At 52.8% G+C, this 141,699-nt stretch overlaps 4 protein-coding genes across 5 annotated transcripts; 2 read left to right on the top strand and 2 right to left on the bottom strand.

Annotated features, from left to right (window-relative positions):
• Positions 1–41,404: 41,404 nt before the first annotated feature.
• EIF4E3 (eukaryotic translation initiation factor 4E family member 3) lies at positions 41,405–100,912 on the bottom strand. Of its 2 annotated transcripts, none has more exons than XM_079122644.1 (7): positions 100,772–100,912; positions 75,270–75,407; positions 53,571–53,665; positions 52,730–52,790; positions 50,510–50,576; positions 46,869–47,024; positions 41,405–42,813 (listed from the first exon to the last, which is right to left on the bottom strand). In XM_079122644.1, exons 3-7 carry the CDS (start codon positions 53,594–53,596, stop codon positions 42,767–42,769), a joined length of 357 nt encoding a protein of 118 aa, XP_078978770.1. In that variant the 5' UTR covers positions 53,597–53,665; positions 75,270–75,407; positions 100,772–100,912; the 3' UTR covers positions 41,405–42,766. The 2 variants fall into 2 exon arrangements, with proteins under 2 accessions (XP_078978770.1, XP_078978771.1); XM_079122645.1 differs by lacking the exons at positions 75,270–75,407; positions 100,772–100,912 and adding exons at positions 61,331–61,403; positions 71,620–71,823.
• LOC306650499 (large ribosomal subunit protein eL29-like) lies at positions 72,624–74,087 on the top strand (the record flags this gene model as incomplete). Its single annotated transcript, XM_079122502.1, has 2 exons — positions 72,624–72,672; positions 73,735–74,087. 2 exons carry the CDS (start codon positions 72,624–72,626, stop codon positions 74,085–74,087), a joined length of 402 nt encoding a protein of 133 aa, XP_078978628.1.
• On the top strand, positions 100,562–101,740 carry GPR27 (G protein-coupled receptor 27; the record flags this gene model as incomplete). The annotated part of the gene is made up of 1 exon (XM_079122643.1): positions 100,562–101,740. The coding sequence occupies exon 1, from the start codon at positions 100,610–100,612 to the stop codon at positions 101,738–101,740; it is 1,131 nt and encodes a 376-aa protein (XP_078978769.1). The 5' UTR covers positions 100,562–100,609.
• A 10,955-nt stretch (positions 101,741–112,695) lies between these two features.
• PROK2 (prokineticin 2) lies at positions 112,696–123,251 on the bottom strand. The gene is made up of 3 exons (XM_079122520.1): positions 123,121–123,251; positions 119,777–119,902; positions 112,696–113,201 (listed from the first exon to the last, which is right to left on the bottom strand). Exons 1-3 carry the CDS (start codon positions 123,208–123,210, stop codon positions 113,097–113,099), a joined length of 321 nt encoding a protein of 106 aa, XP_078978646.1. The 5' UTR covers positions 123,211–123,251; the 3' UTR covers positions 112,696–113,096.
• Positions 123,252–141,699: the final 18,448 nt, after the last annotated feature.

The raw sequence follows: 141,699 nt of genomic DNA, 5'->3' as shown, positions 1-141,699 counted from the left end.
AGGCCAGCTCGCAGCGAGGTTCCTGGAAAAGCCTTCCCTGGCAATCCCAGCCAGACGCAGGACTCCCAACTGCCCCCACTGATATTTAAGCCGCAGTGACCACTCACCACCAGGTGATGCCAAAAGGCAGCAGAGCTGGCCAGCAGCCAGGCCCCAGAAGCCCTGTCCTCCAAGTGCCCAGGTTCACTGCACCGGGACTCCGGGAGGCTCCCTGGGGAGGACCAGCATGAGCACGGTACCTACCTCCTAGGCTTAACCAAAAAGTCACCCAGAAGACCCGGGCGCCAGTTAGCACGGTCAGCACTCAGTATGAATCGGGCCTAAGTAAGCACTTACTATAACAAAGCTGTTATTCTCGTGGGTGCTGAAAGTCACCCATAAGCTTTTCTCTCCCTCCTGGGACGCAGTCGGATTCCGAAGCCAACAGCTGCAGGACGGGGGCGTCTTTGGCACACTTGCATGGGGCGAGCGCAACGATACATCCCCAGGAACCGTCGGACGTCACCGACACCCTGCTCGTGCCCAGCCGTGGACTGCGTCAAGCCCGGCCTGCTTGGCGATCGTGTGCTTCAGATTTCCGTGGCGGAATCATTCATAAATAAGAAACGGCTTCTTGTTTTGTGTGAATCAATTCACAAGATAAATATTGAAATAAAACGTGGCTTCAATTGTGCTCTCTGATGATAATTGCTGGCTCACGCTCTGCTTCCGTACCGTCGTGTTTTCTTTTATTCCCCACGCTGACTAATGAACGGAGCCTCAGAGGCCCTTGCTCACCATCCAGCGGGCGACACGTTAGCAGTTTCACGTAAATATCAAAACCACATCCGCTGCGGCCAGGGAGAGGGGTCTGTGGCCTGCAAAAACTCCAGAACACCCCACTGCTGCCACCAGACAAGGAAGCCTGGGTGACACACACCGTTAGCTAAGTAAGGGAATCAGCCTGCATCGTCCATCTGTCAACAGGAAAAAGAGCACCAAAGAGCAAACCCCTTTGTGCAAACGGAGCTGCCTCTGCTTTGAAGAGCCACAAAATTTCACACCTGAGGTCGGAAGGGGGAAGAAGCACGTCACGTCCTTTGGGGATCTTGGCGATCCCTACGTGGCGCCGAATTGCATGCTCTTGAATTTGGGCTCCGTTCAAAGTGGGGAGGAGCCAGGATCTTCTACCTGCAGGACTCCGGATGCTTCTGCACCTCATGTCATCCGAATTCTCTCCGTCTCCACGGACTGTTCTGTTCCAGTTTTACAGCTTATTCATTTCACGAAAACGAATCGAGTCATTGCCTCACGCCTGGCACTGCTGGCCAGGGAGGGAAGATGACGTCCAGGGAGGGAATCTGCAGGTGCCCCAGTGCTGAAAAGCCCCGTGTACCGCAAGACGGAACCCTCTAGCACAGCTGCCCAGGTTGGGCACTGACACAGATGGGGTTTCCCGCTGTGCTCCTGGGCAAGGACAATGGCTCCCTGCATCCTCGGGTCCCTCCCGTGACCGTGGCTGCGTGTTTTCAGCTCCGTCTCGTGGTGGTGAACAGCTGACGAGTCAGAGCACGGGAGACTGGAGCCTGTGTGGCCGAGATCTTGCTGTGAGTCATCCATTCTCTGCGCTTCTCCATCTGTGTCCGGAAGGCCCAGACCCGCCCTCAGGCAGGAGTGGCCTGGCCTCTTAAATGCTCACCAGTGACTGCCCTGGGCGGGCTCAGCGCTGGGGCTGGCGTCCTCTGTAGTCCCTCCTGGCTCCCCCAGAAGCAGCAGCCAGGCCTCCACCTTTCAAACCCCGTCCAACATTTTGGGACAGGCAGCAAAGGAAGCTGCGAGCCAGGTTCCTGGTCCCGGAGCCTGTCTGTCCCCCAGCTTCAGCTCCCCTGTCCCTCTGTGCCCCTCACTGCTGCTCCTGCCTCTGGCACGGGTGCTTCCCAGTGGCGCCCTCAGTATGGGCCAGTGCCAGCAAGGGACAGGAAATGCGGAAAGGGGCGGGGGGCGAAGGGAACACGGGACGCCCAGACTGCGGACACTGCCCCGGCCAGTCAACCAGGGCCTGCCCGGGACGCCGACAGCACCACGCAGCCGCCACCTCTCTCCTGAGCCCTGCACCCAGGTGGGCAGCCTGTCCTGGACACCTCCACCTGGACGTCCTGCGGGGAGCCCACTCATGCCTGAGCCACCTGGGCCGGGTCCCCCCTTCCGTGGCCTGGTGCTGGTGGCCCAGGTGCCTGCTGTGCACGGCAGCCACCTGACCTGGGTTAGCTGCCCACGGCACGGCGCTCCACCCGTGACCGTGGAGGAGCCGGCGGGTACCCCAGCCCTCGTCCTCCAGAAAGACGGCGTGGTTTGGATTTAGAAACGTCACTGACAGGGATGAAGCCCACTCTGAAGCTCCGGGCTCCTGCCATTGACCCACCTCGCTCCCCTGGAAGGCCGGCATGCAGGCTGCAGAGTTTGCTCTGGGGAGCTGGTGATCCAGGACCTGGGGATCGGTGCCTGGTATAGGAAGTGAGGGGGACCGCAAAACAGCATGCTGAGGGTGCAGGGTGGCCTGCACATAGTGGGGACAGGCGCACAGTGGGCACACATACCGGGCCTGGGGCGCAGGGAGCGCTCTCCAGGAAGGAAGTCCCATGCAGCGGCTGAGGGAGGGGCAGGGATGGGCCAGGTGTGTAAATTCATGGCAAAGGCTGAAGGTCAAAGAGCACAGTGTGTTTGGGAAATGGAAATACCAGGTCACCAAAGCAGAGGTGAGGGCGTGGTGGCGAGCCCTGGGTTTAGGTGACATGTGGGTCGTGTGTAAAACCCGGCTGGAGAGCCAGTGGCTCACGCTCACGCCATTCACACCAAGGAAGTCGCTTCTGTTATCACCTTCCAGTCCTTCATGTTGCTGTCCAAGAGTTGAGACCAAGCCTGGCATGTAATCCAGCAGCTCAGGAGGCTGAGGCAGGAGGATCACGAGTTCAAGGCCAGGCTCAGCAACTTAGCGAGGCCCTAAGCAACTCAGCGAGACCCTGTCTCTAAATAAAATACAAAACGGGCTGGGGAGGTGGCTCTGCGGCCAGCACCCCTGGGATCAGTCCCCAGCTACCACCACCAGGAGCAGAGACAGGCGACACCCGACCGAGAGGCAAGTGCAGGTCAGTGCAGGAGACGCCTGCGGTCCCCTCTGTGTGCCAGGCCTGCGCACGAGGAGCTCCCAGGCACCGCACTCACCTGGGAGACGCACAAAGTGACACCGCAGGACGCAAGGACGGCGTTGTGACAGGAAACAAGTCACCCACAGGGAGGGAGGAAAGAGGTGGCTGGTATGAACGCAGCTGCTCCCTCACATGTACACACGCGCAGATCCTGTGCCCCGTGGGCCTCAGGCGCAGGGACACGCGCAGCGCTGGGTGCACACAGCCCAGCAGGCCGAAGGCCGGCGCAGGGCTGCTTCCTTCTCAGCAGGAGCAGAATTGAGTAGTGTCTCTTTCCCGTTCTTTCCTACTGTATTTTACTTATTTATTTTTAGGTGGCGCTGCCCGGGGCCTCGCCCGTGCCAGGCGAGCGCTCCACCCCTGGGCCGGGACCCCAGCCCTGACGGACTCTCCACAGTGAGTCACCGTCCCCACTTCTTGCCCTGGGCCTCTGCCATGCACAGTGGCACCTCTGACAAGGGACCGCTCTCCACAAAGTCACGCGGTGAAGTGTGAACCCCACGATTTCCAGGTGGGTGACAACAGCCACAGCCACCAAGACCCGGCCTCTCGGCCGCGCCTTACACTGATCACGTGTTGAAACGCAGTATGTGGAACGCACAGGTGACACTCAACGCGTTACCAGAATCAACTTCTTCTGCTTGAAGCTTTCGTAAATGTGCCCATCAGGAAATTCTGAATGACGGACAGGCTCCCCTTGGTGTCCCGGATGACAGCGTGGTGACCACTGTGGTTCTGAGAAGGCAGCTTTGCCTCTGCGGGAGGGATCTGTCCAGGAGGGACCTGAGCAGCGTAAACGCCTTGCTGGCTGATACTGGGAGAGGCACTGGGTGGGCGCGGGGACCACGCCTGCACCACCTGTCTCCAGCTGGGCCATGGGCTTCCCTGTGGTGGCAGCCGCCTCCCTCCCGGCTCCCTGGAGCACCCCACGGGGCTGCTCCGCACACAGGTCTCGCCACGCTGCGCTGCCCTGCTTATCACAGGATGCGCGCCTTTCTGAGCCAGGGGACCTACGTACACGAGGTCCTACGTGCTATTCCACGAGGCTCCTACCCAAATTTAAACGTCATGGGCCGAGTGGCTGAATGTTGGGACCCCCAACCCGCTTTCCCCACAAGATTTAACTAGGACTTTGCCCGTCGTGGTAGTTTTTGAAGCCCCCGAGGCTGCATTTCTGCCGGCGGGCTACGCGACAGACCCTCCTCCTGGGTCCTGTCCTTTACCACCTGCTGTGTGGGATGCCACAGCTACCTGTCAAGTGACCCCAAAACCAAAACAGGAGCAGAAACACGGCCACACTCCTAGGGTCCCCGGAGGTCACAGGCCGTGTGGTCCGTGGCTGACAATGACTCTGACTTGATCATCTCACTGCCAACAATGTCACCATCAACCTGACAACAGCCACTACGCTTGCGGAGCGGGGGAGACCCAGGGAAGTCCTGCGGCTCTGAGGGAACAGAGTCTGTGTTGGGCCCGACAGTCTGACCATCAGCTGGGCTCGTCCCTCCAGCCCCGGGGGCTACCTTGACCACGAGGTCAAGGGCGAGGGCAGGGCCCTGACTCCTCCTTCTGAGCCGGTGGCCTTTTCTTTCTTTCTCAAGCTGGTTTCTTTCTTTCTCAAGGGTGTAGAATGGACCCTGGGGCCGGATTGGAAAGCCAGGGAGAATATGGACTCACTTAAACAGAGACACTTCCTTAAAAGCCTTTGGTTCGATGTGCATGTAAGTCATTTTGATTACTCCATTTCTATATTTATTAGGAATGATAAACCAAAGTACTTGAAAATAATTCCGGTGGCCGTGCACCGTGGCCCTGGGTCGATGGGGGCAGAACAGTCAATTGCCCTTTCACTTTATCTGGTCCTCGGCAATCAGCTGGGATCAATACTCTCAATCTCCACGGACAGCGCGGCGCAAGTCACAGATGATCTCTCCAAGCGGGCTGCTGTCACAGGGGCACAGGCAGCGCCAACAGGTCCCGAGCGGCCCTCCTTCCGCCGGCAGTCTCCGGTCAGGTGCGGTGCGGTGACTGGGCCTTCCTTTCAGCGTGAGCCGCTGCAAAGGGACACTTCCTGTGGCCCAAGGGTGACTGGCATCCCAGAGGCCTCTCATCCCGGCCCAGTGGGTCCTATTCAAAATTTAGCAGACTGAAATCATCTCGAACCCGACGCTTGGGAAAATCGGTTAACTGAGAGAAAGAAAGGAATCAGATGAATGGTGAGAATCAACAAGAACCCCGTCCCGATCCCTCTGAACCTGTGTCAGAGGGGAAGATGTTTTTCCTTAAGCGGCAGACCCTGGAGAGAGAGCCCCTAACTCCTTCCCTGCAAGTCCCCCTGGGGCAGCAGAAACACCTGAATTTCTCGTGCGACCCCCCAGGCCCGCCCAGGCTGCAGCACAGCCCCAGAACATCTGTGCGGGGAGCCAGTGTCCAGGAGGAAGGCAGGCTGGCTGAATCAGGCTGCTGCCCTGCACGTGGAGTCCCTGCGCTCAGAGAAAGCGGGGAGGAGGTTGAGGGAGGGAGGGAGGAAGGAAGGGGCGGAGGGGACGGGCAGCCTGCTCCTCACTCCACGTGACCTGCCTGGCTCGGTTCTGTTTCTTTGGGACGTTTGACTTGATGAGAGATTTTGTTTGAAGGGGCAACCTAGTTAGTGTGTCTTCAGATCTGAAGACCAGAGCCAGACTGCCTGGGTTACAGCTCAGCTTCCGCTTTCTAGCTGGGCCACTTTGGGCAAGTGAACCAACCTCTCTGTCTCAGATTCCACAAAAGAGATCCTGACAGAGCCTAGTCTGTCAATAGAACAGGTTATGAAGACTTCATAGATACAAGAACATTCAGAGGGCACTTGGAACAGGCCCAGGCATGCTTCAAGCACGGTAAAGGGGTTTGTTAATCAGTAAAGTCGTGAACTGCCTTTTAAAAAGCTCTAGAACTACAGCTCTAAACGAGGGGCCTCAGAACCTGTCTTAACCTCATATCCTCGTCGGAGGAGAGCGGCAACCATGGGTGTTCTGTCTTACACAGGCCTGCTCTGAGATTGAAGGCATGTAAGCCATTCTGGGGTGCAAACGGAGGGTCGTGGGGGTGCGTGGGGCATGGTGCTGCTGGCGTCTGCTCCGGAATCTGGGCTCAGGTGGGCGGCACCAGAAGCCTGCGTGGGCCTCAGGGACGCCACCTGGGCAGACTAGGGGCCTAGGATGACCGTCTCCCTTCCACTAAGACGTGATGCTCTGAGCCTCCCCCAGCATGCAGTAAGCACCTACTGTATGGCTGGGGCAGCAAAAAAGAGATGTGGTCTCTGTCCCTGAACAACAGCCGAGAGATGTCACAAAGAGCAAGTACCAAAGGCCTGGCCATAAGCCTCCTGGGCGAGGAGGGTCCCTGACGGGGGTGGATCCAGAGGGTCCACGTGACAAGAGAGAGGACTCACACGAACAGGGACAGGCTTCATGTCAGAGCTGTAAGACGCCAAGCAACCCAAGCAGAGCGAGGCTGGGCGTCCAGTCTGTGTCCCAGGTACCTCCATGAAGTCAGAGGTGGGCGCCCGTGTGAAAGAGGCCCCGGGATCCCACGTCCTGACTTCCTTGTCACCAGTACGTCCACTAGTCCACCCTGCAGCCACTTGGGAGGACTCCAGAGTTAGTGTGAGATCAGAAAGGTCCGTGAGAAGCCTGCCACCTGCCACCCTGGAGGAAGAGGGACTGTCCCAGCAGCTCATGTATGAGAGGGGTTGGGTCTTACAGTCTGGACCTGATCAGCCATCGATCCCCGATGAGCTTGCCTGGGGGAGACTGCAGGCAGGAGTGGGTGGCTGGAGGAGTGAGTGCCTTTGAGGTCTGCGTCTTGTCCCCAGTGCTCAGAGCTCTCTCTGCCTCCTGGCAGCCACGTCCTGAGCTGCCTCCTTCTGCCACGCTCTTCCGCCATGATGTCCTGCCTCAACTTAGGCCCTGAGGAATGGAGTCAGCCCTTTATGGACCACGACCCTGAAACCGTGAGTCCCAAATAAACTTCTCCTCCTCTGCACTGGTCTTGGCAGCTCTTTGGGTCACAGCAGCCAAAAAAATCTGACTAAGACAGGAACCCAGCAAGTATCAACTTGAAACACCCTGTTTATCGTGACAAATATCTGAGAAGCCACTAGCCTCACAGACTTTTTTTTCCTGGACGGAGGATGGAACTCAGGTCCAGGTGCATGCTAGGCAAGCGCTGTCCCACCGAGCCACATCCCCAGCCCCTCACGGATGTTCTTAAAGCCAGCGGTCCTCAGGAAGGACCAGAGCTGGTACCTTTACGGTAGTGGTAACTTTCTGGGGTCTCTGCTGAGCTCATACCCACCTCCTAATGGCCCACGCCACCCACAGTGACCACCAGGCAGCCATGCTGCTTCCACAGCCTGACGTGCTCACCAGTAACCTGGGGATCCTCTGAAAGCGGATTCTGCCTCGGTGAGTCTGGCTGGCCCAAGAGTCTTGTTTCTAACAAGCTCCGGGGACCAGGGACAGTGACAGGATTGTGCACGGCGCCCCTCCGGCCAAGCGACTTGGAGACAGGAGACAGTGGGCCTCCCTCCTGGAATTCAGAATTGAGTTGCAAAGTTTCTCTCCCCTCCGGGATGGTCTCTCAAAGGTAGAGAGATCTAAGCACTCAGGCCCTGTGGGGTGGCTGGGTCTGCTCTGGGGTTAGGGAAAAGGGAAGCCAAGAAGATCAGATGGGGCCGGGTGCATGTGAGACTCTCGAGCTTTGCATTTCTGGGTTCAGATCTGGCACTTCCCCAAACACCCCCTTATCACAATAATAATTTTCTCTTAGCCCGGCACAGTGGTGCATACCTATAATCCCAGTGGCTTGGGAGGCTGAGGTCTGGGGATTGTGAATTCAAAACCAGCCTCAGCAACTTAGCAAGGCCCTAATTTGCAACTCAGTGAGACCCTGTCTTTAAATACAAAAACGAGCTGGGGATGTGGCTCAGCGGTTAAGTGCCCCTGGGTTCAATCCCTGGCACAACACACACACACACACACACACACACACACACACATAAAATATCTTTTTTGCTGAAGCCTGTTGGAAGCTGCTCTCTGTTACTTGCAACCAAAAGTTCCTGGCTCTCGAGCTTTGCAGCTGAGCAGGCAGGAGGACCAGCCCTGCACCTACCCCACTCAGACCTGCTCTTGAAAGAGCAGGTCCAGTCTGCTCCTGGGACGACGCAAGATGGCCTGAGTGGACAGGATCACCCAGGCCCGGTGTTCACCACACCTCCTCTGTGCCCAGGCTGGGAGCGACCTCTTTCTTCCTGTCTCCCTGCACACTGACAGTGGACTTTGCTACCAAGCCAGCGAGTGACCCAACGTGCTTATTTCATTCTTTGTATTTGGCAAGGGAAAAAAGGGACTCAGGGAAGGTACATTTCCCCTTTAAAAACCATGAAAGTTATGAATATATCTTTCCCAAACTGCCAAAATAATTGTTTCATTTACAGAACTAAAATTCTCCAGGGAGCGTCCCAGTGATGTTCTGAATTGCTAACATCAGATATGCAGAAAACAAATATGGAGCTATCCATATGCTCCCCATCCTGCATTTAGCATCTCAGCGCAACAAAAACTTACATTTCAATCACTTGCAGTCCGTTTCGTGTTACGAGTATGCGCAGGGTTAAGGCTGGATCCCAGCCACTGGCCCAGAACCTTCCGCAGAGGAAGGCTGTGTCTCTACAGCCCCAGGCCCTGGCACAAGCGCCGCTGAGAGAGATCACTTTAAATTAACACCCCTGGGCTGCGGACCCCAGTCCAAGGAAACCTGAGGTGCGCTGCTTGGTGACTGCAGAGCGGACGCTGCCAAAGTTTCCCCTGTTCTTTTTATTACTGCTCAAAAAGTCCTGCTGCTTGTGGGGTTGTGGCACGGCCAAGAGTTACCACTTCTCAGCTCCACTAGGAAAAGGACAAGAAAGCTGGGCCAGACCCAGGGCCTGGCGCCACGGGGCGAGGCCAGCTCTCACGGCACCGTCTTCCTGCACCTTCCGTGGGCTGACTGATCAAATCTTCAAACTAATTCTAAGACCAGGCTCATGATCCCCATTTTACAGAGCAGGAAACTGAGGCTCAGGGAGCTAGGCTAAGTAGGCAGCTGTTGCTGCTCCTTCTCCCTCTTCCTCCTTCTGCCTCGTCTGCTAACAGTTGCTCAGTTTTCCTTGCAAACATCCTTCCCTCCACTCTGTTTTGAGGGGAGACATCCTAACGTGCTCTTTAGGGCCCAGGGACCTGTATAACTCAGTTGTTCTGGGGCTGTGAGCTACAAGATCAGGCCCTGATTGCCCCACCCCGAGCCAATGGCATAGGGCATAAATTAAGTTCTTAATAAATATTTGAGGGACAGACAAATGAACCCAGCACTTGGGGCATAAGAGTCTGATGCTTTTTTTTTTTTAACTTTTAAAATTATTTTATTATTATTATTATTATTATTTTGGTACTGGGAATTGAACCCAGGGGTGCTTAACCACTGAGCCAGATCCCCAGCCGGTTTTATGTTTCGTTTTGAGACACTAAGTAACTTCGGGCCTCACTAAGTTGCTAAGGCTGGCTTTGAACTTGAGATCCTTCTGCCTCAGTCCCCCATTGGTAGGTCCATGCTTCCTGTAAAGGCTGTGTGCTCAGGGGTTGTCCTGATTGGTGGAGCATTGATCATGTGCTTACCCTGGACCAATCAGCTGCTGTCCTGGGAAAGTGCTGGGCTGACTGGGGATGGAGGATTTCAGAAGGCTGCAGCTGCTCTGCCTGCCCTGGAGGGGTCGCTGACCCCAGCCTTGACCTGGCCCCTGAACTGTCCAGGCCCCAGCGACTCAGCGTTTCCTCCCATTCCCTGAGATACTCCTACCCCACACTCAAACGCCCTTTTTGCTTAACTGAGACAGGAAGTTTCTGTTGCCAGCAACGAAATCGCTCGTGCTTCGTGCCAACTGTAATGGACACACCACGGACAGGGCGGACTCAGAACATGCAACTCTGGGGGCCCAGGGCAGCCCAGGCCCAGCGCGTCCACTTCCCCAACACACATCGCTGACTGGTGCCTCTGTGAGCCTGCGCTGCCGGGTGCTTTCCCTCGAGCTGTCTTTTCAATCACCACACAATGACCGCGTCATTAGGCCCATAAGGCGCAGAGGAGGACATGAAGGTTCTGGGTGGTTAAGTAACCTGTCCAAGAACGTGACACATCATCCCCAGGCCATCCCTAGGTCAAGCACGGTGCCCTTACCCCGTCCCGCTAGCCCTCCAGGACCAGGGCCCAGCCAGGCGCCAGGCTGAGAAACCCACGGATGAGGTGGACAAAGGACAGAGAGGAGCTGCGTGGCAGCTGAGCGAAGGTGGGCTACCCTGGGTCAACCCGGGGACAGCAGCCAGCCAGCGGGGATCCTTGCACTGCACAACTCAGTGACTTCGAGGTTAAATAGAATGTGGCTCCATTTAAACAGAATCTCAATAAAGGCCCCGGGGAATTGGCTGAGTCTTCCAAATCTCCAGAGCCTCGTGCACAGGTCCCCTAGCTTGCAACCACCGCGGTCACGTGCACGCATTCCTCTGTTCCAGAACCGCTCTTGGTGACGCACCTCGTAAGGCTTTGTCCACGATCAGCTGAAAAGTCACCGCGATTCGCTGAGACCAGCTGAAAGCACGAAGCCAGGGAGCAGACCTGAGATCGGGTACGGCGCCTGAGTTCAGGTGGGGCGCATGAGCTCAGGTGGGGCGCATGTGACCACTCCACCGCATCCGTCCCCCTTATCCCAGCGACAGTGGGGAGCGGATATTCTCACACCCGCGTGTTCCCTGCCCCTTCCTTTCACTTATCTTTGAATGATTCCTGCCAGGTGCTTGGTCCTTGTGGCTGTGGGTGCCATTAATTCCTCCTCTTCCTCTGAGGCAGGAGAAGCCATGCTTCAGGTCTACCAAATGCCTTCTACCCCCAGCTGTGACATGTGGTTCATATTTGGTACCCAAATGTGACTCTGTGCTAGGAATTTTACTAGAAGTTATCCATTTGCTGGGATCACCAGTGTAAGAAAGTCACATCTCCAAGCTGCCAGAAAATTAATACTAACCCTGAAGGGGCAGACGTGCTGAGCAATGGAGAGGAAGGAAAAGCACCTGAATACAGCCATACCTGAAGCCTATACCTTGGACTTGGGAACAAAGAGAGCAGGAAGTTTCCCGTTGCTCTTAAGCAAGTTGAGTTGGGTCTTTAAATCTCCTACCAAAAGAGCCCATAGGAACACCACTAATTTAACCACGAGTAACATCACATCTGTCCACCTGAAATTGCTCCTACCTTTTTCTGAATCTTAATCAAGTTGCCTTAGATTTTCCAGTGTGTTAACATGTTTTACTTTACACCCTGACATTCATTTGCCCAGAAATGAAACATTTTAACATAAGCAAGGGAAAAGCATAATTCAAATGGGAATTTGTCAGATAACCCAATTCTTTGTAATAAGCTCAACTAACTTACAAGAAAAAAATTTAGGAAATAAGTTGTTCTGTGTCTTGCAAATTATGCAATGTTTACTGCAAACCTACTAAGTTCCAGGATGCTGGCAGGGGAGGCATAAAGAAAGCCAGGAGCACCCGGGAGGCCAGCGTGGCTGGAAGAGAGTAGGCGAGGAGTTTAATTCAGGAAGGTAGTCTCAGGCTAGAAGACGCAGGGATCTCCCATCCCGGAAGGCCCTTGAACTTGAGTCCTCTGTGATGGGAAGACCTCCGTGGGCACGGGACAGAAGAATGGCATGGTCAAGTTCACAGGTCTAAAGGGCCTTGCCAGTACCAAGGAAGAGGGCTGAGGAGGGGCGAGAGAGGAGGCAGAGCCGGGCGAGACCAGTGCAGTCCAGCAAGAGAGGAGCGGGCCCAGGAGCCTGAGGTGGAGGGGAGAAGCCATTTCTGGATGTAAAGATAGAACTGCCTGGGTTTAGAGAGGGAGGTTGCACGTTCAAAAACCAGAAGCATCAAGGACAGCGACTCCACGTATTTATTTATGAGGGCAGGGGACCAAACCCAGGGCCTCATGCACGCTAGGCAAGTGCTCTGCCAATGGCGAACGAGAGTGGCAGTCACCAAGACAAGGAGGGACCCGATGGGGGTAGGCATGGAATCCACAGCTTGCTTTGGGACTTTTGTTATTTTTATTAGGGCATGTTTTAATAAAAGTTAGCATTTTGAAGGACGCCATTCAGTGGCATGAAGTACGTTCGCGGTGCTGTGACCGGTCACATTTCCAGACTTTTATCCTCACTCCGAAGGGAAACTCCACCCCTTAAGCCCTAATACCCGCCCCTCCCCGTACCCTCTGCTGTGCTTGTGTCTCCCCTGGGCATGTGAGTTTAGGGTGCTCCTGAAAGGCGGCTAGAGCTCCTGACTCTGGGGGGCAGGCAGAGAGGGGAACTGGGGGCACAGGTGTGGGGGCCTTTAGCACACAGAGCAGGGTGCACTCAGCTCCGCCACCCAGCGGAACGTCTGTTCTCTGGCGCGGGGTGCAGCTCAGGAGAGGAGCGAGGAGCCAGAGGCAGTGCCTGGAATTCACAAATGCCTCCATAAATATTTGCTCAACTGAGTAACCAGACCCCTTTCCCTCCAGTTTATGGGAACAGCCACTCGCCGAACAAGAATTTTTCAAAAGGTGCAAGCCTTTCAAATAAATAGTTCTCTTTCTTGAAACCAAGAGTCGGAACGAATTTTAAAATGCGCTGGCAACTTCTCTCACAGCTTTCAGAAATAATGCTTGACTCCCGATCTGCCCGGGGGACGGCAGTGCCAAGACCCAGCACCGCTTGACACCCTGCACGGCTACATACGCAGGACGGGAGAGACATGGCCGGATGTGGTGTGTCACCGCCAGGCTCCATCAGCACAAGAAACGGGGGAGAAGGTTCTGCTTCAAGCCGGGCGTCCAGAGGGTGCTCTGAAGCGCCAACCTATTACTCAGATCAGCATGGTGGTGTCTGGAGAAGAACGGGGTGGCGGGAGGAGGTGAAGTCACGGCCACCAAGATGAGATTCAGACGGCGATTTATCTTCCACCTGCAAAGGTTTTCTACACACGAGGGTCTGCGAGCCAGATCCCCACAATCTCAGCTTAGTGATCTCAGGTCTGTAGGAGCGGCAGGTCCTGAGTGGCAGCATCCTGGGCGTGTTTGTGTGAGCAGGACCCCCGGGCACATCTGACACACGTGGCTGTGTGCAGGCACGGGGAGTTTTCTTTGGGGATAACATTGCACTGTGCATCTCCAGCCACCAGGCCACCGACACAGAAATCTGGGGACGGGAACTTGCTTGGGAAGACCCACAAGTCTCCGTCGTGCATCGCATTCTCCCTTCACCTGCCTCCCATGGTGCCTCATGTGCCACAGGTCTGTTCCACAGGGGCCACGAACACAGCCCTAGGTCCAGCCGAAATGGCCTCCAGTATAATGAGAGACCACGGAGCGCAACACAGAGAAGCGGGAGGTGGGTGGGCCGGTCCTCCCGGATCCTGGTCTCCACGGTTCACCGGAAATGAAACCCACTGGCACTAAGATCATCGGTGTTTCCGTCTCAGTCCACCTGTTGCCTGTTGCTGGTGGAGCGTACGGTATCTGAGTGCGTCCTTAGCACGACCTCTAGAGACCCAATCGTTTCCACAAAGCACGTGAGAATTCCCACTGACTTGAGTTAGAAGTTAAACTTGGGAAGCTAGAAGATACTCGCCCACTTCGAAAAAAAAGTTAAAAGCTTGATAGGGTCGTGATCCAAAGGAGAGGTGAATCCACCTCCTGCCCCAAATGTCATCAATGGGTGGGGAACGTCCTTTTAGAATCAGAGAGAAAAGGCCCAGTCTCTCTCTACTCCATTCATTAATATTGCAAAATATATTCAGGATGGATTCCATGGACTGCTTTCGTAACCTGGTGCCGAGTCATTACCCACATCCAGATCTGACTTTCTTGGGGTGTGTGGGCCTCCAGACATTTCCAAACATGGCAGGAAAAAAAATGACTCTTACTTCTGTTGCCTTAGGAAAAGACTTAGACAAAAATACGTGGTAAAAGTACCTGCTTCTGGGTGTTGGCAAGATGCACAGGATTTTCACTTCTGACAGTCAATCAAGAAAACAAACGTGGCCCTGGTGAGGTACCAACAGCTTTCTCCACTGAATTCCACTTAGAAACGGAAAGTCGGAAATCTTTTCTAACAGACAGAATAATTTCACTTGCCCTGAGGTTTTTGAAGGAACCATATATTTGATGTAACTCCATATTTCCGTAATGTGTCTGATTTTTAAACCTGTTTTTAGGTGATCATGGCCCTATTAAGCACTGCAGATGGCCACTATTAGTGGGATATTAACCCTTGGCGTCACCCGCCACGGGGCTGGCTGTATGTCACAGTCCATTATCAACTGGCCCCTCTCAGCCACACGAGTTACTTTTAGTTGGCCAAGTCACACAGCTTTTTAGGGTTTTCTCAGGAAATAATGCAATAACAAGGGTTTGAGTCTATTTCAAGGCCACAAACTCTTCCCCCATTTTGTTTCTGAGAGTTCATACAAGGTGAAGAAGGTTCAAGAGATCCACGTTGCATGTCGCTCTCCAGGACATGGTCAGACTTTGGAAACTGTACCTTGACCTCTGGGCATTCGAGCAAACTTTCAGTTTAGATGACAAAAGGAGGAACACACGTCCTTCCTCAAGTGACGGGAGCGTCCAGTTTATCAGACCTCCAGTGCACACGGCGTGTGGGGCGGAACATGAGACATGGTGGGCCAGGGCTAGATTCACCGGGAAGGCCACGCAGGACCACTGACCAACCAGCGTGGCCACTGCTGGCTTTAGAATCTCATTCCTGGGAAGACCCGAGGGACAGGAGCCCTAGAGATGGTGGCACGGCTGAGACGGGGTTCTGCGCAGACCCTGACAGCGGTCACAGGCGTGGAGCGTGGAGGAGGAGGAGACTGGCCAGCACCCAGCGAGAGGAACGGGGCTGTGGCTGCTGAGCAGGTGGAGATGAAGGAGGAGGCCCAGGCGTGGCGAAGGAGCAAGTCGGCTCAAGAGGAGGAACCCGGAAGGAGTCTGTCGGCTCGGTTGTCACGAGTGTGCTTATTCCTGAGGGGTCAGACTAGGAGTCAGGGCAGAGGACAATATCCAGAGGATCATCACTCCTGACTCTTCCGAGAGATGGGTGGGACAAGACGGGAGGGCCTCCGGGACAGCGAGGGGCATCCTGGGACCGGCCTGATAGGAAGGGAGCAAAAGGGCAGGCGGGGCGGGGCCGGGGCCTGGAGGTTTTGCTGCACGCGGTGCGCAGCTGGACACCCTGGCCACGGTGTCAGGCTGAGTGGGGATGCTGTGGAAGCCACACAGAGAAGGCAGAGGCTGCCAGGCCAGGGCAAGCAAGGCTGCTTTGGGTTGGTGAGGAGCATGAGCCACGCGGACGGGGGTTCTGTTTGCATGGGTGTTTTGGGCCGTATATACCAGAACCACAACCACAGGTGAGATGTTCTGCATGGGATTTTTCAAACACTGACTTTGAAAATACTTCATTTGAAAATCGTTCTTCCTAGCTGGGTGCAGTGGCACACGCCTGTAATCGCAGTGGCTTGAGAGGCCGGGGCAGGAGGATTGCCAGTTCAAAGCCAGCCTTAGCAACTTAGCAAGGCCCTAAGCAACTTTGTGAGAGCCTCTTACAAAATAAAAAGTAAACAGGGCCAGGGATGTGGCTCAGTGGTTACGTGCCCTTGGGGTTAATCCCTGGTACCAAAAAAAAAAAAAAGTTCTTTCTGATTTTCCTTGATCGACAACATGACCCGGGGCTCTTTCCACTTGGCAGTCATTGGCAGGCTGCTCTGGATGGAGCAGGTGCTCTCCGCCCCGGTCCTCATACCCAGCATGCACAGGTGCCCACGTCCTCTGGTCTAACTCTGCACTTCTCAGCCTCTGAGGCACCAGGCCTGCTCACTAGAGGTAAGCTCTTTCTTGGGGAGGCCTGGGTGGTGGGGGCTCTTTCTAGAGTTCACGGACCTCCTTTGCTGCAGAACAGGAAAGCATCAGTCACAGGGAACACACGACAGGGTGCCCCCCACCACAGCACCTTTGCACAATCCCCCCATCCTAGGTTCTAGCACCGAGAGTTTGGGCAGGAGGGAGGAGCCTCAGATACCAACTTTCATGTGCTCATGAACCAAGACTCAACTGGCTCCATTGGAGAGAAGCTAGGGTGCCGCGGGGGAGGGAGGCCTGAGCACGATCTCAAGCGGCGTTTATGAAGACCACTGATGATGCAGGGTGTCAGGCCCCCCCAGGTAAGTAAGTAGCTGGGGCTGCAGAGCGTCCTGGGACCCCACCTGTGCTCACAGAAGGCAGAAGGCACGGGGCGTCTCTCTTCCCGGTCCCCAGGCACCCAGCTCTCCACCATCCTTGCGCACGCGAGGTAGGCTTCTCCACGCCACGCGGCTCCTCCCGGCCCTGCTGGGCTCCCACGGTCCCCTCGGCTCCGCACTGCACAGACTCTCGGCAGGGGGCTTGCCCGGCCACCCAGTCAGCCTGTCTTCTCCAACACTGAGCTGACCTCCCCCGAGTGCTGCCCTCTGGCGTCTGCATCCGTGGGAAGTCCAGCTCTGCGGGCTTCTGAGACCACGTGGCCCTGCAAGGGCTTTCTGGACGGCGACACCCTGGTACAGCTCTGGTGGGACTTGGGCCCCGGTCTTCAGTTGCTTGAAATTCCCTTTGTTCTCTGGACTAGCTTGGCAGGAGGAACATCCTCAGGACGAGGAGACTGGTAAAGCTCAGGCATAAAGCCAGGCCCCAGGCGACCTCCTCTTAGCCAGCTGCGGTTACGCTGCTCTGGGGACAGAGCACTTCAGAAAGCCACCTCCCGTTCCAGCCGCATCCCGGCCCTCCCGCCCGAGCGCGTGCTATTGAACAGGGCCCAGGTACCTGCTTGCTAAGCAGAGAAAAGCACGCACCTGGTTCTCTGCCAAGCCAGAGAGAGTACCCACTTGGTATCACAATAGCCCCAGATCTCCAAGAATCTGTGATTTTTTTAAAAAAGCTTTTCTGTGAAGCCAGAGAATGTGCTGGCAAGCTTGCCACCCTCCACGCACCTGAAGCCATGGAGCCCCTAAAAGGAATCTGGATGAGGTTTTCCTTCCCTTTTTTTGCTCTTTAATCTCTAAGGAATCGCCACCAAACTAGGGCCACATGGGCAGCATAGCTATATATATATATATATATATATATATTTTTTTTTTTTTTTTTAATTCTCCAATGCCCATCTGTAAAGGGCACTGCTTGCTCTGTGACAAACCAGAGGACAGATGCTGGCCTGCCACGGCCAGGGCCTGCAGGGTGGATGATTTACTGAGAATCTACACGTCCCCCGTCCTGATAGCTGAGCCAGGAAGAAGAGGACCACACACAGCTCCAGCTGGGCCCCAGCTCTCCTGTGCCTGAGATGGAAGGAGAGTGGAAACACCTTCCATGTTTCTACCTGGGGTAGGATTTCTCTTTTCCTTATTATTTTAAAGATCTTTCCTTTCAGGTTATATTTGAATTCATTTTTCTCTGAAAAATAGTCAAAGGGCTGGCCTGCACCAGATTCCCGGCCAGCAGCTCCCTGGTTCAAGTGCAGCGAGGATACAGGTGGTCACAACAGATTTGCCACCTCCGGGGACATCATCCTGAACGCTCACCTGCTAACCTGGGACACAGCTCATCCGCTCGGTCCTCAGACCAGGGCTGACTGTCCCCATAATTTATGTTACAGTGCCATCTTATGGTAGTTTATGACCACGGTTTATGGATGGCAAAACTCTTCCATGTTTTAAAGACATATATGTGTTTAAAAAATCATCGTTAATGGATCCCACCAGATAAAGGTGTCAGAAGGGTGGTCTGTAAAGAGGGAAGCTGTTTTAACGGGTTCCCCGAAGGCCATGCGCTGCAGGATACGTGCCGTGGTCCCGTGAGCCTTAGAGACCCTGAGGAATTTCTAAAAAGGCATTAGGTTCTTGTTCTGTGACTATCACCGTACAATCCGACATTTCAGAAGCAGGGCTCTGTGTGAATGCAGTGACGTATCTGGGAAGAGTATCAAAGGGAAAGTCGGTTTTAATTCGGGAATCGGTGGCCAGGAATCTTCGACTCTGGGTTCTCTTTGTGCATCATTTCTCCCTCCTCATCTCCAGAGAAGCTCCCCACACAACTCTCAGGGGCCGCGTCGAGGAAACCCGGCCCCACTCCCAGGCCCCAGCGTTTGCAAGTGTATTTCGGTCCCAGGCTTACTTCTAGAAGAGTCCTTGGAGGAGCCGTCTTCTGGAAGTCTGCCTGCCAATTTTTGGAGGGTTTAAGGCTTAGTTCCTCTCTCCTCCAGCTTTCTCTCCACCCACAAAGTCAACGTGCATCTCAAAAGGGCCTGAATTTAATTCCTGCGACCGAACCTGCCAGTTCTGTGGCTGCGACGCCCGTCACTCACAGGAGCACACAGGGAAAGATTTCGGTGGCGGGTCTGTCTGAGGGCGTCGGGTAAGTGGAAACGAGTTTGTGAGACAGAGATCTGGGAAAGTCTGGGGTGTCCAGGGGTTCGTGAGCACGAAGGCCCTGTCCACCTGGGAACGGCACAGGCGGGCGGGAGCGCCACCCCTTTCCGCCCCGAGTCCCCAGCCCCGCTCCTGAGCACCAGGGTGAAAAGGCTGCAGTAACCTGCAGCCTACAGGCTACAGGCCCCCCTTTTCTCTCCCTGCAGAAGAGGCAGAACAGGGTGATTCATTTTGAAGGCAGAAAAATTAATATGCATCTAACCAGATGCAAAAGAAGAACTTGGGAACAGAGGCGGTTTTTAAAAAGGCATTTGAATGTCAGATTCTCTCGGTGCCTCCTGCCCTGGCACAATGGCGATGCTTTCCTTTCTAACTGCTCCGTCTTCAGTAAGCGGAGGCCTCTCCATTTCGAGCGGAACGCCCCCAGGGATCCCCCTGGGCTTTGGTGCCGTGCTCCCTGCCTCTGGTCCCCTCCTCCAGCCCCTTTCCCACCCCCACCTCCCGCCCGCCCGAGGCTCCGTCAGTCACCCGCTTACCTCTGCTGGCCTGTCCCCCGCCTGCTCGGGGCTGTTCCCGCTGCAGTCCCTGCACTTAGACTCTTCCCTCCGGCACCGTCACCCCCACATCAGCAGGGTGTGCCAGGTGCCCACATCTCCCCATCTTGGGTTGAGAGTGTCTTAGTGTCTGCTCGTCCCCCCGCCTTTAATCAGAAGGAAACCATCAGAGACTCCGAGACGCGGCTCCGCGGGGGACCTGCCTGCGCCCTGAGGACTTCTCACCGTGCGGAGCACTGCACTCCTCGGGGTCTCTTGACAGACTCGCAGGTGACATGGGGGGTCACCCGCCCCACCCCACCCCTCCTCCCCACGTGCCCGGGTTTTCACTGCTGCTCTGATTTAGATTTCTGTTTACCACCCAAAAGGAACGACTTTTCTAATATCCACCCTGCAAACTCCATCTGGGGTCCCCCAGACAAGCTGTGCTCCTCTGCGAGTCTTCCAGGGGAACAGGAGGGAGGTCAGACCTCGGTCCTGAACCATGAGGGTTTCCATGCTTGGAAACTCGCGGGCGAGATGCCAAGGAAGAGAGACACGTGCCCTGCCCCCGCCAGCCGGCCCATCGGCTGCGGCGCACCTTGGGAAAGCCCAGGGACAGCCCCCAAGACAGCAGAAGTGGGGACAGCTACTCGCATCACAATTATCCTACGATGCTCCTGCCTCCCAGGATTACTATCCTTCCAAGCTCGGCCCCGTGTCTTGTGTGAACAGAGAGCCAGATGGGAGTTTTGGGGGCTAAAATGGATACACGGGTTATTTATAGATGCGGACTGAAAACCACATGACCTGCCTTCTGCGGAGTTCCATCTTCCGAGAACAGACTGGAAATAGACAGAGCTGCGGAAAGTCTCAGGATCCTTCAGAAGGATCCTGAAATGGTGGAGTTGAGCCCCAAGAACGCAGACGCCCCTTCCGAAAGGAAGGCGGAGCTGGAGAACCAGCTTTTGGGAATCTCTAGACTGTGACCACGGATCCGACTTCATGTCCTGTTAAGATTCCCCGATAAGCTTCCCCCGCTGGCAAGACCTTTACAACCCAACACGACTGTCACACTGATGCGTCGCCATCTTTGGGGTAGAGGAACCTGTCCCTGGTGCCTTGGATTTGATGAGCATTTATGGGAAGGATGAGGGAAATAAGAACGGGCCTTTGTTATGAGTTCTGAACAGGTGGCTTTGTGTTGTGGGAGTTTTCTTAAGGTCTCCGTTTTCTCTTTCTGACCTTGACATGTGTGGGTGTCTAGGTGCCTTGGGCCAGGGGTGAGGGAAGGGCGGCCTCTCTGTGAGGACTCATCAGCTAATGCACTCAACACTTGCGTTGCTTTATTTCATTCTCTCACAACCAGAAATCGCTTCCATTTTCCTGTGGAATCATAACCTGGCCCAGAGCGGTGACCCAGCTTGCCTGTGCCCCACGGCTCCCAAACACTGCCTGCCGGGTCACCATGCAGAACCAAGAAACTCGCCTCCTACCAGTGCTCAAAATCTATACATCAGACGGGGGAAATACGGAGACCAGCTGAAGAACTAAAATGCTCCAGGATACTTGCAATTTCATAAGCAAAAGCCTCAAAACCAAACCAAACAAACAATAAAATCCCACCTTTTCTTCAACACATGGAATCTTCTAGAAAACATGAACGAAGTTCACACGCTAGCTGCAAACTGCCCTCTGCGGGCTTGCCTCTCTATGAACAAACTCATTTGGTCCCACAGCTACCTAGGAAGCTTAGACTAGAAGGATAATTGAGAAATGAACTAGATGTGGAAATACCAACACCTGAGTCAGAATACTAACTATAGAATTATTTTTTTACTGGTGTCAATTTTCTTTGGGGGGGAGTACTAATGGTTGAACCCAGGAGTTCTCTGCCTCTCAGCTATAACCCCAGCCCTTTTTATTCAGAGTTAGACTCTTGCTAGGTTGCCCAGGCTGGCCTTGAACTTGTGATCCTCCTGCCTCAGCCTCCTGAGTGGCAGGCATGACAGATGTGGGCCATGGCACCCAGCGCCGGCATAAATGTGAACACATATAATTTCACCAAGCAGGTGGGAACTTCATAACTAATTAGCATCCACTCTCTGCTTGGAAAAAGTCTTCATTTATCAGAAAGTGAATATTATTTCCACGTCCTCAAACTTGCCTGGAATCAAAACAAACGTTTACGTTTTCCCGATTAACCGTCATTCTCAGAAAAGAAAGTGCTCCGTATCCCAGCTGGGAAGGGGACACTGGTGTTCCCAGTCACCCTCCTATCCGGGACACACGTAGGTGTCACCTGGGCAATGCACAGAGAGCGTGAGGATTGACAGACTTCTGGGCTTTCTGCTCCGTGGGCTTTGCAGACTGCCAGTGAGGACAAACACATTTTCTAGAGTTACCACCAAGCACGCGCCCAATGCTCCCTCCGGGGGGCCCTTCCGTCGGTCACCTACAGTTAGAAGCCTGTTTTTATGATGCCCAGGAACGTGAAGATGTGGAAACATATCCTTCCTGAGTTTTAAACCCCGGAGCCACCGTCTGTGCCACAGTGCCAGGGACGTGTGTCCTCCGCCTGCTCCCTGTTCTCCAGGTGAGCCCGCCTCCCATCATCCTGGGCGGGAGAGCAGTCTGCCGCCAGCGGGCTGCATAATGGATGGGCTCCATTGTGCTCTCTTGTTTAGGAAGATAAATCACCCTGGAAACTTCTCCTACCTTCCATGTAAAATGGAGGCCCATCAGTGCCTGTTCTGCTTTGCCCTCCTGAGTTGGTTTGGCAGGGTGCCTGGGGCTGGGAAGAACAGCCAGGGGTTGCCAAGCAAGGGCTGTTTGGTTCTGCGCCCGTTCCTGGGGGAGGTAAGCATCCTGCCCGGGAACCCCTACCGACCCGGAGCTCCGGGCCCGCGGTGCACATGTGAGCTGGGCGGGCTGGAAACCAGGAGTCACCGCGCCTGTGGCCCCCGTGGACCAGGGAGACGGAGCCCATGGTGAGCCACCCTGAACCAAGGAGGAGCCCCTGTGCAGAAGTCGGGCGCAGAGCAGGGCGAAGGAGCCCAGGAGTGACCCGGCGCCGCCTGGCTCTGCAGAGCCATGCCGAGTAGTGTTCCTTGGAGGTGGAGGCCACGGGCTCCAGTGAGGCACTCGGCCCCAGCGCGGGCAGGCGGGCTGGGAGGCCTGGGCAGCTGGCTTCATGCTTGGTATTTTCACAGGCCGGGTGGGGACGGAGCAGTTAGAGGTCTGGAATGCTCTCACGCCGCACAGGCAGCAGCGGGCGCCTGCGTCCTGACAGTCACCCCCGCACCGTCCTGGCTGGCCCAGCCCCTCCGCATGAGCCACCCCATCTCCGTGGACCACTCCAGGACCAGGAACAGAGGAAGGGCCTCCAGGGTCCACCCGGTGTGAGAGCCTTTGGCTCTCTCCTTGACGGGCCCCCGTGACACCACTGCTGGCCAGCTGTGAGGACTGTCCCACGCAGGCAGGTGGAGTCTAGACCCATCATGTGACAGGTCCTGAAGCAGCCACCACAGTCATGCCCTTGTACCGGTGGGCAGAGCGAGGCCAACCTGAGTCAGAGAATCGGAGTGCCTGGGACTCACGAGCTCGAGTCTGTCGACCTGGACCCAATGGGAGAACCACAGAGCCCGCTTAACAGCGGCAGGAAGGGCTTCCCTCCCGGCGGAACCTCTGCACCAAATAGCCTTCAGCCGCCCGGCTCCGCGTCCCCGTCACTCTTGAGGTTTCGTCAAAAGGCATCCAGGATCCGGCGCGGCCATGCACGCCTGTCATCCCAGCGGCTCAGGAGGCTGAAGCAGGAGGATTGCGAGTTCAAAGGCAGCCTCAGCAACGTAGCAAGGCCCTAAAGCAACTCAGTGGGACCCTGTTTCTAAATAAAATTTAAAAAGAGGGCTGGCAATGTGGTTCAGGGGTTAAGCACCCCTGGGTTCACTACCCAATACCAAAAAAAAAAAAAAAAAAAGGCAAGCAGGCCCAGCGGCTGATGGGAAAGCAGGCGTCACACTCATCACAGGGAAATCCTTTTCCTGATTCTGAATGGAGCAGTCGGGTCTCAGCCCAGGGGCGCAGTTTGGCAGGGCACGGTTTGCCCTCAGGAGCTTAAGAGGACATGATGCTCTGCCCGGGTGCTGAGCTGTACCTCTGAGGTCCTGTGACTTCGGGGGGGCCGGAGGAGAAGGACACGCGGGAGAAGAGTCACCTCACTTCATGTGGCCACCACCGCCGTCTCTTTAAGAGCTTGTCCAGGCAGAGCACTGCCAGGACCCACTGGAAACCACAGTGGCCCAGCCAGCAGCCAAGTGAGCCTCACGCCATCGCAACACAGATCCACACCCCGATCTCTCCGACACACTTCTGAGTGCGTAGCCTGCCTCTCTGTCCACTGTGAGCACTTGGTCTGAAATCCTCACTGGGGAGAGGGGAGGAGGCAGTTCCCTAAGGAACTAGGAAGAGGCAGGACCTGACTTCAGGCGGCCAGAGGGTAGGTCATTTCAAGGGTGACCCGGGTCGTGCTGTTTGATGTGGGCTTACAGACCAACGGCACCCCCTGCAACCTGTCAGATCAGAATCCGAGGCCCACCCGGCCCTGTGCATCCTCATCTCTGCTCTAATCAGATGCCCCGGCTGTCAGAGAAGATCTGCTCGCACTCGGAGGCGGGAGGGTGCCCAAGTGCTTGCCCAGAGGTCCTGCTGTCCGCTCCCAACGCTGCGCAGGCGCGGCTACAGTCGGGCAGAGCATGAGGACCATCTGCGTATGAAAAGGGAACTTGAGAAAAGCAGCAGCCAGCAGCCCCATGCAGGAGAGGCCAAGCCGGCCAGGTGTGGAAGCAGGAAGGCCTCAAGATCAAAGGCAAGCCGACTGTGGAAGAAGGACACTTACCCGCCCAGCTGGCCGCGGGCTCTGGAGCCTGGACCACTGCTGGGCAGACGCCTGTTCCCTAGGCAGATGCTGAAGGATCCCTTGCGGGCACCCTGCAGGGGCCGAGGGGCACTTCTGTCCCCTGGTGAACGGGCAGCAAGTCGCTGTAGCACAGACACCGAGGCCCCCAGAGTGGGTTCTCTCCTGCGATGGCCCAGCACAGAGCTCAAAGAGAGCCGGGCCAGGAGGCCCTTGGCACTGACCAGTCCAGGGCGGTGACAAGGGCCACCTCCTGCAGGCCTGACCCGGGAGGGCAGGTCAGTTTGCAGAGAGGATAGTGGCCCCAGCGGCCAGCCCCCACCCCCACGTCGCCCGCCAGCACCCAGAGCCGCCGGGCACGGCGTCCCAGCTGCGTGTGAGGTCTGCACGCACAGCTGGTCCTCTTAATTGCCCCCACAGAGATTTCCATCGATACTTTAAATATAATAATTATTATTGTTATTTTCTTTGTTCTCCCAGCTGCCACTGCTCCTCCAAGCAGCTCAAAGAGCTGTTCCGAAATCGTCCAATGAGTCGTCATGAAATTCCTGCGAAGGTGAGTGGGAGCCCCCATGTTCCCAAAAGACAGGGAGAAAGAGCGAGGTCGGAGGCCCACAGAGAGACGGAACGGTCCCCAGATGGGAAGGGGACCTGCGCGCCCCGTCGGCTCTGGGGGACCAAGCTCGTCATCGTTCAGCGCGTGAGCACCGTTCAGACCCGGGCAGCTCCTCTCGGTGAGACGAGGGACGCCACGCAGGCTACGCATCCTCCCCGGGCCTCGGTTTCCCCCATCTGTCAAAAGGTGGAGCCACCCCAGGGAGCTGGGGCATAGAAAGGGCCCCTCAGAGCTAGGCTCCCTGCTGGGTGGCACGGCCTCTGGAATCCATTCCCCAACGGGCTCCTTTGGAAATCAAGCCCTGGGCAGATTTACACAGTGCCAGTGGCCATTCTGGCACGATAGTCCAAGAACAGGCTGGGAAGATGGGCAGCCTGGTCAGAGGTGGGCTCTAACACCTCCTCAGTCCTGGGCCTCGGCCAGGATACTCCACCACTCTGAGCCTCTGTTTCCTCCTCTATAAAATGGGGATGGCTGTGATTTAATGAGATGGTACATGAAAAGGGTCTGGTATCATATAGATGCTCAGTGTACACAGATGGTGCTTATGAAGGGGGACCCTGGAGCCAGCCTGTCTGTTCTCAAATCCCGGCTCACTGCTCTCTAGCTAAGTCACCGTGGGCAAATCACCAGGGCTCAGCGGGTTTCCTAGCAGAATTGAGCGCGCTAACACCTCTGACAGACACAGGATGCGGCAAGGAGTCCATGCCTGATAAATGTGATTATTAATTGTATTTTAATCATTGCTTCATTTCTCGCTTCTCTTTTGTTGCATGGACCATGCATCCAGCACATGCCCCATGCAAGGGGTTATTCTGCAGGTAAGGTCAATGGCAGGGCGTCCTGGTAATCGGGAAGGAAAGTCTCCAGCTCTCCCTCAGGAGGCAGAGGCTGTGGCCGGCCACCTCCACACAGCCAGCCTGCAGTGCGGTGGCCACCAGCCAACGGGGACCTGTGCACGGATGCACTGTCTTGGGTGGGAGTCTGCAAGTGCTGACGGCGTGGTGAACCCAGACACATGTGCACAGGAACCTGCGTTCGTTTGAACAGGCGAGGACCCCGTACCTTTCCTTACCCGGCCTTCTATTTTTTGTTCCTTTGAATCACGAGGGGAAACAAACTTTAAAAGCTCTCGTCTCAGGTAGGAGCCACAGTGAAGGCATTTTAATTTCCGTGGTGCCAGCATGTGGGGTTCGGGCTTTGCCACCAGTTGCTGTAAAACCAAACTGAACACAGAAGACATCACCCACCCCAGGCGACTCCCAGTCACTCCCAAGCTCCCTCGGGGGAGTATCCCATGGCCCTTCGAGGCCGGGAGGAGCTGCTGAGGCCCTGGTGCAGAATTCCCTTCCCCAAACACGTGGGGAAGACTCAACAGAGGCTGCGGCCCACGGAAGAGGAGTTGGGGGCAGAAAGAGGAGGAGGACGGGGGCAAGCCGAGCCCCGAGCAGACCTGGCCATCTCCCATGTGCGGCCCGGGCCGCTCTCTGGCTGCTCTCCAGCTTTGCTGCCGGGGCAGCTCCCAGGTGTAGCCCAGGAACACTCAAAAGTGAACTCGAGAGGGAGGAGAGCGGAAAGGAGAGATGTCAGGGACCAGAGTGGAGCCGATTATATTTCATCTGCGTGGTTATGATTATGTCAAATGAACCCCAAAATCATGCATAACCATAATGCACTAATTAATCCCCCAAAGTGAACTTGACTGAACAAATGCTATGGACCCTTCATTTCTGGCCCCGCAAACTGCTATGTCTATCACAAAGTAAGTGCAGGACGCTGCTCCTCCTTGGGGTAGGATGGGGTGAGCAGAGATGGATTCAACTACTCGTTTCCAAATGTGTATTTCTTTTACATTCTTTTTTTTCTTGGACTGGAGATGGAAACACAAGGATGCCTTACCACAGAGCTACATCCTTTACTTTTTGTTTTGAGACAGGGTCTCACGAGGCTGCTGAGGCTGGCCTCAAACTTGCAATCCCCCCGCCTCGGCCTCCAGCGTCTCGGGTATTAAAGGGGCAGCCACTGCGCCAGCTCTTTCACATTTTGATTCTCCTCCCGAAGCAAATCTCCCTAAAGATGTAGTCAGGGAAATTTTTACCTTGAACATCTTCAAAGCTCTAACACAAATCTTTGCTTTGAGCAAAGTTTCATTTGTGGATTGAAATTCTGCTTCTTTGAACCAAGAACCAGCTCATACTTTTGAAATGAGAATTTACTTCAGAACTGAACACTGTCCACAGAACCACAGACAGGAGGGGCAGGGGCCGTGCAGCTGGCAAAACACCCACGCCCACGCCAGAAGCCAGGCCTTGGGGTTTCCCTGGGTCGGGGAGACAGTGCCGGGTCAGCCACCTGTGCCCAGCACTCTTGCCCTGGGCATCTAAGGGTGCTGGGTGAGGCAGTGGCCTTGGTTTGGGGGGTGGGAACACAGCTACTGGACAGAGGGGAGCCCTTGCATCCACTGGTCCCCAAGCCCTCTGGCCAAGCAGGCTTCTCCCCTGGGGACCTGGTCTTCATGGTCTCCTGTGGAAAAGACCCTGGGCCACTTGCTGGGAGCCTGCAGCCCTTCAGCCAGTAACTCGGACTCTGCTGACCAAGTCCACTGGGGGGGAGTCTGCGCTGTGCCGCCCTTAAAAGGGGAGGGACCTGCAGAGAACAGAGGAGGGGCACCTGGGGACCTGGGGAGGTGCGGCAGGGAGGGGAGGGCAGGAGGAGACCCTGCCAGAGGCAGAGCGGCTGGGACCCCGGGAGGCTGCTCACCTGCATGGCACAGCAGGAGGGGGGGTGGGGACCGGGCACAGATCACGAGATGCAGGACGGCCATCTAGAGTGGGTGACATCCACCTGAAGGCTCACTAGGACCAGAGAGGCGGGGGGCCGGTGAGAGGGCCCATTCTCTCTCTTTGGGACTTAGAACTGGGAGGATGAAGGCCCAGAGCTGGAGAATAACATGAAGTCAACACAGAAGAACCGAGATGGGGTCTCCTGGGTCAAACGGTGCCTGAAGCCAATCCTCCACAACTTTCCAGTGACGTCCCACACAATTTGCTTTTCTGGGTCTAAGCTGCCTCTTTGATCGCTTGCAGAGAAGCCGTCCTAAAGCAGCAGCGCCAAGGGTGTCTCTCCTACTTGACCTCTAATGTCATAAGCTGCTAAGATGGATTTGGTGTTTCATTAAATTCCTGTTTTAAAAAACGCATCCCGGTGAACATCTCAAGCATGGAATGGTTGAAAATTAAAGCAGAGCAGGAACCCCAGGCACCTGCTGGGTGTGCTTCAGACCCGAGGGACACGTCGCAGGTGCGTGGGGACCCGCAGGACGGCTGGGCACCCAGCCCTGCACCAGGTCCTGAGCTGCACGGCCTGAGCAAGGCCCCCCTCCAGGCTGCAGGACCCGAAGGGACCCTCAGCTCCTTCCAGGCCACATCCCAGCGTCAGAAGGCAGCTCCTCCCGACTTAGGCCCGGGCAGAAGGCCCCTCTTCCCTGGGGGCGAGTCCAGAGCTGCAGAGGCCCAGCTGCTGTCCCCACGGCAGCAGTGGGGACTCCAGAGGGTCAGCGGGGCTGGGTCTTGGACCAGGGTGTGGACAGGGAAGGAAGGCGTGGCCTGGAGTGAGTGAACCCTGCTGTCCTCAAGGGACACAGCTCACCGCCCCAGAGAGCGGACACTCCTGGTCACTCAGAGTCACCACAGTGCCCCCCACACGTGTGCTCAGGGTGCGGCTGGTCCTGGCTGCCCCCTGAAGACTCCAGCCAGGGCCCTGGAAGGCGGCCAGGGCTCCCTGCACGCCACGCTGCTCGGTTCCGGGACACTGGCCGGTGGCGCAGGGCGTGGCGGCGTGACTCTGCAGACCCTGAAGGGAGCGGCTTATTTACCTGCGTGGCTACAAGCCAGTCTGGGGGTCCCTGCAACCCTCAGGAGCAGACGCCTCCACGTAGTGAGCCTCTTACAGAGGAGGTGGCGTTGAGGACCACAGACAGGAAGCCTGGCTCCTACAGGGTCTCCGTGATGGACACAGGGACAGTCTGTCCTCGATGCGTCCCTCTTTGAACTAATTAGGTTATTTTTTTTTTTTTGGTCTGCAACCTGTGCCACTGAGCTGTCTAAACGAGATGCACAGGGGGCTGGGCTGGGCTCAGCGGCAGAGCGCTCGGCTGGCACACGTGAGGCCCTGGCCTCCATCCTCGGCACCGCCTGAAAATAAGTGACAGACCATCGACAACCGGACAAACGCGAATCTATAAAAACCCAACGCACAGAGAGCGGCTGAGGCTCGCGCGGTGAGGACGCGTCAGAATCGGCGCTCACGGGCCTTCCCGGGGCGGAACCCAGCTCCCGGCCTTGGGAACACCACCTCGGAGTCCGGGACCTGCCGACGCCTCTGCCTCCCCTGCTGTCCCCTTCTGAGTGACACCGAGGCAGCTCTGAGGCCTCCACGTGGACGGACAGGACAGAGGCCTCGCGGGACAGGATGGCCGGCTGGCGAGAGCCTGGCTCACGCTTAGAGCCCAGCACGCCCGCCCGCGGGGCCTTCAGCCGGGCCCAGCTCCGGTCCTGGAAGATGCACGGCGTGGGCAGCCGGGGTGACCCGCGCTGCCACAGATGGAAAGCCACCGACCCCCATGTGGCTGCTTCAGGGCCACGTCTGCCCGCGGGTGTGACGGTAAGGACGCCGCCAGCCGAGGCTCCGCTCCCCTCCCCTCCCTTCCCTGGGGTCTCGCTGGTACCGAGGCCGCCGCAGCCTCCCCAGGTGCGGGCACTGCCCACCAGCCGCCCTGCCCGGCTATGCCCGTAGGAAGTCCCTGTCCTCTCCATTTTACCTGGTGGCACAGCCCCCGCTGCCCGCAGCCACTGCAGAGCCCAGGGACCCTCCAGGTCCCCCACAGGAAGCATGCCAGCTCACTTCCTGTCCCCGGCGGGGACAGGTGCTGCTCATGAGCTCCTTGCCGGGTGCACCTGAGGGCAGGAGGCTCCTCCCCACAGGCCGACCCTCCTCCCCCGCCTCCTCTCATGGCAGCCCCTGGTCCCCCCTCGGTCCTCCAGCCGACAGCTCGGTCTCCGTCCCTGCCTCTGGAGTGCTAGGACCTACCTGTGAACGTCATTTAGGATGTTTTCCAGAGTATTTTCTGAGCCAGGCGCGGCAGTGCACACCGTGATCCCAGCTGCTAGGGAGGCTGGGGCAGGAGGCTGGGGCAGGAGGCTGGAAAGTCCAGGTCAGCCTGGGCAACTTATTAAGACCCCATTTCAAGAGAAAATAAGAAGGGCTGGGGGTGAAGCACCAGTGGGACACCTGCCTGAAGAAACGCGCTTTTCCATTCCTGGAGGGCCGCCTCGTTACTACTGCCTTTTTGAATTGAGCGTGTGTTCTTTTTGTCCTAAGTGGGGGGAGTTTTTTGTGAAAATGAAAAAGGTTTCTGGACTCTACTTTAGAATATGGTTTTAAAAGATCGGGTCCAATGACCGGAACAGGCCATCTTGACCCGTGAACACACGGTGCCCACCAAGGGTCCCCCGGCCTCCCCCCGAGCATCCCTCCACCCTGCTTCTCCCAGGGCCACTGGCCACTCCTGCTATCCAGGTGGGTGAGCTGAACCTCAGCACAGCCAGGCAGGCACCGGGGGTCACAAGCTGGGGTGTGCTGCTGGCGGGGGCTGCTCTCAGCCGCAGCGTGGGCCCCGTGTGACACTCCCGGGGGAGTGGGCTTCTTAAGGTGGGATCTCCCCAGAGCTTGTGCAGAAGTTGCTTCCGAGTTCACCCGACAGCCCTGCCTCTGTGAGGGCAGTGTGCAGGGTAAAGCGGGAAAAGGCCAGGAACTCTCAGTTTAACATCACACTTAGAGATGGCCACATGCTGTAGGTAGGAGTCAAGGGCCACAGGGAGGCCACGGGCAGCTCCAGGGTCCCCTCCACTGCAAGGAAGAAGGGTGCTCATCTGGAGCAGGGGCCTGGGCCAGGCTCACAGCCCCCTGAGGAGGCCAGCAGGCACCTGGGGCTGGGCTGCGTGGAGAGCGGGGGCAGCTTGCAGGGGCACCTGCCCACATGGGCGTCACTGGAATCTAACACAGCTCTGAGTCAGGAGGCACCGGGCAGCGCCGCACAACTGCCAGCCAGGATCGGAAAGACACCTGGAGGAAGAACCGCCAAAGCAAGCGTCAGAAAGGAGAGACGGGTCCCTGGGAGCCCTCTGCAGTGGGGGACATCAGCATGCACAGAAGTGGCCGCCCAAGCAATAACACAGAGCCCCACGGTTTGCAGACTGGTGTACTCTGTCCCCTGGGAGACGCCCACAAGACCTTCCTTCCAATGCGGTGCCCTGGAGGTCTGCGCCCTTCATGTCTTTGAAGACCTTTGGGGAAGGACATAAAGCGCCCCCAGAGCAATCAAGTGCACAGAGCGATCCCAAGGAGGAGGCAGGTGCCATCCTGGGATGCTCCCAGGAGCAGGCGAGGAGAAGCTGCCGGAAGGGCCCGCTTAGGCAGAAGGCAGCCTCGGCGCCCTCACGGTGGACACACCCCGGCGGCTGGCCGCGGCGCCTCTGGCTGCCCCTCACCCTGGCCTATCTGGGCTCAGGGTACGTCCTTTTCTTACCCCGCGGAAGTCAATTTCCTTATTCAAGCTCAGGCCGTCTCTTCCATTTGCCAGACAGCACGGGCTGGTTTCTTTTCTCTTTTCAAGTCCTCTTCACAGCAGAAACTTGAAAGGGGCGCTCTATAAACATTTCAGATCCATAATATACTACTTCCTCCAGGTTCTTCTGAGCGGAAGCTTTGCTCTGGAGAAGCGGTGGCGTGGAGGAGAGGCCTTTCTCTGTCAGGAGGGCTCGCCTGCACTTGGTCGCAGCTGAAACGTGTTTGAATCAGGCCCCTCTCCTTTACAAGCCAGGCTGCGTGCAGTCCCCCGCCGCAGCAGGAGCGGGAAGATGGCTCTGGGCCATCGGCTTGTCACCTTAATCAGAGCCAGAAGGGCCCTATTGACTTTCGGGCCTGGGGGAGTTGTAGTTCTTTGGTATCCATCTCATTCAAGAAATCAGGTTTGATTAATTTGTCATTGAGGAGAACGTGTGATCCGGGAGCCAGCCCTTTGAAGTGGAAGGGTGACCTTGGACTTGGAAGCCCAGGTCAGCGGGCGGAACAGCGGTGGTGCCCCTGCACCGGGCTCCTCTCGCAGAGCCGCCTCTTCTCGTTGAAAACCCTTCTTTTCTTCTTTCGACCTTTCCTCTGGGTTGGCCCCGCCTGGCCCGGGTCCTCCTTTTGTTTTCTTTAATTGTTAAGAGAGAGTCATGGGGGCGGCAGAACCAGAAAACACAAAGCTGCAGGACTTGACCTCCTGCGGGTCTTGAAAGACCACTGGAGCGGGAGAGGCCGGGGGACCAGCCGGTGTCAGCCTGCGCTTCTGGAATGGATCATGGAAGGGGCTCCCGCTGGGTCACGGGACAGATGCTCATTTATGATGTCCTGGTCTTGTTAACCTGCACTTAGCGGAGCCCCCCAACTGCTGCAATCTCAGGAGGCGGCGGCCCCGAGATATTATTTAAGCCTGGATCCGGTATCATATTCCTCGTTCAGAGGCTAGATGTGCTTTAGAAGGAGTCACAGGGCTTTGAAAAACTGACAGAGTGAGCAATCTTCACCCGTTCCACAGCGTGAGCGTCCCCACAGTCGACAGGCCAGCGCCCCGGCTTCTTACGACAGTCGCCCCGCAGGTAGACACAGAGAGCAGAAGTCAAGAGCTTGCTGGGCTTTCGAAGATGCTTGAAAAGCGCCCACCAATTATAAACAGCCGTTGCAGTTGCTGAATTCAGTGTCTGAACTATTGGTAGAGCGTTTTAACATAATGAGATTAGTGAAACACTCGGCCTTAGAAACCGAAGGACATTTTGACTTCAAAAACAAAACTAAGCCCAAGCTGCTCACAACAAGTCCACACGTCACGTCACGTTGGGGGCTGCTGCAGGCCCTGGGCGTGGGGCTCAGAGACGCTCAACACACACCTCCTGCCCTTCCCACGGTCTGGTGGTTCAGTGTTAATGGTCTTTCTCAGCCTGTAAATGGCAGGCTCCATGAAGTGGACCCGACGTCTTGTTTGTTTTCGTAGCTGCAAACCGAGAACGTCACAGTAGTTCAATAAGTGCTTGCTGGGCGGTAGAGTGCGTCTCACACGTGGTCCTTATCCCACCTCTGCCGAGGCCTATCGACTGTCCTCTAAGGTGTCCATGATGAAAATAACCCATACATCATGCAGGCAACTCTTGGTTCGCATCACCACCCGCCATGGCAAGCTTGGGCATCTGCCATCCACAGTGGACAATGGGAGGCTTCAAGCGGAATTTGTTCAGGCTGGGAAACGTTTCCATCCACCGGGCTTCCTTCTTAGAGTCCTGAAAAATGATGCTGTCCTTGGAAAAGGATGAATCAGAAAGTCCACCCAGGTTGCCGGCGGACTCTGAAGTCGGGGAGACAGAACTTGGTAAAAGGCATGACCGTTTCTCCCCGTATGGTGCCTTCAGGAGATTCGGCCAGAGGATGGCCATCAAAGACTCACGGGGCCTCAGGCAGGCTGGACCCGCACCCTGAGGGCGAATGAGTGTGCCGATCTGACTTCTTCAAAAAGAAGCTCGACTTCTTCCCCCTAACGCAGAGGAGACTGTGACAAAGAAGGTGAGTCACTTGCTCAAGGCACAACCTAATAGGATCCCAACCCAGTAAGCAAATTCCACACTCAGCTCCTCACGTCCATTGGGTCAGGCTGCTCCCTCGACCTTCACGTTCAGGGTCAGGCTGGGCACCCGAGTCTTTCTAGAGCCTGACATGGTGGCGCTACTGAACTTCACCAGGACACCTCAGACTCTGGTCTAGAAGCCGAATTCCACCTTCCCTGTGCTTCTCTCCAATCTCCGGCAGAAGCATTCACAAATACAAATAGTTAAAGGCGCTCGGCGAGAAGCAGAAGAGGGATTTTTGCGCCATGCGTTTGTGCTGGGATAATCCAGATCTGGCTGTGAAGACGTCGAGGGCCTACACACTGCACTGGCGATTCTTTTTCCCCTGCCGTCCACACCAGTCAAATGTGTTATTCTTGTACATTTTTCAGAGAAGAGTGTTAGGCATGTGTGCCTACAGATTGGGCTCTCGATAAGGGAGACAGAAAAGCAAGCTTCAAATATGAATTTTTTAATTCCCAGTTCAACTTTGAGAAAATGAGCCAGGAGATGGTGCGTCCTAGCTGCAAGCTAGTCTCCGGGCAGATCTGCTCCCTCGCCGCTGAGGCACAGAGGCAGGTTGGAAAGCGTGTACTCCGCCCACATGACGGACAGAATTAGGAACCATCACCGATTCTCACGGCCAGGAGACTTGCAGATTCAGGTGCAACTTTGCCACAAACCGTTGGTGTGATCGGAAATAAAATCCTTAATCCTGGGTCATTTCTTCATTTGTAAAATGAAAGAGTATAAGCAGGCCAGGGATTTTCCCCCCCATCTCTTTTCTTGTAGCTAAAGAACGTTTGCTTTAAAAACTAACAAAAATCTCAGATTTCTTGTGTAGCTATGTGCTTAGAGGCATGGCACTTGATACGGGAGCTATTATGACAGATGCTGTGACCAGGCATAGGCCACTGCTACAGAAACGCAGGGGATCTGCCTGCTTACTGACAGGGACACATGCCTACGATGCAGAGGGGGGTAGTAAACATTCAAAGGACTTGTGCATGACTTCTGTAAGTAGAGAAGACTCATGTAAAACGATAAAACTGATGCTTAACACTGTGCCAAAGTCACAGGTCACAGCACAGGTGCCAGCATGGGTGGGGACAGTGGGTATTCCAGGGAGAGGGAGGGATGCAGGCCTCGGTCCTACATCTTGACCTGCTGTTATAAGAGTCCCCTCCCCCTCCCCCTTCTCTCTCCCTCCTCCTCCTTCCCCTCCTCTCCCTTATCCCCCCCACTCCTCCTCCTCCTCCTCTTCTTTTTTTGGTGCTGGGGACTGAACCCAGGGGCACTTAACCACTGAGCCACATCCCAGCCCTTTTGTACATTCTACTTAGAGACATTGTCTGGCTGAGTTGCTCAGGGCCTCACTAAGCTGCTGAGGCTGGCTTTGAGCTCGCAATCCTCCTGCCTCAGCCTCCTGAGCCGCTGGGATTACAGACAAGAGTCTTCTTTTAACAGCTAAGTGACACATTCATTTTGTGTGGTTTTCTGTACTTCTGTTTTCATAAGAAAAAGTTCTTAAAAAGTGATGACCCGTAGGATCAATATGTACCTAAAGGATGCTTCCTGGCTCCCAAAATGTTAAAATGTTATCATGCAGTGCACATCGGTGTGGTGTGGGTGCATTATTATTTATCTTAAAACATACTTTAAAAATGTGTCTTACAAGAAGAGCTTTGTTTGAAGCACGTGAAGATATTCCTGCGGAAGCAGTCTCCTAGGGAAGGCTCTTTGAAGCCGACCAGCCTCTGTCAAAGTTTGATCTGATTCAAAGATGTTTGTGTTTTAAAAAGACACATTCAGAAAACCAGTCTTGTCCTTCACACCTGGATGACCTTCATGACACGTCACTTACTTTCGCTGGGACAGGGAACACAGCCCTAGCCTACGCTTCGTCTCCGTGTTGCCCCAGGAAGGGAGCATCACAGAGCTTGAACGTGCCTCGGCCCTGAAGCCTCCCTCCAGATGCATACTTTATAGACCCCCACACATGCAAAAACCAAACGACGGGGGCCTCCTGCGCTGGAGAGGAAGCTGGGGACTCAGGCCTGCCCACATGGACACCGGGGGAGGAGCACAGAGGCCTGGGTGCACATCTGTACAAACCTTGCAGAGCCCAACAAGCTCACGATCACAAAGCCTGGTGATTTATGCCCACTAGTTAAGCATGCTTATGATTTAAACTTATTTTCTCTGGCAAGAAATAAGCTAGTCAGCACTACAGCCCAGCCAGATGATGGGAAGTAGGAATATATTTCAGTGATACATATTTGAACTTGCTGAGCCTTGTAAACGCTACTGTTTTCTTTTCTTCCTATAACAAAAGGCCTATCATCCTGTAAGAGTCCAGAGATTTTTTTTTAAACACATTCATTAGTGAAAAGCAGCTAAAAGTTTTTCAACAGCAATTATTGCACTTGAAGAATCCCATGGAAAGAAAAGGCAGGCAGGGTCTTGGCCTCCCACACACTGTGTGTCGGGGGAAGCCAGGCCTTTGCCAAGAAAGCCACCAGGAACTCCATCCAAAGAATGCATCGGGGGCTCCCAGGTGACAAAGTCACGGAGAATGCAGGTGGAGGTAACCAGACTCAAATGTGGCAAGGAGGTATCACGAAATTTTAAAGCCTGCAGTGCCCGATGCCCTGCCTCTTGAAGATCTCATGAAATTTGTTGTGTTAGAGTTAATTGGGCATCACACACATAATCTCAAGGTGCTCGCTTCCACAGCGCAAGATAGGACAGTCTGCAGATGGATGGAAGAAATTAGTCTGTGGGGATTTGTGTTGTTTTTAAAGCAAGGTATTGGGCAGATGAAAAGGAAGAGTAAATTCACTTTGCTTGGCTAACTGGGGGACCACTGAGTCACGTGGGTGAATTGCAACGCAAAAAGAGAGAGTAATGGACTCATTCTAAAACAAAACCATTCTGAGTTAAAGGGCAAAGAAAAATAATTAAATCAACTGGACGTGTTTTTTTAAGAGAGAACCATGAGCCCTGGCTGACTGTTCCACAGGGGTGTGTACCATAGACATGGGGCTTCCACCAGAGTACCAGGCACTGTGCAAGCAGCCTCAAACACAGGAGCACAGAGGGTGGAAAGTTCCAGCATGTGGGGACCAACAAAGGCATGGTGATCACCACACACACACTCGGCACCTAATTAAGATTACGCAGGGTGTTGATAAAGCTGCATGGAATTTTAAACCTGCTGGATAAAAAAGACATTCCTACAGCACGAGAACCAAAAGACAGAGAGGGGAATCAGTGGTGAAGGATTAGGAAAGATCTCAAAATAAAGTTCTGCAAACTAATAACCCTTAAGCACGCTCTGTAAAATTTTAACTCGAAAGAGGAAGGAGCACAAATTCATAGCGATCGAGTCCCAAATTAGAATGCGGCAAGAATTTTGGCATGAATAAACATTTGCGCTAAACACATAAATCACTGCATTTCCAAGTTAGAAGAGGACAGACTAATCTTACCTTATTGCTGCAAAAGGCTGGAATAAAAATTACTGGCTCATAGAAGCAACTTTCACATGTATCTGAACATCAAACACCACACACAGTATAAAATCAAAAATAACTAGAACAGAAAACTTTTCAGTCTGACCTTAAAAATACTGAGCAAATCACTAGATGAAACCAGATCAAAAGGAAGGGCATTACACCAGCTTGTAGCCAGATGTGAAAGGGTCCCCCACAGCCCAGGGCACAGATGGTATAAGTGGGGGTGGGGGCACCGGGAGATCCAAAACATGAGGCCAGCAAACCTGCTTCAGCTTATGCAGGTAGGAGGCTACAAAGGATGAATGCCTTTCAAGGCGACTGATAAGATTTTAAATTCGGGGCAAATGATGCTAGCCATTTCAAGCTGAAGTGTGCTCATTAGTTCAAATTTCTAATTCTTCTGAGCAATAATTCAAATGAAACAAAACTGTGCAAAGTCAGAGTGACTCATTATAAACCAATATGAAGAAGACAACATTCATGCATTTTAAGTAAACTTAACAATGTCGGAAAGCCACCTTACCTGATTAAGGTCTGCGAAATTTGGGAAGAATTCAAGATAGGCTTCCAAAATTAACAAAGTCCATTTGAAAGCACAGAACCTGTAAGTTTACTGAATTGTTCAAAGTGCTTTAATATTCCCTGTTGTTTATATCATGAAAAGTGCCAGAACTAAAAATCTCACCTTAAACTTTTATTTCAAACTGCATCTTTGTATGTAAAAAGACATATTTACTCTATGCTCATTTCTCTAATGCAATGTTCCCAGTTTAATGAATCCCAAATAATCTCTTGTTCCAAAATAGGAGTTCAAGAAAAATCCTGACTTCACCATCACACGTCGAAATTGAACTCTTCATTTCATTCTATGAGTTTATAACTTTCTCAGGCAGCAACTCAAACAAAACACTTAACACAGATTCCTTCCACCTTGTGATTTCAGAGACACAATAGAATATCCAAAGGCTGTCTCATTGGATATTCTAAGGCACATTCAACACACACATAAAAGATGGCACTCTAAATTTCAGAAGCAATGAAGAACAAAAAAATATTGACTTCACAATGACTTTTACTTATCATTCCCAGGGTTTGGGGACCCTCATTGGATTTTCTGAGACTTCCATGTATTAAAGAATTCCTTCAGTTTAGTAACAGCTTTGCTAAGCTACATTTAGAAAGTGACAATTAATTTTAGTGAAAATTCATTCCCAGGCTACTTTGATAGTCATCTGCACAGTTTTGCGTTATTTTACATGCAATTTTATAGCTCCATAACATTCATTTAATCTTGTTCAATGATGCTGAACCCCAGATGCTATAAGACATTATAGAAAAGTAGTTACTGCGCATATGGAGTAGCTACTTTTTCTGAACGTTAATTCCTTTTCTCTAACAGGCTGAAATGTATTTATAAAAGAGAAAGCCAGCACTCTGCGTGTAAGGTTTTATATTATGGACTTGCAGAGATGGGCTACCGAGGAGAGCTGTGGTCCTGGCCATAAAGTTCTTATTTACGAGCATCATCTACTCAAGTCTTGGTAATAATGGTTTTCTGTAACTTTCACAAGATTGTTGGTGTTGGAGGTCTGAATGAGGACCTCGGGGTTTGAGGGGGCTTGGGAGTGGGTTTTCTCACCTGTCATATGCAGAGGTTGGGTAAGATCAGGCATTCTCGAGTGAGGGCCCTGAGCACTAGGGTCACTGAGGTGCCAGCTGAAAATGTAGATGTCCAGCCCCCCGAACTCCAGGGGAGCTGGAGATAGCCCCAGGCCAGTGAGCACCTGGGATTCTTTTGTAGTCCTCAGGAGCGAGAAGCCCTGGAAGATGATCTCAAAGGTCCCTTCTGTTCTCAAATTCTAAGAACCCCTGAGTTTTCTTTTTAAATATGGAGCCAGGTCAGTACCATGAAATCAGGGACTTGTGGCTTCACTGTGTTAACAAAAAAAGGTCTTAGATTTTGATGCATTATGTAAAAGATAACAGAAAACAAGCCCAGGGCAGTTCTATTGGATGGGTAGGGAATCTACGGGGCTTTTTTCTTTCTGAAAGAAGTGGAGGGAAATCCGTCTAACTGCTCCCCAAGAACTCACTTGGGGGCTCTTCTCCATAGCCCATCTGTTCCCCTTCACCCTCTGACTCCTTGTTGCCAATGAGACAATTACCCAGGCTTTTGACAGTCCTGAGCCACTAAACTCCAGAATAATTTTAATTAGCCTCAATCTATTAAGAAACTTCCACAGTGCACAGGCAGCCCACTTTCTTTGGAAAGAGTGAAATCTTCCAGAAATGCAAAATACAGGAAAGGTGTGTGTGTGTTGGGGAGTTTACATGTTCTATTCAGCAAGTTAAAAACCAAATCCTATCTTTTTGTCTTCAGGCAGACTGTCTGACAAAATGCTTCCTGCATCTCTTACTTGTAAGTTTATTTTCCTATCTTCATGACTGCCTAAAGGGGGCCATGAGAACTTTGGATGCGAGGTTTCTTTAAAGCGTGTCTGGAGAGTTCTCTCTTTGACATGTTTTGATTGGTGTACAAGAATTAAATGTCGACCACTAAGAGTGACTTTTACACCTTCTAATCTGGTTTGTACAAAAGCCTAAGAGCAAACGTGCAGTAGGATCTTACAACAGTCCCACAAACATGGCCGGGCAGCTCTGCTGCGGGTGGGGTCCTATTGGCTGGGAGACAGCGCCACCAAGTGACCAATGCAGATGCTGTCAGCTCTGGGTCACAGCGGGGAGGAGCCTGCAGAGTACACAGCCCAGAGGGCAAAGGCCACCTCCTGTTACAGCAGTCACCTGGGACTCCAGCCCAGGGTGAGCCAGAGAGGATGAGGAGCTATTTACAATTGGCATCCACGTCTGTACTGACCAGAGGACACTAAGCCTCACAAGGAGGCCAGAGCCAGGAGGCAGCTGGCTCAGACTGCAGCACCCAGCTCTGGTCTGCTGGCCCTGTGCCCGGGGCAGGCGGTCAGTGGGCTGGATATTGTGTCTGCAGCACCCCACTGCATCTAAGGGTCCTCCCGACGGTGACATCCTGTGACTGCGTGTATGGGTAGACAAGAGCTCATGGAGGAGAGGCCGGGTCAAGAGTGGACTTCACCTCACAGTTACTAGGACCCCGCCTACCCTTCCTGCTCTTTCCTCCACAGAGCCGGCCACGGATCTAGAGCAACATCATCTAGGTTTGCTGTGAACTCCCCTCATTTCGAATGCAAGGGGAGGTGGGGTGGCGGAGAAAACCTCAGAGTGGAGGAAGCCAGTCCTTCAGAGAGAGCTTCCACAGGAGAAGCCACATGCCAGGCTCTAAGGGGACTAGGCCCTCATCCAGCGGGTCTACCCTCCTAAGGGGAGCAAGCGCCCATGGCCTGGCCACCAGGGACACGTATCAACTTTGATTCCATTTCCCGGCTCTGCCTCACAGACCCTGAGGAACCACCGGAAGGGGAAGCAGAGCCCGGGGCCCGAGGCGCTCATCCTAGCCTGGAAGGCCGCCCTGGCCACAGGACCAAGATTCGCCCCAGCCCCGCGAGAGGGGCAAACCGCCTGCCACAGAAGTCACATGCCCTGCAAAGGACTTCCTTCTCCCTCAGAAGAGTATTAGCTTCTTTAATCTAAGAAGGTAATGAGAGGTTTTTAAACTGATTAAATCAGCTTAGTTCATACGAGGTCTATTATGACTAAATATTCAATTAAAACAATTTCCAAAGCAAAATCTGACAAAATCCACTCTTGCAGTCATTTAGATGATAGGTTCTTAACATCAGGCAAATTAAATCCTCCTCATGGTTGGTGTTTTCCAAAGGGTCAGAAATAGTGGCACAAGTTCATTGGGACAAAAATCTACTTTGCGGGCTTGTCAGGTTCCAAGATCATAAACGATAGAAACTGGAAAGCATTAACATGAGCCTAACATTCCTATTTTTTTTTATTTTTACTCCAAAGGCTTCATACAGGCAAAAGTTAAACACGTCATCACAAATGCTTTAAATAAAGTCCAAAAATAAAAATTCCTCAAAATCCATTTACTTATGGAAATATATATGACAATTACCCCGAAGTCAATTTTATCCTCTTTTCTAATCAATCAGAAAAATACGTATATTCTAAAAAAGAATTTCACATCCAGAATAACTTTTTTTAAAAAAAAATCCTCAAGGAATAATTTTTAAATCAGCTGAATGATTCAGAGAAACGTACATCGTTTGGGGAGAGAAGTCCCAGACTTTTGCTAAATGGACTCAGTATTCTTATGCCTCATATTGAAACTGCTGAAGAAACTCGAGTTTTAGAAAAAAGCACTTGTAGAAACTAAGTCTGAGGATGATGTGCTCAGGGACGGAGTGATGTGCTGATGTGCTCAGGGACGGAGTGAGGGGGACAGAGAGTCCGCTGTCGCAGGGAGAGTCTTACTCAGGAATGAGAGCTAGCTGCCTCTCTCAGGGACAGGAACTGGGAGTCCCAGGCCTCCGGCAAGCAGGAGGGAGCGGGCGCTTCCCGCACCTGCCCTTGCCCAGGTGGAAGCACCCAGCAGGGCCAAGTTGGGAGAGGGGACTGGCATGTTCTGAGTGGGCCTCTGTGTTCCCCACGCGGCCACTTCCTTCGCGGTGTTTCTTTGGTAGTGATTACAAGGTATTCAACAATCCCAATAATTAGCAAGGGCAGGATGCGCTGCAAGCTCAGCTCTGGGAATGCTCGCGTGTATCCTGGAAACGGATCTGAGCTCCTTGTCCTAGGTGGGTGGAGGGAGGGCTGCCAGGCCAGAGGCCGGGGAGGATCGGAAACCACCCCCGGGCGAGCGGGGCCCGGGGACTTTCAACAAAACATGACAGAGGTGATTTGGAAAGTCCTAAGTGGAGCGACACACCAGAACTTTGGAAGAAGCTTTAAATTAAAAAAAAAAAAAATACCAACTCCCCTTTACGTGGGAAATAGCAGGTTTGCCACTGGGAGAAACCCCGGGCTGCTGCTCTGAGCTGTCGGTGGGAAAGGCCCAGTTGAAATGCTGGTTAGACACATTTCCACCGAGGGTCCAAAGACCTGGAGTGTGATTTCTACTCTGCCACTGAAACGTGCTTACAGTTTTCATGTTAGGCAAACTGTTATTTTCCTTTTACTGCTTAAAAAAAAAAAAAAAAAAAAAAAAAGTTTTAAAATGGAAAATAAGAGATGCGTGTGAGGTCAGTGCAAAATCAGTTTAAGTATGGTTTTTCTTTTCCCTGGGACAGAAAAAACAATGGCCAGATCATGGTTCCCAGGAATGTGTCACAGCAACCAACCAGGAGCCAGGCTCCCCCCAGCTAGTGCTCCTACTCGCTAGCAAGCGAGACTTCCAAGGCAGCTATGCAGAGTCTCATTAACCAGGGGTTTTCTACATGGAGTGTAGAAAACAATAATTAGCCCGAATAAAGAATTTTAAAGGGCCAAAACAGCCCCCCAAAACAAACAAACAAACAAAAAAAACCAAATAAACAAACAAAAATACCCAGAGTGAAAAGAACAGAGAATTTAAAAATCTAAAAAAAAAATTTAAAAAAAAAGCAGGTGATCTGGTAGCCACCGCCCCCTCCCTACCCCACCGCTGCTCTTGCCACTGTGAGTCCTAATTGCCACTCTGCAAGGACAGAAACCCACTCTAAAGTGACCAGCATCGGGCTTCGGCAGGTCTTCTCTTCACTCTCCCTCCTGTTAAGACCGTTTCCAAAACCAATCAGCAAAGGACAAAGAATTCTCTAGAGTGCAATTAGTGTTTTCCACGTCCACCTTCAAAAGCATGATGCTCTTCATGGGCTAAAGGACAGAAAAAAACAAAAAAAGAAAAAAAGGAAAGAAAACTTTAAGCAAAGGATGGGCCAACCCTCCTCCAGGCATCTCATTCAGCTTCCCCAAATCCTGGCCAGCGCTCAAATACCTCTTTTTGCCAGTAACTGCTAGCTAGGGCGTGCACTTCCCAGGAAGCGTAATCATGGAGATTAAAACGGATCCGCAAGCAAGGGGCGTGCTGCCTGTCTCTTCTTGCTGGGCCTCGGGGTGACGCATCCCCAGCGCTGATGAGGGGCAGACGTGGGGCTGCAGGTAAAGGGCTCAGAAGACGCACGGGTGTGGCCTGCCCTACCCGGCCACTCAGGAGCCCAGCCCAGCAGAGGGCACAGTGGCACCAAAGTGAAACAGCACAAGAAGCACGCCAGGCAGCACGAGGGTCCTCTGCCCCCTGCCTAGACTTGCATGGGACGGCTGGGTCTCCTCTCTCCCCATCTTGCTCACCCATGCTGGATATTCAGCCCTATGACCTGGCTTCAAAATTAGTCCTGATAATGGAGTAAACAAAAATCATGCTACCAGAAATATTTCCAAAGACTTTTAAAGCGGAAGACAGGAGAGAGGAGACCTACGGGAGACCTAGGGGTAGCAGGTCCTCCAGGGCAAAGGCCACGCCTGAGAACCTGCTTCTGGACTTGGCTACTGGTCACTGTGGAGCGGGTTATGATGGAGCCAGGCAGATTCAGGATCCTGTGTACACTGTCCCCACCCCCACCCCCACTGTCCCCTCTGGCCCTGTGTCCTAGGGAGACACGGGTGGGCTGACACCTTACTTCTGAAGGCCTCCCTGTTCCTCATACCCTATTCTTCAGACGATTGCTGGGGAGGAAGCAGGCAGTGCTTCAGGACCACCTTGACGTTCCCTTCAATTCGATAACACAGGGGAGACGTGCTGTCTGGCTCCCAGGGCTACCTGGGGTCGGTCAAAATGCTAGGAGTGGCCTGCAATCTGACGGATTTAGCACTCTTGTGGCTATGGCTTTACAAATATTTCCCTGAGCTTGCTTTTGTTTTTTTTTTTTTTTCTTTTTAAGAAAGATGTTCTAGGGCAGACAGTAAAGGAAGCCTGGTGTGGCCTGCAATGAAGCATCTGCTCTGCTGTCAGAAAAGCCACAGAAGAACCGCAATGCTGGTCTACACATGGTAAGACCAGAGACACAGACCATCCAGAGACTCTGATGGCTTCCAGGACTGAGGGACAGCCTGGGCTGGCCTTAACAGAAATGCTGCAAGGCGCACGAATCTTATAGCCATATCCAACAGTGTACTGAGAGGGGGTCCCGGAGGGCACCGTGGGCGGGGAACAGACTGCAGATCTCCAAGCCCAGGGCCAGTAAACTTTTCCTGAAAGTAGCACTTCCTGTTGCATTAAAACAGCTCTAGACACCACGGATACAAGTGGGCACTTGTATAAGCCAACGAAACTACGGACTCTGAAATTTGAAAGCCATAGAATTTTCATGTTTCACAAAATTTAATTCTTTTGACTCTTTGCCAACTATTCAAAACTGTAAAAACTAGCCTCTGTAGCACCCACACAAAAGCCAGTGAGGAGGGAAGGAGAGGGAAGCAGGGGGAGACCTGGATCCGGTTGCTGGTTTGCCTGCGCCTATGTTCAGAGAGGACCTCTGTCACGCCCGGGATAAGTGTGTGTTTGTGTGTCTATGTTGGGGGTATCTGTACACTGTGCGTTTCTTTCTTTCTTTCTTTTTTCTTTTTGGTTGGGAATTGAACCCAGGGGCGCTTAACCACTGCACCACATCCCCAGTCCTTTTTATTGTTTGAGGCAGGGTCTTGCTAAATTGCTTAGGGCCTTGCTCAGCTGCTGAGGCGGGCCTCAACCTTGTGATCCTCCTGCCTCAGCCTCTCAAATGGCTGAGATTCCAGGCTTGCCCCACGGTGTCTGCTGTACATCGCATTTCTCACTCCCTCAATCAATCTGTGTTGACATCATAGCAATGGCTCAGTCCTCACCACCCGCAAGAGGCCATGACAGAACATGCCGGTGTCCTTCCTGCACAGAAGCTCCACTGTCACCCAGCTGCCACACTCAAGTCGGAGGAAAGGCCGGGTGGCTATTTCTACCCCAGGTTGGCTGGGACTACGTCTGGGGCTGTGGATCTGGTTTTGGGAATCCTGCAGAGCCCCTGCTGAGCCAGCACTGCCCTCTCCATATTCCACATTCTGAGGGTGAGGTGACGCTTAAGTGCTCACCGGTGCCCCTGGGTCTGGGTCTCGCTGAGACCGCTGCCCGTTCTGCACTGCTCACGGCCTGACCTACCCTGACCCCTACCCTCAGGCTCCAACCGCCATGATCAGCTGGCTGGGTGGATGCGCCTTCCCTGTGTGGCTTTCCTCTGCCCCACCTGCTGCCACACAGCCAGGCGATGTGTCCTCCTGTGCTGCCCCAGCTCCCTGGTCACTGCCGTGGCCCCACTGACCAGCCTAAGCACGCTGCAGCCTCATCACCTCGTAAACACGCTCCTGCTGCTGACCGTGGCTCCCGGTTCTTAGGATTTGAAGAAGAAGGGACCTTGGCGATCACCTACCGACAACCTCCACGCTTAGGTGAGAAAGAAGGGTGGGTGAGGGAGAAGGCCCGGGCCTGGCTCTGGGCACCTGCTGGCTCTTCCCTGCGTCAGCGTGGGGCTGCCCAGGGTAAACGGCCAGGAAGCCCACTCCCGTTTGAGTTTCTTGTGGGTCTCGTGGAATAGAAAAGAGCCTTGGAGGCCCTTAACATCTGAGGACGAAGCTATCGATGTGGCCTACAGATTGAAGATGGCGTCGAGAGAGTTGGACCCTCCACGCTGCACAGCCAATAAACACCTTCCGCAGGGTCTCCTTTTTTATTTAACCTTCCATTTAAAACTCAAAGGCTCAGGCCTCCCAAGCACCTGCAGCGCCTGTCGGTCGCCCCAGGTGAAGCCCGAGCTGTCTGCACCTGCCTGGACAAGTCCCTACCTGGGCCTTGGCTTCCTATTAGCTATCGTACCAGGACAATCACTAGCAAAATTTGCTATTTTATTCTTTTTGACAAGGAGTTGGAAAAACGCAAGATGATGATGATGTGTATTTCAGCAATTCCAAGATGCTCCCACCCCACCCACCCCTGTGTATCCGGAATCGACAGTGTGTTTAGTTTCACGGAAAATCTTTTTTAAAAAAAAATTTTCCTTTTTTTTTTTTCCTTAGTCGTACTAAAAAAAAATGGAACCTCTCATCATCAAGAGCATCTTAGATTTGATGAAATACAGTAGTTTAAAAAACAAAAACAAAACAAAACATGGGTTCGTGACTCTGGGGACAGTTTGGGACTCAGGAAATTTATCGCATCTTTAGGGCCATCGGCTCTTCCTTCTGACTGATGGTTAAACGTGTAACCTGCAGCTTGGTCTAGCAAACACCGGCTTAGCAGCCTTCAGCAAGCGAAAGATGACTTTTCCAAAAGAACACACAACAGCAGTGCACGTGGGTCACGATGGAGACGAAGGGGCCACACAGATCTGCACACCGCTAACATCCAGCACTGTGCGCGGAGTCCTGCTCCTCTGGGTCCCAGCCAGCATCGCGAGAGAGCATGGGCCCCGGAGTGGAGGAGTCAGTCACGCCTGCTCAGGAGGCTGGACTCCGCCAGCACAGATGTCATGCATCATACATCCTGCTTACGAGGGATGATTGACTATCTACCTGCCAGCTCACATAATGACATTTTTTTGCTATTGTTGTTTCCAATGGAGTGTAATTTGTTCTTTTTTTCCTGAGAAGGACAAATTCGAGTTTGGATTTGAATTTTTTGAAATTGCACACACCATGTGTCTTTCCTCCTTGGAGTCACGCAGTCAGGCAGGGATAGAACCCCCTTTTCATTTTGGAGACTCAACTGGCTTATTTACAAAAACACATGCTGAACTGCGCGAATGATAGGATTTCGGGTGGCTCTGCTTCCGCCTCCTCTGCAACAGTGTTCGCCTTTGAAAGGATGCTCGAATGAGTTGCAAAATAATAACTGGAAATGAACCACTTACGTTTATAAAAGACGGCCTTAAAAGATATGTGGGGCAGAAGTTCGTGGATCTTTTCTAAAACGGTCGCTTCGCCCACTAAGGAGGCGTCTACATTCCAGACTTGGACGACATCTTCCCGGTCCCGCACGCTGACGCTGACCCCTATGACTTCGTCATCTGCGGGGAAGGAGGGGGAGAACAACTGAGACCGTGCAAGTCCGTGGGGTCACCTTGAAGCAGGGATGGGGTGGGGAAGCGGGCTCCCTGAGGCCTTGTGAGGATTGGTTTAGTGGGGCTTCGTGGGGACAGTGGTGTGCACAGCACGGTGGACTTGTTCCCCCTGGGACTAGGATAAACAAAGTTTCCCGGCCAAACACCTGTCCAGATAAGTAATTTACCCTTTGGACGTGTTACCAAAGCCGTCTGTTTCTTGCCCTGTGCTGACACTTTCTCAACCACGGGTTGTACAACCCCTGCCCTCTGAAAGCCAAGTGCGCCGACCTGTCCCTCGTTCCTTGTCTCTCAGCTGAGAACAGCAAGAACGCCCCATCCTCCTGCTGGAGGCCGCAGGGCCTGGGCCTGGGAGTGTGTGTGGCGGCCCCGCGCTCCCGCTGCACATCTGCCGCCCCGCTCCTGCCCTGTGAGCCCTTCCCGCCCTCTGGTGCCTCCCTGGGGTCCCTCCGGGGGTCCTGAAGGGTGGGCTGAGAACCAGGGCCCATCTGTTGGTGCGTGCGTGGAGCTGGAGGGAAGCTCCCCAGGCTCGGCTGGTTCCGTCCCTGGTCCCTCGGTGGACGGCAGGGAGGCATCGCCGGCGCTGGTGAGCTTCCTGGTGAATTTTCGTTATTTATTTACTTATTTCTTTTTGGCTTTGTGTTTTCAGTGGGATTTCAGATCCGAGTGGCCCCGTGGGTGTCGAGAACAGTGGCCACGCCGCGAGGCTGGCTCACGGCCGCGTGCCCTGGCGGCCGCTCTGCGGAGGCCGACAGCAGCGAGGCGGGGGCAGCACAGGCCTGACTGCTGCCCTTCCTGTCCACGGCCCAGCTGTGAAGGGCTCAGCTCTTCACACCTGCTCGCTCGGCCTCGGTGGGTAACGTGGAAAGCCGCACACCTCCCACCCCGGGGACACCTGGGAAGCATGCCCCGCCTGATCTGCCGGACCCTGCAAACCCCAGCGTTCACCCGTCCGCCTCTCCAGCGTCTCCTGGAGGGTCAGACACCTTGGCCCCCGAGCATGATTCCTATGAGGCACGTCTAATCTCCAACCGTCTTCAGCGGGCCGATTCCTCCCTTTCCTCCCGCCGCTCTGCCCTCTCTCCTTTTTGGAAGAGGCTGAGCCCGGCTAGATGTCGACCCCAGCAACGCCACCGACAGAGGAACTGGCAACGCAGGACTAAGGTCAGAAGTGGCACTGGCGGCCCCCCTGAGGGCGAGGGGAGACGGGGGGCTGGTGACGTCCTGCTCCTTGGTCTGCATGCTGGTGACAGGGTCGTGCGTACCCCGTGAACACCCACCGAGCTCTAGAAAGCGTGGACTTTGCATGTGTGCGTTGCAGTCACACAAGGTAAAAACACACAGGCCCCCACGCCACCTCTGATAGTGGCCAGCAGACATGGACTCTCCCATCAAGAAAAGGTGTGGACGATGATGGTACATGCTTCTCAATTTTTTACTGAAATTTTAAAAATACAGTTGCTGGAGCTCAATAATACATTTCATGTACAAATAAAGGCGGGGGGAGCTGGGCCGCATTCCACCCTCAGGAGAGGCCACAGGCTGCTAGACCAGCGCTCTGGGGAAATCTGCTCTTCCCGGGCCTGGGACAAACTTTTCTGCACCACTGGCCAGCAGGAGAAGTGACGGGTGGGTCCCAAACAGGCTGACCCGTCTGTTTCGGCTGGGCTCGGCCTTGGTGACCTGGAGTAGCTAGAAGCACAGGCCCTTCCGGAGTGGGGTCAAATGGCCCAGCTCACACTGGTCCACCAGAAAACATGCACGAGGCGTACGGGAAATCAACCAGCAGCCCGAGACAGCACAGCCAGGAGGAGCCACTGTCCCAAGGTGACAGACGTGGCCCAGAAGGACTCGCCGGCTGGCTTCCAGGGGCAGAGCAAGCTGGAGGAAAAGCAGAAGGGTCCCCGCCCTGGGACACCTGGCCTTCCTCACCAGGTGCGGGACATTGAGCACTTAGACTTTTCCTGGTTCTGGAAACGGGACGATTGCTACACAACTTCCTTTCCCAGGGGTGCTCGTGGTCACACAGGATGCCGTGTAAACTTGCCAACGCTCCCTGCTGACCCAGAAGGAATCAGGCTTTGAGGACACTCTTACCTTGACCTAAGCTTTGCCTAAGTGGACAAAAAGCAGTGGAGGAAGAAAGTGGAACCGAGGCGGGATCTCTGGGGCTGCGGGGGAGGAGCGGGGAGGTATGGTGAGGGGCCCGGGGCACAGACACCCTCTGAGGAGCTGGAGGCCATTGTGCAAGCCCTCCAGCAGGAACAGGGAGAACAATATAAACAAGGTCAACCGAAGGCCTGACGGGAAGCTGGGCAGAAGAGCTGCCATCCTAAGGTCTGCCTCCCAAGCAGACCAAGAGGGAAATGGAACTCCACCTGAGCAGCTGCCGGCTCCTTGGCGTGGGGCCGGGATGGGGCAGAGCAAAGCTGAGGAGTTTGCAGAGGGGCTGGTGTGGGGTCGGGGGGAAGCTTGAGCTCAGCATGCACGAGGCCCCTGGCTCCGTCCAGCACCAAAAGGAGAGAGGAGCTCACTCGTGGCCCCCAGCTGCAGGACCCTGGGGGGTGACGGGGCGCACCCCTGCCCCAGGAAAGTCCTCTCTGAGCAAAGAGCACGGAGAATAAAAGAAAGGAAGGGGCAGGGACTGAGTGGGATGGAGGGTCCCTGCCTCCCCACAAACCCCACTGGACACCAAGCCACCTTCCCCTTCCAGAAGACGTGAGGAGGGGAGGAGACCAGCACCAGCCATTCAGGGCTGCTGACGGCAGTGTGTCTTTCCCTTCTGCCTGTTTGTTTTGTACAGATGGTTGTAGATTCTACAAAGTTGAGTTATGTATGGACATACATGTAGGCTTGTGCGTGTGTGTGTGTGTGTGTGTGTGTGTACACACCTGCATGCATGAATATAATGTGCACTCACTCCTTGGTATCTGCAGGGGATTGGTCTAGGACCCCCACACTAAAATTTGTGGATGCCCAATTCCCTCCTATCAATGGCACAGTATTTGCATATAACCTTCTTGTCCCTTAAATCCTTTCGAGGTCCTTTATATTACATAGCAACTTATATTCATGTTACTTAGCAACATCAATGCCATGCAAATAGTTATGCTGCACTGTTTCAAGAATAAGTTCATGGAAAAACAGATGTGTGTGTTTAATCCAGGCACGGTTTATCTTTTCCAATATCTCTGATCTGTGACTGAGTGAATCCGTGGGTGCAGAACCCCAGGACGACCGTACACATACGGAAATATGCACACGCACACGGACATCCATACCTAACACTGAACCCTGCAACCACATGAAAAATAACAACACGTCAATAACTTCACTTCCAAACACGCAGCAAGAGCAACACAGAGGTGGCCCTGTGCAGGCGGCACCTGGGCAGAGCTCACAGGGCGGGGACAGAGAGGCAACTCCCTTACCTGCTGCTGCACAGCCGGTGAACTGTTCCCCGATGGTGGCCAACAGCAGCTCTTTCCAAACCGTGGGCTGAAGCAGGAAGATGACAGACAGACAAGAACATACACAGTGTGAGACCATGCTGCTCTGCCGGTGACCACGCTTCAGCCTCTGCCTCACACACCCCAGGGCCATGCCTGCAGCCTGGTGGGGCCAAGGCCCACCAGGGCGCGTGGCAACCGGCTTATGAACAGCTCTCCCAGGTGGACAAGAGTGGCCAAGGTCCCAGGACAGCCGAGGGCTGGAGAATGGCGGGGGCAGGCATGCCTTCCAAGGGGGTCACCTCTCCCTGATGTGAAGCGACGGCATTTGAGGGCCACCGCCAAATCCTCCTCTTTCCTTGCATGTGATAAAGTACATCAGAGGTCACCCAGGGAGAGGACGCTGATGGGCAGTCCACCTTCACCGAAGCCTAGACACACGCAGGGCTCCATTCTCTCCACACAGAACGTTGGTGCCGAGTAGGGGCATGTGTGACGGTGTGCGGTTCCCTGGAAGGGCTCGGCCTCGTGCTGCCTGCCTCCTGGTCGTGGGAAACCCCGGAGCTGACCACCACATCCACGCCGCGCTGCACCCACTGACGCAGTCTGACATCTGTTCAGGACCCGGGGCTACCAGTCCTCTTCCTCCCTCTCCTGGGCCCTTGCCACGACTCATAGACGCTCTGGTCTCCCCAAACCGCACCCTCAGTGACTGCAGGGGCTGACCTCTGGGATCGAGAGAGTGGCCGCGTTCAGTGGTCCCATATACAGCTGCAGGTGTGCTCTGGGCCAGGCACTGAGCACACAGTCCCTCTGTGTGACGGCAGCGTGTCGTTAGTCCCTGAGGGGCTTACAGCAGCGCTCTGACCAAGGCAACGGCAGTGCACCAGGGAGCGGAAGTGCGGCCACCTTCCAGGAGGCTTCTCCTTTTCCTGGACCCCTTTCTCATCCACGGGTCTCCCCGCTGAAGTCCTCCCGTCCACCTCTTATCTTGGACCTGTGCTGTCAGTGAGGAGGCTGGGTGGGTGGCCGCGTCCAGGGTGGGAGAACCCGTGCTGTGCTCCTGTTCTGCTCGCAGGCAGGCCAGGCCCCCAGACTTCCACGTGGGGGGAGGACCTGCAGGTCAAGCCTCTCAGGCATGGGGGACGGTGCCAACAGGAAACCTTCCTGGGACTGGGCGTGGCCAAGGGGCTAGCAAGGACAGAGGGGAGACCTCCTCTCAGCCCCTTTCCCGTGGATGCAGCCAGCAGGACGGCTTACTGCAGAATTCAAGGTCAAGTGTGCATCGACAGCACAGAAAGGCAGAGAGAATTCTTGGTGGACTCTGAGAACAAACCCGAGGTCCCGTCCTTCCTTTGCCGTCTCTGCTGTCTCTCTGAGGTGGGGGCAGCAGGCCTTGCCTGGCATGGTGTTTGCTCTCCTGATATTTTAATCAGGTGACCAAGTGACGCATCTCGGCCCCGTGCACCTCGCGTGACGGTGGGTACCCCGGACAGATCAGTCGGTCCTGCGGTTGAGTCTGCGATCACCGGGAAATCTCTCCAGCTCCGACGGATGGGTTCCTGGAGGCGCTTCAGTCCGAGAGCTTCTTACCCACGTGAGGGAGGCCATTGAAAAGGTGAGGCTGGCGGCACTTGCCTCTCATTCATTCAGGGCGAAGCTCTGTGGCTTCCTGGGGCTGACGACGGTCACTTCCAGTCCTCACGCTCACACTGAGGAACCGGAGTCCACGCCGAGTCCTGGAAACTCCGGGCTTCTGAGGAGTGACTTCTGCAAACCAGCATCCCACCAGGCCTCTGGGAGAGGCTGGGGACAGCCTCCCACGAAACCCAAAGAAGCTGAAGACATACAGCTTGTCCTGCAGGCCCTGGCCGTTCTCAGCAGCACCCAGTCGGGGGGCGAAGAGCCCCCGGAGGGAGGGAGGGATACTCTGCGGAAAACCACCTTCCGTGCGTCAGTTACTGCAGGACAGGAAGGACGGCCGCACAGACGACCTGCCTCCCGCAAAGTGCGCGGGCATTGCCCCCACGCCTTTCCACACGGAGGCACCACACGTCTTAAGGCGGCAGTGTGAAGCAGAACATCCCCCAGTCTGTCCGGAGACCCGCAGGCAGGCTATCTGCAAAGCGCCATCCAAGCCAGCATGCAGCCGCGGCCACCCTGAGCTCAGCGGGCTCTGGGAGGTGAGGGGAGCAGACCTACCGTGCTGTCCTTGGGGACTTTCATCTTCCAGACGCCGCCCTTGGCATTACTGTCCTCTTCCCTGGATCAGAGAGCAATGTCCACAGTTACACCCAAGGGCGTGCAGCTGGGCCCTGCTTAGAAAAGGCGTTCCTGCCTGGTTCTGCTTTCACCAGAGTTGGCCTCAGAAACGGACAGCAGGTGCTTCTCCACATGCCCCCCAGTCCCGGAGCTGCAGGGCTGGGGTGGAGAGGACACAAAGCCGAGTCCCGGCAGGGAGGCTGTGGGAACAGGGCCTCCACCTCCAGGAGGTGGTGCCAGGCTCCCTGGGCCCTCTGGGGCTGGAGGCCAAATACACAGCTCCACCTTACATTCCAAGTCCAGTTCCTCGGGAGCGCCTGGAGCCCCTTTGCCACCACAAAGAGGAGGCTGCCTAGAAACCCAACCAGCCGGGAAAGCTCCGGGGAGAGTCTGAGGGCGGATCAGCCTCAGGCCTGGGCCTGAACCTCTCGGGATAATCACTACCAGGAGCCTGGGTTACAGGCTCCAAAAAATACGCTTTGGACTCAGTTTAGGTTTCTGTGGTTTGCTCCTAAGTGAGCTGAGGATCATTTTAATTGTAAGTTAATAGCCGACTGGATGAAGGACTAAGACAGGACTTGCTGCTAACTGAGACTCTGATCTGGGCAAACTCACCTAGCTATTAAGGAAGAAGGGCACGTGCCCTCAGACCCTGGGCCTCAGCCAGTACCTCAGGCTTGCGACGGGTCCACAGGAGAGAGGCACAGGTGAAGAGACTCCCCCTGAGGTCCCCAACCGTTTGCCTCCCACGGTGACCTAGAGTCACAGGTTGGACACTTACCAAAGTGGTCGCCTCTCTCCTCTCATCAAATGGTAACTACATCTCAAAGGCAGGCTGGTCACGGGGGGAATGTTATTGTACACACTCCAGAACACCTTTAAAAGAGAAAACGCTTTGTTGAGCAGACCCAGGAGCGATCCACTAAGCCGGCAGATTATAAAATTGATGCATTAAAGAAAAAAATCGACCTGCATTAAATCCTATCCATTTTAAATACGTTTTCCTCAGTATCCCTTCTAATTTTCTGCCGGAAAGTGCAATATAACCCTAAAGTTATATTGGGGCCCGAGCTGTGTGTCAGGAAGTGTGTTATCAGTGAGCACTCCCAGGTAGCTTGTCCACACGGGAGACAGGCAGGGCCGAAGCTACCAGATGGCACAAGGGTTTTCCTGGAGTAAGTGGCTTTTATCTGCACTTGTGACGACATAGTGACCTGACGTAGGTGTTCATCTGGTTGGCTTCAGTCACCATGCCCTCTCTGTAGGAATCTCACAACATAAAGCCATAAAACCCTCAAACATATGCAAAAAAATATATATATAAAAAAAGAAGTTATCTACTGATGCAGGGAAAAAAATGTTTTCCCCCTAGTGCATAACAAGTATGTCCAGTTAACTTTAATTTCTACGGCAATTAGATCTTTTATACTTTTGAAGACTTGACTTGAAAAATTAGAAGGAGTGTGTTTGACTATATTTAGGAATGCTTTATTATATATTTTATATGCATATATGTATGATATATGCATATATAATTTATATATATTATATGTATGCACATATATGATTTATATACATATATATATTTATTTTATTTTATTTTTTTTTTTTTTCACACAGAAAGATCCACAATAGGTACAGCTTTGTGGTCAGGTGCGTTCTGTTAAAAACAAATTGACTTTGTCCTAAAGTGAACAAGATACACCAAGGAAGGGACCTTGCTGGTGGTCTTCTCACAGGAGACCTGGAGCACAGCTGGAGGTGCGTGGCCATGACAGTAGAGCCTCACACAGACACGCCCCATACCCACCAGACCACATCTCCTCCAGCCAGACTCTCGGGTAGGAGCCCATGAGGCCTGGGCTTGGGACCGAGGGGAGAAGGAGAACTGGAGTGTGCTCTCACTCCTGCTGGAAGGAGCAGGAAGTGGCTTGTGGCCGAGGCAAGGAACTGCCCGCCATGCTGGGTGCATGGGCTGCCCATCGGCACCCTCCCCAAATTTTCAGGACAGAGGCGCTGCCATGAGGGCAGGAGGGTGCTTATACAGGCAGGGAGCCCCTTGCTCCTCCACATGAGGACGCAGGACGCAGCAGGCCACCTGAGAACCTGGGCAGGCCCTCAGCAGACCCTGACCAGGCTGGCACCTGCCCTGGACGCCAGCCTCCAGAACCGTGAGAAACCCTGGTTGGTGTCCAAGTCCCCCACCCCGTGGTCCCTGTCATGGTAGCTGGAGAGGCTGAGACAGCTGGCTGTAAACAGAAACAGCTGGATAACAATCAAGTGGCCATCGCAGTGCATACTGTAGCCGTAACAGCTATGATCCGGGACACTGGTGGTCTCGGCGGGGCCTCTGTCTGAGAACTGTTCCGTGTTCATGTGACATGTTCTAATGACGCCTCACTGGGATTACTGTCCTCGTTTCATAGTTACGGAAACCGAGGCACAGAGGCCCGGTGCATTGCAGCTTAGTATGCAAGTTTGGGGCTGCAGAGAAGGGTGCGCCCTGGTCTGAGCACACTGAGTCCTGCATAGAATTACGTGCAAAGGGGAGAGAGTTGCGCACGGTGTCGCAGGCCTAGGAGGTCTGAGGAGGAGCGCCCACGTGACAGAGGGACGGACACCGAGCCCCAGGGCCTCAGGAGAGCCCTCAGTGGACTTGATCCACCTTTATGATAATCCTGGCGGGTCGTTCAAGCCTGGTTCATGTTAAAAAAAAAAAAAAAAAGGAAAAAAGCAGCTGAATTAATTGTGAAGGTGGTGACGATGACCTGTAAGAAAACCGAAAGCGAAATGTGGCTGGTGGTGGAGGGTGTGGGGCAGAGACCCCCTCGGGCTCCTCTTGCTGAAATGCACTCCCTGGGGAACAGCTCAAAGTGGGTGGTCGTGAGGGCAGACCCTCGCAGACGTGTGCCCTGGCAGAGGGACCGCTCCTGTCAATGCTTTGCTGGTGTAAGTGACAAATGACGCCATTTCCGTTTCTGTCTGTGGAGTGGGTTGAGCTGGAATTTGAACGCTGGCACCGACTCCAGACCCCTCTGTTCTGACCCGCTCGGCTCTTCCCTTCCCAGATCCTGCTGTATGCTTGAGGCGTTTCCTTCCCCAGACTCGGAAGCCATGGGCAGATCATGGAGTCCCAGGGAGGGACACATGTGGAAGCTGCTTCCCACCCTGAGATGCCTTTAACCTCCCGCGAGCGAGCCCGGAGATCTTCCTCCAGCCTGAGACCCCTGCTCCGGTGAGCCAGCAAGCGCCGTGGGATTTACAGGCCAGACCAGGCTAAAACGAAGACCCTGCTAAGGAAGGACCGGCAGGACCCTGGGGCTGGCGGCCTACAACTCCAGGAAGCATCCCTGGCCCAAGCTCCTGCGTCCCACCGAAGGTCGCAGTCTTGACTTCTTACCCAGCGTGTGAGGCACCCTGGGAAAGACACACACGACAGAATGCTTCCCTCGTCCCCAACTTCAGCAGAGCCCCAAGGATCCTGCTACAGGTGGTAGCCCTGGAACCTTCTCTTGAAAACAAAACCAAAACCCGACAACTGTTCTGTTTCTCTTGGCAAATCTGATCAGTTACGAACGGTGAGGCTCAACATGACTGGACATGTCCATGGGGCTTGTGTCTGCACCTTGGCCATGGATGCAAAAGTGGGGTCGTGGAAAGGGGCCCGGCCAGGAAGCACAGGCCCCAGACGGGTCTGCTTCCTGTGGCCAGCCTCCTCCCACGCATGCCCGGGCCACCACTGAGGCACATTGATGGCGAAGGAGCTGGAGGGGTCCGGCCTCTTTGGCCTGCGGAGCCTTCTCCCCCGACCCGACCCCCGAGGAAGAGAAAGCGCAGTCACAGGTGCGTCTTGATGATGCGTGATTACACTCTCGGAAGGACATTTGGGGAAAAAACAGAAACCGTAAATCCCACCCCGGCTCAAGGCCTGCAAACAGATGGCGAAAGCCAGCAGCTTACACTCGGTTCTCTGGCCGCAGAGGAAGACGGCCGTGAGGGAGACACCGGGCGCCACGTTTATGAGTGGCGACGAAGAGCTTTTGTTCGGACACCGTTGTGAGCGCCAGGGCCAGCCGGGGCGTGAAAGCTGAGGGCGTCACTCGGAAGTGCTCGTGCGCAGAGCTGGGGGCCCTGCGCTGGTCCCGGCAGAGGTGGATGTGGGCTCCCCTCGCTTGGGAGGAAGTTCTCAGCCCCGTGTGGGGGCCTCTCCCCGAGCGGAAGCTCTAATGTCTGCACTACGTGCAGGAGTGGGCTGCAGCTCTCTGCCCAGGTGAGCCAAGGACCAAACGCACAGAGCAAGCACTCGGGAGGCCGAGGGAGGAGCTGGGTGTGGACAGGCCATCAGCAGTGACCAGACACCCCCTGCCTCTGGGTTGTGCAGCAGTCACACCCCATTCGACAACCTTCTGACAACAGCAAACGGGCTTTACCAGGAGACTGGCAAACTTCCTCCTCAAATTTCTACTAGAATCTTCTAAAGAAAAAGGAGAGAAAGAAAATCCTAGAAAAGAAAAGATGTCACGTGCTGCTGCCTGGAAACAAAGTGGTACGTTTGTTTTACAAAATAAAATCACCCAGAAAAACAAACCAACCCAAACCAGGTTTCCTTCCCGGGGTGCAGCACGGACAGAGAAGGTGTCGGTGAAATACTAAGCTCACTGGGCACCTGTGCTGGCCGGGGCCTCCTGGCACCTGCAGGACAGTATGTGTGGAGGGCAGCCAGGGCCCGGGAGAGAGGGGCGCCCAGGAGCTGGCTGGCGTTTGACTCAAGGACCCGCCAAGAGCGCGGTGCTGAGCTGCAGGTGCCAAGCGGCCCCGAGAGAAAGGGCTTCTGCTCGGGATTCCAGAAGACTGCGCTTATGGAGAGGGAAGCGTGGGGGTCAAGCCTCTCGGGGTGGCCGGAGCCCCTCCCTGAGCAAAGCATGGGACCCGGCCCAGAGCGTGCGTGCCCTGCTCCCTGGAGGCCACAAGACTCCTAGGAGACCCGCACGCCACAGGCGGAGGAGAGCTGGAGGGCCCGCCTCAGCCTCAGCAGGCCCTGCTCCGAAGGGCCAGGCGGCCAGCATTTCCCGACTAGCACCTGGAGCCTGACCGCAGGAAGGCCTGGTCTGGAGGTGGGTGGGAGCAGGGAGCAGAAGAGGGAGGACACTGCCCCCCAGAGAGACCTGCCATGGAAGGGAAGAGACTGCAGTTGGTGACTCCGTGACTTCCGGCTTGCAAGATGAAACCTCACTCACCCTCACGCTCCCGCCCCACGGCCCCCTCCCCCGCCCCGCGGAAGCGACAGGATCATGGGCAGTTTGACAGGAGCTCTGCTTCTGCGTGACCAGGTGGCGTCCACGGGTGTCAATCCCCTCACACACTCGAGCCAGCTGCATGACAGACACAGAGCTGCATGACGGACACAGAGCCCGCTGGGCGTTGAGCTAGCCATGGGGTCTCTCTCTCTCTCCCCAGTGTGAGTCCCCTCTCCCCCTTCTCTGGGTCCCCCTCCACCACGTGAGTCACCCTGGTCCTCTGTCACAGGATGGCAGCCTCCGTGGCCTGCATGCTGCGTCCAGGGAGTGGGCCCTCCGAACTAGCCTTTCCCTCACCCTCCATCAGCGCTGGGAAGCCTCTGCGGCCCCAACCTGATGGCCTCTGGCGTCAGGTCTTGATGTCACCGGCAGCACACAGGACAAGTCCGTCCTCCCCATTTTAACAGCCTGGACAGATTGTTTAGGAAGCCTTTCTGGTTATGATAAATGATGCTGAGATTCCATCAAGAGAAGAAATAGAAGTTTCCGTGCTATGCAAATTCAAGGAAAGGGTCCATTTGTGAGGAATTCCAGGCAAACCCAGGGCACGTGGGACAGGTGGGGCCAGGCTGGGAGGCACAGGGCCCGGGTGGTTGTAGGGCGTGGGCAGGAGCGTGTTCAGGGTGGGCTTCTCAGTCTTGCGGGGAGGAGGGAGCCCTTCCTGCCAATCTCAGCCAGCAGGAAACTGCCTTGTGCCACAGGGAAGCCGGGGCACATCTGGAAGTCACGTTCTGCCCTCTGCCGCGCCCACCAAGGACGCAAAGCCACCGGAGCAACGTGGAAAACGTACATGTGCTCAAAGGAGAAAACGGAATCCAAGGTGCCCAGAAAACACACCAGCACAGAAAATGGAACTTTCCAAGAAAGACGGGGAAGTTAAATAAATTAAACTCCAGGTGGGCAGAGCTGCTGGCTGCAGTGGGCGTGTCCTTAGCAGGGGGTTGTGGGGTCCTCTGAGGCCACCACTCAGTCAGGGGGAGTGAGAGAGAACTGAGCTGGGTGGGGGAGTCCAGCCCCTCAGGCACAGTGTGACCGGTCGCTTCCCTCTGGACATCTGGGCCCCTTACCTCCCAGCTTCTGTCTCCGCAGTGACAAACGGCAGGAGAACATCTCCCTCATCCCTCTCACCCCTGGGTGGCAGAAGGGCCTCAGAGCACAGATGGGCCACGTCTCCATGGGAAGAGTCATCAGTCACGTGATTCTGAAACTTCGTGCACACGTCCGGGGAACAGATGGGACGAGGCAGGCAGACGGTCAGTGTCCACAGCAGAAAAGGACAGGGGTCGAAGGGGGTCTGCAGGTGACTCTAGAGTCAGTGCCCACCTGGCTCCTAAGCACCTGTGACACTCCTGGCACCTTAAGGACGCTGGTGGCTCAACCCCCAGAGCCGCGGTGAGTCAGAGGTGCTTTTACAAAGCCGGGCTGGGCCGGGTGCACTCGGAGCATCACTGCCCGAGACGGACGGCCCGGGGCAGCGGCACATGCTTCTCTCAAGCATGACAGGTCCGCAGCAGGAGACAGGTGGAGCGCTGGGGTTTCAAGGAAGACCTGGCCACAGCCCAGACGCCCCGTCTCCCTCTGGCCTGTTCTTGCTCTGGTTTCCCCTTCCGGCTTCCTGGAGGCAACCACCCCATGCTGGGAGCAGAAACTGACCCCATGCTTGGGCACTAGCCGGACACGGGGACCCGCAAGGCCAGACCTGCTCTGAACCACAGGCTGGCCACCTTGCACCACGCGCGCCTTCCTGGCTCTCTGCTTCTGTCCTTCCCTGTATGACCCTGGAGCTGTGGCCAGAACCCAGAGTGTTCTTAGGAGGATGCTGGACCAGCTGTCACCCTGGCCTGGCCACGCTGAATAGGCTGCTTCCTGCTTCACCACCCTCTCTCTGCTCACTGGACTGCCCTGGTGGTGTGTGGCCCTAGATGGACAGATACCTTTTTTTGTTTTTGTTTTTGTTTTTGATACTGGGGATTGAACCCAGGGGTGCTTAACCACAGAGTCACATCCCCAGCCCTTTTTTATTTTTTACTTAGAGACACGGTCTTGCTAAGTTGCTTAGGGCCTCCCTATGTTGCTGAGGCTGGCCTCCAACTTGTGATCCTCCTGCCTCAGCCTCCCAAGTTGTTGGGATTACAAGCGTGCACCACTAGGCCCAGCGGATGGAGAGATCTTTATGGGAACAACCTCTTGTGGCCCTGGAAAGTGGTTCCTTTATGAGGGTCTCATTCATTCCTTCCATCCCTTGACATCCACTGGGTGCGAGCAGACACAGCACAGCACCCTGCGATCCCACACAGGGTCAGGAAAACCGGGCCCATCCTCACCTGCCTTCACCAACACTGCCCTGGAGTCCGGCACCCGCTCTGTGGCCTGGCAGTGGGAGAAGCCTTCAGAGTCCCTCGAGGGAGCAACAGGACCCAGCAGCTGCCAGGCGCGGACGGGCCTGGACAGCGGGTGCTCTGAGGCTCACAGGCGGCCACTGCGGAGGGGTGAAGGGGGACGGGGGCCTCCCAGGCCACAAGGGCACGTGCTTCTGCAGATGGGCCTGTGCTAAACGTGACGCTGCCCTTCCTTGGCACCCGGCAACTGTTTACAGTGACACTGTCCTTTGCTTCCCAGGACCTTATGTCACTTTCCCAACTAGAAAAGCAATGGCCAGAGGCTCACACTGTCCTTGCAGCAGCCATGGGGAGGCACCACGGGAACCACCCTGATGCCAACCTGCTGGGATTTCCGAGGCCCTGTGAGGCTTAGGGGCCCAGCAGGAGCCCCGGCCTTTCCCCTGTGCCTTCTAGAAAATCCGGGGCCCGTGGTCAGCATGGTGTGAAGCAAGCGGCCTGCAGAGACCTATCCACCCCCAGCAGCAGCAGCAGCACCAGGAGAGGAGAGAAGCTGAGAGGATCTGCTCGTGAAGAAACTAGAAATGGATCCACTAGACAATCAGGCCTAAGAACACATCCGCCTTCAGGGCCGGACAGAACCCACAGAACCAGGAACGTGCTGAGCGCCACTGGGCCCTGGGATCTGCCGGGCCAGCAGGAACACTACCTCCTTCCCTGTCCTGGGACACTGCGGTGGAACCAGGGCCCGTGCCTGTGGGCAGGTGCGCCACCCCCAGCCACGCCCCGGCCCAGGAGCACCCTCTCCCGCACCCCGCACGGCACCCGGGGAGTGGCCGCCCCTGGCAGGACAATGTCGCTGCGAGTGTCCGCGGTCACCCCGCACGCCCCTCTCCAGCTCTTACCTGCACCGTTGGCACCGTGTAGATCTTCTTCAGATTCGAGGCGCACTCCGCGGCTGTGGCACCCGGGAGGGACCTGATCAAACAGCAGCAGAGGAACAGAGATGCAGACAACCAGTCAGCCTTCGCCGGACCACCCAGGACACCGCTTTGCAGGTCTTAATAAGAAGTGGTCTCAACACCACAGATTCAGACATCCCGGGGATGCTAGTCAGAATTCAGAGGAGGCATTTCTTCTTTGTGAAGACCTGTTTGCTTCTAAAACTTATTCTGGGGACATTTAACAGAGCAAACAGGGAAAGGCAAGGAGAAAGATATTGGAAACCTTACAAACGTGTTTTGGAAAGACACTAAAATGACCCAGTAATACCCAGCATTCCCCCGGGGGGGGCTTCAGAGCAGAAACTGCCCCTCCGGCAGTCAGCGGGGGTGGCGGCCTCCCCTTGTGGCCTTGGCAGACCATGGTAGCACCACACGTGCTTGAGAAACCGAAGGGCCACGCGCCACTCTAAGGAAATGTCCCTCAACAGCAGCTCGCCTTCCCTGAGCTTGCAGGTGTCCCCCACGCCCGCCTGGAGACGGGGCTCAGCTGTGCCCACAGCTGCCATGCCCGGCCGCGTGGCCAGGCTGCTCCTCTTTAGCTGCGCTATGTTCCACTAGATGGCAACATTCTACAGGTTTAGTCGCCGGAACGGCTCTGCCCGGGGCTGGGGTGCAGGAGGAGGTCTCGGGGACCTCGGGTGCTCAGGCTCTTCAACACTGGCACCGCTCTGGTTCCCACACTAAGCTGGCATTCACGCTAGAGCCGGGTCCAGGCCGGAGGCCAGACCTCACACCATGCACCGGGTCCCAAGTCCATGCCGGCCAGAAGGAGAAGCACCCTGCCCAAGGCAGACCCCCTGGGACCTCCAGATCTACGTCTCCGCGCAAGGAACCAGCCACTGACCCCCGAGACACGTCCCCCAGAACCCCAACACGCCGCACTCTGGACAACTGTTAACCGCGGCACACGAGAGACGTGCTCGGCACTCACACTCGCTCAGATGCAAGGTGATGGCCAAGGGCAGGCCCGGGTGGGGTGGGCGTGGCAGGCTACAGGGATGCGTTCCTGAAAGTAAGGACTAGTGTCGGGAGGTCAGAAATAAGGACTTCTCGCCCAGAGTCACCAAGGCAGCATGATAATGGGCCAGTCCAGGGCACAAGGGACCCCATGGGGCAGGGAGGCCTGCTGGGGACTCCACCCTAAAGCACTGGGTTTATAATACTCTCTTCTGTTATGATTATACCTGCCTGATTTTGTTTTTAAAAACCAAATCCACTATAACCATCACTACAGTATTTTTCCATCAGACCTAACCCTGAAACAACCACACCACAGGGTGAAGAGCGAGATACGTAGTCCTGGGCGACTGAGCAGGGCCCGGGTGAAATTCCACAGCTGCAGGAAGGGCGGGTTGTACCGTTGAGGCCCCGAGTTGGGTAGAAAACGCTTGGTGATTCAGTGTAAATTTTTAGCTTTTTTGGTTTATGTTATGAAAGATCACAGGGAAAAAAATGAAAATGGTCCCCAAATTTCTTCTGAATAGATTGCTACATGAAGGCTCTATGGCTTTGACACGAAATCTCTTGGCATTTATTCCAATACGAGTTTTTCTTACTTTTAAAAGTCTGGCTGGACTGCTCTACCAAATATTCCTCCCCTTAGCAAACAGCAGGATACAACCAGGACGCCTTCCCTCGCTGCACAGGGTGGGGGACTTAGACCCCAAGGACAGGATTATATTTTGCACTTTTTCATTTTAGAGATTATGTAGTTCAAATTCTTACCAACTTTTAAAGTCACGCTTCAATTAGGAAGTTAGAATGAGCATAATGTGAGTATATTCCTCATATACTCCGTTTCAGCAAGGATTCACACGAGGATATTACCATTTAACTTAAAAAATTATCAATGAACAGATACTTTTTCGGTGCCTCTTTGTAAGTGGCTCTGTCTCCACAGTCGGGCCTTTGACTCCTATTCTGGGACAGGAGAAAATTGCTCAGAGGAATTAGGTTTGCTCAGTTGTACTGTTTGTGAAGAAATGAAGTTTCCAGAGCCCAAGAGAGACATGTGGAATGAAACCCCATTCAAAGCTTACTAATGCAACCATGCCACCAGCTAATTCATACGTGCTAAGTTCTTCTTTTTTTTTTTTTAATATCGCTGGGACTCGAACCCAGGGCCACATGCATGTCAGGCAAGTGCACTACCCCGTGGCCTGTGCACCCCGGCCCTGTTTGTGCTGAGTTCTGGCCAGTGTGCTAAGCATCTGACCTCAACTAGCACTGATCTCTGCAATTCTACTCATGCAGTCGTCCGTGTTGTCCTTGATCATTTTGCAGGTGAGCCAGCTCGGGTTAGAGGGAGTGGCCCAGGGCGCACAAGCTGTTCTGAATACAGGTCACCGGTGATTTTCTGCACCCAATCCCATGCTGCCCAGCTGCCCCGTCATGTCGCAGAGACACTTGTGTTTTGGTGCTGACTGAACCAGGGTCTTGCACGCGCTAACCGCATGTCCACGCTGAGCTTGGGCCCAGCCCCACACTTGGACTTGTTAGGTGTTCTGTGGTGGATTCTGGGCATGTTCTCACCAAAGCCTCTATTTTTGCCAAATGCCATTCTTAATACAAGATGGCGTCCATATGATTTTCTTGGAGGAAACGATATTAACAGTCTTTCCCATACAGCAGGGTGAGGGAAGGTCCTCACGGAAGGCAGCAGGATCACACCCAGCGACGGCTTCATGTTGACAGATGAACACCTTGTAATGTTGCAATGCTAGGGTTTGGAAGGGGACACGTCAGATTTCTAGAAACTCAGTTTCCTAATTTCTTCATGGAGGATCCTGGACTCCATGATCTTAAAGGCTCCTTCCAGCTGCTGGAAGCTTTATGAATACCCAGGTCGCACAGTACCAGGGCGATGATGTCAGAATAGCAAGACGTGGCTGGCCAGAGGGAGGCTTGGTGTCCTGTGTCACCGCATCTGACATTGGTGGTCACTGGGAACCACCCACATCCTTATACCTCAGGCCCAAGCCTCCGACTTCTTTGACAAGAAAAATGGGCCACAGCTCCTGGATCCATTTGAGAGGAGCAGGTGATCCATGAGTCTTAAACCACCCTCCCGGTACACAGGTAGTCTGTCCTGGGCTTGCTGAATGGAAGTGGAAGCCATTTCTGCTTCCTAAGGTAGCGGTGCTGGCCGTGGGTGGTGGGGACACAGCCTTGGGGCAAGCAGCCACACCCTCTCTCGGGCCTCTCTACCATTCAGCTGTAGCCTCCAGAAGCAAGGGTTTGTGACAGACATCAGTGAACGGCACAGTCTTACTGCTATCACACACACGATATTCTCTTCTCTCGAAGAGGTCTTTGTATTTTATTCAGGTTACAGATCCTAAACTCCAGCAGAACCCAATCAGAACCCTTTCTGCCACCTAGGCCTGGCTGACCAGGGGTGGCACCTGGGAGTGACGCTGCCAAAGAAATCTTTGGCCACCCCTGCAGACATGTTTGGATGCCTGGTGGAGGACAAGCCAGGGAAGCTGCTGACCTCCCCAAAGGACAGGACAGGACACAAAGCCCTACAATGATGGTCCGAAAGTTCCTCAGTGCCCAGGCCAAGAGCCACCCTGCCCACGGCAGACGCGTAACAGTCTCAGGGCTTAACATTTACTTAAGACCGGAGCTCCCAGCTCTAGTTTGAAATTACTGGTTTCCCCAACTTAACGGAACCTTAGGAAATGCATCTTAAGACCTGCGTGAGACGGGTGGGACTCCTCATTTGGAGAGACAGGAGGAGGCAGGAAGTTCAACAGGGTTGGACCAACTCTTCCTGGGGTTTCCAGGCACCTAAGCCCCATTTACACACTAGACTGCAACAAGCTGCCCACAAATGCTGTGCGCTCCTCATTAAAGCGGGTCCCGCGCGCAGTCGCGATGGAAACCTTAGCTTAAGTCTCCCATTCCTGAACCCATTCTATTGCTTTTTATCTACCAAGTGCTGAGCCCCAGTAAACAAGAGGCAAGCTCATCCTGCTGCTGTGCGGACACGGTCTCATCCGAACCCCACTTTACAGGTAAGGAAACCAAGCCTGAGGGTAGACTGGAAACGTGCCTGGATGTGGAGTCGCAGAAGCAGAGATAGGCCTTGACTCAGGTGGCTCAGCAACAAGTCACCCTGGACACGTCCCCTGGGGCCACCAACACATTCTGCACCCTCCTACCCTGCCTAACCCCTCAGCCCCGGTTTTAGAGAACAAGGGGGCTGCATAAGCCCCCGGCCCCCTGCAGAGGCCGTGGCTTCACTCAGCAGCCAGCTGGAAACCTGCTGGGCACCGAGCAGGCTTCCTCACACCTACCTGGCTCTCTGTCACCTAGGGTGTGATCAGCCACCACGCAGCCTCACTTGGGAGCTCGTTAGAGATGCAGTCTCCAGGCCTCGCACGAGAGAGCTGCTGACCGAATCCCTGGGGATTCAGCAAAGTAGAGATGTGCTGGCCAGTGTGGGCCACAGCAAGGCCGCAAGAACTGAACCCAGCCAGAGCAAGACCTGCGAGTGACGGCAGCCTTCACTGCCTCCTGGGTGCACCTGGTGTCTCCTGGACACCCCAGGACAGGAGCACCACTGGACCTGCAGAGTCCTGCCCAGGGACTTCCATGTCGGTTTCCAGGCAGGCTCTCTTCTCTGCAAATTGTGAAACAGGGGGTTCCTGGGCTTCATTGTCTCCCATGACACTGGCCCTTGGTCTCCCCACTTGTGAAATTAAGTGGCAGACCCAGATCGCCTCCAGGTCCTGCCCAGTTCCCACGTGTTGGGCTGTGGGAGAATCACGCTCCATTCATGGTTCACAGGCACGGAAGGGGTGTTGGTGGGGTCGGGGACACTAGGGCCTGGGTTCCCACAGCCCTTAATCCCAAGTCTGTTTCTGATCTTCTTTCTGCTGTGTGACCTCGGGCAAGTTACTTCTGTGGGGCCCCTTCTTCCTCTCAGGAATGCCGTGGAGTCCTCCAGTTTCAACGTGATCAGGGTTTTGAGGCTGATTCTGCCGAACATGCAGGAGTGAAGTGCAGTTCCTGAGCGAACTGGAACAAGACACTTAGGAGTGCACGTAGCCGGCTAAGCTGACTCTGGACACATGCCCCGCGGTGCGTGCACACACTGTTTTGTGAAAAAAAAAAAAAAAAAAAAAAAAAAAAAAATGAATGATGAAGATATTCCACCTTGGATGGGAGGTGATTTCCTTTCAGCCAAGAGAACCAAACTCACCGGGGAAGACATCAAAGGCAGGCTGGTGGGGGACCAGCACCCAGCCCAGCTCTGCGGGCTGCCTGACTAAGCATGCCCTCGGCTATCACTCACTCCACTGGACAAGCTGCCATCGTGACCACGTTTAGATAGACTGCGGTGGCTTGCGGCTACACGGGCTTCCTGTTTGAGAGCCAGGCACACACAGACTTGGTCCAAGCCACTACTGACAGCTAATAATGCATCTGTTGAGACCACCCACATAATCTGAGGGTCTGGTTCTGCATGCTGATTCAATTCTGGTTTCTCCATCTCCTGTCACTGCTAGGCCATCACACAGTCCCTTGACAGTAGCTGCCGAGGCTCTTTCCATCTTGATAGTCGACTCGCCCCTCTGTACACAGCCTGCGTGGGAGAGGAGTAGCAGAGATGGAGGAAAGAAAAAAACGAATAAACATGCAGAGTTTCAAATCAGCCAAAGGAGGCCAGCTCTTGCAGCATCCCGAGTCACGGCCTCGGGTTCGAGACAGTAAGTGGCACCTTGTGGTGGTCACCTCTGCCTTCTCCTGACCTACCACAGTGACTGCCACCAATATGTTCGATTAATATGATCAATAAAACAGAGCAGAAACTCTCCAGTTTGGAGGCACGAGACTCTGGCTGTGAATCCATCTGCCTCCCCGGAGGTCTGACTGAGCAGGTCTGCAGTTGCATTTTAACGAGCCCGGCCTGGTGGCCCTGACACTGGGATGCATGCACCCGGTGCAGCAAAACTCGGTGAGGCAGGATTGGTGGCGGTACGTGATGGCTCACCTTTGTGACCCAAAACAGAAGCTGCACAACCTCACTGAGCACCTGCTGGGTGCCGGGCACCTCACTGTGCACTCCCAGAGTCGCAGACACGGCCAGCAGAGAGTCTTGAGTCAAAAGGGAGGGATGAAGGGGACAGTGACCCTCCACGGCACAAGTATTAGCCTATAAAAATGCTGTGGGAAAGCCAGAGGGGAACAGAGGCCACAAGGATCATGGCGGAGGGCCGGCAGGCTGTTGGAGGAGGCAGGGCAGGTTCTTTCTCAGGAAGACAAGGGGGCGAGAGGCACCCTAGGCAGCAGGAACCTCAGGAGTAGAACTTTCCAACTGCCACGTTCTCATCTGAGAAAAGGGCCAGGGGTCTGCTGTGGGCTCTGCCTGCGTGCGGGACTGGTGAGGGACTGGCTTGCAGGTTTAAAACAGCAACATATGTGAATTTCCACTATGATCTATAAGTCCATGATTTTCCTAAAAAATTCTACCACTGCTCAGAGCTGCTCTGGAAGAGTCCAGGTCCAGAACCCTCTCCTCTCCACCACCTGGACCACAACCTGTGACAGACACACCTCGGGTGGCCAGAGACACAGTTAGGCTCCAGAGTGTGGCAGGGAGAGGAGGTTTGGAGCAAGAGCAGGAGCAGGGCAGAAGGCCAGCAGGCCAGCCTGGGTGGGGGCACCCGACGGGGGAAGAGCAGGGAGCAGGCAGGTGGCCACGCAGGCTGTGGGCAGCTAGGGCTGGTGATGACCAGGGCCTGCACGCAGGGGGATGCAGAGGAGGGAATGGCTTTCATCCGGGCAAGGTCTCAAAGGGTCGGACACAGCTCGGAGCAGAACACCCAGGACAGAAGATTCGAGGACCACATGGAAATCCCAACTTGGGAAGACAGAGGTTGTGGTGCGACTTTACCACACCGTAGCAGGACAGGAAGGGGGTGGAGAGAATCCCGCTCAGTTACTGATGATCAGGACAGCGTTTCAAGTGTCTGTGGACCTCCTTGGCTCTGGGAAGTGTCCAGAACTGAGAAGGGAGCCAAGGACCAGAGGCGGAGCTGTGCCAATCATCACCAGGGGGCCATGAGCCCCGTCACTGCACCTGGGAAAGGCAGCACTGCCGGGGTGGCATCCAACACCCCGAGAACTGCCGGCTGACCTGTGCCGGGCTGGGGGCTGAGGAGTGAGCAACAGGCGCCGAGCTCAGGTGACTCCAGCTGACATTCCAGTGACAGATGACCAGCAAATGGTGGGGACACCACAGACAAAATGCAACAGGTGGGGCCAGGCATGCATGTCCGGGAAGGCCTCACGCAGAAGAGACACGTGAGCAGAGTGGACCCAGCCGAGGACTGGGGGGAGGCAAAGGCCACGGGGGATGCTGGGGAGAGAGCAGGGTCCTGGTGAAGGGGAGGCAGGGAAACAGGAGCCAGGCGGGAAGAGCAGAGTCCTGTGGCTATGGGGAGCCCTTCTGGCTTCTGCTCTGGGGTCAGGGTGGATGACCCCAGGTCTGGGGTGGAGCCACCAGAGGCTGGAGGCGTTGCTCTCTGCTCCTGCCTGAGCTCAGAGGGACAGGAGCAGGCCACGCAGGAGGTTCCCACAGGTGTTGGGCTGGATAGGACCAGACTCCCTCACGGGGACAAGCAGGAGGAGCTGGATCCACAAAGACCAGCTTCAGCTGGAGTGGAAGCCCCGAGGCGGGCCGAGAGCTCTAGGGACAGCCTGCCAGCAGAGTCCTCAGAATGACTTGGAGTGGGGGGACACAAGGTGCCCGGGAAACCCAGGGAAGCAGAGTGGCCTCCAGGACCGAGACAGGGCAGGACTATAGATATCAGGAATGGGGGAGAAATCTCATCCTCTGCCCCAACCCAAAATGCTTCATCCTACGTCTCTCCCTTTAGAAAAACAAACAAACAAACAAAAAACCCCAAGAGTTTGCTGGAGTTGACTCCTGAACATGCACAGGACTTCAACGAAGCCTTCACCCATTCACCCAGCGCCGGGAGTGAATTGAGGAACTCAGGCGGCTGCTGAATTCACCCAGTTGCTCCAGAGCCTGCAGCGGGGGCGTGGGAGGACCTGGTGACTCTGGAGCCTGTCAAGAACGAGGTCAGAGTTAAAACTTGTGAGCACTTCCTCCGGGCCAGGCGCCTGTGGGGTTTGCAGTCGCGGCCCTCCCCGGACCCTCAGAAGCGCCCTCTGAGCTGTACCCCATGCCTGCTCAGTTCACAGATGGCATGGGGAGGCCCGGGGCTTGCTCGTCACCACGCGGCAGGCTGGAAAGCAGGACAGGCCAGCAGGCAGCACAGGGGAATGGTAGGGAGCAGAAGCTGCAGAATCAGAGCTGAGGTCATCCGTGGTTAATGGGGCTGGGCTGCTGTGAGGGCGGCCCAGGCAAGCTCTCCTGAGACCTTCCAGGCTCCACAACGTGACTTCTAGGGGGTTACAAATGAACTCCCGGAACATGGCGTGTCCACAATCCTCCGGGGAACGGGGGCAGCTGATATAAACACAATGCATTCCCAGAGAAGTCAAAAAAGCTCGATAAAAATTATGAGATGATTGATTAGGCAAAATGAATTCATACCCACGACGTGGAAACTAATTATGACTTCTAAATGAAAATGGCCATTTCTATTCAAGACTGGACACTGGGGCAATAACATCCTTCACTTGGTGATTGACTTCAGAGGAAAAAATGTGCAATCGGCAGTAGGAAAGACCCCATTTGGGTCCTCACTAAAGTTACATGTTCTTATCTTAAAAGATATTAAATATTCCTTAAAAGTGTGTGTTGTCATATAATACTGAAATCTTAGGCCATTCCTACAAGGTGTTGTTCTGTTATGTAACTGAATTTTTTCCCTTTTTTGGGGGGGAGGAGGGGGGCACCAGGAATTGAACTCGACCACTGAGCCACGTCCCCAGCCCTTTTTCTATTTTATTTAGAGACAGGGTCTTACTGAGTTGCTTAGGGCCTCGCTATTGGTGAGGCTGATTTTGAACTGGAGATCCTCCTGCCTCGGCGTCTGGAGGTGCTGGGATTACAGGTGTGCACCGCCTCGTCCGGCTAGACTGAATTTCCACCTGCTTAAAAAGAAACTTCCTTCCTACTGTTTCCCTGGGTCCCCAGCATCCATGATTTGGAACACGGGTGGAAGTTTAGTGGGTTGAAAGCAGATACCCACTGAACAGCAGCCTGAACAGGCAGAGCTTTGAACATAAAGGCACGCGATGCGATTCTGCCACCACTCGCCCAGAGCACTCTTGCCATGGCAGAGGCTCCCCCATCCCATAACGAAAGTGAAAACAGTTCAAAAACCAGACTCCCACTTCCCGCAGCCCCGACTTATTTGGGTCTCCAGAAAAGAAACTGGCTCTGCCTGTCAACTCTCACAGGTGGGTGCTACTCCAGCAGGCAGAAGGGACTCTGCTGGTCTCCACTGTAAAACATGCCACTTTCTAAAACGTCTTGCGGTATTTCCTGTAAGGCTCTTTAAAACCGGAGCTGTCTTCTAAGTAAGTTTCTCAGAAAATCGCCGCGTACATTCCCTCTAACTGCGACCCTGGTAGACAGACTTCCACCAGTTTTTGCAAGTCTTCGGGGTCACCCTGAGGTGGCCTCACAGCCCCGGGGGGCCCAGGGGAGGGCTGTGCACCCCGAGTCTACTCCCTCCTCAACTCCGCCTGGGTCCCTGCGTGTCAGGCACAGTTCTAGGTCCTGGGATTTTGCAAGTGTCCAGAAAAAGACCTGCGCTGTGACCCTGCCCCGAAGGGAGATGTCCAGGACCCGGGAGGCAGGCTGGCAATACACAAGTTCACCTTTGCCAAATGCCCCGCTGAGGGCCCTGAAGGGAACCAAGCAGGGCAGGTGGGCGCCGCGGAGGAGAGGCGCGTGGCCGCGGGGACCCGGGGCGGTCCTGCCTTCCTGGCCAGGGCGCCGGGACCCGCTGAATGCCCAGCTCCAAGCGGCACGGGTTCTCAGGAGGAGGGAGGCGGCACAGCCGCGCCCCAGGCACAGCTGCGCGCACGGCTGTCACGGCTCAGGGGCGCCTGGGCAGCCCGGGAGTCCGCGGGCAGCAGGACAGCGCGGCCGCCCAGGACGCTCCGCCCGCCCGCCCGGGCCCGCGGCTGCCCCAGGGCGCGGAGCGGCGGCCGGGCCCCGTCGGGCCGAGACCAAGCGGCGGCTCCCGCGCCCTCACCTGTCCAGCCAGAAGGTCCAGGGCGAGTGCAGCGGCACCCCGCCCGGCTCGGGCCGCAGCGCCGACGGCGGGGCCAGCCCCGGGGGCCGGGTGGCCAGGGCCTGGGGTTCCTGCGGCTCCGGCGGCTCCCGGGCCCCGGCGGGGGGCGCGGCGGCCGCGGGCAGCGCCATCTTCTCCGCCCAGCGCGGACCAGCGCCGCTGAGTCACCCGAGCGCCCGCCCCGCCCCGCCCCGCGCCGCCCGGACGGCCAGGGCTCAGCCACCGGCTGCGGAGGACCAGGGCGCGGCGCCACCGCCGCCTGCAGCCCGGCCAGCGCACGGCCACCAGGCCCGCGGCACCCGAGCCCCCAGGGCACCGGCCCAGGCGCCCTACAGAGGCAGCCCCGCTGGGGGCAGGCGAGTCTGCTGAGCTCCCCGCCGGCCCCAGCGACGGGCGGCCAGGCACTGGCGGGGCTCAGAGGATGGAGGGGACAGAAGACGGCCAGGGGAGGGCTCTGCAGCCTGCAGGAGGTCAGCAGGATGGAACGGCAGGCCACAACAGATGGAGGCGCGGATGGAGGGGTGGGCGGAGGCTGAGACTCACATGGTGCAGAGGAGGAGGGACGGAGACAGACCGGCAGTCTAAAGGAGGGACGGGAAGGCTGGCAGATGGCTGGAGGGAGGAAGGAGGGATGGCAGCATGGAAGGGCAGATGGAAGCACAGTCGGACGTGACAGCGAGATGGAGAGCGGGCACCAATGGCCAAATGGATAGGGGCTCCAGTGCCCAAGATGGCAGACAAAGGGCCAGACAGACAGAGGGTGGACCAGACGGACCACTGACTCAGGCAGGAGGTGCAGCAGACCAGCATTGCACAGGGCGACAGCGAGCTCCCTACTTCAGCTGATCTGAAGGGAGCAGAGCCTCCTCCCCAACTCGGCGGAGTCACCACGTGGCTCCGACCTGGCCCAGAGTGTGGCCACTTCCAAGGAGGGCCTGACCAGCCACGGTTCTGCAGGCCTGCCCATGCACGGCAAGAGGACCGAGAGGGCCATCCTGAGCAGCCCTGCCCCAGGTCGGTCTCTCCCTTTCAGAGGAAAAGCAGGAGGGAGCCGTATGAACTCTGTGGGGGCCCGGACAGCCTCAGACCTTGCGCTTCTGCACGGTCCTCTCTGTCCTGGAGCCGAGAGGGAGGAGTTGCCTCCCCTGGATTTTCTACCTGGCCTAGGGCACATTCTGCTCCTGACTTGAAGGTCGACTGGGAGGGGGTAGCAGAGAAACTTGGCAGGACAGGCCGTCCTGAGTCCAGGGTGGGTGCGCTCCCCAAAATGACCCAAGGCGGCATACTACGGCAACAGAAACGGGACGATGCTTTGCCATCCCTGCTTCCAGCGGAACCTTCTAGCAACCTAAGATGCCAGAAGCAGCAACGTATTTTCTAAAGTCCTTCCGGTACAGAAATCATGGGCTCCCCTGGTTAGACACACTATTGTTGTCTAATCTCTCCTTTTATTTTTTTTCAAGAAAACACAAATATGGCATCCTTTAGGCTGCTCTGAGCGCTTTACCCTCTTAATTTGTCTAATTACAACAATCCAATGAGGAAGGTATTAGTCACCCTTCTTACGTATGAGGAACGGAGAGGTTAAGTTAACCTAAAGGTCACACAGCTAGTAAATGGCAGAACTGGGATTTGAATACCCGGTGTTCAGACTCCAGATTCTAGGCTTTCAACTGCTGGAAGCTAATACCTAGGTCATAAAAATGAGTCTTGGCTAGTAGATCTCCCTTCCTCTCAAGATGATCAGTCTTCCTGCCCAGAGGAAAGTGCTATTAATAGGTTCCCTCCAGAGAAAGGTAAGTATGTACCTAAAAGCACATAAGATTGTACCTCTACAACCTTTTAGTATTAGAAATAAAATCATTTAATACCTACGGTGCCCCTTCTTCTCTTATTAAACATTCTTTGAAGATATTCTATATCCAAACGCTGACGTCCTCTTAAGGACTGCAAAGTAATTCACTGTACAGAAGTAACACAGCCAAGCCCAAGAACCACGCCACGCACAACCAGTCGCAAAAATGGCCCAGGAATGGCGTCAAGAAACCCCCGTCACAGAGATATGGGTCTCTTAAGGGGCGGACCCCAAGTTCCTGAGAAATAGCCGTTTTGCCAAGAAGCACAACAAGAAGGGCCTGAAAAAGATGCAGGTAGACAACGCCAAGGCCCTGAGTGCACGTGCCGAGGCCATCAGGGCCCAGGGAAAGCCTGAGGAGGTCAAGCCCAAGATGCCAAAGGGCGCCAGCCGCAAGCCCGATCACCTTGCCTCGCTTGCCCATCCCAAGCGCAGGAAGCGTGCTCATGCCCACAGGGCCAGGGAGCGCAGGCTCTGCCCGCCAAAGGCCAGAGCCCAAGCCAAGACCCCGGCAGCAACTCCAGCTCCGGTATCAGCCTCGGCTCGAACTCAGGTCCCTGCGACGGCTCCGTAATAAAACCCTCTACTGGTGTGAGCCCTGAGCCCTGTCTGTGGGGACTGGTGCCCTCCGTGCTGTCTGTATAGATAGATCCAGAGGCAGGAAGAAAAGAAGAAGTACCAGGGCCCTCAACATTCACGCGGTTTTGTCCACTATCTTCTGCACACAGTCGCCGTGAGCATGTTTATATGTATGTCTTTCTTCACCAGAACAAACAGCTCAGGGTGATCGGAGAAGCAGAATTGCTGGCTGCGTTAGAACACTCGACACATGCTGCCACACTCCGAGCAAAGTGTGCACAAGTTCCCGGGCAGCTGATTCACAAATCGCGGTCGACTGTGACAGCTTATCCTGAGTGACATTTATCCCATTTCTAAGGCACTGGCAAAGGAAGTTTTGCTTTCTGATGATGAAAAAACTAGTCAAATTGTCAAAGTTTCGTTCTTCCTCAGGCCCTTTAAGGATGCACTCAGCAAGGAAGGACCCTTTTAATTCCCTTTTCTCTGTGGGCTTCTACAAAAGAAAGTGGGGACCCATGATAAATTCTTTTCAGAGCTTAGAAATAGCAACGGTTGTATTGAAAAGCAGTTATATGTCTCCTGCGGATTTTGCTCCGGCTTCCAGGAGGCTCAAAATTCTATCGGCTGCTCAATCAGAGCATCAGGATTAACCAATGAAGATGCATCACTAGCTGGGCGTGGTGGCACACGCCTGTGATCCCGGAGACTCGGGAGGCTGAGGCAGGAGGATCGCGAGTTCAAAGCCAGCCTCAGCAAAAGAAGCATCACTGTCTTGATGTCTCTTCCTAATTCTATCAGAATCACCTGTCTCTATGCACCTTCTACTGTGAAGCCCTCAGGTCTCTTTGGGAAATTGATGGTATATAATTAAATAAAATATAAATGAGCTTAACATGAGTCACAGAGGTCAGACACCAGGGCTCAGGGGACAGGCCTGGGGGAACCAGGGGCCCGCTCTCATTCCCTTCCTGCCTGGCATGAGAGACGCTTGGAATTATTCCCATGGTTCTCTAGGATCATTAAAAGAGAGTCAGTTGGGAAAATTCCCTCGCCTTCCCCTCTCTGCAAGTGGATGGCGGCAACGCGGGTTTCCAGGCAGGAGGGGTTGTGGAGACCGTCTCAGCAAACCTGTCTTCACGAGCAAGGAAACTGAGGCCAGGGCGGTGAGCTGACTTACCTGAGGCCACCGCTCTGGGAGGTGAGGCGGGCCTAGAAGGCAGGCTTGAGGTCCTGGCCAAGGCGCTGCCCCACTGCATAACCCGCCGGGCGGACGGCTTGGGGTGGCAGGAGAGAGGAGGAGGTGACCCCACAGCCCCTAGCAACGAAAACAACAGAAAGGACTTGAGGCACTCATAAATAATTAAGCAATTAGCTGCAGCAGCCCCTCCCCTCCCCTCCAGCACCAGTCACCAAGGCAACTTGGGCAGGGTGCCTGCCGGTTGCCTAGTAACAGTGTGGTCTGTTCCCCTGACATGCTCTCTAGGCATCCAAGGATTTGAGATCCAGGAGGAACCTGACACAGGGATCACTATTCCAACACCTTTATTTTCCAGCTGTGGAAACGGAGGCCCAGAGAAGCTGGGTAACCTGTCCAAGGTCACACAGTGACTCAAAGGCACAGTCGGGTTCCATTTCCAGGTCCTCCACTGCACTAGGGCCGCCTTGGGCAGGGCACACGTGGAGGCGAGGAGGAGATGGCTCCACAGTTACTAGAAGAAGGAGAAAGTCAGAGCCGGTGAGCAAGCAAGCAGGAGGCAGAGACCTTGAGAGCGCGCACGCAATTAGCAGGAGCTGGAAATCCCACCAGCGCGACTTTCATCATTACCATGGCAACGTGGGCGAGGCGGGCGCTGGTTGCCTAGTAACAAGTGGTCCTCTCTCTTCCACTCACATCCTGCTCCCTGGGATGTCTGAGGAACAGAAGGATGCTGGGGCGGGGTGGGAAGGCCTTCTCCTCTAAGCCACCAGGAGGCCGAGGTGCAGGGACACTGAGCCAGTCCATGGCCACAGAGCTGGCGAGTGACATTCCTCCGTTGATGACCTGTCACAGCACTGCAAGAAGCGGACCTTGCCTCGCTCATCAGACAGACTTGGGACATGCTGGAGGTCTTGAAGGAGGTTCCCCTCATGTCTAACCGGGGGCACCTGGTGAGTGACAGGAGCAGTTCCTGAACGCCCCGTCTCTAAGGCAGAAGACCCAAGGCAGAGCTCACTTCTCCCGAGCCTCGCAGGGTTCCTATGCTCTCTGTGCCTCAGTCTCCACACCTGAGGAACAGGCACCCGACAGTCCAGAGCTCCAGAACCACCATCGAGATCAGAAGAGAAGTGTGGCTGGGCGCGGTGGCCCACGCTGTCATCTCGTACTCAGGAGGCTGAGGCAGGAGGATGGCAAGTTCAAGGCCAGCCTCAGTAACTTAGTGAGGTCCTGAGCAACTTGGTGAGACCCTGTCTCGAAAGAAAATATAATCAAGGGCCGAGGACGTAGCTCAGTGGTTAAGCAACCCCGAGTTCAATCCCTTGTATCAGGGAGAAAAAACCATGCACCTCGAGGGCCTGGTGTTCAGTAAGGACACGGTGAACACCACGCGTCACTGATCCACATCCGGTACACACTTGCTGCGTGCCCGCCGTGCAGCTGCCCCAGCGCGGGCTGGAGACTCACCCGTAAGCATGACCACGACAGAGAGCAGGCATCGCTGCCCGGCCGCCATCACAGGTGCGTGTGACTCAGTGTCCGCTGCACGGCGGCGGCAGGGCCCGCTGGCAGTGTGCTGCTCACGTCCTCGGCTCCTCTGAGCCTGAGAAGTTTCCTGTTTACAGGGTGCGATGCTGTGAATACGCAGCTCTGGCTTCTCCGTGGGAACTCTGTTTTCCTTTCTGCTTAAAGCACTCAAGGAAAAAGGCGGCAGTGGCCACTAGATGGCGGAGCCCAGGCCGCTAGGGACAGCAGCGCCCGCGGGCACAGGCCCAGGCCTCCAGCAGCGTCGGAGGTGGTCAGCTGGGCCAGGGCTGGGAGGCGGCCCGGGGACCCTGCGGCTCAGGGCGGCCTGCGGTGATTCCTGAGTGAGACCGATCTCAGCTTCAGACAGGACCCTGCTGCGGGCAAGTCGGAGACCCCCAGCGGTCATCGGCCAGGCAATCATCGGCCAGGCGGTCATCGGCCAGCTCAGCCCCAGACTTCATGGGGGACACGGTCACTCCAGGAGCTCTCTCTGTGCAAGCTGCCGGGAGGCAGAGCTCAACCGGTTGGCTGGGTCCTGAGGACCCCGGGGGTCTGGTCCAGACGAGGAAGGGACGCGGTACAGGAAGTGACATGGTCAGCGCCTGCATGGAGGAAGCTGGTCTGCAGGGTCACTGGGCGATGGGCCGGGGCCGGGCCTGCTCTTCAGAGCTCCGTCCTCCTGGGCCAGCCTCCTTGGGATGGCCCTCCTTCTTCGTTCCTAGATGGCCACGACGCCCCGCGGCCAAGCCGGCGCCCCTGCTCTGCTGCCATGCAGCTGCCCGGCAACAGCGCCCAGGCACCAGATCCACCGGCCCTGACAAGTGCCACCATGGCTTTTGACAGCTCCCAGGACCAGGCCGGAAGTCCTCCCAGTGCCCACGGGGTGTGGTACCTCCCAGACTGCTCTGGGGCTGCGGGCACCGCACTCGCTGCTGCCTCCACTCCAGCGCAGGCTTGTCCTCTCCCACGCTGGCCTCTTGCTCATCTCTGCACCCCTATGCCTGGCACAGGGTGGGTCACACCGCTGGCACCAAGATGTGTTCGGGAGAACATCTGGGCATCATTTGTTCAGTTATCCCACTCCTTGGTTTATACCCAAAGGACGTAAAATCAGCACACTACAGTGACACAGCCACACCAATGTTTATAGCAGCTCAACTCACAACAGCCAAGCTATGGAACCAACCTAGGTGCCCTTCGACAGAGGAATGGATAAAGGAAATGTGGTACAAATACATAGTGGAATATTACTCAGCCATAAAGAATGAAATTATGGCATTTGTCAGTAAATGGATGGAGCTGGAGAATATCATGCTAAATGAAATAAACCAATCCAAATATTTCTGTCATCTTATTTCTGGGCTCACAGCTGGAGGACAAAAATCTCCAGCCCAGCATGCAGAGTCCTTCACAGCTGGACCCACCTTTGCAGATACACTGCACGCATATTTCCAAATACGTTTTGGCGCGTGCGTGTGTGTGTGTGTGTGTGTGTGTGTGTGAGAGAAAGTATTACATACACATATTTACATGTACTTGCAAATACCTAAGTATATGTTAAATATATGTATTTGATAAGGTGTGTATGGAAATACGATCTATTTCTAAACAGATCTGCCCCGTCCCTGGGTGCGTCCTCAGTTTCCACCACAGCAGCTCCTGGCAGGGCCTGGTCCCTCCTGCTCTGCGCAGCACCTGGCTCCCAGGAGGACCAGCCCCTGAGGCCGTCAGGACGCCGCAGCCCCCAGGTCTGCACACTCCACACCCATTCCCGTGTCCTGCCTGAGACCTTTCCCCTCTTCTCTGTGCGTCCACGTCCTCTGAGCTTTGCCAGGGTCCACGTCCATCACCTGCAGCTTCGACCAACACCCTCCGCCGGTCACGGGCTTTGGATCCAGCCGTGGTCACTGACGCCTGCGGACAGCCCAGCAAGCAGGTGCCGCAATCAGTGGGCGGGGGACGGGCTGGCGGGCCTCAATAGGGTCTTCAGTAAGTCTCAAAAGACAGGAAGAGATGGACGGTAGGGAGACAATGTGATCCGGGAACCGTCCACGCGGGGCAGCCATCGGTATGGAGGAGTCCACCCTCTGAGCCCCCTGCCCGGCTGCACCACAGGCCTGCAAGGTGCCCGCCCCACCCTGCGGGTGAGTCAGGACAGGACGCAAGGTGAGGCCAAAGGTCAGGCGCGCCATGTCTCCTTGGCTCCGCTTCCTTTCCACTCTTCCTGGCGGGGACAACCCTGCCTCTTCTCTGCTGCGAGAACCAGACTGTTACCCTTTGCCCAGCACGGCGAGGTCTGACCAGCTTGTTGAGTGCGCAGCATGAGCCACCATCCCGATTAGCCTTGCGCTGTGCTGCTGCGACCACTGGAGACCCAGGTTCCAGTGCCCAGTTCAGGAAAACCCCTGAATCCTGGCGACCTAGAATGGCTGGCAGCTAGGAGTAGGTCTGCAGAGCACTGCCCGCCCCATGTCACGTGCTGATGTCCTGGTACAGGGGGACTGGGCCAGCGAAAAACAGCAGAGCCCAGGGAGGGACTCTCGCCATTTTGAAGACTCAGTTTTAATACCTACGTCGATCTTGGGGACAGCACCACCACCAAGAACATCCCCCACAGCATGGCCACATTTGCTCCTGCAGCCTCCAGGGCCGAGGCCTACCAGGACCCCAACGAACAAGACAGAAACCCACCCAGAAGCAAAAAGCCAAGAAGTCACATTCCAGGGCCCAGGGCATTCTTCAGCCTTGGTTGTGCTAACGGCCCTTCTGTGAAATTAAAAACAAAACAACAAAAAACAGATTTCTCATCAAAGTATACCTTTTCCACCTGCTTTTTAAAATGAGAAGTAATCATAAAGCCGGGATCAGTGGTCCATGCCTGTCATCCCAGCGGCTCAGGAGGCTGAGGCAGGAGGATCGCGAGTTCAAAGCCAGCCTCAGCAAAAGCGAGGCCCTAAGCAACTCAGTGAGACCCTGTCTCTAAATAAAATATGAAATAGTGCTGGGGAGGTGGCTCAGTGGTCAGGTGTCCCTGAGTTCATTCCCCAGTCCCCGCCCTCTACAAGTAATCATTAAAAAGAGGAAATTTTAAGAAATTCACAAAAGAAATCCGCACTTAGAAAATATCAGCTTCATCAACATACTCAGCAACAGTGTGGCCAGTTGCCCGTCTGTCCCTCTGCACGCCCAGCCTGAGCTCCTGGGGCGCAGCTGACCATGCAAGCCTGGGAGAATCTTGTAAGCCATGGTCACGCAGTGAGTGACCTTCCAGACCACACTTTACCCAGGCCTGGATCGGAATGCCTCGTACACTGTTTATTTCTTAAGAGCTGAGTAGGCTAAAACTTGAGAAGCCATTGTCAACTGATGGGCCAATCAGAAAGGAAAATAGGGCTTGGTAGCTAGCTCAGTTGGTAGAGTGCTTACCTTGCAAGCCCATGGCCCTGGGTTCAATCCCCAGTACCAAAAAAAAAAAAAAAAAAAAAAAAAAAAAAAAAAAAAGAAAAAGTCTTTGAAATGAAGCCACATTATTTGTTTTAAGACACATTGCATGAATTTTTCAGGACCCTTATCACTGCGCAAAGTGCTACATTAGGAACCAGGAAGATACTTTACAAGTGTTTAGGCAAAGACACCCCTGCAGTTACAGAATCCCTGATCTATTATCAAGACTACAAGCAACAATAAATGCTGGTCAGGATGTAGGGAAAAGGTTCATTCATATGTTGCTGGTGGGACTGAAAATTGGCATCCATTATGGAAAGCAGAATGGAGATTTCCAAGAAAACTTGGAATGGACCCACCATTTGACCCAGCTACCCCACTCCTCAGTTTATACCCAAAGGATGTAAAATCAGTACACTACAGTGACACAGCCACACCAATGTTTATAGCAGCTCAACTCACAACAGCCAAGCTATGGAATCAACCTAGGTGACCTTCAACAGAGGAATGGATAAAGAAAATGCGGTACATATACACAATGGAATATTACTGAGCCATAAAGAAGGATGAGATTATGGCATTTGTCAATAAATGGATGGAGCTGGAGAATATCATGCTAAGCAAAATAAACCAATTAAAAAAAAAAAAAACCCAAAGGTCGCATGCTCTCTCTGTTATGTAGATGCTGACACACAATAAGGGGTGGGGGGCGAACAGAAGTTAATGAGACAAGGGGAATGAAGGGAAGGGAGGTGGGATGAGAACAGGAAAGACAGCAGATCGAATTGGACAGAACTTTCCTGCGTTCATAACGCAAGACATGGAAAATGACAAATCCCAAAGCAGTGTGGGCCGGGAAGAGGGCGCGAGGAAGCAGACGGCACCTCCTAAGACTGACCCTTCCCAGGGGAGGACCATCCATCAAGCCTCAAAGGGCCGTCTCTGGGAGGAGGCGAAGCACTGACCCTTCCCCAAATAAACCCTTTCCCAGTGACGGTGCAGTGGGGCCCTGGGGGAAAGAGATGAATGGAGAGCGCTGACCCCAGACCCTCCGTTCTTCTCCGGGTCAAAATATCGCCCAGTACAAGCAAATCTGGAGCAGAGTCCTGAGCGCCACCTGACGGGCTCTGTCAATACCCAGGCCGCCCTCGGCGTAGCCGGTGAGCACGGACCCCCTTCCTCAGCGGCTCACCCTCCACCAGGAGAGCGGGGCCATCTGACGTGGGACTCCATCGCGAGGAAGCCTGCCCGGGTCTGTGACCCTGCCCCGCTGGACATCCTGTGCTGACGCATGAAGACATGACCAGAGAACCTCCACAAGGAGGGGCCGTTAGAGGAGGCGACACTCCACGTGGGGCCAGGATACGCCAATCAGAGCACTCCGCGATTCCCTCTCCCCTCAGTCAGAAAGGCAGGTGTCAGATACAAGCACAGTAGGCGCAGGCCAGGACTGGGGAACAGGCGACCCGCAGGGCTGCTGGGGGTGCAGGCTGCTGCCGCTGCTCTGGAAGGCGGTGAGGGGACTCCTCAGAAAACCCTGACTGGACCCAGCTGTCCCTCTCCTCGGTTTATACCCAAGGGGCCTAAAATCAGCACAGTACAGTGACGCAGCACATCAATGTTCACAGCTGCTCACTGCACAATGGCTAGATGTGGAACCAACCTAGATGCCCTTCAACAGATGAATGGATAAGAAACTGTGGGGTGTGTGTGTGTGTGTGTGTGTGTGTGTGTGTGATTTTCCATGTTCCATCATATGGAATATTACTCAGCTTTAAAGAAGAATGAAATTGTGGCATTTGCTGGTAAATGGATGGAGCTGGGGAATATCATGCTAAGCGGAATAAGCCAAACCCCAAAACCAAAGGTCAAATGTTTTCTCTGACAGGCGGAAGCTAATTCACAATGGGTGGGGAAGGGGCGTGGGGTGGGAAGGACGGTAGAACAAATCCCACACGATGACCTCATGTACATGTGTGACTGCGTGAGCCACGTGGTGCTACAGGATGTGCAATCAGACAAATGAGCGATTTACTCTGTTTATGTGTGATCTATCAAAACACATAAACGCATTCTACTGCCGTGTACAACTAACTAGAACGAGTAAAAAAGTTTAAAAAAATATACTGTACTGTCATGTCTACCTAAAAAGGATTTTTAAAAAAGAAGAAAAAAAAATCCCTGTCCTTATAGGGTCTGGCCCCCACCCCCAGCCCCCACCAGGACCACAGACTCCTCTTCTTGGCAGATTCTCAAAGATGCCCCAGAGATGACGGAAAGCAGCGCCTGTTTTGTGTCATCATGGAACCAGGGACCTAAGATTCTCCTTGAAGATCACCTACCATATTCAAGTACTCAGAGCCATGCAAGAGAATCTCGCACGGGGAGCGGAGGCAGGAGGTGGGGCAGGCGCACCTGGTGGCCCACAGGGACTCATGGTTTCAGGTCACCCTGTGCCCGAGTGATCTTAATGAGAGACTCTGCCTTCATCAATAAGCCGGCTATTTCCCAAACAAAACAATAAGGAAACAAAGCCCCAAGTCCCCTCCTGTCTCCACCAGCCGCAGCTGGACACCCCCACTACCCAGCGGCGCCGAATGCCCCAGCTCCTCGTCTCTCTCATGGTTCCGCAGGGCCGTGAGGTGCAGCTGCTCGCTGGGGTATTTCCTTAGGAGTGACTTAGCCTCCGTGGTGCCGTAGCCTCTGATTCCCAGAGGCTCAACGTAGGCACACGCTGACATTCAAGTGCTCTTAGAAAACGTGGGCTCTAGCTGGGGTCGGGAGGAACGGGCCCACGCTGACTCCAACTCTGGTGCCACCAGTACTGACTGTCGTTGACTGTGATCCTGGAGGTGGATGAGCACCAAGTCACTCTGTCCTTTCAGAATCCAGCAACGTCCTCAGAACTACACTCTGAGTTCTCCTGAACGTGGCTGGCAGCCTGTTGTGGATGCGAGGTGTCCCCACGCTCCCGTGTCAATGCAGGAATGTGGGGGGAGATGGCCTGGCCGGACTCCGAGCTGGGCCTCATCGGCCATCCTAGTTTGAATGGACTCACTGGGTGGTGATTGGGGACCTGGCTGGAGGAGGCGGGTCCCGGAAGGAAGTGCCCCTTCCATCCTTCCCTGTCTGTTTCCCGGGCACCAGGGGCTGAGCAGATTTCCTCCTCCAGGCCCTTCGGCCACGATGCGCTATCTCACTGAGGCCCAGAGCAATGGACTTGGCCAGCCATGGACTGAGCCTCTGAAGCCACGCACCAAAGCAAACTTGGCCTCCTCTAACTTATTCTCATTGGGTATTTCGGTCCCAGCCACAAAAAGCTGACTACCATACATCTCTAAAATGCCCGACGTTCACATTTTCCTTATCTTATTGGACTAAACTATTTTGTGACATTAAATATAATCTTGTCAATAAAAGGCAATGCCATATTCTTCACATTTTGCAAAAGCACAGTTAATGATGCAAATAATTCTCTATTTTTCATTCTGACTGAAAATCATTAATAAAACCAGACTCCTTGCAAGAATCGGAATTTAGCTGTGTGAGAGGGCAAACCACCCATGAAGGCCAGGTGTGAAGTACTGGTAAAGACACCAGCCTATGGCCGGTGCAGTCCAGATGGGGAAGAGCAACGGATTCACGCTTAGTAGGGTTGCACAGCATCTGAATAAGCTGCTGCGGGGTCTCTGCTGATTTCATTCAGCCAGAAGACACCAGAAAAGATCGTGACTTGCAGAGGCACCTCCATTTCCTGTGCTCAGGAGCAGGTGACCTGGGAGTCCTCTCTTTTTATCCCGAAGGGTTGACCACTAGAATGGGTTTTAGGTTTCTAACTCTCCAAACCAGCCCACATTAAAAAGAAAAAGAAAATATCCCCAAACTGAAATTGAATTATCGGAATTAAAAAAACCAGAGCCCCAGTGTTTGGTCAAGTCTTGTATCAAAGAAAGAATCCGAACCCTTCTTTCACCAGGCAAGCTGGTGAGTGCCAGTTGTCATGGCAACAGGATGCATGCCCATCACACGATGGCGGTCCAAGGAGGTGCCCATCTCCTGGGGTGGGGAGGAAGCGTTGGCTGGAACCCACTCTGTCTCTTTCAAATCTGCATGAAAACAAGCACGTCCTTCATCTTGCAAAGGACACCCGGCCACGAGCGCCACTCTCGTTGGAGAATTAGAATCACTTGCAGAAGAACTGGTGCGTAAGTGAAAAGACTCAGTGGAAACGGATCCCGCCACAGGAGCCACAGGAGCCACAGGCCCTGCAGAGGGATGGGAGGAGCCCGAGGTCAGAGGGCGCCTCCTTCGCCGTGGGCACACTCCTCCCCCCCAGCACTAGCACCTGCATCTGGCGGCAGCCCAGGCCAGCACAGTTCCCTGGACGTGCTCCTGATGTGACATCCCCACCCCACCAGCGAGGCCCTGGTTACCCACAGAGTCCCCTGGAGACCCAGAGACTGGCGATGACTGATGGACAGGCCTGTCAGCCAATCCTGAGCCACGTGGGGCCCCAGCCCCTTCTGTGGGCTCTGCTCCAGAAGCAGCCTGCAGTTCTTTCAGATCAAAGGCAACCTAGAGGAGCATCTTGTCTTTTTCCTTTGTTTTCAGGTGAAGATCATTTCTCCACCTCCCTCCGAAAAAGAGAAGAAAGTTCTGTATGTGTTTTACAGCCTAGAATGCTGAGGTCTCAAGGAAGCCCCTCTCCAAGCACTTCAGAAAACGATGATCCAAATAAAAACACCAATGGCTCCACAATATATAAAGAACTTTTAAAACTCAACAATAAGAAAATGAAGCACCTGGTTTTAAACATGAGCAGAGCCTTGAACGGACTCACCGAAGACACACAGATGGGAAACAGTGTGTTTGAAGATGTTCAGGTCATGGGTCATGGGGGAAGCGCAGAGCAAAGCATCAGTGAGACACCACCACACAGCAAGACCCCAGGCACGGACAGGCCCTGGGGGCGGTGAGGACGTGAGCAGCGGCTCAGTCACTGCTGCTGGCAATGCAGACTGGTCCAGCCAGCCCGGAAGAGTGTGGGACGTGGGGCAGTGCTGTACCACATGAGCAGCAGACCTCACCCCAAGAAGCTGCCACGTGTCCCCCAAAAGCCCACACACAAACCTGTAAGGCAGCTGTATCCGTAAGCACCCTGATTTTGAAGAAAGCAAGATGTCCTGGAGCAGGGGGGCAGGTGGGTAAACCGTGGTGAACGGGGACTGTGGAAAATCATGCACTGCTGAGAAGAAATGAGCTATCAAGCCCACAAAGACGGGCAGGAGCCTTCAATGCCTTCCAAGACGTCAAAGCAGAAAAAGGCCACCAACCGTAGGATTCCAAATACATAGAAAAGACAACTGTGGAGACAAAGCATCGGTGGTCGCCAGGGTCGCGGGAGGGGCAGACATGAGAACGTGGGCACAGAGGGGTTTTCAGGCAGTTGGACTAGCCTCTGTGACCCTGTGAGGGGGCACACCTGTCATCATATGCTTGTCCAAAGCCAGAGGACGTGTAAAACCAAGAGCGAACCCTGGGGCTGGGCAGTAGCTCAGTGGCGGAGCGCGTGCCTTGCACACGTGAGCACTGGATTCCATCCTCGGCACCACGTGAAAATAAACAGAGATCTTTAGTCTTTTAGAGAGTGAACCCTGAAGGAAGCTCTGGACTGTGCGTGACAGCAGGCCGTCGTGGGCTCCTGAGCTGGCGTGGGATGTGGACGAGGCAGGAGAGCGGGCGCGTGGGGTGGCGCACAAGGGACACCCCTGTGCCATCTGCTCCATTTTGCTGTGAACCCAGAAGTACTTTGCAAACTAGAGCTCACTGAAGAACACACGGAGGCGACTCACTTCCGTCCTGCAAGTGCTTCTCACCAACCGGCCTCGGTGAGAGGCATCCTGCTCCCACGCCTGCACCGCGGACTCCGCCAGGCTCCTGGGGAGGACACCTGAGAAACGAGGAGGGCCCTGGACTCAGGGACGCACTGGAAGCACAGCCCTAGTGTCGGATCAGAGCCCTAAGTGCTCCCATGGCTGGTGTCCTTGCACACGGACACCCACTCGGGGAAAAGCAGAGGGACTGGCAGGTGCAAGCCAGCAGCCACCTAGGGCTCGCCTTGTGGAGAAGGGACTGCAGGTGCCACAAACCCAGAATGTCAATAAGGGCTGGGGTGCCGCTCTGTGGTAGAGGCCAGCCTAGCATGGGAAGCCCTCACTCTATCCCAGCCCTGGGAAAAAACTCACCGAACCCCAAGAATAAGACACACGAAAACTCAGTCACACCGAGGCAGAGCATAATGAAATGGGTCAATAGCAGAAAAAAAGCCCAATGTATTATACACCAAGGAACAAGGCAAGGCTGGAGGACTTTTCACAGGAAACAACACAGACAAGAAGGTAATGGCATAATCTTCCAAGTACTGTGAGAGAAAAACACTGTTGCCTAGGGTCAGGAGGCTGAAGCAGGAGGATGGCAAGTTTAAAGCCAGACTCAGCAACCTAGTGAGACCCTGGCTCTAAATAAAAAGTAAAAAAGAGCTGGGGATGTGGCTCAGTGGTTAAGCACCCCTGGGTTCAATCATGGTACCAAAATAAATAAATAAAGTACAGAAGAAAGCTCTAGTGGACATGGAGGGACAGGTTTGGCAGGTGCCTCCCACTGAGCACAACAAAGCCCTGAACATGGTACAGAGGGAAACATTAAATGACACTGAAAAAGGGTAAAGCCCAGCCAGGGACCTTGGGGTTCAAGGTACAATGTCATAGTGAATTCTCTAGGTTTCCTTTTGGTCTCATGTCTCCTAGACGTGGTACTGGAGAAATTGGCAACCCAGAAATGCCCATGAGCAGAGACCAAAAAAGTCTGCTTCCTCCAGCCAAGGGTTCATAAAAGGAAAAGTTCAGCAAGTTGAAAAGCTCCTAGACATATCCACGGTGGCCAAACACACCGGCAAAACTGTGATCCCACTGTGCCCCAACCATTAAGGCCAGGCAGAGGGCTTAGACATCTACTTCCAGCAGGCAGGGTGGATTAACAAACAACAGTGAAAATCATGATCCCACAAAAGGCTATCTACAGAACACACACTCCAAAAACCATGTGGTAGGTGGAAAGGAAAAGGATGGGGAAAGTTTCATCATGTGAATAATAACTCCCTCCAAAAAAAGTTAAAAAAAAGTAAAAGTGGCAACATCAATCTCAGATAAGGTAGACTTCAGGGCAAAGTTCACAGAGACCAAGAAGAATGATGCACAACTGTGAAAAGATCCACCTATTAGGAGAACATGAGATTCTAAACACATATGCACCAAACAACAGCACCTGAAAATACACAAAGCAAAACCTGACAGACATGAAAGGAAAACAAGCAATCTATAATGATAGCCCAGGATTTCAACATTCCACTCTCAGAGACAGACAAAATCAGCAAAGATACGTAAGAAATGAGTCACGAAACCAGCCAACAGGATCAGATAGCCATATACAGGACTTGAACGGAACACACATTTTTTTTCCGGAGCTCATGTAACATTCATGAAGACAGACTGCATACTAGATAATAAACAAATCTCTATAACTGCCTTTCACCACGTGACCTTCACTCCGGCATAACTGTTGCACTGTTTCTTTTTTAGTCCAAAAATTGATTTATCGCCTTCCACTGCAAAATCATTGCATGCTATAATTCTGTTCAGCACGCTGCTTCAAAGTAAACTGAGCAGCGACGTATTCACCAGTGACACAAGGATGCACGTTTGTCTTCTCACACACCATGAGCTGTGAACTTGGAATTCTTAGCACATGTGCACGACACTGTATTTCCAAAAGCTGGCTTGCACAGCTTGATTAGAGCCTGCAGTACTAACCGTGGACACATCACATGAGGGGCACTGAGAGTGGAGCATCAGACAACAAAACCAGCAACCACAGTGCAGAATCTTCAGGCACAAGATTACATTTTCTATGTCCACACTTCACAACACGGTGCTAAGTTTTCTCAAGTGTAGCATTGTAACTATCACGCGCAAATCAATAACAGCTAATGTGTTTTTTTCAGGTTGGAAAAACGTTTGCTAAACTTTCATGAAGAAACAATGTGCATTGATTTGGACTATTCATTTTTAAGGTATATTTGTGAGTATTCTGTGCACCCTAATCTTACACCAAAGACAGTTTGATAATAAATAATTTTAAGTAATGCCAGTGCAATTTAAAAAAAATTACACACCTCCCTTTTTTGTGAAAAAAATTTTGGCATAAAATCAGGGATGATTATGTGGTGAGATTTGGAAGTTTAAAAGAAATAAATAACAAAAACAACAGGAAAATTTCCAAATGCTTGAAAATTACACAATATTCGTATGGATTGAAAAGGAAAGATCAGAGGAAATTTAAATATATGAATGAAAATACAACATATTAAAATATGTCAGATGCAGGTAAAGCATTGCTGAGAGGAAAATTTACAGCAGCAAATGTTTACACCAGAACAGAGGAGAGGTCTCAGATCCATGATCTAAATTCCTACATTAAAACCCTAGGAAAAAAGAGAAATGCAAACCCAAAAGCAAGGAGAAGGAAGGAGGAAACAAAGATAAGAGCAGAGTCCTTGAAATCAGGGACAGAAAAATAATAGAGAAAAATCAATGAAGCAAAAAAAAAAAAAAAAAGAAACAAAAGGAGAGAGAAGAAGAGAGAGAGAGAGAGGAGATGGGAGAGAGAGAAGAGGAGAGAGAGAGAAGAGAGGAGAGAGAGAAGAGAGGAGAGAGAGGCTTTCGGGCACGCAGAAGCTGCAGGTGCTCCTAACCAGAGGACCGACACCACAGGAAGGTCACAGGACCCCAGCAGGAGCGCAGGGCACCAGAAGGGACGAAGACCAACAGGAGGAGCGAACAGCACTGGGAATGGCAGCCACATGGGCAAACGCAAGAATCTCATCATTTAAAAACCTCTGAAAGACAATGGATGGTTTAAACAAAAACAGTAACAATGTAGCGTGGGTTTCATAACAGACAAAAGAAACACGTGACAAGGACAGCAGGAAGGTCGGGGGCAGGAAAGGAGAGGGTGTCACCGCCAGGTCTCATCCAGGAGGCGGACGGTCACCGTCACCTGCAGGTGTGCCCTACACCGAAATCAAACCCTGTCGGAGCAGATTCACAGCTGCGCAGCCAGCAGTGAAACTGAAAAGAAATCCAAGTAATAGTGAATTAATCTGACAGAAAGCATAAAAATAGGGAAAGGGAACAAAGAGCAGGCAAGACAAGTGGAAAACAAATAGCAAGACGCTAAACGTAAGTCTTACTGTGCCAGTGTTCACGTCAAATGCAAAGTCTACACACCCAGCGGACTCCTGGGAGTTAGACTGGATAAACAGCAAGGCCCGGCATAATGCTTTCTACAAGAACGCACTTGAACTTGAAGCACAGACATGGTAAAAAAATAGAGGACGCAATACTTTTCTTTCTATGTACTATGTAAAAACTTTCAACTATTTACTGAGCACTTATTATTTTCCAGAAAGACTGTTAAAGGAGCAAGAGAATTGTGATAATTCACTAAAACCCACACATCGTGGACTCACAAAAACTCAGGCACATACCCTGAAATTCCAGACTGAGGTCATAAACAAAATTAGAAGTGATTTTGATCCTTTCCTGTGTTTCATGAGCATATCCTACAATAAAATAGGATTTAATGTTAAAGGAATGGAAAAAGATACACTCGCAAAAGAAAACTGGAGAGACTATGTTAATGTCACATTAAGCGACTTTCAGAACAAAGAACATGACCAGGAATAAAGAAGGCCCATCAGCAACAAGTCGGCTCACCAAGAGGATATAATAAATCCAAACATTGTTGCTCCTGATCACAGAGCCCCAAAATACATGGGGCAAAAATAGTTACAGATGTAAAGAGAAAGAGATGTGGAATTATAGTCAGAGAAAGGACAAATAGAGAGAAAATCAGTAAGAACCCAGAAGATCTTAATGCAATCAACCAACTTTACCTGGTTGACATTCACAGAACATTCCTCCCAAGCACAACACAGCACACGTTCTTTTCAAGTGCACATGGAGTGTTACCAAGATAACTCATGTTCCGGGCCATCAAAAGAGTCTCAATAAGTTTACCAGAATTGAAGTCAACTACGTATATTCTCGGATACAATGGAATCAAATCAGAAATGATGAATTCCCAGAGCTCTGTGAATCCCCACGTACTTACAAACTAAACAACCCATCTCTGCACAAACCATGCACCAAAAGAGGAATCAAAGGGGACATTAGAAAGTACCCCGAAATGGACGAATTGGAGACACACATATCAAGTCAAGCGGGTTTGCATGAAGAGTTCTCAGAGGACAACTCTAAGACGATGGTGTAAGAAAGACCTCGAATCAGTGAACTCAGCTCCCACAGCGGGAAACTGGAAAGCAGCAGCCTACTGGACTCACAGAGAAGAAAGAAAGAAGGAGCAGAACAGAACACATGGAAAGATAACAGCAAGAGCAGTCAGAAAAACAGTACCGAAAAATCAATGACAACAAAATATGATCCTTTGAGATTAAAAATAATAAAGTTATAGCTAGATTGCACAAAGAAAAACCAAGAAGACAAAAATGGCTAATAACAGAATTGAGATGGGTGATGCAAATACAGTTTCTCTAGAAACGTAGGAGAATACAAAGGGATGTTATTAACAATGTCATCCAATAAGTTGGCAAAATGAGTAACAGGGAAAATTCCTTGAAAGACACAGACCACCTGAGTTTACTTAGAAACAGCTATCGCAGCTATATATTTATAAAAGAAATGGAATGTAGTTTAAAAACCTTCTCCCAAAGAAAACTCCAAGCTCAGATGGTATCACTGGTGAATTCCACCAGACATTTAAGGAAAAAATGATTCCAATTCTACAGAGATGCAAAACATTTGAAAAGGAGAAAATACTTCCCTGTTAGGTTAGTCTTTACCCGGCAACAAAAACCAGACAAAGCAACCCAAGAAAAGAAAATCAAAGATCAATAACCCTCACAAATGTAAATAAACAAATTCTAAACAAAATTTCATCAAGTATAATACAAGAATTTCTAAAAGTGATAAAACTTTGTGGCTAAGTGGGATTTATCTCAAAAATTCACGTTGGCTTAACCTGTGAAAGTTCATCAATATAATTAAGAATTTACCAAACCAAAAATGTAAATCTAAAAGATCAACTGATGCAGAGAACATCTGTGAAAATCCAACATTCACTCCTAATTAAAAAAAAAAACTCTCAGCAAAGTAGGAATAGAAGGGAACATGTTTATCTACAGGCATCTATAAAAACCTATAGTTAATATAACACTTAATGGTGAAGGACTGGATGCTTTGCCTTTGATACAAAGGAAGAGACCAATGCAGTCTGCTTTCATCACTTCTATGTAGAACTGTATCGGAGGTGCTAGCCAATGGAATAAGGCAAGAAAAGAAATTAAAAGGCATCCAAATTGGGAAAGAAGTAAAACTGTCTTCAGTCACAGACAACATGATCATCTATGTAGAAAATTGATGGAATTAAAAAAAGCTATTATGATAGGCATGCTGTGAAAAATTTCAAAAAAGATCAATATTCAAAAATCAACTCTATTTTTCTATGCTACCAATAGACAATTGGAAAGTGAAATTTCTTAAATTACCATTTAGAATAGTATAAAATGTGAAATGCTTATAAATTTCACAATGTATAAGAATTGAACATTGATAGTACAAAACTAGTTAGAGAAATTAAAGAAGATCCAAGTAAATAGAGTGATACACCTTGGTTGTGTGTAGGAGGATGCAGTAGAATGTCATTCTCCTCAAATTGATCTTTACTAATCCCAGTTTTGTTTTTTTTTTTCAGAATTTGATAACTGGATTCTAAAACACATTTAAATACTAATGACTTAAAAGAGCCAAATCCAATGGGAAAAGATCAAAATTGGAGGAATAAAACCTTTTGATTTTAAGGCTCATTATAAAGCCACAATAACCAACACAAGTGTAGCATCAAGATAGACAAATAGAAAAAACTGCATAGAAAAGAGTCTAAAAATAGATCAACACATACATGGAATCATTTTTGACACAGGTATAAAGGCAACTGAATAAACAATGTTTTTTTTTTTTTTTTTTTTTTTTTTTTTTTAACAAAGAGAACTGAAACAATTGGATATCCACGTGGGAAAAAAATGGCAACCTTCAATCTATATCTCATACCATTTATAAGAACTAACTAAACATGAAAATATAATTAAATGCAAAATATATATCTCAAACAATAAAACTGGGGGAAGAAAGTCTTTGTGACTCTGGTTTAAGCCAGAATCAACAAAAGCATGATTCATATCATAATCCATGTAGACAAACTAGACCTCATCAAAATTAAAATCTTTTGCCTTTTCAAAAGACACTATTAAAGAACAAAAACCCACATATCAAGAGCAAAAATATGCAAGTGGCATATCTGAAAAAGAACTTGTTTCTAGGACACAGAAAGAACTCTCAAAATTCAATAAGAAAATGAATGGTCTGGGGTTGGGGATATAGCTCAGTTGGCAGAGTGCTTGCCTCACATGCACAAGGCCCTCGGTTCAATCCCCAGCACCACCACACACACACACACACACACACACACAAAGGGGGGGAGAGAGAGAAAAGAAATGACCTATTAAAAAATATGGACAGAAAATTTGAACAGATAAATCTGCAAAGCAGATACCCAGATGGAAATCTAGATGCCAATAGCATTAGGAAAAAAATGTTCAACACGATCAGTCCCTCTGTCCAACTTAGGAGAATTTTATCCCCAGCTAAACTATCAATCATGTGTGAAGGTAAAGCAAGGCATTTTCAGGTGAGTAAAACACTAAAATGCTTACCTTTCTCAGGAAGCTGCTAGTGTACTAGCAATGTGGGAAATGAAACAAAAGAACCCAAGAAGAAGAAGACCAGGTGGGTGGCAGGGAAGGGGAGCGCTGGCCTAAGGAGTGAAGAAAGGTGTGCTCTGGGAGGAAGTGCCCAGGCGGCAGCCCTCTGTGAGGGTTAGTGTTCATGTCACACTACCGCTTTCCCTTCAGTTACGTGTTCCTCAACACAATCCCTGTGTGTTTATGGAGAATTTAGACTCTGGGTCAGACTAGTGGACTTTCACCTTATGTGCTGACACTCTCTGCCACATGACCTGGAACTATGTCATTCCAGCTCTATGACTTGAGCTACCTCATCTCTAAAATGCAACTACAGCATTTTGTAGGCACGAGTTAGATAATGTATGCAAAATACCTTAGTGCATTACTGAACCTTAAAAAAAAGTTAGCTCTTGCAATGGATGCACTGAGAGATGAAGCTATTTGCAGAACAAGAATTCCTTAATCCCGTTTTAGTTACCTTTTTTTGGTCACTGTGACCAAAAGACCTGCTGAGAACCATTTTAGGGGAGGAAAAGATTTTAGAGGGTTCACAGTTTCAGAGGTTTCAGTTTGTAGATGGCTGACTCCATGGCTCTGGGCCCAGGTGAGGCAGAACATCGTGGCGGAAGGGCACGGAGGAGGAAAGCAGGCATGGATGGCAACAGGGAGCAGAGACTGTTCCTCCCCCAGGTCCCAATATAGATCATATATACCCCAGAGGCAGCCCCTAAGGACCACCCCTCCAGCCACACCCCACCTGCCTGCAGTTACACCCAGTCAACCCCTATCAGGGGGTTAAGTCACTGACCGGGTTAGGGCTCTCGTAACCCCATCATTTCACCTCTAAACCTTCTTGCATTGACTCACACGTGAGCTTCTGGGGGACTCCTCGCATCTTAACCACAACGCCCCCCTTCCCAAGGACGCTGGGGCATCAAAGCACAACAGTATGCTGAAGGCCACCTGGTTCTCACGGCCACGCGGCCAGGTGTGACAGTCCAGGAGCCAGCCTGGAGAAAGAAAGAAGAAATCCAGCCTGAAGGGCCTCGTTCACTCAGCAGACACGACCAGCTTCAACCACCATTTAATAAGGACGCTCCCGGCGACCACAGAGGCGACTTCACTTGGCACAAGGGTTTTGTTTTTTACGATTCCCTGTTTTCTTAGAACATTCACAGAACTCGGCGACTATCGGCACCACCTAATCTAGGACACCAACACGTACCATACCATAATCGGCCCCTGTCCAGTCCCTCCCGACCACCGGGAAACACCAGCCTGCGTTCCGTCTCTGTGGCTTTGCCTATGGTGGGCGTTTCCTACAGATGGATTCAGACAGGATGTGGTTTCTGTTTCTGGCTTTTTCCTTGCGCATCATGTTTTCCGGGTGCATCTGCTGGAGCATCACCAGCCAGGACCCCCTTCTGTGGGTCACTGCCATTATCCTGTGAATGAATGACATGGTACGGCCGTGTGGCCTTTGTCCCCCGTCCTCTTTGCTCACTGTGAGCCGTTCTTCTTTATTCGTCCCTTGGTGGGTTCTTGCACCGCTTCTTTCTCCTGGTCTCGAGGCATCTTGCTGCCAGGCACAATGGCTGCAGGTGATCGTGAGGATTTGCCTGTCCTGGGTTGGTCCCTAGGGATGCACCCTGGCTTAGGAGACAACTCTGTGCTTCACTTTCTGAGGGGCTGCCAGACTCTTTCCAAAGCAGCTGATCCACTGGGCGCCCACCACTCCCACGCAGTGTCCCAGTTCCTCCACGGCAGGGCCACCATTTGCTCCTGTCTGTTTGACAACAGGCCCTTATTGTTTGCAGATGGTTTTGCGCTTTCTGTATTGATCCATGATGCCAACCTTGTACTTCCTGGCCATTGGTGTATCTTTTTGGAGAAATGTCTACTTAAATCTTTTGCCCATCTAAAAAACTGGGTTGTTTGCATTCGTATTACTGAGTTAAGAGTCCTCATGTGTTTTGGATACAGACTGTCCGTCAGCTACACGATCTGAAGACATTTTCTTCCCTCCTGTGGGCTGTGTATTCACTTTGTCAATGGCATCCAGCGAAGCACAAACTTCTAAAGATGTCATGAATTCCATTTATCTTTTTCTTTTGTCACCTCTCCTTTTGGGTCAGATCTAAGAACAATTGCTTAGCTTACAGTCATAAAGATGAACTACCATGTTTTCTACTGAGATTTTTTAACTTTTAGCTTATCGTTGATTATGAATCAATTTTTACATGTAACATGAGGCAGGGGTCCAACTGCATTTCTTTGCAGATGGAGAAAACCAAGTGTTAAAAAGCGTTCATGAGACCATTCCTGACTTCCATGAAGGGTGACGACATGCCATGTGCACACATGTAAAGGCGTCCTTCCGCCATTCAACCACTACAGCAGCAAGAACACGACTCTGAGATAGGAATTGATTATTTTTCTTCCTCTGTTTTCCCCTTTCCTTCCAAAAATTCAAGCACAAAGTATGCTCTTGGTTTCCTAGCCCAGGAGGGATGTATGACAAGGTACTTCCGGGCTTACATTTTCCGAAACACCTTAATCCACAAATTCCCAGAGCAACTGGCTAATTGCATTGTCCAGAAGAACAAGAAAGAACTGGATTATCACCCTCTTCCAGGGAGAGTCCTTGGAGACAAATGTGGAGGAAGAAGAAAGGGCACTGTGAGCAGGACCTGCACCTGCTTCCTGGACACAGTCCTCAGGGCGACGCTGTGGGCATGTCTGCAGTCACCAGCACCTCACCCCAGCCTCTCATTCTCGAGTCCTGTCACCCTCAGTGGCTGAGGTCAGAAGCACGGTGGCAACCAGGAGCCAATGCCAGATGAGATGTCCCCACCAGCACCTGCTGTCTGGAATGCCCAGGTACCACGGGCACCTGCCTGGCAGCAGCACATGATGAAGACACAGGCGGCCATAGCAAAGCAGCACCAAGGGGACTTTTTTTCCCCTACCAGCAAGATAAAATGGCAAGTCACAGTCAGATTAGGTTTCTAGGACACAGGTGTATTCTTACACTCTTGGTTTTATGGACTTGCATTCATTCTTGCCATGCGAATATGAGAATCTGACACACACAGGGTAGGAAGGTGAGGCTGGGCTGGTGGCAGGGGACACAAACCCATCAAGCCACCAGCAGCCAAGGCATTTATAGTCTGTCAAAGAGCAATCATGGTTCCCGTTTGTAACATGCCACCCGAGTGCGCACATAGTGCTCTACTCTTTGTAAGCAGATCTCATTTAACCCATAATGTCCCATCATCCCAAATGTGGAACACACATAAAAACTTGAATATAACATGCAGTGTATAATGTAATGATATAACAATAAAACAATAGTATAATAACATAAGTAATATTAATTGCTATATATATAAGCTCTAGATTATGATTTCCAACCTTATTTCAATGCACCTCTGTCAATTTCATTGAAACACTGCAGCAGTGAACCCTCAGGACTTAATGGGTTCACTGTATCTCCCTCACTAGAGGCCTCTGAGATTCAGAGGTTCAGAGTAGGCAAAGGACTTTCCCAAGGACTCACAGTTAGTAACTGGTGGGACTTGAGTATGAATCAAGGTAAACCTGACTCCAGAGCCTGTTTCCATTCTTGAAAACATTCTTTGAGTCTCTTTTGGGGAGGGCCAACCTGAGGGCCCTCCTCTGGTAATAGCACCCACTGGTCTCAGACGTTGGCTCATATTTTCTAAGAGCCGGGTTGCAGTTAAGCACGTCAGCCTTCTCTAACCCAGAGTTCACTGTGCTCACTGGCAGAGACGAGGCTGGACAGGAGACAACGGCCACCATGGCTCTGTGGTCCCAGGACCTATGGCCTTGGCTGTACCCATCAAGGCCAGCCTGCCAGCTGACCCCTGGACGGTCAGGATTTCGCTTATGAGCCACACCATCTGCATGTGCATCAAAGAGCTGACAACTGATCGGGGAGAAATCCCAACTTTAAATCTATGTGCAAAAGGGAAAGATGGGTTATTAGCAAAATGGAAAAAAAAATTTTTTTTTTAATAGGGGAAATCTCCCAGAGCTGCTCTGCTCTGCTCTGCAGGCTCTTGACTTTGTGCTTGAAAGCATGAGAAAGTCCTGCTGGAAACTTCCAAGAACCAGCAGAAGGAAACTCAGTGGATTCTGGCCAGTGACATGCTAATGGCTTTTTCTTATGTATTGATCGACTGAGCAAATGTGGAGCATGAAAGATGCAGGCACATAAATGCTGTGAGACAGCCAGCATTTTCTACGCTGCTTCTGGTATTTGATTCTGTGCAAATGATTAAACGGAATCTCAAATCCCAACTAGAAGCACACGGGGCCACAGGTGGCAATAGAAAACCCAGACATTTAAAGGGTAAGGACCTAATGGCTCTTCTTTGGTGCCTTTTCTGAAGACTAAATCTCTCCCCATCTGGGGTACATGACCATCTCCCTTCCATGTCCTCCTGGACAAACTGAACCGCAGAACCCAAGACCCCCAGGAATGACGCAAATGGGAACGTTGAGATTCTGAGAGGTGAAGGGGCTTGTTGAGGACACGGGCTCACTACAAGACGTGATCTCAGAAGTGTGACCAGGTGTGGGAGGTACTGACGGAGAGCAGGAAGTGAGAGCCCACCCCCAGGCCCTCCGGTCTCTCTCTGTAAAGTCTACACGTCAGACTTGGCCATTTTGAAACAGCCTTCCCTCTCAAAAGTGGCTGACTGTGTGCGCATGAGCATCTGCTGTCTGCTTGTTTGTTGTCTTTAAAAACTCAATGGCTTGCTCTCATCAAGAGGCAGCGTTTGTGGTGGTGGCCAGGGAGGGCTCTGAAGTCAGGCTTTTTGCCTGGTGAGCCCAGCTCTGATGCTGATTGGGGGCAAAAGCCTGAAAAATTGAACCCTTCTGAGCAAAGCAGAGGGCGTGAGAGCGTGGCCCACGCAGGACGGCGGCGATGCTCAGATCCAGGTTGAGTATTCCCCACAGCGCCCGGGACACAGCAAGTCTCAGTAGTTGGAAGCTGTGGTTCATGCTCCAGAAAGCACCCAGAGATGGTACCCACCTGCATTACAGGAAGGCAGAGGTAGCCCAAGTGCTGAGGCCGGACATGGCAGGCTCTTCTCCAGGACCACCTTTGGCTTGAAAGAAAGGCATCGAGAACCATTTTCCACTTCCCTGTGCTAAGTGTGGTAGCCAGCCCTCTGAGCTTGTTATACCACAGGGCTTCTAGAAAGCTCTTCTGAGAGGGGCTGACTTAGCACACTTACTCTTTGCCTCTTCTCCTTTCCGTGTGGAATGCAGAAGTAATGGCTAGATTGTCTGCAGCCTACTTTGATTGTGAGAGAAGACTTTCAGAGACTCAGTCCTTAAGCTAATAAATCAATGCCAGCAACCACTGACCTCCACAGTTCTTGTTTCATGAGGAAAAGAAACTCGTTTACTCCTTTTGCTAGGATGGAAATGCAATTCCTAACCAAAACACCCTCCAAAATGTATGTCTCGTTTCTGTCAGCATATATTTGTATGTCTGCTTGGTCAGCCATTTGCCCTATCCACTCCACGGTGGGGTTCCTGAGGCAGATGCGTCAGACTTTTGCAAAAATTTCCAAACAGTTCTCAAAGGCCAAGTTACCCAAGGGGCAGACAACAGCTTAGCAGCTCTAGTGTCACAAAGGAGCTTGTGAGAAATACAGAGCATTCAGGATGATTCTGGACCTTTGGAATCAGCAGTTTCATGTTAACAGAGTCCCTCGTGATTTCCAGCACACACTGAAGCTCTGGATAGCCCTCCAGGCTCTGTCCCCAGAATAATTTGCCCCAAACACAGCTCTAGCAACATTGCTCTCCTCAAAAACCTTCAATAGCTCCTTCTTATCTATAGACTAAAGTTTAGACTCCACTTAGCCTGACCTCCAAGGCCATCTGCGATCCTGCGTGGTCTTAGAAATGCCCGTCAAGGTGTCTGTCACGCATGTATTATTGGGGAGGCAAGAGAAGATTTTCTGTATAAAAGAAAAATGAGTAACTGAGAAACACCACGTTCCTTCATCTGGCTGTACCACGCTAGGCACTGGTGAAATAGTGGAATCAAAAACACAAAAACAGAAAAACAGACATGGTCCCCTGCCTTCAGGGGGCTTAGAGACTTGCAAGGGGGACAGGATTTTGGAGAAGTAAAAACACATGACAAATTGTAAGAGCTATCAAGGAAGTGAACAGACTGCAGAGGTGCAGAGTGACCCAGGCTGGTCAGAAAGAGGACACTGAGCTAGGGAACCGCGTGTAGCGCGACCAGCGCGCACAAAGCCTGGCAGGGCGGATTTGGAGTGTCCGAGGGTCAGAACAAGGGGCTGCTGGCTCAGGCTTGCCCAGCAAATGGATACCCAGGGAGGAAAGTACATAGGGTTCACTTAAGAGAAGAGGCCGAATGTCTCTCCCGGACGTCTGTCCGTCTTCAGCGTGCCCAATGATGTAACTCGGCAGGCATGCTGCAGCGTAGCCAGGGAGAGCCCTGGAAATCCGACCCAGCGAGATCGGCACCCCAGCTCTGCTGCTTCTGGGCTCTGCACCGCCCCCGCCCTCCGATGTCCCTTCGTCAGGGATAAGGAGGGGTTCAGAATGGAGTCAACTCCGTAGTTACTGCTGGGGGGACGCTTGGCAAGCGCCCGGCACGCTGCCACCCAAGCAGGGCTCACCGGAGTCCCAGCGGGCTTAGGATTCCCATGAGTGTCACTACCGTTGGTTCTCACCAGCTTTCCGAGGGTAGCTCGCCCCCATGCTCCTGCCCCCAGGCCTTCCCGACCCCGCGGTGCCGGACGGCCTCCCCCGCTCACGCCCCGGTGACCCCGGCGCGCCGCCGCCAGACCCCCGTTACCTGGGGCCAACCGCGACTTGTCGCCACCTTGCGTCCTGGGCCCTGCCTCCCTCCCGGCCACCTCCCGGCCCGCGGCTGTCGCAGCGGCGCCCCCAGCCCGGCCGGGCCCGGGCGGCGCGGGATGCCTCGGCGGGGCTGGCGGCGGCCGCGCGGCGCGCTCCGGCGCAGGGGAGGGGGCTCGGCGGCGGCGGCGGCGGCGGGCCCGGCGGGGGGCAGAGCCAGAGGCGCGGCGGCGGCGGCGGCGGCGGCGGCGGAGTGAGGAGCATGCGGGGGGCTGCGGGCGGCGGCGCGGGCCGGTCCGCAGCGGCGGCCGCGGCGCCCGGGGCGCGGGGAGTGGCCGGGGCCTCCTGCGCGCACCATTGCTGAGATGATGGCGGCGGCGGCGTGGCGGCGCGGGGAGCCGGAGCGGGGCCGGCCGGGCGCCGGCTGAGCCCCGGGCCCGGGAGGCGCCAGGGCCGCGCGGCGGCGGCGGCGGAGCGCGGGGGCGGGCGGCGGCCTGCGGGGCGGCGAGGCCGGGGCGGCCCGGGCGCGGAGACCGCGATGGCGAACGCGAGCGAGCCGGGCGGTGGCGGCGGCGAAGCGGCCGCGCTGGGCCTGAAGCTGGCCACGCTCAGCCTGCTGCTGTGCGTGAGCCTGGCGGGCAACGTGCTGTTCGCGCTGCTCATCGTGCGGGAGCGCAGCCTGCACCGCGCCCCGTACTACCTGCTGCTCGACCTGTGCCTGGCCGACGGGCTGCGCGCGCTCGCCTGCCTCCCGGCCGTCATGCTGGCGGCGCGGCGGGCGGCGGCCGCCACGGGGGCGCCGCCGGGCGCGCTGGGCTGCAAGCTGCTCGCCTTCCTGGCCGCGCTCTTCTGCTTCCACGCCGCCTTCCTGCTGCTCGGCGTGGGCGTCACCCGCTACCTGGCCATCGCGCACCACCGCTTCTACGCCGAGCGCCTGGCCGGCTGGCCGTGCGCCGCCATGCTGGTGTGCGCCGCCTGGGCGCTGGCGCTGGCCGCGGCCTTCCCGCCGGTGCTGGACGGCGGCGGCGGCGGCGACGACGAGGACGCACCGTGCGCCCTGGAGCAGCGGCCCGACGGCGCCCCCGGCGCGCTGGGCTTCCTGCTGCTGCTGGCCGTGGTGGTGGGCGCCACGCACCTCGTCTACCTCCGCCTGCTCTTCTTCATCCACGACCGCCGCAAGATGCGGCCCGCGCGTCTCGTGCCCGCGGTCAGCCACGACTGGACCTTCCACGGCCCCGGCGCCACGGGCCAGGCGGCCGCCAACTGGACGGCGGGCTTCGGCCGCGGGCCCACGCCGCCCGCGCTGGTGGGCATCCGGCCCGCGGGGCCCGGCCGCGGCGCGCGCCGCCTGCTCGTGCTGGAGGAGTTCAAGACCGAGAAGAGGCTGTGCAAGATGTTCTACGCCGTCACGCTGCTCTTCCTGCTGCTCTGGGGGCCCTACGTGGTGGCCAGCTACCTGCGGGTGCTGGTGCGGCCCGGCGCCGTCCCGCAGGCCTACCTGACGGCCTCGGTGTGGCTGACCTTCGCGCAGGCGGGCATCAACCCAGTGGTGTGCTTCCTCTTCAACAGGGAGCTGAGGGACTGCTTCAGGGCCCAGTTCCCCTGCTGTCAGAGCCCCCAGACCGCGCCGGCCACGCTCCCCTGCGACTTGAAGGGCATCGGCTTGTGAGGGGCTCCCCGCCGCCACACCCCCAAGCCCCCAGCGTACCCTATGGCTTGGACAGTGACCTCGCTTCTCCCCGTCCTGTCCCCTTTTCGATTTTATAAGCTGCCTTCAAAGCGACTCTCAAAGTGGACGCACACTCGGAGTGGACGGACTCCAGCTTGGAGGCCGGGAGGGGCAACTCCGCACACTAGTCCTCCTCGATACCTCTCATCCCGGGGTGGCCCTGCAGTCTTTTTGTACTGGTTCTGCCTTTTCTCCCACGTGGTTTTTTTTTTTTTTTTTTTTTTTTTTTTCTTTTTAATAAAGGCTGATTTTCTTCATGCAGAGTTTCCTAAAGACCACGGCCAGTTTTGTACAGAAGCTATTTTTGACACCCTCAAGCGGCATCGCATAGTGCAGTGAGTAGAGAGCTGGGGGCTTCGCGGGTCAGCTTCCTCTGCGGCCTTCAGATGGACGCAGGAGGAAGGGGAAAGCGTCCTACGTGCTGTCTGGTCTGCCAGCCCAGCCTCGGTTGTGCAGTGGGATCCTTCGGAAGCCTTAGGAACTTAGCTCAGTGTTGACATTGAACTTGACGGAAATCAGAGTCAGTAGGCAGTGTTCTTTTTAAGCAGTAAGTAACGACTTGGTTTATACTAAATACACAGCAGCCGCCTGCTGCTCTCTGTATCATATCAGCCTTGAATGGAAACGTCTCAGTCACATTGTAACTTTTAAGAGTACAAAGTGTTTTGGTTCGTGAAGGTGTGGAGAAAATACAGTGCTGCATGCTTTTGTACGTATCCATCGTGGCTCAAGAACGGTGGGGCTCGGAGAAGCCAAGTAAATTCTTTCTGCACTTTTTTTGCCAACAAAAAGTGAAGACAATTTTATGGAAATGGCTTGTGCTTTGAGAAGCCGGGTTTTATTCTGTCTTATGAAACTAATTTCCACTTTGAAGACTGTTCTGTTGTTCATGAAATAAATGGATGGAATATAATGCTCCACTACTTCTAGGAGATGAGGCATTTTCTTAGTGTTTGCTAGGTTAAGCTGTGCTGTTATACTGATGGTCGTTTTAAATTAATAACCAGAATTGTCATTTTAAATATTATTTCTCTGTTAGATGTAATTTAAAACTGGAAGAAGACATTCTGCGAGTACTGTATAATATTTTTTGCTTAAACTGCTACGTTTTTATCAACGTACCTTCCGTTTTGAGGATTTATATCTGTATTTCTCTTTGCATTACATGAATATACCAGTATTTTCACTCTGGAGTAATGGTGGTGATCTTTGAGGCTGGGATTGGTACTACTGCGAGTCTTCTGTTGCTCGTTTTGGTTTTCCTAGTTTGAGCATTAGCATTTCCAAGACTTTGGGAGACCTTTTAACTTTAAAGTGCAAGGTAGAAGCCTGCACTGTTTCTCTTTAAAGGGAAGAAAGAGTAAACATATATAGTGCTTTAAAACTTTTTTATAAATGAACAGCACGGGCTGGGGTGTTGCTCAGCCCTCCGCTCTATCCCAGCACCACCAAACCTAAGAGTGCACTGATAAATAATGAATGAAAACATGTATGAGCCAAGCGATCGTTTCGATAAAAATAATAAAAAATTTTAAAATGAGCACAGTGAATATATTGGGATTTATTCTGAATGTAATGCTAATGATTAAATCGGTCGCCGTCTGCATCAATGAATTTATAAGTGTGCACTGTGGTTGTTAATACAGCACCAATGAATCTATAAGCGTGCACTGTGGTTGTTAATACAGCACTCGGAAATCATCAAGGAAAGGCTGGTTGTGTCTAGGAGGCTCTGCTTGCTGTCTCAGGACAGGTCATGCATTTAAATACTTTTAAATAGCCTGTTTATTTGCGAAGTTCATTTAGCATGTGCCCTTCCTTCAGGGTAAGATAAACAAGTTGTCCCTACACTTGGGGGGGGAAAAAAAAAGCCTATGCATAAATCTTCATCTGCCATGTCCTGGCATAGACTTATTGGCTTTAAAATGAGTATTTTTAGGTCTTTGGTACCTTATATCAAATACCCTTGCAGAAAGACTAGATCTTTTAAAGCTGACACCAGATATGTTCAGGTTTTGCTTTTTTGTGTGACTGTGTGAATTTACTCGGGGACTTAATTCATACTGTGTTCAGGTTTTAAAAGATACAATGTTTCAAGCAAAATGAGGGAGTGTGGTGGGGATCCATGATCTCCTGTCTCCCACTCATCCTTGCCCAATCTTGTCTCATTTTTCTTTCCTTCTCTCCCTCCCTTTCTGCCCTTTTATTCAACACACTCTTTTTCTAATAAAACACAACAATTATTTCTGCCAAGCCTTTGGTCTTGGTATTGGCCCCCCAAGGTCTCAAATGCCCTGTCTCTTAAGAGGCCCCAGGTGCCAGTTTCTATGGCTGCCTGGGGGTGCAGTTTTGCAGGTGGATCCACCGTTGGGTTGGTGGAACTGGTCAACTGTCTTCCCAGGGCCTGTGGGGTTGACTGGATGCCTGGTCACAGCAGGCTTTTCCAGTAGGGCTCAGCCCGCCCCCTCCTCCGCTGTACCCAGTCTCTGCATCCCTGGAAAGTCTGATCGCCCCCTGCCTGGGAGTCCCTCACCACCCTCGTTCCAGCAGGAATAACAACCACAGCAAGCAACAGCTGCGATGGCGTGGGCAGACCAATCTGTGCCACCATGGCCCCGCAGCCTGGGTGGACACAGGGTCTGTGCTGGATGCAGGGCCAAGGCCTCTGGAAGCCCTCCTGGCCCGGCCTGGCTCCTCTGGGCTCCCACCCTCATTGTGCAGCCTCACGAGGGCCTGCAGCTGGCTCATGCTGCTGGCTCCTGCTCTCTCTGCAGGCCCGGAACCAAGCTGCCATGCCACGGGCCTCTGCAGGATTGGTTCCTTACGTTCAAGGCTGTTGCTGACCCGCGTGTGTTAGATTCACGGGGTGGGCTGCACGAGGGGTGCACCCCCTGCAGAGGGAGGAGTATCCCAGCCCCTGGGAGACAGCCCAGCCACCACCTCAGTCGCTAGATCGGAGCTCCTGGTGTGACTGAGCCACCGACCTACTGTCTGACCAGCATTCTAAGGTGTACAGGACTAAAAAGTGTGCAGCTGCCATAAGCCCCGATCCGCCGCCTGGCAGGTGTTCACCGCACGTGGGCTGCTATGACCGCCGGCCTGCGGGTCCCTCCCTCGGAGAGGCAAGGGAGGCAGCGGGGAGACAGGGAGTTAAACAAAAGCAAAACAAAACTTGATCCAAAAAAAGGGGACGGTTTCCTGCTTTTTCTCCAATTTGGACAAGACTTTTGGGCTGTAACCCGGCCCATAAAGAGCCGTCTTTCCCTCCTTCTTCATGGCCTTTTGGAAGTTCTTGGGTGAAGGAGGCCTAACAGCCACCCTGAAAGGCACAGAGAGACTATGGATAGAACAGGGCAGGAAGAAAAGTATCGGCACCCCTTTTAAGATTCTGAATCGTAACCAGAGAACCAACCTCATACTTCTAGACTACTGGCTTGGAGAGCAAACTACTATTGTTTCAGGCATTAATATTTAGGAAGCCTGTTATCTGAAGCATTATGGTTTAAATACGTGATGTCACCCAAAAGTCATGGGTGAGACCGTGCAAGAAGGTTCAGAGATGAGACGATGGGGTGACGAGAGCTTTAACCTGATCAGAGCGTTAACCCCCTGAGAGGGACGGTCTGGGTGGTGCGTGCAGGTAGGCAGGGTGGCTGGAGAAGGAGGACCCTGGGGCGTGCCTGCGAGGTTATATTCTGCCGCTGGTGAGCAGAGCTCTCTCTGCTTCCTGGTGCCATGTCCAGAGCTGCTTTCCTCCTCCAGGCCCTGCCGCCATGATGTTCTGTCCCACCTCAGGCCCAGAGCAATGGAGCCGGCCGTCTATGGACTGAGGCCTCTGAAAGGAGGAGCCACAAATGAACTTGCCCTCCTCTAAATTGTTCTTGTCAGGTCTTTTGGTCACGGCGATGAAAAGGCTGACTAAAACAGAGAGGGACCAGTAACCACAAAGAAATTGGAATGATTCTCCCTCCACCCCATAGAGACACTTGATACCCTAGAACTCCATCCACACATTTTAAACAGTTAGACATCTAATGCAAGTTTGCACCTATCAGCCTGTCCCGCCTGCTGTGAATTATCCTGGCTCTAGGAAAGTAATGAGACGGATTCGACATGACTTATTATTTATTACGAGGACAGTTCTGTCTAATTGCACTTTACAATTTCCATCAGAATATGCTTAAACTTTCTGATACCATAAATCTAATTGCAGGGATCAGGCAAAGTGCCTGAGGGAATCCAGCCATCTCTTCAACAGATCGTGGCACTGACTGGAAGCCAGCGGCCGAGTGGGGCAGGCGGAAGGACCCAGGTCGGAGAAGGAGGGGGCAGTTTTCATGCTGATGAGGCGCCAGCTGGTTGGGGGACCTTGGCAAAGACACCAGAACCACAGAGCAAGTCAGATGCCAAGAGACGAACCCAGATAGAGTGGCCGGGGTAACGGGATAGGGTGTCTTAAAGGGCCTTGGGCAGGGCGTCCCCACTCAACCCAAATAAGAGAAAAGGAAAACCAGAAATCTGGAAGGAAAATGGCCTGAGTTCCACCTTCCCCTCCTCCTGGGTTATTGCATTGCTTCCTGACTCCCTCTGCCCTCCCCTCACTCTGGAATCCATTTAAAAATACATTTCTCTAAGTGAAATGAAAGCACACCATTTTCTTCCCCAAGTTTTCTGTTCTGATTCTACCCAAATGTTCAATCGTCAGTAAGGAGCGTGGCCATTTTGATGGAGGACGTGTGCTACGTTGACTCTCGCTGCGGGGAGAGCCAGCGAAAGGGCTGTCGGAACCAAACAAGTCAGCAGGGACCCTTAGCAGTGGCCCCAAGGAGGGGAGGAACAGCAGGCGTGCAGCTCAGAGGAGGGTTATTGTGTGCTCTTGTTCAAGAGAAAGGGAGGCAGCGGCAGGGGAGGCCAAGTAGCTACTAGGTACCAGGGGAAGCTAAGTGGATACTAAGTATCTGGGGGAAGCTAAGTAGGTACTAGGTACCCAGGGGAAGCTAAGTGGATACTAGGTATCTGGGGGAAGCTAAGTAGGTACTAGGTACCAGGGGAAGCTAAGTAGGTAATAGGTACCCAGGGGGAAGCTTAGTAGGTACTAGTACCTGGGGGAAGCTAAGTAGGTACGAGGTACTGAGGGGAAGCTAAGTGGGTACTAGGTACCCAGGGTAAGCTAAGTAGGTACTAGGTACTGAGGGGAAGTTAAGTAGGCACTAGTACCTGGAGGAAGCTAAGTGGGTACTAGTTACCTGGAGGAAATTAAGCAGGTACTAGGTACCAGGGAAAGCTAAATGGTACTAGGTACCTGGGGAAGCTAAGTAGGTACTAGGTACCCAGGGAAAGCTAAGTAGGAACTAGTACCTAGTGGGAGATAAGTAGGTTCTAGGTACCTGGGGAGAGACTAAGATTGTACTAGGTACCTGGGGGAAGCTAAGTAGTTACTAAGTATCTGGGGGAAGCTAAGTAGGTACTAGGTACCCAGGAGAGACTAAGGAGGTATTAGGTATCCAATCAATCCTGTATCCAAGTAAATAAACAGCTTCAATTTATATCTGAAAGCCTGAAGTCTTGCAGTCACTTTCAATTATGCAGAGAAATCCTGCAAAAATGTTTGCTTTGCAATGTCGAGGCAAGCATGCGATAATCTTATCTCTCAGTAACATTAAGGAGACAGGTAAATTAAAGCTGTTCCTACCTGGTTCTGGGAGGAATGATTTGGTCATTTATAAAATCAGGGTCTAAGAGGCCAGCCTGCCACCTGAGTACTGCCCATCTGCGTGGTTTCCTAGACAGGGAATCCTATTTTCTTCCAGGAAGTGCTCTCTGAACCTGGAAAGAGCAATAGCTGGCTTCACTTTCTTGAAGATGCACATATGTTATAATTTCAAAGGCTTTGAAAATTGTTTTAATGCCAAACTAATATTCTCTTATTAAACATTAGGAATTGGAATTGTTAAGTTTAAAATGCACAGGAGCATTTTAATTTCCCCCTTGCCTTCTCATTTAAGATTCGCATCTTCTCTCTGGCTTCCCGTCTGATCCTGAGGTTTGACCCACACGCCTCACAGTGAGCCAGGCAGGAGGAGAAGGGAAGGGACCCGCCCAGGCGTTCACTGTGCAAAGTGACATGCACAGCGGAACCGTACGGTGTGTAATTCTGTGAACCCACAGTCACGATCAGCTTGATTTGCATATCTGTCTTGAGGAATCATGGGATACCCAGAGCTATTTCTAGGATTTGATTTGCATAATTGTTCTAACGCTTTGTGAGTAATGGTGACATGTGGCCTGACAGAGGATTGTTTAAAAATTTTGTAAGTTACTTTGTGAGTTTTGCGGAGAGGAGCTGAATGCCTTCAGGTGTGTATTTAACAACCTGTCTCTGCTGAACACAACACAGTGACACAGAGCCCCGGTGAGTCTTCTGCTAAGGGCGTGTTACTTGACTTCTGCTAGGGCTGTTCCCCGGAAGTTTGTTATGTAAGGTTTATCCCTCCCTTGCAAACACCTCTTGGCAAGACTAAAATCCGTTTAAACATTATGAGAAAATTCACAGGCCTCAGTGACTTGCTTTTCCTGCGTGGGCAGGTGACACCTTTCGGGGTTATGCCTTGGCTTCTCCTCGGTGTGGAACACAGATGCTCTCATGATCAAAATTCGTGGGTAAGTTCAGGCCTTTCTAGCTTGAAGTCTCTGCTCGCTTGGGAGAGCAGTTCTTATTACCCTATTACTTCAGGATTCTAACAGTGAGGAGGGCTGTCTTCTGACATTTGAACACCGGCAGCTCTCAGCCCAGCCTTGGCCTCACACCCGAGCTAGCTGACCCCAGCAGAGACCGTCACCCGTTTGGCCTCCTAGATGCAATGAAAGCTAAGACCCACCTCAGCTGGACCAAGCTGAGTCTGCTCAGCTCTCACTAGACGGTGCCACCATGCAACAAATCTTGCCTCCTGCCCCTGAGTGTTCAGTTCCAACATCCAAACCACTTGTACGCGCATAGTATGTTGGTCCTGCCCCTGTGGGGCATCCACTAAAAAAAGAACACAAAAGTCAAATTATTGGAAGACGACAAAACCAATTACAAAGTCTAACGAAACAGCCAACATTCAGAAGGACTCATTCCACTGGCTGAAGAGGGTCGAGGTGGGCGTGCGTCAGCGAGTTCCCCCTGCTCCTAACCACGTGCAAGAAGATCAATAGCTCATGGACACGCTGTGCACGGGACTCATGGTCTCACCCCGCACTCGACTCCCTACGGCCAAATCATAGCGCCTTGCTCCTCTACGCCTCTTACGCCTCAAGAAGCCCAGTGCTGTCTGCTAAGCTTTTATACAGGAGCCTTATCCATTCATTCCTGTGCACATTCTGGGCCTGAAATATTTTGCTCCTACACTCTGAACCCCAGATTTTGGGATCTCAAAAATACGAGAGCCAGTGTTTAGGGCCGGGATGTGGTGCAGTGACAGAGCACTTGCCTGGCGGCTTCGGCCCCTGGGTTCCATCTCCTGCGCTATGGAAAGAACAATGCTTAGGGACACAGGCTGCTCAGGCGGGGCCCACGGTCACGTCTGCAGAGTCACCTCTAAGAGAAGATGGGCTGACGTCACTGATAACAGGATGTGGTTGTCCTGCCCACCTGGGAGGGTGCTACTGCTTAGCCCTCGGGGAACTGGGCTGGCAGGGTTGGGAGGTGGTGTGGAACCTTTAAGAGGTGGGCACTATGGGAAGAACTGGGTCATTAAGGGGGATGCTCTTGGGAAAAACTGATGTAATTCCCATAGGACTTTGGTTAGCTCTATGGAGAGGGTTATTATGATAATGCAAGCCTGGCTCCTCCTCTGTCACTCTGCCAATGTGATCTCTCCCTCTTGCCACAATGTCCTCTCACATGATGCGACACAGGGAAGGACCCCCTCCTCAGAGCTGGTGCCATGCTGCTTGGGTGCTTTTGGTCTCCAAAAATGTAAACTAAGTAAGGTTTTTTTTTTTTTTTTTTTTTAAACAAAGTACCCAGCCTCGGGTATCTCATTATAGTAATGGAAAATGCATGAATACAGTCAGTGACTAGTGGGCCCTGTCAAGAAGGTACTGAGTTGATTTGCTTAATGACAATACAGAAGGAATGGAGGTGGGGGTCGAGCAGGTAGAGATGGAGCAAGTTTGTCACTGAAATTATAGATGGAAATAACATCTGTATGACAGACAGATGAGACTTCCTAACATTTTCAAAACTTTCATGTTTATAATTTTCCATAATAAAAGTTTTGTTGATTTGCTTGTTTTAAGAAAGAGCCAAATATACTCGTGCCAGGCTTAATCACATCTATAAGGAAACTCAATTTGGGAAACTTCTCAACAGTTACTCAGATCTAACTTAATAAAACACAATTTCCCCTAATTTTGCTTGTAAAGTGTTTGAGTTTCTGTAACAAAAACATTTTTCCCCCTAAATTACTCACATTTGAATCAAGAGGATGAAAATTTGGACATAAACATGGAAATTTGCTTGGAAGTACACTCTAAAGAGGTGAAATCATTCACATGTGATTGAGCCTTATTTTGTGGAGCCTCTGTCTTAAACTTTAAAGCGTCTGCCTTTAAACTTTGAGATACAGTAAACTATGGAGTTGATCCATGAGTGATGTTTCCTTCGCTGGGTATGCAAGCAGTGCCAAATTTTTGCCTTTCACTGCTTTGGCCACAGAATGTTTTGTTTTTAATGATTCTGCAAAGGTGTAACATTTTAAGTATTATTTGACCTTTTGAAAGTGAAATAAGAATATAATCACTAAGCGATGAGGAGCAGACACGAACCAGATGAAACCATCTGTCCTCACCTGCAACCTCCTCCACCACATCTGGAGACTCTGCCAGTCCTCCCAGTCAGGTGGTATCCCTGGCGTCTGGGGGCAGTGGCCAGGGACGCTGCCAGACACCCTGGACACAAGTCTGGGAAAGACTCACGGGCCTGGGGGTCAAGAGACCTGGCAGGTGGGAGCTGCCTGGACACTTTCCTGTTGCCCTGTAGGGAGCAGGGGACAGTGGCCTCACACCCGTGGGCAGTGCTGGACGGCACATGGAATCCTGGGGGCTCAGAGACACACTTGGTGCTCATGCCACGTGACCTGGGCCTGTGGCCACAGGCCCCCACCGCACACTGCCTTGCCTTTAGTCTCTGGCAACTAAGGCACACGCTAGGGACCAAGCTCTGTGCTCCGCTGGGAGGGGCTGAGCCCGCAGGACGCTTCTTTCCTAACTTGACACGCTAGCCACACCCTCTAACCCCTTCAGGGAACCAAGTCCTCACAAAGCTGGACTGGGATCTGGGAAAGCAAAATGGCATAAGCGTGGCTTGTGTTGCTCTTAACTTTGGTGCAAATGGGCCTTTGACCCAGTTAAGTGTTCCCTGGGCACAGAGAAGGGTGTCTTGAATCTTGGCTGCAAGCGCACTGAGCCAGGCTGCACGCCTGCCCGTTTCTTTGCCCATAATTCCGCGTGCCCATTTTGTTTCTCCCCAGCAAACTCGCTGAGGGATGTTTCTAGAAACAAACTTAATCAAAACCAACAGTTCCCTGAGCAAGTGTGGCAACCGGCACAGCAAACCCCTATACATCCGTGGGCACAGCAGCCCGGGGGTGGAACACACGCCGTGTGCGGCTGTGAGCCCTGGCCAGGTACACAACTACAAAATGGACATTGTTGTTGTTCTTAACGGTTGGTGGGCTGGCGCGGGGGAAGTTTAGTCAGTGAAACACATTTCATATGTTGTTTATTTGTGACATTAAGTCAATTTGCAACACTTGGGGGGTGTTCTCAGGGCCACACTGCCTTGGCGTCACTGAGCAGCGGGACCCAGGGCCTGTCCTGCCCACCCACCATGCTGGCTCCGTTACTCCTGCTCAGCCAGCACACGGCGGGGCCTCTGTCCACTCCTGGCACATGGCCTGGGCGCACGGCCACCTCCCGTCCTGCTCCTAAACTTCACCGATGCACACACGGTCTATTTTTTTGACACTACCTTAAAATCCACTCAAACATCACACACGTTCCCGGATGCAAAACAAGAACGCGCATCACAGGAGGGTGATTTTTGCCAACTTTGGCGGTGTCCTTGCCCACCTGAGCGTGGGGCCTGTATGGGCATCTGAGTGTAGTAAAAACCGACAACCAGGACATGAGTAAAAACAGAGTATCAAAACAAATCAAGTGATAGACAGTCCGCCATTATTCTGATACAGAATTCTCACACTGCAATATTGATACAGGGTACACAGGACAGGATATCGGGCCATCCTTCGCAAAAGAACTTTTGGCGGCAAACCAACTTGGAATCATAATAGTACTGATTTAAAACTGGTAGCTAGATAGTGTTACCGCCAGATTGAAATCAACAATTCTTTCCCAAGTGACATTTTTTTTTTTTTTTTTTTTTTAGAATATCTCCAACGAGGGGACTTTTTTTAAAAGTAAACTTCATAAAAAAGGAAAAAGAATAGGTGTGCTATTGGATTGGAAAAGACGGCTCTAATTCAAATGGAACCCCCACAGCTAGTAATCTGGACCCAATCAGCATGGCTTCCTGCTGCTTCTGTCCTCACCAGTCAAGGGCAGAACTGAGGTCCACCCAGACCGACGGGCTCGGGAGAGTTCCAGGGGCACTCCCTGCATCCGCGGAGAAGAGAGTGTGCAGTGCCTGGTTCGGGGTCCCCCCTGGTCCCTGCTTAGGGATCAGGCGGATGGCTTAGTTCTTGCCGGGGAGTCCACCGACAGGCTACTGGTCGCAGAACTTCCACTTCAAAATGCCACCGGGGGAGACAGGAAATAGGGGACAAAGCAAGGGCTTTATAAATCTTTTGAGACTAAGAGACAAAGACCAAGTGTGTGTGTATGTGTGTGTGTGTGAGAGTGTGTACACACACACAACTGGCAGGGACAGGGCAGGGAGGGGTGGAGTAAAAAAAAAAAAAAAAAAATGTTCCTGTAACAAAAATATCAATTCTTATTCTCATCTTTGTGCAAGCGGGTGAGTGATTGGCACTAACAAAGCCAAACCAAACCAAAACCCAAACAGAGAAACGACAACTGGTGCCGGAATACTCTGCGCTCCACATTTCTATCCGAAATTAAAACTCCCTTTCGACGAAAAGAAAAAAAAAAAAAGTGAAGAATCAAAGATGAAATGTTGCTCGGGAGGCCGGCGCAGAGTTTCTCCCTGGCGCTGCCCGTCGGGCACGATCCCAAGTCAGACTCTGCAGGCGGCCCGGCGCCGCTGGCGTAGAAAGCTCCAGCTCTCAAGTGATCACTTTCGGGCTAAACAAATAAACCGGTTAAATGAAGTCCGCACGCAGGCCAGACCCGGCAGGCAAGGGCAGGTGTGGTGCATTCTCCGTCCGAAAAATGGAACCTGAAAGAAAAAGGAGAGCGAGTCAGTGGAGCAGCTGCCCAGCGCGGAAGCCCCTGGCCGGCTCTCTGAGGGGCGACCGGAGAGAGACACCCGGGGCTCACCCTGGGGAGACGCTGGGCGCTTTCTACCTATGGCCCTGTTCCGTCCTTGCCATCACCTTGCCGAGTGGAAAACGCTTTAATCACGCCCACATGACCAGCGGGCCACGGAGGCCCAGAGCCTGGCAAGCTGGCCCAGGCCACAGACCTGGATCTGGAGCTCGGCTTCCGGCCAGGCCCCAGGCCCCAGCCTCTTCACCTCTACGGTCCTCCTTTGCTTCTTGGGACAGTGACCCGCCTTTGAGGCCCCTTAAGAGGAGCCCAGTGCTGGGGGCATGGCCGCATCTGGATGAGCAGCGGTCAACCCACTACCAGTGAGTCATGTGTAAGTTCACAGCTTGGCAGGGGGACGCTAGGAGTCAAGACGTCAGGCGGAAAAAGGACAGAGGAAGCCAGGGAAAACGTCGAGTTCACTTTGCAGGAAGAACTGACTGGTCCTGCCTCCAGCTGGCCCAGCAGGGAAAGGTGGGTTTAGTCTCTGGAGTCACCCAGGGGCCCAGCCCACCTCAGCAGTGAAGCCGGGGCTCAGCCAGGGGTGGTGCTCTGCGCCCGCCCACCTGGGGCAGGTGGAGGCCGCTGGGTCCAGAGCAAGCAGGGTCGAGCCATCTCCCTCCCCAGAACTGGCCTTCCTCACACCTGCCCATGTCACACGTGCTACAGAGAAAATCTAACCCCAGGCCTGGACACGCACCACGGTCAGTGAGATGGGACAGGAGGGAGGCTGGCGTCCTGGCGAGGACCCTCGATAGCGCGACACGGCAGAGACCTGTATCCCGCCTGCTTCCGAAACCAGGGCTTCCTCTCGCCAAGAGGCCGCCCACACCAACTGCCAGACAGCTTAGGAATCCTCCGGGCAGCGCTTCCCGCACGGACAGGGCTGTCCTCAGAGCGGCAGGCCCTTCCAGCCTGGCTCTCGGGTCGGACGGATGGACAGGTGGGCCCACCCTGCGGGTCCGACCAAAGCCTGAGCACTCTGCGCGCCTCTCCCTGGCTCCACGCTCACGGCCTCTTACCTCCTTTTTCCTTTTTCTTCTCTTCCTCTCTCTTCTTTCCTGCCTCCCATTTCCAAAAGGGTTCTGGAAGGGTCAGGGAGACGACCGAGATCAATACACACAGAGGGAAGGACGGGAGGCAGCGGGAATGGCAGGTGTGGGCAGCCAGCCTGGGCCGCGGCAGGAGGCCCGCAGCCTCTGCCCCGGGAACACGTCACTCCCCCAGGCTCTGGCCACACCCTCTACCTGCACACTGCCCGTCACTCAGCCCAGGCTGGTGCTCAGAATGGTTCCTTCACCATGTGACTGGGAGGGTGTGCTGCGGGGGCATCTGTCCCCACCAAGGAAGCACAGGAGGAGGCAGGCACAGCTGCGCTGGCTGAGGCCATCTGAACCCTGGAACGTGGAGCTTCCTTTTCAACAAGCCGCCTATGACTCCTGCCCAGGCCAGGGCCCTCCACCAGGGGTGGTTCTGACCCAGGGCTGCCTGACGATATCCAGAGGCACCTGCTTGCCACCAGCTGCAGGGAGGCGGGTGTCTGCTCTGTAGCTCCAAAGAGGTTGGCCAGCAATGCACCCCCGTCCTGAATGGCCAGGACAGCCCCTCACAACAAAGCACGGCGAGTCCAAAGGGTCAAGGGTGCCGAGGTCGAGGAGAGCCGACAGCGGCAGCCACACCCAAAGAAGAGGTGCCACAGAGAGGGCAACAGAGCCAGCCGCCCGACTGCTGGGGATGGAGGTGCCATCCTCCTTCCTCACTCAAGCACGCCCACACGTCAGGGCCTATGGCAGGTGCCGGGGACACAGCAAGGGCCTGAATGGGCTGGATGTCCACTACACGGGATGGATGCCAAGAGACCACGGCCATGCAGCAGCGCCCTGGCGCTCTGTGTCTGGATCCTCGCGCCTCCTGACACGGAGCACCACGGAGTCAGCAAAAGGAAGAACAGCCAGGCCCACCGCCCGGCTCAGGCCGCACGAGGCTCCCAGGACATCTCCCCAGACCCCAGGGCCAGAGTCTTCACTGTTTTGAGCAAAGGGCGGCTTTTGAGTGCACCCAATTGCGGTCACCTGGCTGCCAAGGGGAAGTGCGCCTCGTCACGGGGTCCCGTCCCTGTCCTGAGGTCACTCTCTTCTCAACCGCCCCCTGGCTGCAGGGGGAGGGGGCTGTGCCCATTTATTCTATTAATGAGCTTCACAGCCCCGGGCCTGGTAAACGGGTCACACTCAAGAAACTATCTGCTCCATGCTGACCAGCTGTGCCCCGAGTCTCCCGCGTAGACTGCAAACTCTCTTCCTCGAGGGCCAACAGATGACCATCTCAGGGCCCTGGTGCCGAGGAGGCCCAGCATGATCGAAGCGGCTGGACTCCAGAGCAGAGGCCCCTCAAGACCTTTGCATCCTTTTCCTTATTCAGGGCATGGAGACTGTGGGTCCTCAGTGTGGATGTGCTGCTCGGGACCTTGACCGGGTGATTAGAGCAGGTGGTGCTGCAGGTCTCCTCAGGCCGGACATCCTTCCTCTTCTCATTCACACCCCAGCCTGGCTTCCCCGCCCACAGCCCAGGGACTTTTCCTGCTCCCCTTACATCCGTGGGCTCCTCATGAGAAACAGCAAGATGTCTGGTATCGTCCACCCAGCAGGGCCCTGCCCACTGCTGGACCGGCCCTTTCGCTTCTAGATCCACAGGTCACGTGACAGAGCTAGCCGCTGTCTCATCACACAGGCTTGAGAAAATGTTTGCAGAAGGTGCATGTTTGAGCCATTTAGTCCAAACTGGATAGTTTGCTCTGGGATCAACGCCTCACTCAATCCCGGGCCTCACAGCCTGAAATTCCAGACAGATTTCAGAGGTTACCGGTGCAGACCACCAAGCCTCTCCAAGAGGACAAGCCTGCAGGAATGGGCCCGAGCCAACACTGAAATCCTGCACGGGACACGCCACTGTGGTTCAGCAGATGCCCCCCTCTGGAGACACCGGGTCAAGGGTGCATGAGGCCAAGGCGGAGAGAACCCGCGTCAGCGGGACAGATTTGTCTGGTGAGTCTCTGCTGATCTGAGCCTGTGACCACAGTGGGGGTTCTGCCCAAGACGTCAGCGTGGACGGTGGCTCGGGACATGCACGATGGCACACACGAGGACACTGGCGTACTGTGCTTTCTCCTACCTGTCACTCATCTTTAAAGTTACATTAGTTATATTTTACTCCATCTTTCAGCTCATATTCTGGGATTGCATTTATGATGTTTTGTCATGTACTGGCCTTAAAGCTGAAACCACTAATCATTTTTTAAGTCTATGATGAATGCTTTTTAAAAAAACAGGTTTTTATTTTAAAAATTTCCGTCAAAAAAGGAAAATGTATAGGTCAAGTTTCAAAATGAACTTAAAAGAAAAAAAAAAAAGAAACTGCTGTTAGAACTGATTATGGAAGAAGTGGAGCTGGCCGGGGTAGCAGCTCAGGGTAGAGTACTTTCCTAGCAGGAGCAAGGCCCTGGGTGGGACCCCCAGCATCGTAAATACGTAAGCAAATGAGAAAAAGTTATTTAAGTATTTAAAGTGAAAATAATAAGCAATAAAATGTAAGTATTGATCACATTAATTCAAATGGGATAGAAAATCTTACATAAACCTTGTCTCTCAAGTCCTTCCATTATTTTATGACTCAATTTTATTATAAAAAGCATAATCTAAAAAAAGTATGGCTATTAATTGAAATTAAAATATTGTTTTTAAAAATGGAAAATACTTCCCGTAGACATGACTCAATGTCATTGACTGTTAAAAATATTTCTTTAAGTGAATGCCTGGTTTAAAAAGCTATTGTCTGCTTAAAAGTGTGTTCTGAACCAAGTTCGTTCTTGTTGGATCTATTTTATTCTAATTTTAATTATCAAGTGTAAAGTTAAGAAGTGTGCAATTATAAAAACAACCGCTTAGCAGTGACTGTGAACTCTATAGGTCAGCTGGTGCATGTAAATGAGAGTCCACTGCCCTTGGTGGCCACTGAGTCCTGCCTACAGCCCTGCCCCTTCGCTTTAGTCGGACAAGTTTTGGTGGCTCACAGCTAAGTTGATCTGAAATGGGAAATAGGACCTTCCAGACAGTGGCTCCATTTTCCCCATCCACCGAGGGGCTGCCAAGCCTCGGGGTACCCCTCAATGGGATCTGATGCTCACCAGGGCTATTTCTTGCCCCGTTTTGAAGAGAGTACAGCAGAGAGGTACTCTGGAAGGAGCTAGATTTTTCTTTTCTTTTCCAGAATAGGCGAATTTTACCTGTCATAAGTAACAACTCCAAGACTTACTCCTACATCATCAAAGGGACCATGAAAATGTTATTTTCAAGACAGAAAAAAAAAAAAGTTAAAATTGAGTTCTAGAAACACACTTTAAGTGGACAACTGAATGGGGGGAAGTTAAAGTCTGACATAAAACCTTGTCTTTTAGGATCTCTGTTATTCTATCACTGAATTTTACCATGGAAACCACAGTCTATTACTTACAGATTTCCCGAGTGGACCTGTGATAAAAAATAAAACTCCGGAGGTGCGCAACAGGTTAGGAGAGGCGGGCTCTGTCTGCTCTCAGAATCAACATCACGGCGCATCTGAGCTCGATGTCACCTAGGAACCCTGGAAGCAGCCTCTGGTTCTTTCTGAAACAGCTCATCAAAACCATCAGGGCACCAGCCCCCACATGGGAGGGTCAACTGGCCCTGAGAGCCCCTCGTCTCCCCGACGCACAGGGGCTGTGGTTATGTCAAGGGCATGTGCTTAGCACCACCAGGACCTGCAGGGTCAGCCTGTGCCCCTGCGTGTGGCCTGCAGCCTCGACTAGCCACTGAGCCCCGCCTGCGAAGGCTCCATCTGCACGCAGAATGTGACCAAGTAAACCAGCCCTCAGGAGGCAGTGACCGTGCAGAGACACACACCGCTCAGGGCAGCGTGTCTGGCACGTCGCGACCCTCGGCAAGTGGTAGCCATTGGTGTTACCAGCACACCTATCGCACAAGTGGTGGCACTTCCCTGCTGGGTTTTAGGGTCTGGGGTGTGTGGAGTTATTCCAACACCCTGTGAACAACAATCCTTAAAGGTGCAGGGCGAGAGTGACCTCTTTAGGCCAATGACTCCCAGGTACCAAAGACGACTGATGCAGGACGTGTAATGAGAAAACATGCCCAGGGTGGCAGGGCAGCTCCGCCTGCCCACGGGAGCCTAGCACTGACACAGGCAGCTCATCGTTCACGACCTTTGCTGTCTTGAAATGTCTACGAGTAAAAGGTGCATGTCATGCCTGGAAATGACAGCACTGTCTTGCCGGGTAAGGCCACAGGCGGGATGGCCACGATGTAACAGGAAGCGTTTCACAAGGCAGCCACCGGAAAGCCAGCCGCTACTTCAGCCTTGGGAGAGGCCCGTCCACGGGAACCTGTCCCACGGCTCAGAGCAGACCCTCTGCCAACAGGCCACAGCTGACTTCACGGTGCACACTCCAAGAGGGTCGAACTACTGAGCGTTAGCTGGGACGGCGAAGAGGTCTCATTCCATCGCAGTTTTAACCCTAACTTGTCTGTGAAAAAGTAAAGTAGAATGTGCAGTTCTATGTGGTCTGAAGACACTCAGCCTGATTTCAAATGAGAGTGTCCAAGTTCTGCCTCCATCAGGCTACCTGGCCGGGGACTTGTCCCAATGCCCCGGGGCTGCAGTTCAGTGAGGGGTGCAACCAGGAGGGGGGACTAGAGGAAGGCATTGTACCCCAGCATCCCTGGAGGGCCTTGCTGACCCCATCAATCTGAAGTCCCACGCGCTTCTCTGCTCCCTGTGTCTCTCTGCTTCCTGAGCAATGCAAACCTGCTGGCCCCTGAAGAGGGACCAGCCTGCGGCCCCTGGGGACACCTCCTCTAAAGCCCTATGCAGACAATCCTACAATCCCACGGCCCCCTGACTCCTTGTCAACAACTTTCCCAAAGTCTTATTTAGGTCACTGGGAGTGAGCTGCTACACAATCCATAAGGAAGCTGGAAATTTACATACCAATAATCTCTAAAACCATGGACGAAGTATACCGTAGCTACAGAGGTAAAACTCAGAACTTTTAAGACACAGGAATATTGTTATAATCCATGACGTCTGAAATAATAACAAAATCCCTGCAAAGGTTATTTACTTCTGCCTTGTCAGCAGGTCTCATCTTAAAAGTCTTTTCAAGAACTTCTATACTGTGACTTCTGCAAAGAAAAGAAGCATAGGACAGTATCACATATATATATATATTTTTTTTTTCCTAAACCATTTCTAAGCAAATTCACACGGGGGAAATTAGTCTGATGAAGTGTTTCTAACTCAAGGATGCGGATGGGAGATGGCGCAGTTTTTGTGACTCCCAGTTTCAGGCACACCGTCTCCGATTCCGGTCACAAAGGCCTTTCTCAGAGTGGTCGGGCAACGTAAGAGAGCCACCGTGATGCCAACACACATACTAACCTTCCGAGTCAGCGGGTGGCAGCTGTCCCCCACCTTGCCCATGGGTGTGCAGATCCGGATGCTCTTAACCCAGATGCTTACAGCGCAGCACATGCCTCCGCCACACTGGGGGTCCCTGTCGCAGGCCTGAAATGCAAGAACAAACAGATAAACACAGAGAGCGGGGAAAGACTCAGGGTAGGGGAATCTAAAATTAGCAGGGAAATGCTCTTTAAATACCCAAATGCTATGATTTTAAATAACTATATATATTTAGCTTCATTTGCTCGCACATATCCAGCAAAAATTTTTTAAGAGTAGACTCAATAATGGCCTTCGCATTGTGAACACTTGAAACAGAAGACCTTTTAAAAAACAAAATTAGCTCTCCTCTTCCAGTGCTTGCTGGCTGCATTGGCTTTGAACCTGAAGAATGAGTCTACATCAGTCTTGCGCTGTACATGGCCGTTAGGAACTACATAAATCGAATCACAAGATTTTATGACGATTAACTGCAGAATACTTTGGGCCTAGTTTTGAAAAGAGATTTAAATGATCTCAGACCCATAAAGGCACGGATGTAAATTTTAGACGTGGTTCATTTTCCCTTTCAAATGTTGGCGCTTTGGTTCATGAGACTTGAAGTTTCTCACGCCAGTGACTTGACTATCACCATTTCCTCCTTAAAGGGAGAGAACTTATAGGCCGAGAATGGACAGGTCAAGACTCTTGCCTTGTGTGCTCCCCATCTTTCAGGCAAGCAGCTTGCCAAGTGGAAATGAGTGGCTTAGGATGTGCCTGCGTGTGTACCACAGCCAGCCCGTCCCGGGAGATCACAGGGTTAATAAGTGCAAGGGACAAAGGCAGTGTCCATGGTAGTCATTCTCAGCGCATGCTCCCAATAGAAAAACTGAAGATAAATACAAGGAATCAACCGTGCAGGAATATCCCTCTTCTGCTGAACAGAGACAATCAAGTCTGAATGCACTTTCATGAGATGGATCTGAAGAGTGATTATTATTTTTTCCTAAAACCAACAAAAAGTGGGATGCTTTGTCTGAATGGTGTAAAATAATGGGTTTTGCTTGTGATAAGGTGAAAACATTTCATGCTATACACAGAAAAGCCTACAAAGGGTATAATTTAGGCACAAAATTAAATGTACATTGATTATAAACAACTAAAACAGTCCTTCTAAGATCTCAGGTTTGGAGCCAACTGAGACTTCTTAAAATGTAAACATATGGACATGTTCTTTAGCATTAGTTTTCATTAAAAGTGACCAAATATCTGGCTTTAAAGTTTATTTACTTCCTCCTTTAGAATTTTCTATTTAAAGTGAGTATATAGGTTAAAACTTACAATTTTCACTTTGGATGGTTTGGATTTCATGGGACAATATCCAAACATTTGTATTTGTGTCAGAAATCATGTGTACCCGGCTTTCACATTCCATAAGTGAGATATCCAGTCCACAACCTTTTCCAATATGCTTTAAGAAATCTTTATGGACACATGAATCAATTTCAAAATACCTACACATATTACTAAAATAAATACTTTGGATGGAAGTCTCAGCCAGTATTTTATTTCGACAGATGGTCCCATAGCCTGAATTCTGAAGCCCTACCCATTCTTTTTAGAGGACAATCAAAAATCTAGCCAGAATCTTTTAAACTTCAATCAATCATTCCATGCTTAACATTCTCCATACATGCAATGTATCTAGAAAAGTCACTGAGTTTTTCATTTGAATCCAGATGGTTTCTGTCAGAGAGACAAAATGACGCTTTATTGCCATGTGGCTTTAGAGAAGTTTTTAAAAACTCTTTTTCGTAACACTAAGTCAAACCACGACCACAGCAGCACATAGGACAATCATGTATCAAGCCCTGTCCAAATTTCTGTAACAGACAACTGAGGTGAGAAAATTCCATTTTGTAACAAAAGGTTCAGTTCTTGGACCAACTTTAGGAAGAAGTGGATAAGGTTATCTATTTTTAATTAGCTATTTCCTAATGCCCTTCATCCTGAACTCATGCAGACCTATTCAAATAGTGTTATCCCGTGAATAGAACAAAAAAAAAAAAAAAAATTCTTATACTGCAAAGGAACCTTGGACGCACAGGATTAGCAGACATTTAAAATGAGCCAGCGGGGGAAGAGGGAGAAAAAAGACTCCCAATGTTTCAATCCTCATGTATCAGAAAGACCCATAGGTACTTTTGTTCAGCCACACAGACTGGCGGCTGACAAAGCTAATAACTTGTTAAAAAATACTCTAATAAATACCACAAGCTTATAATTAAATATCTTTTGGGTCTAACCAAATGCTGTCAGAGCTCAAGGGCTTACAAAATGCTGTGACCTATTAACCAACCAGAGACAATAGAGCTTTATTAAGACAATGACTTCCCTTTAAGTTAAAGATCACTGTTTTTTTCTTCAAATACATATATTTTAGTTTTATGTTAACCCATAACATGCACTTTGATATTTGAAGTCACAATGAAATAAATGAATTGCATTTAATGAAGTAAAATACACTCAGAAAAAGAGCAGAACGTCTGAAGGAGCAGCAGATAGTGGCAGTTTTGCAATGATGTTGGCAAACGAGACTAGGCTTTTAAAAATTTTGTACTGCAAACTCATTCTTCAGCTAGCCTACAGAAAGCTGCTGGGAGTTAGAGAGAACCGAACCAGTGGCTACTTCCAAAGACGCGCAGGACGCCCTCTGGAAGTTGAAACGCATCTAGCCCCCCAGCTCCATCATAAAGCACGAGAGGTGCTTCTCCAGGAGCCACAAATGAGAAATTTTACAGGGCGAAGCTCAAGACGCTGGAGGAGCGGGGGACCAACTCCTGCCCCTGGAGAAGTGCCTAGGATTCCTTTCCAAAGCACGCACACGGCCCTGACCCAAGGTATTGGCAAGGGTTCTCCTGGAGGACCCATGGGGAGCAAAGTCCCTTGACGCAGGACTGGGACCTGGGGACCTGGGGTATCCCTCTTGCTCCTTTTGCAACTCAGGGAGGGGCCGTCAGTCAAAATGTAAGGTTCTTGCTGGAACTCCCTGAAAAAGTAGTTGAAAAGGCTGAGAAGGAAACTTCTTTCTGCCAGACAGACAGACCCAGCACAGGAGCAGGCTTGCGGGGCCGGGAGAGGTCGCGGGGAGCAGGTGGTGTTGAAGGTGGTGGGCGATCCTCATGGCTTCCACCAGGACGCGCCCCCGAGCGCCGGAGGCAGGTGTTCCCGCTGGCTCGGGGCCACCCTGCCCGCGCGCCGCGCATCGCCTTGGGCTCCCCGTCCCGCGCCTCCCCGGGGCGAGCCCCAGCGCGCTTTCCCGGCGACAGGTGCGGGCGGCTTACCCCCGTGATGACGGCGGCGTCCCCGGCGGGGGGCGTGAGCAGCAGCAGCAGCAGCAGCAGCAGCAGCGGGACGCAGCGCGGGCTCCTCATGGCGCCCCTGGGCCGCGCGGCGGTTGGGGCGGTTGCGGCGCGGCGCGGAGCGGCGGGCGGCTCCCGCGAGCCTCCGGCGGTTATAAAGGCGAGCCCGCCGTGACTCACGCCCGCCCGGCAGCACGCGGGCACGGCGCGCCACACGCCCCGCGCGCCACGCGCCCACCCGGCGGCCCGCGCCCCGGCCGCGCACGTGCCGGCGCCCCGCGCGCCCTCGGGCGCCACGCTGGCAGCGCCCACCACACACGCCCGAGGCGCTTCTGGGGTCTCGGAGACGCTCGGTCGCTGTCCTGGTTTCCAAAGCCCCACGTGCCAGCGCCCGCAACTTGCAGATCATTTGCTGGGCAGATGTTAGGGCGCCTGCGATGTGCCAGGCGCCGCGGACGCGGGGGGCGCGGGCCGGGACGCTCCTAGGCCCCTGAAAGTGTTGCCGCGTTCAGCAAGTGTGTTCCAGGCACCCACTGCATGCCAGGCACTGCACTGCTCTGTCCTCATGGCCGAACAACTTAACAGAAAGACATCCAAGGAACGGACTGGGAACGTGCAAGGCGGGGCGGGGGCGGGGTGGGGTGAGAACAAAGGGAGCGCAAGGCACCCCCAGTCCCACACCCTGAGGACGCAGGAGTTTGTCCTTAACAGCTGTGGAGCCTCGCATCTGTGCCCAGCCCTCTCCTCCCTGATCTCGCTCACCACACTCCTTTCCCTCTCCAGCATCGCGCCAGTTTCAGCCAGAGCAATGCAGAATGATGCCAAGGGGAAATGAGAATGCCTGGCTTCGTGTGCCAGGCTGGGGCTCCCTAAGCCTCAGGTAGGCAGCTCGCTTGCTCTTGGATTTTCCAGGCCAGGAAAACCACTCCTCAGTCTTTCAGGATGCCATATGGCGCTATTGTGATACTTTCATTCATGCCAACAAGAATTGCAGGGTGGCTTCTAGAACTCCAGAGAGGATGAGTGACAAGTTTGCACCCCCTCTCTCACCCTAGAGCCCCAAGAACCCCTGTTCACCTGGATAAAGTAGCATCTCCACACCAGACTTGCTGGCTCCCAGGTTTGGGGAAGCCCAGCTTTCCCCAGTGGCCAGGATCTCTGGCACAAGTTGTTGAAAAGCAGATGTGTCTTCCAGCCTCTTTAATAAATGCAGTAAGAAGAGTTGGGATAAAGTTAGTTTCAGACTGTGGGGCTCCCTCATGCCAAAGCATTCAGACAAAATGCAGGAAAAAAATATATAGAAGATGAGGCAATTATCCGAATGTTAAACAGCTGAATATTTAGAAAACCAGATCTTTGACTGATGTTTAAAGCCTTTTTTTAACATGTTTTCACGTTTGAGAAACATCCTGAAACAGAAAACACCAAGGAATCAACCCCCCCCCCCTTGTTTTTAACTTTTAAAAAACTGTTAAAATTGGATTCACAGTAAAATAAGTGGAAACAGTAGCAAGTGGCAGACTGGTGGAAAGTTTCCTTTTCCAGTCTCCATGCCAACCGGAGCATGGGAGGGCTGCCGGCTAAATGTGAAAACCAGTCAAGGAGACTTTTAACATTCCTAAAGCTCTTTTTATTATTATTTTTTTAAAATAGTGGTCTATTTCATATTTTCTACTATTGCATTAAATGCCAGGTTGGGTATTCCCCGCTTCTCCAAGCACAGAAAGTAGGCTATGTCTACATAGGAAAAACCAGATTTCAAAGTGGCTGGTTTCTTACAGGGCTGTTTGGAAAACCATCTTCATAAGGCTGTTTTGAAATAAGGTTGGAAATACTTTAAAACAGGGTTGGTTTGTTTTCATGTTTCTTTGTGGACTCCCTGCCCCCCATTCTGTGCTGGGGATGAAACCCAGGGCTTTGCACGTGCTATGGGCAAGGCTCTCCTGCTGCGCCACATCGCCAGCCTCCCTCTGGGACTTTTAATTGTTTTATTGCTTTACAAAAGCAGTGGAGGCTCTTGATACGGTGCTTTGAATTGGTGGCCAAGTCAGAAAATTGAGTCTGACTTCAATTCTTACAAATGGAAAGATGAAAGAATGAGTTTGGATTGGTCCATAAAATAACGTAGGAAGACTGACTTACCGACACTGAAATCAAAATTGAAGAGTAGCTTTCTGTTCTCTTTTATTACCTCAGACGATTGATACTGCCTCATGATCACGTCAGCCCAGGAGGGACTGCGTGAGAACCACACCTTGTGTGTTTTGGCGTATAGACGTACATCCCAGCAGATGGCTGAGGAGTGATCCAGGAGAGTGCATGCTTGTGAGTCAGGTGGATCTGGACTGGAATCCTCTGTCACCACTGAGCAAGCCCTTGACCTTTTTCAACTTGGGATATAGTCACAGGGTATTAAGGGAACAACACCGTAAGGTACTAAGCACAGCACCTAGAACAGATGGGGAGCACCTTTAGGGTTACCTCTTAGTAAAATGTACTACTCAGTCTCTGCTGGCAATTTTAGCCAACACTGATATAGGTCTTTGCCAGCATGCTCGCCCAGTTAGATGTGCACTCCTACTGCGAAAAAGCTAAGACCTACACCTGCAAACCGAGGAGCCCTAGTATCACCAGCTACCATCAGATCCTAGAAGAGGCAAGGAAGGAATTGTCCCTAGTGTCTGTTTTAGTCAGCTATTTCACTGCTGTGACTAAATGATCTGGCCAGTACAATTATGGAGCAGGAAAGGTTTATTTGAGGGCTCAAGGTTTCAGAGGTCTCAGTCCATAGAAGGCTGGCTCCATTCCTTGGGGTTCTAGGTGAGGCTGGACATCATGGCGGGAGAGCGTGGAAGAGGGAAGCAGCTCACATCATCAGGAAGCAGAGAAAGAGAGACTCCACTCTCCAGATACAAATATATACCACAGCCACGCCCCAGGTCCACCTCCTCCAGCCACACCCACCACTCAGTTCATCCCATCAGGGATCAGTTAACTGACTGGGTTAAGACTCACCATCCAGTCATTTCTCCTCTGGACCTCCCTGCATTGGCTCACCTGTGAGTTTTTGGGGAACACCTCACATCCAAGCAGAGCTAAAAAGAAAATTCTGGCTAGAGAGGTTCCCCTTAAATTTTTTTTGTTGTGTGTGTGTGTGTGTGTGTGTGTGTGTGTGTGTGTTTTACCCTTTTCATACAATGTAGCCACAATGGTAAAAATTTAGAATGGGCTGGAAAAATGTGACCTTGGTCTGTTTTTGTAAATAGGGTCTCACCTGGACAGGCCCCCCGTTCCTGATGGTCCACAGCTGCTTTGGCGCTGTAATGGAGCACTGCGCACTGTGTTTGATGAGTATTTGGCCTGAAAAAGCAAAAATATTTACTGCTCGACCCTCCGTAGAAACCTGCTGAATCCTGTTTTGTGTAATAAAGAGGAACCTAGTTTCCGTTTTGTCCCCTTGTGAGGTGTACTTTGGGGCTCTCTCTGGGGCTGGTAGAAGTCAGCTTCTTCCTGAGTGTCGGGGGGTTGCCCAAAGTCCTGGCTTGCCAGTGGATCACACTCACCTTATCACATGCACACCTGCTTCAACTGCCAGTCACACAGTAGATGATCAATAAATACTCTGGAGTTTGAGGAGCAAAACCAATGTGTATTGAGTCTACCATCGTGAACCAGCAGCCTGGAACTTTTTCTCCACTCTCTAAGTAGAAAGAACTTTTATTATTCTTTTAGAGGAAGTTCTATTTTTAAAAGTAATTTCAGCTAGCTTGAGGACTTACTTTGAACATGTCTTTTTTTTTACGACTTCTGATTATTATAGCATAATAGGTGGACCTGGTGATTTCAGAACTGGATCCTGTTTGTCTTTGTGTAGATGATGTTTCATTTAGATGGGTTCAAAAAAAGTAAAATGGATTTCTCTTTGCGTCTTCACCTTTTATCATTTATCATGGTACCCATTCCATGGTGGCGTTCCTTGTTAACGAACCCATAATATCCGTCTGAAATATCTTTTTAAAATAATAACTGTGCTCTAAATGTGACATATGAAAAATGAATTGCTTTTATGATTCTAAATAAGCTATCTATTTTAACCTAGTTCAATGCTGATGATTTCTCTTTATTTAAAAAAATAAATCACCAAGATTCCATTTGAAAGCCAATTGTCTATGGAGGCACTAAAATTATTTGGTCTATTCAAGTGATAATGTACAGGAAAGTTTATCTATTTTTAAATAGTTGAAATATTAATCCAGGAGAAAGCGTTTTCATAAAACAATTAGCACAAGATACATGAGGGTTCAGGATGAGCATTTGGTTCTAAGAGCTTTGGGGTTTATTCATTATGATGCTAAATGTATTTAATATTCATTTTTAGCATTGCAGATGGGCCCTAAGGCTAAGGCTTCTGCATCATGGAGTTTATTCAAAGGAAGATTGTTATGCAAATCTGTCGCATATTTGGGAACTTTCCAGACAGAAAGAGAAAGTCTCCTAGAAAAGAACTGAGGGAAGAGCCAGGCCTAGGTGACCACCTCTGTTATTTTGTGTGTGTGGGGTGCTGGGTTTTGAACCCAGGGCCTTACTGAGCTACATCCCCCGCCTCACCTCTGTTATTTCAGGTCAGCATGTGTGGGCTTGGCTCACCCAACGAGGCTTCGCTTCGCAATTTGGTTTTCTCCCTTAAACCTGAACGACCTCTGCTTCTTACAGAGGGAAAGCACTTGAAGAAATGAGAAGACATCTGGGTGTAGGAAATGACAGGCATAAAAAACCTCTCGGGGAAAAACAAGGACAGGAGTGGCATTTCTGAGCGTTTGGGACGCTCTGCTCTCACACACTCACTCATCCCCACGTAGCTGCCGGCCGGTGCCCGGTGGGGTGGCTACTCTCCTCATCCCATTTCCCAGCCTGGGAATGTGAGGTTTGGAGAGAGGAACCATGTAAGGAACAGGCACAGAAACTCCTAGGAAGCGGCTGCCGGGCGCTTGGCCCCTCCTCAAACGCGCGTGCTGGACCTCAGTATTGCTGCAAGCGCTCAGGGTAGCCGGACGACGCCTGCTGTGTGCGTCTCCCTCCAACAACCCGAGGCCAAGGCCAAGGACAAAGCGGTAGACTTCTATCAATGGGGCTTTTTGTCTGGGACCTTTATTCCCCAGAAGACCCCCTGAGAAACAGGCTCAGGAGAGCCGCTTCTGTGGGCTGTTCATTGTCACACTCCTAGAGAGGACGTGGCTCCCGCTCGCCCAAGGTCAGGGGCCTGGCAAGGCTTCCAGGTCAGCAGAGGAAGCCCAACCCTGGGCTGAGGCCTCCGGAGCAGTATCTGCCAACAAGTGTTTCTTAGAGAAGTTCTGAATTTTATGATTACAAAAGTGTGTGTGAGACGTGTCTGGTGTGGGAATCAAACTCAGGGCCTTGTTTTTCAATACTGAGAATTGGACCCAGGGACGCTTAACCCCTGAGCCATGGCCCCACCCTACTTTTTTTTTTTGAGATAGTGTCTAAGTTGCTTAGGGCCTTGCTAAATTGCTGAGGCCTGCCTTGAACTTGCAATCCTCCTGCCTCAGGCTTCCAAGTAGCCGGGATTCCAGGCACACACCACCATACCCAGCCTCAGGGCCCTTACTCGCTATGGACAACAAGTTCTCTTCATTTAATTAATGATTTTTGACACCTCTTAAGGAGTCACAGTTTGTATTAGCACACTAAAGATGTCCTGTGAGGGGGAATCAGCCCAACATGGTTCAACCTAGTATAAAAATATTTGGGCAAAATTACAGACAAATCCCAGTCTTGTATCTTGACCACATTCAAGTCTTAACAAAAACCTCCCACTAACTTTAGGATTAGTGCTTTGGTTGTAGAGGCAGTCTTGCATGTACTTTCTTATACTAAATATAAGAAACATTGAAATAACAAAATCCATCTGACTTGCTTTAGAGATGAGGAAACTGAGAATAATTATAATAAAAAAATTAACCTCATAGTGAAGCCAGAATTAAAGACAGGCAGTTAGTGCAGAATTAGGCCATTGGGTTGAGTTGAGAAAATGAGGCTGATCTGAGTCCAGGAAGTTGGAAACCGCCCCTGGGAGATTGGAATGTTCATGTTTCCAGAGCCCTTTGATACCACCCCTCCCAAAAAGGCCATTAACAGGCCACTCCTGAGCAGACAGAGCTACTAATCCATGCCCCCTGGGCTGCCACTCCTTCCTGCCTCACACTCCACCTGGGCCCAGCCCACCTGCTCACCCCTGGCCATCCCACCTCCTGGGCCAGGCATCTCCTAGGCCTAGCCAGGTAGGCAAAGTGGGAGTGGACGGAGAGCAGGAGAACAAAGGAGACTTGAGTCTACAAAAGGGGCAGGTGCTCTCACTTCTTGGGATACCAGGATACCAGCCATGGCCCCCTTCTCCCTCCGGGAGAAGTCTGTGTCACTGCCTTTAAATAAAACCTGCTCCACACGCTTGCCTCAGCATGCGTCTCTGATGTTCAGACTTCAACATCGGGGAAGCAGAACTCGTCACCCATCACCTGCGGTATCAAGAGGAAGCAGAAAACGGCTGGAATCAGACCATGGGTCTCCTGTCTGCTTGTTCAGGGTTGTTTTTGTTTTTATTTTTTACTATTCAGAAGTTCTTTGAAGCATGGAGGTACCCATCCACAAAAACAGTTATCAACACATTTTCTTTTCTTTTTTTTAGTACTGGGGATTGAACTCAGGCGCTTAGCCACTGAGCCACCTCCCCAGCCCTTTTTCGTATATTATTTAGAGACATGGTCTCGCTGAGTTGCTGAGGACCTCACTAAATTGCTGAGACTGGCTTTGAGCGGGCGATCCTCCTGCCTCAGCCTCCCGAGCCCCTGGGGTCACAGGCGTACGGCACCGTGCCCAGCTATAAACACGTAAGCAACAGTTGCTTCCAGGGGGAGCCCAGCCCCGCATGGTGAGCCTTTGCAGTCACCTCTTCCACAGTCCCTGCAGGGAGAGATGTCCCTCGAGGCTGTGCACTGTCCAGGCCACGGATGTCTTTTGCTTTTCTCCACGACATGGCAGAGTCTGGGTTTGCTAAATGTCTATGGGAGACTCGTCAATCTTTGGCCTATGAACTAGCAAAAGAGAGCAGAGGTTCAAGTGGAAACCTCTTGAAGGGGCTGGAAAACCACTTTGAGCATCCCAGCCGGCAAACTGCTGCCTCCTTCATCGCAGACAGGATGCGGCACAGCGAGAGCACTGGGTCCCAGCCAACGGTCCTCAGTGACATGCTTTCGTGATCTGACTTCAGCCTGCCGGCCTCCGCCTTCTTGGGTGGGTCTGTTTCACAGGCCCCCATCGAAACAGCCAGAGACAGAGAGAAGCAGAGAGTTCAAGCGATGAGTTCACGGGGGACTTTGAATGAACAGTCTCCTTGCTGAGTGGCCGGGTCTCCAGGGCTCAGTCTGTGGGGATCATGGTCTTTCTTAAGGCCAGTGAAAACCCTCGAACCCCGTCTCAATATCTACTGATTCCACCGTTCAGTTGTTTTAAAATAAATCATCACTGATTTCTAAGTTGATCTCTTACATATCCAGTTTATAAACCAGATTTCAGACTCTATGTTCTCAGTGGAAGGCCTGGTTTGCGCCAGAGTCCTGTCCAATACGGCCCTTCCTGACCGCCTCTGTTTCCTGGGTCTTCTAAGTGCAGGTGGGCATGGGGAACTGGGAGGAAGGGCACAGGCACCTGAACACCCCAGAGAGACGCGGGGCTGGCACTGTGCCAAAGTGCCGTGAGGCCCAGGGTGCCCGGGGAGCCACCACCAGGCATGTGCTTCTTCAAAGCAGCAGTTTCACCTTTGCCAAGTTCAAAGTCCTAACCTGATTTTCTAAACTGAGGACTCATCTCTTTAAGTCTGCACCTCTCTGAAAAGCAATGACACTTCTCTGTGACTGTTTCTTTTCTTTTTTTTCTGTGCAGGGTTGGGAATGGAACCAGGGCCTGTGCATGTCAATCAAATGCTCTGCCACTGAGCTGCATGTCCAGTCCTGGAACTGTCTGTTATTGAAGGCTTGTCCCAACCCTAAGGAGCCCTGATATCCAGTGAGCTCTTCAAGTTGCAAAATATAAAGTGTACTGCTTTATACTTCAAATGCTATTATTTGCTTTTCTCAGATGTTAGGATGGATTTTCTGAACACGCGGCCAGTCTGTGGGTTAGAAGTGTGCTAAGAGTTTGGGACTGTGGTCATGAACCCCTTTCTCCCTACCAGGAAAGCACAGTTGAAGTTCAACGTGGACTGAATCCATGTTCAGAACGTCAGAGGCAAAGAAAAACAGGCAGAAAGGCTTTTCTTCTTGGTCTGAAAGCTCTGCTTATTCAAGTCTTCCAACAATACAGTTCGTATTCCAGAGAACTGCCCTGACGTCAGACGTGGTGCAGCTCAGACCCAGCTCTGCCGCGGCCAGCTTGTCCGGCCTTTGGCAAGGTATTTAATGTCACAGTCTTCTCATTGATACAACAGGGCTGATAATGCTCATAACAATAACTGCACGTAGAATTGTCCTAGGAGGTAGGGGACAAGATGCCTGACACAGGAAGGACCCGTGACACCTTTGCTGTCACCAGAAGGAAAGGGTACCAGGCAGAAGCCAATGTCCTGGCCTGGACAATGCGCTCTGGTTACAGTAGGTGCTACTGCTGTGAAGCTCTGTGGAAGGTACTGAGCAGGCTCTCAATTGTCTGTGTGATGGCTTACAGAAGAGTCTAGAATCATTCACAATGAAGAAGTCGGAGGAACAAGAACCACAGAGGGAAGTCCTGGGAGAGTGGTGGCTCATCTGGCTGGGGGGGTCCTGGTTGGAGGAAGTGCCCGAGAGGTGGGTCCCTCTTGACCCTGGGGAGCAGCACGTTTGGAAGACATGGCTGCTGCGGCTGGCCCAGTCTGGCACCCTGCAGCCCTGTGAGGATGGACTTCCGAGGGCCTTGCTGGGGGAGAGGCCCCTGGAGGCAGAGGCCCAGGTGTCCGGCTTTGAGCAGTGAGCACAGGAAGGCTCCCCCCTGACCAACACTCTGGCACAGATTCCATGACCCAAGCCGAGGAGAGTCACAGGCTCTCTGCTTCCCCTCTGCCTGCAGGCAGCTCTGAGTCTACCACCGTCACTGGATCAAGGTGAGGCCACCCCGGGGGCCAGGCAGGGATGGGAATGTTTGTGTCATGCAGCCCACACCAGAGTGACTCGCCACAGAGACCAAGGAAGAGCAACGGCATGTGGCTGGAAGGCCACCACGGAGTCGAGTGTGCACGGTGACTAGCACCATGATAGAAACCCGCTACACATCCCTGTGAAGGTGCCTAAGGCGCCTGGAGCCTGAGGCGCTGAGCAGCCTGACGGCAGGAGAGAGAGCAGGTCACCCACCCACACACGGGTGACCTGCTCCCGGGGAGGGTGCTGGCCCCCAGGCACACTGAGCGGTTCTGATAAAATGGTAATAGGAAACATTGAAATCAGCACTTTCTGGATGCTGGGAACTGAGCGTTGACCACGCACCACCTCTCACGAGCCCCCCAACCCCTGGGCACGGTCATGACCATGCTGGACGGGCCGGGAGCTCTGCCAAGCCCCAGACCCAATGCCCACTGAGCCCTCGCCACCTTGTGATGTTCCTACCGATCCTGCCCGTTTGTAAGCTCTGCGATTTTGTGCAAGGTTTAAAAGCATTTTTAATGGATACATAGAGATGGTGCATATTTCCCAGGGTGATTTTGTGGGTGCAGATTCACAATGTGCCATGATCGAATCAGGGTGATGAGCACCTCTATCCCCTCAAACGTGATCATTGCTCTGTGCTGGAAACACTGCACGTCCGCTCGACGAAGCATTTTGAAATATGCAATGAAGTGTGTGCATGGGCCTCACACCGCTGAGCTCCGGGGGGCGGGGACGTGCTCCTAACTCAGTCTAGCTCGGCTGTGGCACCTATATCCACCCGGCCCTACCCCCCCCCCCATCCCTGTGCAAGATTCTGAGCCTCGGAAACGTGAAATGCATGATCTATACACAGACGAACGAGACGTGCGAGAAACACGCTCCCCTGTCGAAACCCAAGGAATGGACTCAGAGACCGAGGTATGGGGAGAGCCAGGCTTTGGAGACATCTGGCGAGGTCAGGTGCCCGGTGGTCAGAGACCCCCCAGGGTGCTTACAAGCAGCATATCTTCCCCTAGTGGGCAAGTTCCCTCGCCTGGTTCCTCGCTGGCTGGGTACCGTGGGGTGCACAGTCTTCCTGGAGGTGCTTAGTTCTACTGTCTCCCGCTGGTTATTTAAAGAAATAGATGGTTAGTTGTTTTCCTGTGGCAGGAAAGTCCTCCTGGGCGACTGCACTCTGACACTCCGCCTGAGTTACTATCTCAGCAGAGAGATTCTATCTCTGCTGCTCAGGCCGGCCCATCCCCCACCTCCCGTCTGTCAAGGGCTGTTCAGGTGCATGGACTTTGGATCTGCCACGTCCACAGACTGTGGTGCCATCCATGAGTCCCTGCCCATCACTGTCTGCTCTACTCCATGGCCCCTCCAGCTGCCTTTCTTACCTCCCGATTTTACACATAAGGTTAAATGCTGTGCTCTGAAAATGGATCACTGAACTCTATTTCTTACACACACACACACATTTAAAGAAATTATAATAACAACAACCACCATCTAAGTGCCAATGTGGCCAAGCCCAGATTCAGCGTCCGACACAGCCAGGATGAGGAAGCCCCCTGGGCCCTCCCAGGACATACTGCCCCTTCACAGAGCGCTGGGCACTGTCCTGGTTTTTGCATATTAACCATTTCCTAATTTGACTTTTGTTGTTTTGCCAGTGACTTTCAGATCCCGCCAAACCACAGACTTCTCTCCATTCGCTCCACAGCACGAACACCTGAGTTCTTTTGCTCCATGTTCTGAAGAATCTGACTTTTGCCTTTTTCAGTTCCTTAGGACTGTTTCCATTATAAGTGAGGAAGCCCAATGCAAGCCCGCCCAAGCAAAGGGGAAGATTTTATGTGGCCGGCCCTCTGGATCTGCTGGCCCTGCATCCTCAGGTTCAATGAACCTCTGTCCAAAAACTGCATCTCAAAAACAAACACGAAAACAAACTGTGTGGTACTAAACACAGCACACTGAACAACGCAGTTCAACTAGTCACACAGCACCTACACCGTGCGAGGGGTTGAGTCTAGCCCACCTGAAGTCCATGGAAGAGAAGCATGTGCTCTGTGTGAATGTTACTCCATGTACGAGAGGGAGCTGAGCACCCCTTGGTCCTGAAACCAGTCCCCACAGACACCGAGGGGTGACTATTCTAGAAACTGAGGGCCTGGGGAGGCGCAGGCTGGTCTTCATGGGCTTTGGTTGGGCTGGGCCTTCTCTGTCAGCCTCCATTGGAGGCAGCCATGTTGACTGCAGCGTGCACTCTTTCTTCTTCCTCTTGTGGGTGTGGTAGAGCCGGGGGACTCTAAAGCCTCCCCTTCCCCAATAATCCCAAGATGCCCCAGGATCCAATCTCTGAGCCAATCATCATGGCCGCAGAGTGTTACAATGGCGATCCACACGTGGGGGGCTTCACCCAGACCACCTGGACTTAGGGTGGAGAGCGAGGTTCTCCCAGGGAAAGTGAAGGTGCTGTTAACAAGAACAGAGGTGAGGATGCTGTGCTACGACAGCAGCTGTGTGCCCCCTTCTGAGGAAAGCAGGGTCATGCCATGCTTGTCCATCAGCTCCCGGTGAGCCATTTACATTCTCCCAAGACTCCAGAAGCAACGTACCTCACTGTCTTGGTTTGTCTTCTGTTGCTGTAACAGAATCCATGAGACAGGGTAATTTATGAAGAAAAGAGGTTTGTTTTAGCATTCCATTCTGGAGGCTGGGAAGTCTAAGAACACAGTGCAACATCAGCTTGGCTTCTGGTGAGAACTGAAAGCTACTTCAAGTCACGGAGAGCAGTGGAGGGTTGCTGGGCATACACGGAGGAAACGCAGCACAGGGGCTTGCCTTGGTTTATCATCTGCGTATGATCTACCAAAAGGTACAAATGCATTCCACTGTCACGTACAACAAATTAGAACAAATGAAAAATAAACTGCTCGGAGTAACTAATCCAGTCACCCGCCCCTCTTATGATCCGAGCGCCTCTTCTGGCCTACCTCCCAGTTCACCAGGACATTTCAACTGCAGTGGTGGAGGGGACAGACCAGGTCCAGACCACAGCACTGTCCACAGGAGGGGCTTCCCGACCACCAGGAAAACAGGATGTCCTGGATGGGAACCACCGTCTCACAGGGACAGGACGGAGGACCTCGCCTCTGGGTTCCAGGTTTTACGCACCACGTTCTTCAACTCTAAAAAGGTGCTTTGTACGCTCAACGTTCAGAGCTCCGCATCTGACCTCTTATCCAACGACTGCCTGAGCCCTCCACGCACCGGGAGGAGGTGACCAGAGAAGGAATTAGCGGGCGCCATTCCAGAGATGGATGGTGCAGAGATCAGCAGGAAAGGCCAGAGGCGAACAGAAAGCCACCCGTGATTACTCATAATAAAGATAACGCCAAACAATGAGAGCGCGTGGGGCTGAAATTATGAAATATTTATAGATCAGTGTGTTTTGTTTGCCTCTGCAAACTCGCTTTCAGTTTTTTTACACTCCTCTATGCTTATATTAGAAGCCATGGAAACAAGACCCTCTTTTCTTCCTGCCGAGGCAAACTGATTTACCTCAGCGCTGACTGACCTTTTCCTGACATGGTCTTTGGCTGTGGCCATGTCGGACGTGAGCGAAGGCTAAGGAACCGATACCCGGCACCTTCAGAAGGTACCCTGACCTTGAAGCAAAATCCTACTTTGTAGGATTTAAAATATACATGAGACAATTTTCTTTTAACTTTAAAATAATTATATTCTTCAACAGGATCTTTGGAAGGGAAAACACAGCATGGTCCTATCCAGGGACCTATTTCCCTCAAATTTGCATATAAATCACATTTTTGTAAACTGAATCATCATTTAGGGCCCAGAGTGACTCCAAAATTTTTCGATGAATCATGGACTAATTTTAATTTTAAAGGAGAAGAAGATTTTTCATTAAGAGGTGTGGGGACTGTGTGGACAGCAAGAAATGACTTACCCGAGGCACGGGCCCGCTGGCTCTGTTCTCTGTCCTTCTGCTGCGATGGGCAACATGGAATCAAGACTATGTTTCGAATTTAAGAAATATTATTGTTTTTTTATGACTGCAGGGGAAACGAAGAAGGAAAGAACACATTGTAAAGGATCTGAATGGACTAAGTGGAAAAAGCAAATCTCATTTCCATGAGATTTCAAAAGGATATGTAGAAGTTTGTTAGTCCTAGGATGGGTTTCATAAGCATGGTGTGAAATGGTTCCATAGTAATACTCCGGATTGTCTAGTGAGCTGATTAGTCAGTTTGAGGGTAAGTCACACTGCAGAAACAAATAGGCCTCGAAATCTCACCGGCTTTCAAACCCAGAAGTATACTTTCAGCTTTCATTATGGGGCCTCTCAGCAAGGCCTGGACAGAGCTTGCACCCTCTCCCTTCTGCGGAGACCAGCTCCAGCTCTGACCAGCTACCTGGAGAGTGTGCTGAAGCCAGCAGTCTCTGGAAGGGAAGAGAAACAGGGTCACCTGTGCATAAGGCTTTCCGTGGCTTCTGCTGAAGTCAGGCTGCATTCACAGCATAGATGGGCTCAAACTCCATGAGAAAGCCACCATCTTTCTGGCCTGAAGGACCAAAGGTGTTGAGACAACCAGAGCTGCTATAAAGTAAGGAGTCCCAGTAAAGAGAGCGCCAGGTCAGCGGGGCCTCACGTCCGCACCTAAACTGCCCTCACCCGACTCCTGGGCAGGGCTTGCATGGGGCAGGGCCATGCTGCTTGCAGGGAGGGCAGGAGACTGAGCGGAGACCTGGACTGCTGCCCTCACAGGCCAGACGCAGCTCACGACCTGAGCTGGCCCAAGTCAACTGCCTGCTGAGATGGACACAGCGACGCTCTTTACAAGAACATAACAGAAGCAAGAGTTGCCGTGACGTAACAAGAAGGCTGAAAAGGGGAAGCTGAGGAAATACGAAATGACAACCGCAAGTGACATCGGACTGACAAGCACAGGACGTGTTAGCGAGCAAGGCGAAGAGCTCCAAGGCTCGCACGGCTTCCGCTCAGGGTGATGGCCACGATCCCACTAGCTCTTCAAGGGCGGAGGCGTGTCACCCGGCCATGTTGGACTCCAGCGGGGCAGGAAACTGGAGTTCACGCTCAGGGAGGAGCATTGACCAGTTGTGAAATGAGTAGTGAAATCATGGCATGAAAGGTGCAGGTGTGGGGGTCAGTGACGTCCCGGGCAAGGGGAGCAAGGGGAGCCCTGGTGCCTGGCAGAGTCCAGCGCGCCTGACGCGCCCCGCCAGCTCCCGGGTCCAGTTCCCCCTCAGTGTCCGTCTCTTGCACAAACCACATCTGTAGCCACAGCTGGCTGGGCCAGGAAGTGGATAGGGACGCGTGTGGGGTCATTCAGTGTCCAATCTGACTGGCGGCCCAGCAGCACCAGGGCCGCAGTGGAGGTGTCTGGCCTGGTAACGGTGGAGGAAAACAGCCCCGTGCGGAGAGAAACCCAGCCCTCCCAAGGTCCGCTGCTCGAGCGCCGCGTCCCCCGGCTCCAGCTCATTCGAGAGGGTGCGGTCCACTCCCGGGCACCCTTCCCATGCCCATCCACAGCACATCCCCGAAGTGGCCGTGGAGCTGGACAGGGCCGGGACGCCGACTTGCTGCCCTTACTGCAGACTGAAGACTGGCAGGGGAGGCACAGGCCGGCCGTTCTTGGGGCGACAGGCCGTAACCATAACGATTCTGCGGAGCAGATGGAAAAAGAACAGACTTCTGATCTGGTGCACAGGTCCCGCCATAGCCGCTGGACACAGGAGGGGCTGGAACTGGGAACGACAGGTGACAGGTGCATGTGACAGGCCGACGGCAGACTCGAGTCCAAAGCCGGGCGCTCTGCGGGGCCCGGTCCTCCTGCACAGCCTGCACGCGGCCCAGTCACTATTTCACGTTCACACAGGCCTGTCGCTGACTGATGCCTCGCCCGGCTCTCTCCTGGAAATGCCACCCGGGAAGGCCGGACCTCTTTGATTTACTTCCAGAATGGCCTACGCACACCCTCCCCCCACTGATTTCCTTTTGCCAACGTGCCTTTTTATGTAGTGAGATATCTAAATATAAGCTTGCAGTCTTGTGTATTTTAGGAACTGGGCCTTCCTGTGTCACATCATGGTGAAGTATGCCCTATAATCTTATCTCCTACCATTCAGAGCAGCAACAGAAGCTGCGTGGAGACGCTCTCCTGCTGCTTTGAACAACACGGAGCAAGTCTGATGGCGGAGGCTTTGCCGACATAGCTGTTAGTTTCTTAGGAGGACAAGAGGACAAGTACAAGAATTTGTTTTTTTAATAAACCAAAGAAAGATGCTTCTTTAGCCAGTCACGGGCGAACCTTTCAAAGGCCAAGTAAAGCCCTGTGCTTGCTCTCAACTGCCTTTTGGTGTTTTCTGAAAGCATTTTAGTGAATTCTCGATCACCCGGGTTCCCAGAGAGACACAGGCAGTGAGGTGCCCGGGCCCTCCCATCTGGTCCTAGCTTTCATTTTTATGCCCGCATACAAATTTTTTAAAAATGTATATTATCAATAGTGTTCTCCGTCCATTTACCATCAGGCAGATTAAACAAGTCCTCTTGGACACTAAAATTTTCTTTAAATCTCATCATCCTCATCTAGATAGTGCTCAGAAAAAACACCAGAGAGCTTCGCAGAGCTTCTTAGCACTCCCTTCTTTAAAATACGCCAGCCTCTTGTTTTGGACAATCGGTTGGAAATCAGAGCACAAGACCCAAAGCGGATCAGCTGAGGAAGGCGCCTGACCATGCTCCCCAAAGTTAAAAGCACCCTGTCAATTTCAAGTGTTATTGCTGATAATTAAGGAGACAAACGTCACCAGCTGAGGCGCCACTCAGTCTGTTACTCAGTGGAACAGATCATAAAAACAGTCCCTGGAAAAGTTCTTTGGAACTCAAGTTATTTTAGACGCAGCTCTGCACAGGAGGGAATCGCGCAGGGCAGCGGGATCGTGCTTGCCGGTGGCGCTGGGACTGGTTGAACGGCCCTCGGCGAGCCACAGGGTGGGCTTCCTTCAGTCAGCACGGTGATTTACTGGACGCAGCCAGGCTGGGCAGGCTCATCCCGTGTGGCACCTCAGAGCCCACCGTCTGACGGACGGGAAAACGTGACAAACGCTCACAGTGGAACATGACTTGGCCATTTTGATGTCTCATCACCTGCTACTGCGTGTATAGAACCCGAGATCGTGTTAAGCGAAACAAGCCAGGCGCAGATGGACACTGCGTGGTCTCACTCACACATGGAGCCCGAGGGCTGGTCCCAGCAAGCTGGAGGCAGGACGGTGTTCAGCAGGGCCAGACGGGAGGGACGGGGAAGGCTGGTGGGGGCTCTAAGAGCCACACAGCAAGAGGAAGACCCGGTGCTGCTGCAGAGCGACATGGCGAGGCGGAATAGCAGTGCGGCGTGTGTCTCAGAAGAGCTAAGAGGGTTTCAACGCTGTCACCATAAAGGCTTGACAGACCTTTGAGGCCATAGATGCATCCGCCCGACCTGGACATTATACTGTGTATGCATATCTCAGGACAGCACGTGGTACCATAGACATGCACGCACCGTGTGCCAATTGAAAGCAGATGCGTTTTTCACCATAAAACACTGTACCCCATAGATGTATGCAGTTGTGATCTGTCCATCAAAGCTTCTTTAAATTAAAAATAAACAGAACTCAGCCACACAAATCCTTCTCCTTAAGGTCACATATGGTCTACCTTCTGCATAAGGTCGGCAGTGCAGTATTCTTAGACTAAATTAGACAGGGATGCTGATCACCTGGGGCAGGGGCGGGTGGGCAGGAATGGACTTGGAACCCGCCTCTGCTGCCGACAGACAGAATGACTTTGGGCAAACCAGCAGCTGGCCAGCCTTGGCTCAGCATCCTCTGTGCAAAATGGTGAGTGACTCTTCGGAAGAACAGGAAATCCTCTCTGGAGGGCTGAACACTTGTTAAACAGACTCACGGGGTCAATGTCACCATCCCGCGGTGTACGAGGCTGGTTGTCTGAGAAACAGAAGTAGTGGAGGCGTGCGTACAGAGAGACAGATCCATACGCAGACACGTGTGTGCCCAGGCATGCATACACACGCGTGTGAGAGAGAAACAGCCCTGCACGCACCAGGAAACAGCTCTTACATTCACAAAGACTGAGGCTTGAGTGGGTCTAGCGGAGGGTGGAAACCAGCAAATTCTCAGTCTGCAGGGTGGGCCGGCAGGCTGAGGCCCCAGAAAAGAACTGATGTTGCAGTTCCAGACTGGAAACAGCCTCTTCCTCGGGGAGACCAGGTCTTTTCTCTTTAAAGATCTTCAACTGTTTGGGTGAGGCCCACCCACACTGTAGAGGGGCAACTGCTTTCCTTGAAGTCTACTTTCTGAAATGTGAATCTTAACAAATACCTCCACAGACATATATGCTAGAATACCAAAGAAGAGCGTTTGAGCAAATACTGGGCACCATGGTATAGCCAAGTTGACATAAAAGTCACTACTGTACAGCTTTGGGTATAGTGCTTCACAGTTGCCAAAAACTCTGCTGAATCCTCTGTACCTACTTTTTTTTAACGCCAGGGATTGAATGCAGGGGTGTATCAGCACTGAGCCACATCCCCAGCCCTGCTCATTTTAATTTTGAGACAGGGTCTCACTAAGTTGCTCAGGGCCTGGCTAGGTTACTGAGGCTGGCCTTGAACTTGTGATCCTCCTGCCTCAGCCTCCCTCATCGTGGGATGACAGGCCTGTGCCACCATGCCTGGCTGGCTCTTTGCATCTTAATTCATTGACCCACACAACCCTTAGAGGTGGGTGCTATCACTGAGCCCCCCAGAAACGTGAGAGACACTGAGAGGATGAAGCCCATGTGGCCCAGGACTCGTGATCCCAGTGGCTACCTTAGACCATGAGCTCCGTCGGGACACAGCGCTGTGCCGGGCCCACCGTGCCCAGAATGGCCTAGCATAGGCCAACCACACGGGTTCCTTCGGGCAACGTGAGGCTGACTCTGCACCAACCCACCGTCCTGCTGCTGGTTCCTCTCTGGGATAAGGTCCAGGCGGACACACTTTCATGTCTGAGATGTCCTTCAGCCGTGGGCGACAACAGGCCGAGTGAAGGACTTCAGGTGTGCATGGTGAGCGTGCACACACTCTTACTTTAGGAGTGTATCTGGGCTCAAGAGGAGAAGCTAAGTTGCCAAGTGGATTTGCCCATTGCAAGAAAATGGCCCAGCAGGGAGAAAATCTGCCGTTACTGTAAAGTATGTATTAAGTATCAAATTTCCATCAGCATGAAATTTTTAACGATGCACTCCTAATACGTGTATTTTCATATCACACACGACGGACTCAATGCCTAGGTGCAT

The sequence above is a fragment of the Sciurus vulgaris genome, assembly GCF_902686455.1.
Source record: "Sciurus vulgaris genome assembly, chromosome: 19".
In the NCBI taxonomy this organism is placed as follows: Eukaryota; Metazoa; Chordata; class Mammalia; order Rodentia; family Sciuridae; genus Sciurus; species Sciurus vulgaris.
The sequence above is the reverse complement of the archived record's forward strand: the minus strand, read 5'-3'. Positions and strand labels throughout refer to the sequence as shown.

Excerpts from the sequence above, each read along its gene's own strand:
- EIF4E3 (XM_079122645.1), bottom strand. The coding sequence starts at position 71,789 with ATGGCGCTGCCCGCGGCCGCCGCGCCCCCCGCCGGGGCCCGGGAGCCG. Across the intron at positions 61,404-71,619 it reads TGGACCTTCTGGCTGGACAG|GTCCCTCCCGGGTGCCACAG; the intron begins GTGAGGGCGCGG and ends CTGTTTGATCAG. Across the intron at positions 50,577-52,729 it reads AAGTCCCCAAGGACAGCACG|CCCACGGTTTGGAAAGAGCT; the intron begins GTAGGTCTGCTC and ends TTCCTGCTTCAG.
- PROK2 (XM_079122520.1), bottom strand. The coding sequence starts at position 123,210 with ATGAGGAGCCCGCGCTGCGTCCCGCTGCTGCTGCTGCTGCTGCTGCTG. Across the intron at positions 119,903-123,120 it reads ACGCCGCCGTCATCACGGGG|GCCTGCGACAGGGACCCCCA; the intron begins GTAAGCCGCCCG and ends CTTGCATTTCAG. Across the intron at positions 113,202-119,776 it reads GCCACCCGCTGACTCGGAAG|GTTCCATTTTTCGGACGGAG; the intron begins GTTAGTATGTGT and ends TTTTTCTTTCAG.